The 143,132-nt window shown below is 43.2% G+C and overlaps 4 protein-coding genes across 7 annotated transcripts; 3 read left to right on the top strand and 1 right to left on the bottom strand.

Moving 5' to 3' along the window:
* The first annotated feature begins 16,004 nt into the window (after window positions 1-16,004).
* Window positions 16,005-43,198, top strand: CDC16 (cell division cycle 16). Its single transcript, XM_083168494.1, has 18 exons — window positions 16,005-16,302; window positions 18,573-18,627; window positions 19,080-19,177; window positions 19,954-19,992; window positions 21,177-21,317; window positions 25,073-25,232; window positions 27,131-27,222; window positions 27,644-27,777; window positions 30,035-30,114; window positions 30,209-30,258; window positions 33,818-33,891; window positions 33,981-34,106; window positions 34,996-35,148; window positions 35,692-35,755; window positions 37,388-37,449; window positions 38,010-38,145; window positions 41,179-41,269; window positions 42,483-43,198. The coding sequence occupies exons 1-18, from the start codon at window positions 16,255-16,257 to the stop codon at window positions 42,746-42,748; spliced, it is 1,869 nt and encodes a 622-aa protein (XP_083024620.1). The 5' UTR covers window positions 16,005-16,254; the 3' UTR covers window positions 42,749-43,198.
* A 5,210-nt stretch (window positions 43,199-48,408) lies between these two features.
* On the top strand, window positions 48,409-81,539 carry UPF3A (UPF3A regulator of nonsense mediated mRNA decay). Of its 2 annotated transcripts, none has more exons than XM_083168488.1 (10): window positions 48,409-48,778; window positions 55,080-55,186; window positions 59,865-59,971; window positions 63,289-63,387; window positions 65,462-65,572; window positions 68,216-68,271; window positions 68,811-68,969; window positions 71,221-71,378; window positions 71,895-72,192; window positions 81,044-81,539. In XM_083168488.1, exons 1-10 carry the CDS (start codon window positions 48,641-48,643, stop codon window positions 81,224-81,226), a joined length of 1,416 nt encoding a protein of 471 aa, XP_083024614.1. In that variant the 5' UTR covers window positions 48,409-48,640; the 3' UTR covers window positions 81,227-81,539. The 2 variants fall into 2 exon arrangements, with proteins under 2 accessions (XP_083024614.1, XP_083024615.1); XM_083168489.1 differs by having other exon boundaries at window positions 48,411-48,778; window positions 71,895-72,136.
* Window positions 81,540-82,368: 829 nt separating this feature from the next.
* On the bottom strand, window positions 82,369-103,824 carry LOC146057356 (F-box only protein 36-like). Of its 3 annotated transcripts, none has more exons than XM_083168490.1 (5): window positions 103,613-103,788; window positions 100,757-101,002; window positions 98,741-98,838; window positions 86,722-86,894; window positions 82,369-82,608 (listed from the first exon to the last, which is right to left on the bottom strand). In XM_083168490.1, the coding sequence occupies exons 2-5, from the start codon at window positions 100,987-100,989 to the stop codon at window positions 82,459-82,461; spliced, it is 654 nt and encodes a 217-aa protein (XP_083024616.1). In that variant the 5' UTR covers window positions 100,990-101,002; window positions 103,613-103,788; the 3' UTR covers window positions 82,369-82,458. The 3 variants fall into 3 exon arrangements, with proteins under 3 accessions (XP_083024616.1, XP_083024617.1, XP_083024618.1); XM_083168492.1 differs by lacking the exons at window positions 82,369-82,608; window positions 86,722-86,894 and adding exons at window positions 93,111-93,224; window positions 95,113-95,197 and having other exon boundaries at window positions 103,613-103,824; XM_083168491.1 differs by lacking the exon at window positions 103,613-103,788 and having other exon boundaries at window positions 98,741-98,849; window positions 100,757-100,995.
* Window positions 103,723-110,840, top strand: CHAMP1 (chromosome alignment maintaining phosphoprotein 1). Its single transcript, XM_083168487.1, has 2 exons — window positions 103,723-103,961; window positions 107,180-110,840. Exon 2 carries the CDS (start codon window positions 107,230-107,232, stop codon window positions 109,192-109,194), a length of 1,965 nt encoding a protein of 654 aa, XP_083024613.1. The 5' UTR covers window positions 103,723-103,961; window positions 107,180-107,229; the 3' UTR covers window positions 109,195-110,840.
* The last annotated feature ends 32,292 nt before the right edge of the window (window positions 110,841-143,132 follow it).

Genomic DNA, 143,132 nt, shown 5'->3' with positions numbered 1-143,132 from the left:
CGCATGCAGCCGGTAGCAGGAAAAATCATTCGATGGTCGCCGACCATCAAATGTTGTCTCCTGCCTCCACAAATAAAAGTCAGTCTCAATTGACTTTTATTTATGAGCGGTAGGATGACGACGGGATGGGTGGCTAACATACCGTGGCGTCAGCCAGCCACCCCAGCCTGCATTTGTACCCATGGGAACACCCAGGTTTTTCATGGGGATGCCCATAAAATGCTGGGCGTTCCCATGGGCGAGCCCTGTTTTCACCCCCGTATGCCCCCGGCCCTCCCTTCCCACAGCAAACGGCCCGGCGAGTGTGTAACTCACCAACTCATCGGGGCTGGGACCGAGTTTGGGTCTTGAACACAATGAACAGTAAAAATGTTATTGACTGGCTACTGCTGGTGTATTAAAGCTACAGACCAAAACATTGCTCATTGGAATTTTGATGTCTGTCCTGTCCCGATGCCCCTAGGCTTTTCAGATTCCCCTAGCATTTGCTTATACTAAGAAAAATACATTGTTTCCCCCAGCATACTGAATGATATCAGTAACCAAATTTCAACACTACATGATAATAGAATTCAGAGATCTTGGTTACATATACTTGCAAATATATGAATAAGCCCCCAAGCTGTCACCAAGGCTACTCTGTGTATTGGGGGTCTCTACTGCTATATCTAGGTGCAGGGTACGGCACTCAAAAATTTGCATAAGCCAGAAAGCCCAGAGCAACATCCCAGGGTAGCCTACCCTCCTGGAATAGTTGGGAGGGTCCCGGAAATCTGGGTCCCCCTCCCGGCCCCCGGAAAGGGTGACAACCCTCCAGCAGAGCTGTCCATCTCCCGCGAAGGGGGTTCGTAGGGCAAATTATTTTTTATTTCAGCCCAGCCCCCACAGTGCAATGACTGAAATAGTGTCAATAAATGTTAGTGTTAAGAAGACAGAGCTATATACAAAAGCTGATGCAAAAGTAATGAATATAATTAAACTATTAAAGAAATAATATTAGTGAAAGTGATAAATAGAATGTACTAGAGTGTCACCTCAGATCCATCAAGCCACACTAATCCAGGGTCACCTATTAGCAAAGAGCCCCATCATAATGGCTCCTTACTCAGATATATCTAAACTAAGAGCTACCTACCTGGAGCAATGGCTTGGGGCCTTATTCATATACTGTATTTGCAAATATATGTAACCATGATATCTGCATTCTATTATAATGTAGTATTTAAATCTGGTAAGTGATATAATTAAATGTGCTGAGGGAAACAATGTATTGTTCTCTTACTTAGTATTACCCATTAATTTCAAGCAACTGAGTGATATCACTAAATTAATTGAGCGTCTACCACTATATATATATATATATATATATATATATATATATATATATATATATATATATATATATAATGTAATTTTCCTATACTGCCTAGGCCTAGGGCCAGCTCTGACCCTGCCAGCGCAAATCCTGTTCTGACATGAAAGTGCATTACTCCAGTTCTTCACTGTGTCAAGAATTCTGCCAATTAATTAAGTAGTATTGTGTCACGTACATACTGTACCACATTAGTTTTCTCTAATTACAAGTAACAATATTCCTAAATTTGATGATAAGATTTGGAGGCTATTATGCCCCATACACGCTAGGCGATATAGTTCACAATATTGCTTAGAAAGGGCTTACAGAGCAATATTGTGGACAATATGGCCTGCGCTCGGCACACTATTTTATTCTCCCACCACGCCCTAGTGGATGGTAGGGCATGAAATACCACCTGTCGGCTCAAAAAACTGTGAAAAACCCCATTTCGACCTTTTGAATGTCGACCTAATGCTTGTGTCGACCTAATGACCTGTTGACTTAGACCCATGGCGACCTAGAACCATGTCGACCTATCCCCATCGACCTAACGGCGTCGACCCAATGCTTGTCGACCAACATACTGTAGACCCAATGACCGTATCCCGTTGCAGCATTAACCCATAACTTTGCCAGACCACCAGATTGTGAGACATATATTTCAGGTGTTATATACAGAATATCTTAGTGGTTATTACAGATTCAGGGTTCTTAGTTATAGGTCACTATTTTAGCTAGATTTTACCTTAAACCCCATACACACTACCTGGTTTTATTTTTAAAGATATTTTTTTAAAAGCAAACAAAAAACAAAGGGTAGTTAACCCCCTCCTCGCACCCCCACCACCACCACCACCTCAGCTGAACATGCAGGTCAATTTTGGGTATGACCTGCATGCTCAGCGGGGTTCCGGTGATGTCACTGAACAATATCGTTATCGGTGGTGCCGCAGGTTGTCTAGTGTGTACGGAGATTTAGATTAAATATCTAGATCACTACAGCTGCCCTTGAATAACCCAAAACCCAATGCACTGATATTCCTTAGAAACCATTACAATATAAGAATGTATTGTATAATAATAATTCTTGTAAGAATTGCATTCCTGAACTGCTCTGCATAGAAGTGCAGCAAACATGCCATATATATGTTTAGTTTCACTTGAGCTATTGATACAATTGTTAAATAAAAATTCCAAAGGTCAGCTTCACCTGTGTTTACTTTACTCTTTATGTGGAATATATGTGGAATAAACATCCATTTTAACCATTTCATGACCAGACTAAGGTGGCATTCATACGGGGATAAGTTTCCTTATTTTCTAAAGGGCCCTACATACGCAGAGATTTGTTCCAGAGATTCCTAACGGGAGATTCAGCATGGGAGATTTCACTCTCTCAGATAATTAGCCACATACAGAGAGATTTGTGTCAGAGATACATAACGGGAGATTCAGCACAGGATATTTCACTCTCTCAGATAATGAGCCACATACAGGCCCTTATTCTGAATCGGACGGTACGGCCCGAGTGCGGCCGTACCGCCGATGTTTTTAGTCTGCACATGCGCAGAGGTCAATCTGCGCATGTGCAGCCCCATTCGCCGCAGACGTATTTCGTCCGCCGCAAAGGGGGCGTATAGGGGCGTGAGGGGCTTCATACCCTCATTTCCCTATGTATACGCCCCGCGTTTCATGGGCGTTCCCATGCAAACGCGGGGCGTATGCATGCTAATCAGGGTATGACGCCACTGATGGGGGCGGAAAGCTGACGTCGCCGGATGTCAGCTCTCAGCCCCCATACAAGCTATCACACGGACGATTGTCCGTGTGGTCTCAGCTTGCGGGAGCTGCTGTGGCGTGCGGCCCTGCCTTCGATGGTCGACGACCATCGAATGCAGGGGGCAGCTCCCACCATGGTGGAGGCGTACGCCCCACCATTTTTATGCGGATCGCCAGCCGTCCGTGTACGGACGGCCGTGGCGATCCGTATAGTAGGCGGGGATTGGTTGGTGCGGCCGGAGCCCCGTATGCGGCTCTGCCCGCACCGACCAGAATAAGGGCCACAGAGAGATTTGTGTCAGAGATACATAACGGGAGATTCAGCATGGGAGAATTCACTCTCTCAGATAATGAGCCACATACAGAAAGATTTGTGTCAGAGATTCATAACAGGAGATTCAGCATGGGAGATTTCACTCTCTCAGATGATGAGCCACATACAGAGAGATTTGTGCCAGAGATTCAGAACAGGAGATTCAGCATGGGAGATTTCACTCTCTCAGATAATGAGCCACATACAGGCCCTTATTCTGATCGGTGCAGATATTCCCGCATGCGGACGGCCCGCCGATGTTGATCGTCTGCGCATGTGCAGAGGTCACTCTGCGCATGTGCAGGCGATTTCGCAGCACGGATTCTTTATACGCCGCACAGGGGGCGTAGAGGGGCGTGAGGGGCTACTTAGCCTCATTACCCTATGCATACGCCCCCCGTTTCATGGGCGTTCCCATGCAAACGCGGGGCGTATGCATGGTAATGAGGCCGTGACGCGTGGGTACGGGGCGGGCATCTGACATCGCCGGATGTCAGCTGCCCGCCCCCATACATGTTTTCACACGGACAAGTGTCCGTGTGGTCTTGTGTTGCGGGACCTGGTGGAGCGTGCGGCCCTGCATTCGATGTTCGGCGACCATCGAATGCAGGGGCAGCTCCCAAGACGGAGGAGGCGTATCCCCGTCCAATTTCATGCGGATCGCCACATATCCGCGTACGGACGGCAGGTGGCGATCCGTATGGAAGGCGGGGATTCGCCTGCACGGTCGCGGCAGCATATTCTGATCTGGCCGCACCGATCAGACCAAGGCCCACAGAGAGATTTGTGTCAGAGATACATAACGGGAGATTCAGCATGGGAGAATTCACTCTCTCAGATAATGAGCCACATACAGAAAGATTTGTGTCAGAGATACATAACGGGAGATTCAGCATGGGAGAATTCACTCTCTCAGATAATGAGCCACATACAGAAAGATTTGTGTCAGAGATTCATAACAGGAGATTCAGCATGGGAGATTTCACTCTCTCAGATAATGAGCCACATACAGAAAGATTTGTGTCAGAGATACATAACTGGAGATTCAGCATGGGAGAATTCACTCTCTCAGATAATGAGCCACATACAGAGAGATTTGTGTCAGAGATACATAACGGGAGATTCAGCATGGGAGATTTCACTCTCTCAGATAATGAGCCTCATACAGAGAGAGATTTGTGTCAGAGATACATAACTGGAGAATCAGCATGGGATATTTCACTCTCTCAAATAATGAGCCACATACAGAGAGATTAGGGTACTTATGTAGTAACTGGGCTGCCGATTTTGAAATCGGGTCCATCGCATCGCATCGCACCCGACCATATCGCATGCGATGCGATGCGATGGACCCGATTTTTCCATAGGATTCAATGTTAAAATGGACTGAGTCCATTTTAACATAGAATTCAATGGGAAAAGGGGTCCTTTTCATACCCCTACTATCCAAGTGGGCATGGAGTTGGATATAAACCTGTGGCGAGCGTAGCGAGCCACCGAGCCCGAAGCGTGGCGAGCGTAGCGAGCCCCGCGAGGGGACACAGAATACCGTCCCCTCGCGGGGCTCGCTTCGCTCGCCACGCTTCGGGCTCGGTGGCTCGCTACGCTCGCCACAGGTTTATATCCAACTCCATGCCCACTTGGATAGTAGGGGTATGAAAAGGACCCCTTTTTCCCATTGAATTCCATGTTAAAATGGACTCAGTCCATTTTAACATTGAATCCTATGGAAAAATCGGGTCATCGCATCGCATCGCATGGTCGTATGCGATGCGATGCGATATCGCATCGCATCGCATCTGATTGTATGCCTTAACTTAAGGCATACAATCAAAAAATCGGCAGCCCAGATACTACATAAGTACCGAGATTTGTGTCAGAGATACATAACGGGAGATTCAGCATGGGATATTTCAAATCTCTCCAAAAGTGCTTGGTGTAGCATATTATTTATAAATATTAACATCCTTTACCTAGCAGTGCCTTCATTTTTGCTTGAGAATCTTTTCTCTTTGTGACTGTGTTTTTTGAGTTGTGGTGTATCATCTCTAGGCTGCGCTCTATGCAACACTTTCCTTATATTAAACACAAAACTATTCCTATGCTCAAGCTCGAACATTGTCTGGCTATTTACTTGAAATTTGCATTTAAAAGTGGCATCTGTGAAATTTGCTCATTTTACTGGATCGTACACCCCCCCTTCCCGTAAACATTTAGGTTTAGTCATTGGTGGTACAATGACCCCCCCTAAACATTTAGGTTTAGACATTGGTGGTACAGTGACCCCCCCCTAAACATTTAGGTTTAGTCATTGGTGGTACAGTGCCCCCCCAAACATTTAATAATTGGTGGTAGTGTCCCCCGTACCATCGTTGGTAGTACAGCGTGGCATCCCCCTCTCCCCCCAAACCGTTGGTGGCATAGTGTAAAAAAAATAAAAATACTCACCAACTCTGGAGTCTTCCAGCATCGTGTCCTGTCACTGCAGCTTCCATCTGACTGCAGCGGGCGGGCGCGGCGGGTCCTGGAGGTATCCAAACGGCAGCGGCTTCAGCAATGCTTCTTCTTGGCAGTGTCTTCAGGCTTCCAGGCGGCAGCAGGGCGGTGAGTGACAGCTGGGCTTCGTGTTGGCAGCGTCTTTAGTGACAGTCGTTTAGATGGCCCTGCTCATCCCCACGCCACACATGCGGGAGATGTGCAGGAGCATCTCAGCGACTGCTCTGAATTTACAGACGGGCCGTTCTGAATCTTGTGCAGATTCAAAACGGCAGGGGCGCGCATGTAAATCGCTGTGTGGACTACACACACAGCGATTTACATGCGGTTTCAGGCATTTTCTGAGGGATTTAGTAAAAAAAGTGTGTGGAGCCCTTAAGCGTTCTGTCTAAATCGTTTAGAAATGAAGCTCCGTGTGTATGCACCATAGCAATGGCGATACATGGCCCCGCCAGCTCAGATCTTTAGCACATGCAGTCAAGATCTCGATAGATTGTCTGTATGTACATATAGAACACAGTGGTTAGCACAGATCTCTCAGCACACTTCTCTATGTGTGTGTGTGTATGGACGATCTAGCTAACCGGAAAATCGCCTATCAAACATCGCTAAGCAGAACCTACCCGTGTGTATGGGGCTTAATGATCATCCCTGGCACTCCCTCATATCCACAAATTATGTGGAGCCCTCCTGATCATGCATAGCTGACAAAATACACATACAGACAGGGCAACCGAGAGGGGGTGCTGTGGGTACAGCTGTCCCAGGCCCCAGCCTCGGGAAGGGCCCGGGCAGCTCATTTTGCCCACCACAACCCCCCCCATGACTGCCTCCGCTGTGCGGCCTACTACTTCAATGCAGGACGCCAGCGGGCAATTAAAATTCTGCACCAGTGTTTGAGCCAATCAGAGCAGCTGCTGGTACACGAGCTCTGATTGGCTCACCAGCTGGTGCTGCATTTTAATTGGCCACCGGCCTACTGCATTGAAGAAGCCTGTGCTTCGGGACTTACAGCAGGAGGTAAGTGAAGGGAGGAGGGGGGGGGGGCAGAGGGTGTCAGAATGTTCAATATTTTTAATTTTACAATATTTGTATTGTGAGTCTGAAGCTGCTGAAATGTTTAAATCTGCCATTGAGACTCCAGTCCCTGGTCAAGAAGATTCCACAATTACAACACTTTCATTCTAGTATGACAGTGACCTCTAACCCTTTCAGGCTCAACAGCCCTGGCGCTAGTAAGCATTTACAATGGTGAGCCACATCTCCACTTCTAAACAGTCACATCTTAGTAAATAGATCAAATAAAGACATAGGCCCTTATTCTGATCGGTGCGGATATTCCCGCATGCGGACGGCCCGCCGATGTTGATCGTCTGCGCATGTGCAGAGGTCACTCTGCGCATGTGCAGGCGATTTCGCCGCACGGATTCTTTATACGCCGCACAGGGGGCGTAGAGGGGCGTGAGGGGCTACTTAGCCTCATTACCCTATGTATACGCCCCCCGTTTCATGGGCGTTCCCATGCAAACGCGGGGCGTATGCATGGTAATGAGGCCGTGACGCGTGGGTACGGGGCGGGCATCTGACATCGCCGGATGTCAGCTGCCCGCCCCCATACATGTTTTCACACGGACAAGTGTCCGTGTGGTCTTGTGTTGCGGGACCTGGTGGAGCGTGCGGCCCTGCATTCGATGTTCGGCGACCATCGAATGCAGGGGCAGCTCCCAAGACGGAGGAGGCATATCCCCGTCCAATTTCATGCGGATCGCCACATATCCGCGTACGGACGGCAGGTGGCGATCCGTATGGAAGGCGGGGATTCGCCTGCACGGTCGTGGCCGCATATTCTGATCGGGCCGCACCGATCAGAATAAGGCCCATAGTGAAAATGTCAGTTACTGTAAGAGCTAAATTTAGGAGTAAAGGTGCTCATACATTAGTCCGATTTGGGCCCATATCACGCGGTCCAGACATATCGGCCCGAGAAGTCATCCCAAATCGGAGGCGTTTGACATCGACCTTGGATCCTGCTGCCAGTCCGACCTTCCTGGTGAAAGAACTGCATGCAATATATCCCGGGGAAGGTCGCTGGCGGCTGAGAGGGGCCGGATGCGATTCCTCCCACCAGGAAGGTGGGGTGGCAGCAAGTCTCCTGCTCTGATTTATTGCATGTGTGTCGCCATCACATGCACATATTAATACACAGGTTGTTGTACACAGCCTGTCCAAGGAAGGCACCACGCTTTATACATGCACATTTGCACATTTAGCGCAAGATTATGACCTTGTTGATATTTTGGGGCATATTTAAATAGCTGTTGGGTTTAACTTACAGCTAATTATTGGGGGTGCCTGACTCAATGTGTTAATTACCAGGAAGATTTTTCCTAGCAGCCTCAGTAATATTTTAACGCATGGGGAAAATGATGCATTCAGCAGAATCGATTTTTAAGAGCAGAGGGGACTTGTCTTCAGCCTTTGCTGTGGGCCCCTTCCTCTCTGACAGCAAGTAGACTCTACTGTCTCTGGGAACATAGTGCCCGCACCTTACTTCCGGGGACATCTCCAGTGCACATTCACAAATCACTTGGAAACGGTCGCCGTGACCATTTTACAAGTGATTTGTGCAGAACTCCGGACTGGTATATATATATATATATATATATATATATATATATATATATATATATATATATATATATAGTTTTCATCCTGACGGAGGGGTCACTCTTGACCCCCGAAACGTTGCATAAAGTTTCCACTAAGTTATGTGAGTTACTGAGTCCCTGAGTGCCGCCAGCTACAAGGAGGATATACAGTGGGTGTTCACTCCACACAGCAAGACACTCCGAATTCGGGGCAACAGAGTGCCGGGGATTACTCTTGCTATATATATATATATATATATATATATATACACATATATATATATATATAATGTAGTTTCTGCCCATGTCGCATGGCACCGGAAGTGTCTCTGGAGTATTACTACTTCCTTAGAGATTGCTTGGGACGCAAGCTAAGTGTAGTCCCGGAGGCTGCGTGGAACGCAAGCTGTATGAGGTTGCGGAAGCTGGTGCTGATAGGCTGACATGTCTGGCATTCGGGGCATACCGGCCACTATGAAAGAGGGAGCGTTTACATTTTAGTGCACATACATGTAATACATTGTGATATGAGGAACATGAAAAAACAATGAAGACATGATTGTAAAAACGAGGAATCATGATTACAGTGTAAAATAGAACCAATGTATATAACACGTGAACGAGACACATGGATGAATAAGTGCATAAGGGGAATAAAGGGACATGGGGGATACTTGGGTCAGCAGGAATATAACTGGACGACCATATCCGATATTGAGTGACAGAAGATATATAAGTGTCACCTGTATATATATATATAATAAATGGGTGCAATGTGTGCACCCTTAGACCCAGGGGTCCTTGTGCACCACATTATAGAAATGCCTATGCCAGTGATTACTGCACAGGAAAAAGGCTAAATAAATGAAATAGCTTTTCCACGACCAACTATCTGCAGGGTAAATGGATTGGTATTGCCAGTGTTTCTATGACACTTACGGTATATAGAAACTTGGTCCCTGAGACTTATAGGATTGAACTCACAGAATTGCTCAATAATATTCACCATTTAGGTATTTATCGCCATCTGCTGGACTGAAAATGAAGTTTCACAGTATAATACTTTTGCTTTTGAGTTGCAATGAGTCTGACTTTCAAGTATGATCTTATCTTAGATTTTTTCAGAATATCATGTTTAAAAAATATGTAATATAAAGGTATATATTCTAAAATAACATTTATGACTAATAATATATGATAGGTCATGTTCAGGGGAAGATCTGTCTTAAAAAAAATGTGCTATTGAAATCAGTGCTATCCTGTTACCTTATTATTTGAAAAATTTCTCATGTAGACTTTAAATTGGCTTATTTGAACAAAATGTTTAATAATGAAACAATAACAATCATGAATAAAATCAATAGTGGGGCCATAAACACATTCACACCTGTCACCAAGGAAAGTAGGTGGGGAAATAAAGCCTTCCTGTATGGTCCGGGCATGTAGCAAAAACCGGACGGTCCGGACCACACGGGGAGGCTGCAATCTCCCCTTACCCATGTCCCTGGTGATAGCTATCACAGGCATCCCCCCCTGACAAGACACCACCCGGACCGGACACTACAAGCTCCGCACTGCAGATTTTGATGTCTGGTCTGGCGGTCCGGGGTATAGTCCAGGTCCTGTTTTTACATAGTCCCCCCCAGATTCTGCTCTGCCCCATTGCAAATCCAGAAAGTCTGTCCAGGTCACCCACTGTCTCAGTGTTGATATTACATCAGGAAACAAGGGACTGGCCAACACGGAGTTATGAGTAGCAGTAGCTTGCTCAAAAGCCATACCACAGCTACCGCACTGTGCCCGAACTACCTCCTCCTTCATACTTTATTCCAAGGTATGTACAATTGCGAGCCTAGGACTTCAGTAACATTGTAGGGTTTATTTAAGCTTGGAGAACATAATAAAAATTGCCAGCCTGCTCAGTGCTTACATTGTAGTGCTATACTATTCAACAAAAGGCGATGTTATGATTGTGTAATGCCCTGTGCTTAATGTCCATAGCATTGATGTTTCACCCTGTGTAAGTAATGTGTACAAGAGAGACACCCATACACAAACTCTTTCTGGTAGAATGCTACACTTAATAAATACTGTAGGACACACCAAACTATGGCATTAGATACGCCAAAAGATGACATTAGACATGCCCTTTAGCCCTCATATTGCAATGTGGAACACTAATTGGGGTCCATGTGCTAAAAATTAAAAACTGACACACCAAAAAAGTTGGCCTTTTCGTGCGTCGACCATTTTCTCGTACGACTTAATTTCTCATGTCGACCTTGAAAAAGTCGACCTTTTGGAGTTGACCTAGACACTGTTGTCCTATTGATCCATAATCTTCAAAAAAAGGCAAGTATGCATCAGTTACCACCAACAATAATGTTAACAGCGCCCAGATGTGATATCCATAGCTATGTAATGTTTCTTTACAATTCACATCAATTTGGAAAAGTTTTTGAAACATTTAAAAAACAACAATGGCAAAAAATATACACATAAGATGGCTCCTTGTTGTTGGAGTGATTTTCTCTGTCGTTTAAATTCATAGACGTGACATACTGTATACCCAACGCGATTCATCTCAAAAAGAGACTTCATCAGGGTGTTTACAAAGGTGTCTACAAAGGTAGAACAAACTGGTGAAAACATTGTAATGACATTACTTGAACAAATCTTTCTTAGTTGTACTATTATAATACATTGTATGAAAGAGGAGAAATACAGATGAACACAAGTATGCATCAGTGTACAGTGTACAGTTTGTTAATCACTTGTAGACAGTGGGGTTATTCAGACCTGATTGCACAGCTGCAAATTCTTAGCACAAGCAATTATTGATAGACTGCGCATACGTATGGACTGTAGCGCATATGCGTGAAGCCATCCTGCAATAAAATCCAGCTACGTTTTATTGCTGGCCCTACGCAATTATATTTACAGAAATATGTAGTTTATGAGTGTAACCAGCTGTTTTCTGGGAGTGTCAGGGAAAACGCAGACCTGCCCAAGAGTTTGAGTCTTGTGACGTCAGCTATGGCCCAGATCTCACTGGGAAAACCTTTTGATCTTGAGTGATCGCGGATGAATTTACAGCTAGTCGCCAATCCAGCTAATTTTCGCTGGCCATGCTAAGCAATTCACAGGCTTGCCCAGGGCGGGATTCACTCTGGCTGGGCAGAGTATACCTCGATCGCAATTTAGCAGAGCAGCGATCAGTTCTGAATAACCCCTTCTAAGAAATTCACTCAAATTTTTTTTAGTGCAATCTTAGTCACAAATATACTGGGCAAACGGGGATAAAAGTCATTTAAAGGGGGGCTGTTCATATTTACATAATTTTTAAAATGAGTCAGTAGAGCATATCTGGGGATCATTATTTATTTAGTAGTAAACAGAGATATACAATAAAGCGACAATTTTTGGTTCAGATTGACAAGCTGGGCCATCAGCTGTTTCACACCAACTGTGTATTCAAAGCGTGCAGAACATTGGACCTTATTCTGGTTGACTAGCAAGGATGACAATTTCGCAGCCTTGCAAGTCCACCAGATGCCGCCTGATGCCCACAGTGCAGGCCGCCCTCCCCCCACCCCCCTTGCATACCGCGACGCCTGTGAATCCCTGCACGGCTGCAAATGGATGATTTGCATAATCATCCATTCGCAGCCAGGGAGAAATCATTTGATGGCCGGCGACCATCGACCAATTTCTCCAGCTCAAGCAGATCAGAGATACTGCTATGGTGTCTCTGATCTCTGAGCACCCTGTGCAGGAAGCAGGCGGGCAGCTGACATCCAGTGATGTCAGCTGCCTGCACCCCGCGTCGCCGGGCGATTACCATGGGAACACCTAGCGTCTTCATGGGAACGCGCATGACATGCTGGGTATTCCCATGGGCTATGCAAGCCTCCGCCGCTCCACATTCCCCCGGCCGCACTGCTCGGTGCGAGCGAGACAGTGCACATGTGCAGAAATGGGCCTGCGCAAGTGCAGACGCATGACTGTGTGAGGTCCACTGAACCAGCACTCAAGGTATGACAAACAGACACAGAATTATGCTTACACCACTATTCTTGCCACGTGGAGAGTCAATCTTAAATGGTACACCTCAGCTTGTGAGTGCTGCTGGATAGGTGATAATAGGGTTCCTGAAGTTAATTGCCAATGCTGATTATCCACCTAACCAGTAAAGATTGCAGTTATCCTTATCTATCCACTTCCTACGTGAAGGGCAGATATATCCTAAACGTGCATACACATTAGACAATGGGCCAGATTCTCTAAGCTTCAAAAGTGATAAAATGGAGAGTGATAAACAGCCAACCAATCAGTTCCTACCTGCCATGTCACAGACTGTGTTTGAAAAATGGGTACTTGTTTCCTAGCACGGCGCCCGTCGCAGGTGACTAACTTAACTTAAGGTATGCGATGGACGCGACGACACGATTTCAGGGCTATTTTTAGCCTTTTCCCCGACAATTAAAAAATCGTGTCCATCGCATGACTTAAGTTAAGGCATGCGATGCGACCGATGCGATGGACGCGATTTTACATAGGGAACAATGTTAAATGGGCCAATGGACCCGATTTTATATTGTATATTGTATACCCACGATGAACGCCAACCCGAAGCGTGGCGAGCCCGCGTGGGGCGGCGGCATGCGTCCTCCGACCTTTTCATACCCCCACTATCCACGTCGGCGTGGAGTTGATTATATATAGTGTGACGAGCGTAGCGAGCCACCGAGCCCGAAGCGTGGCGAGCGGACGCGTAATTCCTGTGAAGTATTGCGCGTCCGCTCGCCACGCTTCGGGCACGGTGGCTCGCTGTGCTCGCCACACTATATATCAAAATCACAGGCGCCGTGCTAGGAAACAAGTACCGAAAAATGTCAGGCAGGAGCTGATTGGCTGGCTGTTTATCACTCTCTATTTTATCACTTTTGAAGCTTAGAGAATCTGGCCCAATGTTTTAAACGTTATGCTTGATAACGTACATATACAATCATTTTGTGCATTTCGTGTAGCGTGTATGCAAATTTGCAAAAATTGTGTATCGAGTGCACTCTCTTAAAATTTGGATGCAAAAAATGGTACCGCAGTCTACGGTGTGATGGGGGCATCGACTTGCCGTTTGCGGGTGTCAAAAGTGCATCGTCCAGACCATGGGTCCTCAAACTGTGGCCCTCCAGATGTTGTGAAACTACAAATCCCAGCATGCCTTGCCACAGTTTTGCTATAAGGGAGTGTTAAAACTGTGGCAAGGCATGCTGGGATTTTTAGTTTCACAACATCTGGAGGGCCGCAGTTTGAGGACCCATGGTCCAGACCAACTGGGCAGTGCTGTGACCAAAAAGATCACCCTGCTGTACCTGGCTGTGCAGCCAGGGGGCTACCCTTAATGTGCTAGAGCAGGCATGTCCAACGTTGGCCCTCAAGATGTTGTGAAACTACACATTCCAGCATGCTTTGCCACAGTTTTGCTATTAGAGAATGCTAAAACTATTGCAAAGCATGCTGGGATGTGTAGTTTCACAACATCTGGAGGTCCAACGTTGGACATGCCTGTGCTAGAGCTTCACTGTTTAGCAAAGTGCTCAGACAATAGCCATGAGCCCATGGAGAGGGACTCGATGTGCGGGGTGACCTTACAGTTGCAATTTTGTGGAAATTTGCAAAATTACAACTAATGCTGAATGAGGCCCTATTTCGTTAACAATGTGTGCTCCCTTGGGTCATTAGCGATCCCCTCTGCAGTAGTGCAAGTAGAATTTTTTTCTTGGTGGTACTGATAGCCTCCACCAAAAATGGGCGTGGCCATGTGTCATGAGGGGGGCGTAGTCACACAAAGCTAGAGGAGTGACTAAATGACAATAGTGGCGTGGCATCAGGAGACAAGGAATGAGAAACAGGGAATGGCTGGGGGTGGGTTGGCTCTTGCTTGGGGGAGAGCCAGGCAGCTTGTGCTTACAATAGTGGAGCCTGCTCTTCATGCTGTCGGCGCTGCTGATGCCTGTCAGTGTGACAGGCTAAATCAGCAGTAACCGGTAGCTGCATACAGCACCAATCATAACACTGGGTGGGCGGGCTGCGGATGCATTATATTTAGACTTAAAATAAAAATAGAATTGACAGTGGGTCAGGGGGTAAGTGGTACTGCGTACCTGCAACATATTTCTTACAGGTACTCCGTACCACACAGTACCCCCTTACTTGCAACACTGCCCCTCTGTCATCTGTACAAGATATCTTTAGTAAAATCTTAAATTTTTCACAAAATATTTATTTTGTCCTGGATCTCTGTTCAAGGGAAATTGTTATCGATTGTTACCCAGCTTTTACTGTTGTTGTCTTCTCCCAGCATTCGTACCTACTACTCCGGCCCATACACTTATGCAATCGGATTCGATGTCCCCCTTACAGCACCCGATGTCGCATGCCATCTTGAGATGGCACATCGGGTGCTGGAAGAGGGAGTTGTAGTGTAGTGCTAGAAGTAGCGCTAGCGGGTGGCGGGGGTCAGCGTTGGCGGTTTTTAACCACATGTAATGCTCAAATGCAATTCGCAGGTGGGGTGGAGGAGAGAACGATTTTAGCGGCATGGGGTTTGGCGAGAGGGGGCCAGAGGGTCCACTGGCAGCGTGGGAGTGGGCGGCATTGTAGCGTCGGCAGGGGTCAATCAGCGGTGGCGGCAGAAGTGTATAAAACACTGGGAAGCCCTCTGATTGGCTGAGATGTTTTAAACACTTCTGCAGCCACCGCTAATTGACCTCCACCGACCGCTAACGCTATTATTGGAACACATTTTGTGCATACAATCATTCGATTTATTGGCATGATGTGTTCAAAATCGAATGATTGCATGCAATCACTCACAAGTGTATGGGCAGCATACTTCTCAGATTATTCAAACCTGGGGAAAAAAAAGTGAATTTTCCTGATTCTGCAACTTTAAAAGTGGTGAGCAGCATTAAGGGGCACTAGTTACAGTACACCCTCCACAGAGACAGATAACCAATTGGCACCTTATATTTACTTATTATTGAACCATGTACTACTTTTCATTGTGTTGTGTTTTGACACATTCCAAAATAATGCTTTTTATTATAGTCACAAAAGAAGGTAATCATTTTTGCATGAAGTTTGTCCCGTATCTGTATAGTATATCTGTGCTCACTTTTTATCATTTCTTTATGACTTCTGTTCGCAGTCTGTGTATATCTTAAGTGCTATACACGGTCACATAACTCACTAATTTTACCAATTAAACTGCAATCTGCCATTTGTTTAGGATAACAGGGCGAGATGCCGCCTATACTCCTGTTATCCGCAGTCAAGGAAAAGTCCACTAGTCTAGCACTAGTACTGCTACGTCGGAACACTTGCGTATGGTGCTTTGTTTCCCCCCGGTAGGCGATGTGTGTAACACTCATCCTCCCCACTCAGCGCTGCTGAAGCTGCTGCTGCTGCTGCCGCTGCCGCCGCTGGGTGACTTCGCTGCACGGATGTAACAGGACTCGAGAGACCGAGACACAGATAGGGAGCGCGGCCGGTACTCGTGCCCGGCGCCGTACATACTGACCGAGCGGGGCCGGGGGCGCGCACCCTGCCTGTGGGCGCGCCTCCCTGTAGCCGCAGCCTCCTCATACCACACAAAAATGAACTTGGATCGCCTGAGGAAGAGAGTGCGGCAATATATAGAACAGGTGAGACCACGTGACGTGGTACCGCATCATGTGATATGGCAGCAAGCCTCCCAGCACTGGGAGCTACTGTAGCTGGTCATATGTGTCTGGACAATGGCGCTATGGGTTTACTGTGCCGTCTTATTACTACTGTATCGTCCATCACCTATGTGCTCGCATTCGATTCATACTGTCATTTATACCCCTTTTTTCATAAAAACTGGGTCTGACCTAATTGATTGAACACAGATTCAAGCTGTCACAGTTGCTTGAAAACCTGTTCACACCACTGGCTGTCTTCCTTCTGCTGTCTCTCCTCAGCGACCATCTAATGATTTCTCCAGGGCACACAAATATAATTCAGTGTAGACCCTTATCTTTGCAGGCTTCCAGCCGAAGGGGTATGGGTGAAAACCGGACAGGACAAAAACCCCGGACCGCCGGACCAAACATCAAACTCTGCATTTAGGAGCTTGTAGCCTCCGGTCCGGGGGGTGTCCTGTTCGGGGGTGTCCTGTCCGGGGGGGCTGCCTGTCACACCTGTCACCAGGGAGAGGAGCAGGGGGAGAATAAAGCCTCCCTGCATGGTCCGGGCATGTAGCAAAAACCGGACGGTCCGGACCACACGGGGAGGCTGTAATCTCCCCTCTCTCACATGTCCCTGGTGATAGCTATCCCAGGGACCCCCCTGGACAAGACACCCCCCGGAAAGGACACCCCCCGGACCGGACCCTACAAGCTCCGGACTGCAGATTGTGATGTCCTGTCCGGCAGTCCGGGGTTTAGTCCGGTCCGGTTTTTACATAGTCCCCAGCCGAAGACAGGGCGAGTGGCAGACGTCATGTGGTGTCAACCCCCCGGCACACCTCCTCCTGCCTGCAATCCCAAGGGAATGCCCAGCATTTTCATGGGGACGCCCATGAAACGCTGGGCGTTCCCATGAACGTCACCTGTCCTGCCTGTCACACGCCCGCCCCCTGCAACAATCCGTGCAAATTGCCTGGCAATATTGTAAATTGCTGCGGCCATTAGCACAGTGGACTTGCACATGCACACAAAAAAACGTGTGCATGCGCAGTCCATCAACCATCAGAACAGGGCTGAATTCGGCCCCGTCCGAATAGATCAGAATGACCCCCTATATGACAATTTGAGAGATTTGCCCTATAACGATGAGTCATATGATGCATTCATATTGTCATATTGGACATATGATGCATATAGTCCTAATGTGTATACATTACATAACTAGCAATGCATGCTCCTGCTGCTCACTAGCGACATATCCCAGCATCCGTACATGCAGCTCAATCTGGGGATGTTGATCCATCACTATCAGCAAGTGTGTATGCAATTGGTCCCTCGCCAGGTCCCGTCTCCACGTCGTTGTGCTACATCTACTGTGTACCCAGCATTACTCTGCATTGTTACCCTGTTATACTGAGGTAGACACGTCAATAACCTGGCTTATTGTGGCAGTAGAAAAGGGTTATAACCCTTATTCATAATGATGTCCATTTTTCACCTTAGTCTGTGGTCCAGCACAGAACACAGATTTCAAGCTGGTCACTGTGGCTTGAAAGCCCCTTCACACTACTGACTGTACCTGGGATTTTGCCATGGTTTACCTCTGCCGATGTGCCGGAAGTAAAGCTCTCCCTATGCTGTGAAAGGGACCCTGGTTGGACAAACTGGTTTCTCGTTCACTCTGCCATGTTGTCCGGGTCATTCTCAGACCAACCTGGGTAGCTACCTTGGTGGAATGTGTGTGTGGCCCTATCGCCCGCAGATAGACAGTGCATGTACAGTGGCGGCTCCTACCTGGATATAGGAGGGGTGATGTAGTTGGTCGCGCTTCTGACTGGGTCCCTGCACCTGTGCAATGCAGTTGAAAGATGCCGTGCCCATCGCATGCGCAGTAGCTTCAACAATACTGCACATGTGCAAAAGCCCGGATTCTATGGGGTGCATTAGCTGTAGGCCATAAGGCTGCAAAAAAGGCAGGGAGTGGCTTCCTACACGATGGACTGGCAGTCCTGGAGGGATGGAACACCTCCCAGTGGGAATGCTTGTCATGCAGCTGACTGGCAGGTAGGCCACCCAATAGGAAATCGCTGCCAGTCACAGTGAAGCTGGTCCAGACTGCATCCAGCTTCACTGACACTGAACGAGGTGTGGGATTTTACTGGGGGTGTGCTGCATTTCTGCAACCCATAAGTGCTTTGTATAGACTATGTATTTTCTCTGTGTTTTCATAGGTAATGGAAACATAACATTGTTCTCTCTTGCAGCAACAGTACCAGAGTGCCTTATTTTGGGCAGATAAGGTTGCTTCACTGTCACATGGTAAGTGCTATTATTATTACATTTGCCCAGATACCATTCAAATTGGCGAGAATAGCAGGATTGCCCGGTTTAACCCTATTTCTCTGCAGATCTGTAGTAGATGGGATACGGTCATTAGGTTGACCCTATTAAGATAGGCATGCATTAATTAGGTCAACCACAGAAGGTTGACATCTGAAATAGGTCAACATGGCTAAGGTCGACACAAGTCTTTGGTCAACAATGTGACAGTTGACAATCAAAAGTTCAACTAAGTCAATATTCGGGACAAAATAAAAATGGGAAAAACTCATGTCGTCCTGTCTGAGAGCTGGATTAGGCACCCTGGGAAACAACATGTAGTCACCAGACTCCTCATTACATCTATTATCGCTCATGTATACTGTGCTGTGTGTCAGCTTAAACACTGTGATATGTCTGGGTACAAAGAACAATTGTTTATTTGTTTGCAGAGGAGCCACAAGATATTTATTGGCTGGCACAATGTCTGTATCTGACTGCTCAGTATCACAGAGCTTCACATGCACTAAGGTCACGGAAACTGGATAAAGTAAGTTTCTATTCAATGTGTTGATCATGCTCTGACTTCTATCAGTTTTTCTAATCAGATTTTTTTGTTGAAACCTTTTGTAATAATAATAATTATGATTTGCATATACTGCAGTAATCAGTAACATTGGTGTACCAATATTGTCTTACACACCCATAAATGTCCACTGTCCTGAGGTTCTACAAGTATAGTAATTGTCCAAAGCAGATAGTTTAGTAACCAGGGTTGCAGAAATGTTGACGGAAAATTGTTTGTTTTGCTTGCAGAGAATTCAAAGTATATTGTTGGCTGGAGCTACAGTAGTTCAATATACACAATAGCCTGAGATAATCCAACCTACACAAATACATATGACATCATATACTCCACTGCTTTCCAGTAAATAAGTGTGTGAGTTAATACAACATACATAAATACTGTATGACATAAAGCGCTGCATTGTTCTCTGTACAGAATTCTGGTGGCTGAAGGACCAAACAGAGCTAACAAACTGTTTGGAACATAACTTAGGCTCCTAATTGCCATGTTGCATAAGTTAGGAGCTGATAGTTTGTCACTTTTATCTCTGTCCACTTTATTTCTCTCCAGGGCTTAGTAAATAGATTCCTAATGTTTGCTTGGGGTCCACAGCCAGTGTAGAATAAACTCCTCTCTTTACAACTGTGCTGTTCAAGTCAGTCTTCAAGATTTGTATAGCAATATGAAGTGTTAGGTATTATAAGACTTTTGTTTTGCTCTTTATGACCTTTATTTGCCTTCCACCTTTTCCGCAACAGGTGTTTGAGGCATGTCGTTACCTTGCAGCCCGATGTCATGTAAGTCACATTGCTAAGCTTTCACTAATGTGGGTGTAATTTGTAGTCCGAGGGGTATGAGTAGAGATTTGTGCGCAAAGGGTTTACAGAATGAAAATGAATGTGTGAAAGGGATAATGTTATAATGTGGGAGGATTAAAGGATATAAATAATACTTCCCTTCTTTAGGTATCTTCACCCTCGGTGGGTCACCAGTATGTTAAAACATGGTATAATCGTGTAATACATTCTCAACACAATTTTATTTTCCATAACACACTTGTATAAATAATTACCCATATATTATGGGATAACTGCATCAGGTTGTACTTAGGCAGATTCGAAACTCCGGATGCCGCTGACCTGCTCCCAAGTGCCGCCCTCCAGTTGCCGGCACCCCAGGCAAATGCCTAAAGCTGGTGGCGCCAGCCCTGCTCATACGCTCATTACCATTGAAACCTTAGGCTATTTTAGAGGTATAGCCCTGAGAACAGTAGTGCAGCATTGGGAGGTTTGTAAACATCAGCGCCATATAGGAGAACACTATCCCCTTTTTCCACTTGTAATGTGTAGTCCATCTGATCATGTTTGCAAGTAGGGCCTGATTCAGGCACAGTTGTAGTTTAGCGAGGATTCGCCAAATTAAACTGCTGGCACTAGACTGCGGGAAGTGCCTAGCACCGGGCAAGGCCACCCTGCAACACAGGATCCGGTCCCATGATGTGCCTGCAAAAAATTGCAGGCACATTGCTAACTGGCTGCGCAGAATAGCTGCGTAGCCACACACATGCCGACCATGTTTGAGTCGCATAAGGTGCTTGCGATGTCAAGCAGCCACCAGGGCCCTCCTCCCCCTGACTCCAGGCTGCTCTCACAAAACTCTGCATAGTCAATACCCCTTCCAGCCCTGAATTTGCTCTCCGGCGTGCCCACATGTGCGCAAATAGTTGCATAGAGATTTCCGCTCTTCTGTTCTGAGCTCTGAATCAAGCCCCTAGACAGAAGTTTTATATTTCAGTAGTAATTGATGAAAAATCATTGTGCATAGTATGCCAAATTACTAAACTATTACCAAACTAAACGAATCGCTATTCTGCGATCTTTGAATAGTTTCACAAAACTGCAAATGGGTTTGACCCATTGTGCGACGTCATACACCTTTAACATCAACAATATAAAGTGTGCTCTTTTGTTTTTCTTTTAAGTATGCTGCAAAAGAGTACCAGCAAGCTCTAGATATCCTAGACATGGAGGAACCCATCAGTAAGAAATTGTTTGAAAAGAGTATTAAGGATGAGAAGATCTTAAAGGATGGTTCTGGAGAATGGCAAATGTCACAATCCTCGGTACGTCTTTCTTGGTGTTATTTTGTGCTTCGTTTACAGTGGAACATATGTTTATGATATATTTTTTACTTATAGATGTTCACGTATTCAGTAGATAACTGTGGACCATGCCCTACATGATATTTGTAAATTGTATATATATTAGCATTTCAACACATAAATGCATGGAAAGATATAAAATTCAATACATTTACTAAGTTCTCCTGTAGATCAGTGTTGTTCAGTAAAGAGTAAGACAAGACACATTAAGCCTTATTCTAGTTCACTCTTTCTGACAAAATACTACTTAGATGGACAAAACCATGTGCACTGCAGGGGGGGCAGATGTAAGATAGAATTAGATTTGGGTGAGTTATTTTGTTTCTGTGCAGGGTAAATACTGGCTGCTTTATTTTTACACTGCAATATAGATCTCACTTTGAAGTAAAACCCCACCCAAATCTAATTCTCTCTGCACAAGTAACATCTGCCCCACCTGCAGTGCACATGGTTTTGTCAGAAAAAGTGAACTAGAATAAGGCCCTAAGTACCAGAGGCTAGCAACATTTGGCTTAATAATAGGTACTTGTTTCCTATCTGGGCGCCCACTAAGTTAATTGCGCACCATGCTATTCTCCGTAGAGAAATCGGATCGCATCGCATCGTACACATACACGATATTGAACGATGCGATGCGATGCGATGCGATCCGATTCGATTTCCCATAGGAAACAATGTTAAATGGCTCAATTTAGCCAAATTATCATAGGAACAATAGTAAATGGGCCAAAAACACCCCATAACATTGAAATGTCCCCCCAAAAGTAGTTTACGCCACCCCGCCATCAACGTGAACCCGAAGCGTGGCGAGCGCAGCGAGCCCGCGAGGGGCGGCGGTACGCGTCCTCCGACCTTTTCATGCCCTACTATCCACGTCGGCGTGGAGTGAGAATAGAATAGTGTGGCGAGCGCAGCGAGCCACCGAGCCCGAAGCGTGGCGAGCGCAGCGAGCCCCGCGAGGGGACGCGGATACCTTCACAGGTAAACGCGTCCCTTCGCGGGCTTCCCAGGTGTCCGCGTCGCCCGCGAGGGGACGCGTATAACTGTGAAGGTATCCGCGTCCCCTCGCGGGGCTCGCTGCGCTCGCCACGCTTCGGGCTCGGTGGCTCGCTGCGCTCGCCACACTATTCTATTCTCACTCCACGCCGACGTGGATAGTAGGGCATGAAAAGGTCGGAGGACGCGTACCGCCGCCCCTCACGGGCTCGCTGCGCTCGCCACGCTTCGGGTTCACGTTGATGGAGGGGTGGCGTAAACTACTTTTGGGGGGACATTTCAATGTTATGGGGTGTTTTTGGCCCATTTACTATTGTTCCTATGAGAATTTGGCTAAATTGAGCCATTTCACATTGTTTCCTATGGGAAATCGAATCGGATCGCATCGCATCGCATCGCATCGTTCAATATCGTGTATGTGTACGATGCGATGCGATCCGATTTCATTACGGTGCCGTACGTAGAAAACCTGGGCGCCCAGATAGGAAACAAGTACCAATAATACACTGTGCATATTAAACGTTCTTTTGGGCTGAAACAACATTTTATTTATTTATTCGGTAACAGATTTCCTATATATAAAACAAATGTCTCCATTTAAAAGCGTAGAGTCAGAATATAATGGGCCTTCATTCTAATTCACATTTGATAGAACAAACAAGAAATAATTACATACAATTAATTACAGGCTATTGTTGACACACTGGAAGTCTGCAATCATTATGCTTATGTGTAGTTCTAAATGATAAATACTTGCAATATTATAATATATATAATATTACCAGTGTCTAGGGCAGGGCTGGGCAACAACGGCCCTCCAGATGTTGATGAACTACACATCCCAGGATGCTTTGCATTAGTTTTGCTATGTAGCCATGCTGAAACTGATGCAAGGCATGCTGGGATGTGTAGTTCATCAACATCTGGAGGGCCGGTGTTGCCCAGCCCTGGTCTAGGGGACACTGGTAGACAATGGTTAATGTAAGGAGGCTCTTTGAGAGATGCTGCTGTTCCAAGGGATCCTATATGATCCCCTTTGAACCATTCTGGATTGTATGCAGTCCTTTTGCATTGTATGTGATCACAGCAAGGCCTGCAGGATCCGATAAATCTATAGTGCTGGCCTTGTAAACTCTGGCTCTAATCCAAATGCTTACAGGACTATGCATCGGATCGGAATCTGAGCCGAAACACATCATTTTCATCTGATCCATCGGAATCGGAAGAAAAGTGCCCTTATTGCACTAGTGTATTGGCACCTTAAATCTTTCTTCCTTGTCTGTTTTGTTGAGATATATTTAGTTTTGCTGCCAGAGGTTCAGACCTTCATGGAGGTGGTAGTTCATATTAACAGTTTTCTGCTGGTTCCAGCTTCAGACTTGAATCTGGTACTGGACGGTTTACAGTGCGCTTCATTTGAACATCTTTAGTTAATTTACTTGCTGTAGCCTCAATGAAAGTTTTTTTTCATGGTTATAGCCTTGGCTAGGATAGTATATAAAATGCAAATACTGATCTTTTCATTGTACTGACAGCTTTTCTGTCTAGTTCTGTTGCTTGGTCTTCTCTACATCTTACGGTTGTTTCCAGGGCATTGTGACTTTATGGCCCTTATTCTGGTTAGCTTGCAAAGGCAAATTCCTTCTCAAATGGACAAAACCATGTGCACTGCAAGGATGGGGGGGTGCAGATGTAACATGTGTTGAGTATGTGGATTATCACATTTGTGGGTTTGATTATACTCACAACATGGCCAGAAAAAGAGAATTTTCACTTGAAGCTCGACAGTCTATTCTTGTTCTTTGAAATTAAGGCTATTCCATGTGAGAAATTGCCAAGAAACTGAACTTTTCCTCCAACTGTGTGTACTACTCCCTTCAGAGAACAGCACAAACAGATTCTAACGGAACAGAAGAAGACCAGTACATTAGAGTCTCTAGTTTGAGAAATAGATGCCTCCATAGGTCCTCAACTGGCAGCTTCATTAAATGGTACCTGCAAAATGCCAGTGTCAACATCTACAGCAGGCGTGTCCAACCTGCGCCCCTCCAGCTGTTGTGAAGCTACACATCCCAGCATGCCTTGCCATAGTTTAAGCATTCCATCATAGCAAAACTGGCAAGGCATGATGGGACTTGTAGTTTCACAACAGCTGGAGGGTCGCAGGTTGGACATGCCTGCTCTATAGTGAAGAGGCGACTCCAAAAAAAAAAGAGCCATATATGAGGCCAATAAAAGGAAAATATTAATATGGGCAAAAGAACACAGGCATTGGACAGTGGCTACCATAGAAGAGCGATTCAATTTCTGTGATGTGATCGCAATTACATTGCAGTCGCATCACAGGAGTGACTCTTCCTGCTTAGCGGCCTTACCCTATGCCGTTTTCAAACAAGTTAATCTCATTTTAGATTAATTTTTTCTTGACTGTAAATGTCTTTGAATGGCCTGATTTACAGTATATTCATAGAATTACATTTACATGGGTATAGTCTAGAGCAGGGGTTCTCAAACTCAGTCCTCGGAACCCCACTCTGTTCACGTTTTCCAAGTCATCCGGCAGGTGCACAGGTGCATTCATTACTCATTGAGACTTTGTGTGGGGTCCTGAGGATCGAGTTTAAGAACCTGTGGACTAGAGATAAAACCCAGTCACAATTATGGTGTATCTATTGTTTTCATTTATATTCTCATGTGGTGTCTGAATGCTATATTTGCAGATCAAAAGCTCCATTTGCCTTTTGCGTGGAAAGATCTATGATGCTCTGGATAACAGAACGCTGGCAACCTACAGCTACAAAGAGGCTTTGAAATTTGATGTTTACTGCTTTGAAGCATTTGACTTATTAACAGCGCACCATATGCTAACAGCACAAGAAGGTTAGAAAAGAACATCTCTGTCGTCACTGCATATATATGGGGTGTTGTTTGTTCTTTTGTGTACAGTGTAAATGATATATTGTACATCAGTGTTACCCTACTCCAGTCCTCATGTGAACCCTTAAGCTGGGTACCCATTAAAAGATGTGATATGATAACGCCCATGATTGACAAACAATATTAGTGCACACACACTAAACAATGTTACAACTCATATCATATAGTGGCCAAATTCAGCAGTATGCCGTCGCTGATTATATAGTCAGTATGAGCTTCATGAACAGACAACAGAGGAGGTTACTAACGGCCGGCAGGAACGCTCATCGGTAACAATATAGTACATACACATTAGACGACAAGCATGAAAATATCATTATACATACCGCTTATTTTATTGTCAAATGTGTACGCACCTTGACAGTGCCTGTTTTCCAGGTTTGCCCACAAAATTACAAATGAAATAATAAGTACCACCACATCTCCAATATGTCAGACTATAATAAAAAAGTCTGTTTTCCAGCAAGGAAATTTGGAAAACATGTACTGTTAGGATTCCCTGAGAACTGGAGTAGGCAAACACTGATGTGCACTATAGCAGGGTTCATCCTGTTCCTCTCCAGCTTTTCAGAATCTAACCAAATCTAACACACTATGTACATGTTACATTTGCGCTACCTGCAGTGCAGCATGGTTTTGCCCATTTTGAGAACAAACTGGTCCTGCAATCAGGTCTGAATTAGGCCCATTATACAGTGGCTTTGGTAGGACTGGAACAGTAAGAGGCTGCTCTTCTACTTTCTTACTAGCCTGTCACCTGTGTCCTTGCAATGGGGTAAATCCATAGAAATATAATGGGCTTCCATAAGTTTTTCCTTCATATCGCGTGGGTCTTTCCTTGAACTAACGCTTAATGTAAAACTCATAGTATATTTTCATTTTGAGTAGTGTTTTCAGTGCTATGTACAGTGGTCTGAAACTGCACTGCCAGGTTACAGAGAGATTCCCGGTGAGTATGGTTGTGAGGCTCATTGTTTTTATAGTTAGTGGACCTTTTATGTAAGTCTGCTCGACCGGCTTCCTGAGTACATCACAAGGGCAGCTTCTCAGAGACCCTGACCCTGCCTGTGCTCAGTAATACATCCAGCCGATATGATCAAATATTGCAATGTGATTCTGGATGCTAATATTGGGCCCAGATCGCATTGGATATGCAATTATTGATAAATGGGCCTCTTAGACTTAGGTGTTAGCAAAAAACATTTCAAACAAAAAGGTTTCAACTTCAGCTTGTTTCTAAACTTGTTTATGTATGTTCAGTCTGTCGTTTAGTTCATCAGTTTAGCTCAGCTGAAGAGCACTTTGGACTATATTACAGTGACTGGTTTAGGTTTCCAAATCTCCACCTTTCTTTGGCTCTCCTCATCCCAGCAGTACTACACCACCAGTAGCTGCACATTATATATGACTATTATATGTAGTCTACAATGCTGTTGCCTTACTATATCGCATGGACTTTCCCCAACAGCAGGAACATTTGTTATCCTGCTACACTATGTATAAAATGTTCCCCACATCTCTTACATTATATTAGGGGCGAAGTCATCTGTACCTTCTGTTCTGGGCAATGTATATATACAGTACATATAGTAATTTATCTGTTGTCATTGTTCTCTCAGTGTGCAGTGCTGCATAGCATATCAGCTATTTTAAATAAGACATGACAATAATATTATAAAGAATAAGAATGTTCTACAATAGCAGTAAATGTTTTACATAATACCACAATGATTGTTGTTTATGACATTGTTGCAATGCTTCTCACAAAGGAATGCACTGGTGCAGTATATAATCAGACCTATAGCCACAGAACTCCACTCTATTCTGTTTTCTTTCCACAGAGAAAGAACTTCTCGAGTCTCTACCTCTTAGTAAGAAATCTGCGGAAGATCAAGAGCTTCTCCGTTTCCTGTTTGAAAACAAGTTGAAAAAGGTGCAGAAAAGCTTGGCCACAATGTAAATATGTACCATACGTAGGAAATGGGATGTCTGCGCAAGGTTGTATCTAATATTTGCATAACTAACACAGAAAGAATACAGGGAATACAATGCAACATGAATATTAAGGTGCTATGGGACTGTCAGATTCCTTCTAGCTTACATTCAGAGTATTTCAAAATCGGCTATTTCCAGGTTGCAGGGGTGGCTGCATACACTCTGGCTTACTGCATTTATATGCCGACCTGGCTGAAATCACTGGCATACCAATGGTACTCCTCTGCAGATATCGCTCCTTTTTGCTGATCTTGGAGAATGTGTGGGATATAGTTATGTAGAATTTTTGTTAAATGAACAAATGTGTATATTTTTCTGTGGAAGTTCCCAGCACACTTATGTAAACATGTTCCTTTCAGTACAACAAACCCAGTGAAACAGTGATACCAGAATCTGTAGATGGACTTCAGGAAAACCTGGATGTAATCGTTTCTTTAGCAGAAAGACATTACTACAACTGTGACTTCAAGATGTGCTATAAACTTACATCTGCGTAAGTATATCTATTACTGTTTTCTTTTGCATGAAGAAGCTACATTAGTGAATTCTCAAATGTAAATACATATCTCAGGTTTATGTAGTACTAGCTTAGGAACCTGGCATTGCTCAGGTTTGGTTGTGCAATCAGCATTACTTGAACTTTAGCCTTGTTTTGTTTTAAGCTTAACCACTTGGCATGCCCATGGTGTGACCGGCATACACCTGTCTGTGGTCAGCTCCCGGATCTGACCACAGTTTTTATTCTTAAACCCCATGTCCTCTCCCCACTTTATGTTATGCAACTCTGCCATATCTGGCCCACTTTGGAGTTGCCGGATGCCTTTTTGGGCCCCTGCAGTGTCGGGATTGCGGGTGTTAGTGACTTTGAACCTAATTTGGAACCAACCAATGTGCTATACCCCGGCTATGTTATGCATATGTTCCCTGACCCACTTAGTGTAGTGGCCAGACTCCCTTTTGGGCCACCGGCAGGGTAGGGATTGAGGGTGTAAGTGGCCTTGACCCTAATCTGGACCCAATCAATGTCCTGTACTATACTATGTTATGCAACTTTGCCATATCTTGCTTCCCTGATCCACTTTATGTAGTGACTGGACCCTTTTTTGGGCCCATGGGACCCCCACGGGAGTGCCTTACCCCACAGTTTTTCTTCCAGATTGTAAATCATATGTGTACCAAGCTTGGTGTAAATTGCTCCAGGTATTCTAGTTATGTTGGAACATACACACATACATCCATTTATTTATTTTTTACATCAATATTTTATTGAAAATTTTTCAGTTTTCACTTAAGGGGGAACAGAACAAAGAAATGGTACAGTAGGAGGTAGAAAAGAAATGGGAGTAGGGGGATTAACATAAATTCTATACAAAAAAGAAGTAGCATCATGTGATACACAATAAAGTTATTGTAAATACAGACAAAATAACAAAAAGAGAATCAAACAAAGTGGTATTACAAATTGGTTCCATATTGGCCAAGAGAATCAGTAGTACCTCAAAGACATTGTGCAGATAGTGTGAGAAATGGGCAGAAATATAAGCAGGTTGTAGAGTGGTGGGTGAGAGAATCACAGAGAATTTGTACGGTCTGATTGCTTCTAATTAAGGTTGAATTGGAGGGGGTCACATTGGGATGTTTGGGGAAGTACAATGGACCCTCTCCATCAGTGACATATTTGTGCCGGAGAGACCAGGGAACCAATGAGGAAGAGGCTGGATTTTTTTAAATAACTTTCGAGAGCAGAGGGTGAGCGGTTTGTTTCCAGCACTGGGCTAAGGCTGCGCGGGCTGCAATAAAAATGTGACCTAGAATATAGCATTTATGAGGGGGTAATGAGATTAGCTAGGTCGAATACTTCCTTCCAATAAATAGTAATAAGAGGGCAGGACCAGAATATATACAATATATATGACCAATATCTCCACATTATCTCCAGCAGAACATAGGACATGTGGACCAGAAGGACGTTTAGTCTGTGTATCTCTGTATGGTCCAGGCATCTTGACATGGAATACACATACATCTATTTTTATATATATAGATTAAGTACTAATCTTAAGTGTATGCAAATATTTTCATTATTTTTGAATTGACACACGTTGAAATGGAATGAAGTTTGCAGTGCATGCATAATATAGCACAGTTGTAGGATCTCTGAACTTTAATCACACAGTTTAAATATACACTATTTTATCTGATAGCTCTAAATCAGCGGTTCTCAAACTGTGGGTCCTGATCTTCTCAGCATGGGGTCGCGACTCCATGTTGCTGACCATCAGGCTTATGACTTGTGTAGTCTCATGGCGCCCCTTGCTGGCGCCGTGAAACTACACAAGTACCGACTTTTCTAATCTCCGTCAGTGATTCAAGGAGTCTGAAAGATCTGTTGAATTGTCTGTTATTTTAGACTCCTCCCATCATTTTGTGCCTCCACAATGCTGCCACGTATGTGCTGTCTGCTGACTACACATGTGATGTGATGACCTTCTGCAGTAACTTGCCGGGTCCTGTCATTATTTTCTTTATTGTCTGATGGGGTCCCAGAGCAAAGTAGTTTGAGGACCCCTGCTCTAAATGGAAACATGTTCTACCAAAACGATTGGATAATTGATTTGGTACCGTACATTTCATAATAATGTATTGATTGTCATGAACACAAACTGTGATTATTTCATTGTAGAAAAGAAAAAAACATTATTTTGCGATATAGAATTCAGCATTCTATGTACATGTTACTTTTATTTCAGAGTTATGGAGAAAGATCCCTTCCATGCTAATTGTTTACCCGTACATATAGGAACACTAGTAGAACTGAACAAAGCCAATGGTAAGCCTTGCTGCTCGTTGGTCAAAAAAAAACTGTTATATTTTTCCCTCTTTGTGGAAGTTAATATCCTGAACACTGTGGTTTTCCTTTTCAGAACTGTTCTACCTTTCACATAAACTGGTTGATTTGTACCCTAACAATCCGGTAAGTACTCACATGAGAAGCGTGCTAGCAGCAATAAGAACTGGATACAGGGAAGCAAGATCACAAGAGTTATCTGTGCTGGGAAGTTGGGATATATTGAAGCATGCTAGCTGCAGGGATCTCTGTACTACATGGAAGTGTACGTCTTCTGCATGAAAAGTTGGGATAGCATGCTAACTGCAGGGAATGCTGGACTACAGGCAAGGGTGCGTCTTCTGCAGGGAACGTTGGGATAGCATGCTAGCTGCAGAGATCTCTGTACTACAGGAAAGTTTGCTTCTTTTGCAGGGAAAGTTGGGATAGCTATCTGGAGAGAAAAAGAGGATGGTAGCAGCGCTCAAAATTAAAATTGGCAAATTGGATGATCTTTACACAAATTACTTTACTGAGATAAAAACAATAACATGGACAAATGTATACATAGTAAAATCAATAGCATAAAATTTGCAGTAAATTGATGCCCTGATTCCACAGTAAGGTGGTTTAGGAGAGTCCGTTCCTATTAGGCCCAGATGGAAGCAATGAAGATTGTATATTTACCCCTCCACACGCTGTAATGTGAATGTCCTGGTGTCCACGTGGTCGGCCCAGATTGGCACAAATAACCGGAATCCACTGGACGGATAAAGGACAGATGGTAGAGTCCTCAGGTACCTGGGTATTGAGATGTGGGGCGATGTGGTGAGAAAGCGATTTCCAAATAACCCAATATGATGGTATCAGCGGATAGTTTTTCCTGGGCTGGTCCGGACTACAATCCCAAATAGTAGTGGTGGAAGAAAGGGCAACAGCACTCCTGACGCGTTTCGCCGCTACAGCAGCTTTATCAAAGCCCAGGAAAAACTTTCCGCTGATACCTTCATATTGGGTTATTTGGAAATCGCTTTCTCACCACATCGCCCCACATCTCAATACCCAGGTACCTGAGGACTCTACCATCTGTCCTTTATCCGTCCAGTGGATTCCGGTTATTTGTGCCAATCTGGGCCGACCACGTGGACACCAGGACATTCACATTACAGCGTGTGGAGCGGTAAATATACAATCTTCATTGCTTCCATCTGGGCCTAATAGGAACGGACTCTCCTAAACCACCTTACTGTGGAATCAGGGCATCAATTTAATGCAAATTTTATGCTATTGATTTTACTATGTATACATTTGTCCATGTTATTGTTTTTATCTCAGTAAAGTAATTTGTGTAAAGATCATCCAATTTGCCAATTTTAATTTTGAGCGCTGCTACCATCCTCTTTTTCTTCCTTTTTGTACACATATACAGGCCTAACTAACCTGTTTTTTGAGCAGCTGCTGAGAAGCCACTCCTACCAAGCGCCCCCCAGATCCCTTCCCCACCACCGGGGCGGGTTCACCCCATTTTATCTGGAGAGAAAGCTGGGTTTAAAGGGAAATATATACAGTAGCAGCTGGAAAAGATGTGGTGTAAGGAGAAGTTGCGAGCTGCAGAGAAAGCAGGGTAGGGGTGGCCATTGGTGATTTCACTACATTGATGAGTGAGGAAAGCATATACAGTAACAGCTTGGAAAACTGGTGTATCAAGGGAAGTATGCTGATGCATACAAATCTGGGAATAGAGGTACATTAGAGGTAGATTACAGTAGCAGCTGAGTTTAGAGAGGTGCAAGAATAGGACTGCCCTAGGGCAGTCAAGGGCGCTGTAATGGGATGTCTTGTCAAATGTAGCAGCTACTTAACAGGGACTGAGTGGGTCCCCAAAGGTAAATGCAAACAAGAAAAAATAAAGTAGCGCTGGCAAAATGAGGAAAATCAATATAAAAATTTATTACACAATATAACAATATTAAATCAATATAATGGAAAAATACACAATAAAAAATGTATAATATATAAAAAGCTCAAGCCCTCAGTGGGTGCCACTGTAATTGGAATGTTAATAGGATCCGTCCTATATATGCCGTATGTTGGTAAATGGATGGGAACCCAATAAAGTTCTTTTTCTGAACTGAAACAATATATGCGGTCTCCAATTGAAAATGAAAGTCAGCGAATTTTTAGTAGATGAAAATAATTACCACTGATTGTCCCTGGGGAGCCTTGTGTCCATGTAGGACTGCTGAAAAAGCGGTGATCTCCGTATGGGGTTGGTGGATAAATCTTCTTCGCTTGATGGAAACAAATATGGAGCCAGATGGTAGGTCCCAAGGATAAAGGGTTGTTTTTCCCAAATTATGAAGATGATGAACGGCTGGTTGGATCCAAATAGCGTGGTGTGGCAACAACAGTGAAGGGCCAGTGTGAGCAAGCAGCTTCCAACGCGTTTCACTGTCTCTAGGGACAGCTTTGTCAAGGATCGTTGACAAAGCTGTCCCTAGAGACAGTGAAACGCGTTGGAAGCTGCTTGCTCACACTGGCCCTTCACTGTTGTTGCCACACCACGCTATTTGGATCCAACCAGCCGTTCATCATCTTCATAATTTGGGAAAAACAACCCTTTATCCTTGGGACCTACCATCTGGCTCCATATTTGTTTCCATCAAGCGAAGAAGATTTATCCACCAACCCCATACGGAGATCACCGCTTTTTCAGCAGTCCTACATGGACACAAGGCTCCCCAGGGACAATCAGTGGTAATTATTTTCATCTACTAAAAATTCGCTGACTTTCATTTTCAATTGGAGACCGCATATATTGTTTCAGTTCAGAAAAAGAACTTTATTGGGTTCCCATCCATTTACCAACATACGGCATATATAGGACGGATCCTATTAACATTCCAATTACAGTGGCACCCACTGAGGGCTTGAGCTTTTTATATATTATACATTTTTTATTGTGTATTTTTCCATTATATTGATTTAATATTGTTATATTGTGTAATAAATTTTTATATTGATTTTCCTCATTTTGCCAGCGCTACTTTATTTTTTCTTGTTTGAGTTTAGAGAGGTGTATGCTATGCTCACAGAAAGCAGGGATTAAAGGTAAATGTGTACAGTAGCATCTTGAAAAGCAGGGATTAGAGAGGTGTGCTATATTCATAGAAAGCAGGGATTAGAGAGGTGTGCTATATTCATAGAAAGCAGGGATTAGAGAGGTGTGCTATATTCATAGAAAGCAGGGATTAGAGAGGTGTGCTATATTCATAGAAAGCAGGGATTAGAGGGACATGTGCTAGCTGCAGTGAAATCGGGGCAGATAATTATAGAAAAAGAAACAAGAGACTATAAATAAATGTCATACTAGTGGGCAAATTTACTGTTGTAAAAATAATACTGCAATTTTGTGTAGATACAATCATTCGAATTCTACTGGTATATTTCTGTTTTAGTAGGGCAACACATTACAGATACTTCCAAGAGTTGTATTATTAATAAATGTTTTTTTGTTGTAGGAGACGGGTATTTTAACAAACTACAAAATAATGGTACTTACCTGGCTGGGAACATCTAAATCCCTATTATTAAAAATAAACTAAATGCAAATACATGTGTCACATTAAGAATGTAGTTAGTGGGGTAACCATTAATGTGGACTTAAAGCTTTTATTAATCACTGTGTTTTTCTTTCTGGCTTCAGGTGTCCTGGTTTGCAGTAGGTTGTTACTATCTTATGGTGGGGCATAAAAATGAACATGCCAGGAGATATCTCAGGTCAGAATTATTATTGATCACTTTATGGATTTGCTAATATATTGTTCATACCTGTGCATTTCACTGAAAACCAATGTGTTGTATTCCAGCAAGGCCACCACGTTAGAGAGAAGCTATGGTCCTGCTTGGATTGCTTATGGACATTCATTTGCAGTGGAAAGTGAACATGACCAGGCAATGGCTGCTTACTTCACTGCAGCACAGCTGATGAAAGGGTACGATTATTAATCACTAACCCACATTACATTACCACCCTTTTCCTACCTCTTAGCATGTGCTACACAAATAAAAAATGGGCATGAATGTGTTTAAAACACTTACATGCCCTGAAGCTCCTGCCACGTTAGGAGAACTAGCGGCAGTAAGTCTGTTTGCTTCCAGGTAGCCCAAGGATGGTAGTACTAGAGTACTACAGTATTAGAGATTTTAGACATGCTGCAGAGCTATTCAGAAATCGGGTGTATGTTGTCATGCATTGCGTGCACTGAAATAAATGCATATATTCATGCATGCCATGTGTAGATACACCAGCCCATACTCAGACTTTTACCCATCTCTTCATAGGCTGCAGCTCCATTATCATGTCCTATCTGAACTTTGCCTAGTTATGCTTCCCCACTCATAAATGGACAGTGCACTAAATTGCAACAATTGCTTAGAGTGGACTCTGTTTCAAGTGCAAAGACACAAGATATACTCTCCCAACTGGAAAACTGATTGTCTTAAAATGTTTATATGATATAAGATTGTTTTTTGTGTTTTTATTTCATTTGGATTTTTACCCAAAAAAAATTCTTTAAAAACTAAATCCAGCATTTATACTTTGCATCCCAAGACTGCAGATGTCATCCAATGCAGAAGCTGTGTTGGTGTGTGCCAGTGAAATAGCTGCAGTGTTCACTTTGTTGCATTGGATCTTGCACATAGAATTAGGATAGAGGAGGTTACAGGAGGACTGGAGGCATTTTACCTGATTAGCATATTTGAGAGACATTGCAGTACAATGAGAACTAATTGGCTGCATTGGTATCAGTACGGTGTCCTGCCACCTACCTTACCTTGTTTTAACAAATGCTTAAAATTTTACTTTTTTTTTTTTTTCAGATGCCATTTACCAATGCTATATATTGGGCTGGAGTATGGCCTTACCAATAACTCTAAGTTGGCAGAGAGATTTTTCAGTCAGGCCTTGAGTATCGCACCAGAAGATCCATTTGTTATGCATGAAGTTGGTGTGGTGGCATTTCAAAACGGAGAGTACGTATAAAAGTGACTTCTTACTTTATCATTTATATCAATTATTTCCTGCACCTCCTGCTGGGTGCCTATGCTAATAGTTGTCTATCAGAGCAATTCAAATGTTGCTCTGATTAGATGCCCATTACTGGCAGCATTCACATTTTTTCTCACAGCCTCTGGGTGTGTTTGAAAATATGTTTAAGGTCTGTGGTTTGGGTACCCAAACCCGGACATTTAGACCCCCATGCGACAAAATTAGATCTGTTTAGCCGCTCCGCTCATCTAAACCTGCTTTTAGACGTGTCAAATGCTAATGGGGGTCTGATTGGAGCGGCAACAATTGAATTTATCTGATTGATGTCCGGAAGGAAATAATTGGATCCCCCCCCCACCACCACCACCACCACCACACACACAGAATGCTGGTTCTGAAAGAACTGAACAGGTTTTCATTTGCTTTATTGATACTTGTCATTATAAGCTATAAGCCTTATAGTCACATTCAGGGATATCACTATTCAACATCAGTAATAGTATTTTCATCACTTTTTTTCCGTGCAGCTGGAAAACTGCTGAGAAATGGTTCCTAGAAGCCCTAGAAAAAATCAGAGCCATTGGAAATGAGGTACTGTAATATTTTATCATCTGGCAGAGGACAGTGGTCAATGTCATCCCAGTCATACACATGGGAAAAGGGCCAATATGGGTCAATTGCTTTAGAATTAATGTACAGGGGCACGTCATGGTATTATTTAATAAGGAATATACTTAAGACTTAAGAGAAAAGAGATGAAAGGATGGGTTGGTGTTAGGATCAACATATGTTTTAAAGGATAGGAGAGAATGGGGCATGCTTTAAGGCAAAGGTGACAGTGCCTGATAAGAGGGAGAGTTTGGGGTGTATTCAATGATTTTTGCGAGCAGTGTTGACTGCTTGCTTTCACAGCTCGCAGGGTCAGTATTCAATTGACCCCCTGCACATGCTGTTTCCCCCTCGCAAGGATCTTTTAGCAAACGGGAAACGGTGTGTGCGGCCGCTAAAACAGCGAGGCTCGCGGCTAAATGCAGCAGGCTCCCTGCATTAGCCGCAGGCTTCGCTGTTTGGGGGATTCTTCGCCGTCCTCTGACAGCGAGGATTCCCTCGGAATGTAGAATAGGGTGAACAGCCGGCACGGGCTTGTTTTCCTCGATCCCCGAATTGAATACGCCCGATTTGAGAAGGTGGGCAAGATGGGGACAGGCAGAAGGAGAGAGGTAGTGGAGGAACATATCACATGTCTAGTACAATTAATAGGAATTTAAAAAGAAAAAATACTCTCAAGGGCACAGAATGTTCACACAAGTACAGTAAATTAGGAAGTATCCACATTCTTGGTCCGGTTGTGGGACTCTTAAACAGGATAAACGTAACTTATTTATAGGAGTATATTCAATTAAAGTCGGATCCATTCCGACATTCATTTGTATAATGTATCGGACATGCCCTATTCAATCAGCGTCCAAATCCAAGCCGGGACCGTGTGAGTGACTGCGGAGGCGTCGGGAGGCAGGACAGCGCCCTATTCGATAGGTGAGCTGTTGGGGAGGCGGTTGGGAGGATGGTGGTGGGAGGACAGCGCGGGGTCAGCTGCTGCTGCTGCTCACCCGTCACCATCCTCACTGTCTCAATCCGACTTGCTTTAAAGTCTGATTCAGGTTGTCAGAAACAGGACCAAAACCCTAACGGATTTGGCGCGTTTCCGACAAAAGCATATTTCTGACGGGACCGAGCATTCTGACCTATTCAAGTCGGAAATTGCGTCTTTTCAGACAAGACTGCAGTTTCGACTACAATTGAGTGTATCCTATAGACTTTAATTAGTTTAATATCAGAACAAGAAAGAACATTTCCTTACTACATATAAAAGGTAACCAATAACGATTTTCAGCAAATAGCGAAAGGCAGAAAGGGGTCTCTCCTTGGTATGTTCTGGTACCTGCTGAAAGCACCATGCAGTACACATCATGTGAAAAATATGTAACTCATCCCTGTGGAGATGATTCATTTGCATTAATATTAACCACTAAAATAATTACACCACTCAGCAATCCTAATCCAACATTCTATGTAAACATGGTCATAATTACTGTACGTTATGATGGTTAGGCAGTGTTCTACAAAAGAAAGAGAAGAAATCTGATGCCTTATATTGTTCATTCACAATCTAATACAAATATGCTATGTTATTAATAGTTGTAATCCACCCTTGCTTTTCAGGTGACAGTTGACAAGTGGGAACCTTTACTAAACAACTTAGGTCATGTACGCCGAAAACTCAAGTAAGGAAATTAGGTTGAATAAGTAAATTCATATATTTATTTGTCTTTTCTGAATCCATTCTCTCTTCAGTGTGAACACTGTGATAATGCAATTCCCGATTATATCAATTTACCAATATGATTGGTAACAACAATGATCATAGGCTAAAACAACAAGGTCACGAGTAGTATTATATAGTATAAATATTATTATACAATACAACTAGTCTGAAACCGTATTCCAGACCTGATTACTACAGTACCCTCTGATCACTTCAGCGTTATTTTTTGTTAGCTGTGCTGCCATTTGTGTACTGTAAATTCAGTTTGTGTTTTGCATGTTACGAGGTATTTGTGTAATAACATTTGGAAATAGCCTTTTATTGTAACAGTCTTGGTTGTTTAGTTTCTTGGTTAATAAAGTATAGTATGCCTGTGTAGTACAAGCATATGTTACTTTCCTTTTTTAAGAATCTTCGGTCACATTATTTGTATTGAAATATTACAAGTGTCAGTATTTTAATATCTCTTACGTTTTGTTTTATGTGTATGAATTGTATTTCTCTTTGTTCCCTTGCCAGGAAGTATGAAGATGCTTTAGAATACCACCGGCAAGCCCTGGTTCTGATTCCACAGAATGCCTCCACCTATTCTGCGATTGGATATGTGCACAGCTTAATGGGAAATTTCGAAAGTGCAATTGATTATTTTCACACGGTAAAATGTTATGTTTCCTATCTAGACTTTGAGCTTTTTGCTGAACAAAAGGACAACCGGAGACACTCAATAGTAATGTAACGAATTTTATATAAAAAGAATATAAATAAAGATATATAAATTCATACAGATATATTTAAAAACAGATACAATAAAGCATGCTCAATAGAGAAATGTATAGGTCTTGAGAAAGTTCCCATTTCCAAGGGTACGAAACGCGTTGACGCCTACTTCCGCTTTACAGCAGAAACCTCCCACTGTTTGTGATCACAGCCACACGCTATCTTGGAGCCGACTCACGCTGCTCACTTGAGCTCAAACTACAAGCCAGCCGACTACATTTCCCATCAGCCACTACTGCCCACGGCTCTCCATCTCAGCCGGCAGCAGATTGGAGCCTCCGTCTCTCCCCTCCGGCGGACGTCACCAAGCCATCGCTCCGGGTAGAGCCCCTGCCACCATCGGGTTCCCCGTCAGAGCTGCAGACACAGTAACATCACGGACACCGGGTCGAGCAACCTACAACATCGTGCTCCCCGGCCCCTCCAGCTATCCATTCTAAGGAGGGTGAGCATATGGTCCTGGACATTAGTGCGTTCCCCGAATACCATCCATCTGCGTTACACGCGCTAAAAAGGGTACTGCGCTATTGTCATCTGTGCATATTCTATCTGCCTGCTTCCATCGTTACTGGCTTGTGTCCCCCGCAACCTTCCCCCCTTCTCCCCTTGCTATTTAACAGCTGAACTCTGCTTAATTAACAAGACTGGCTATAATTCTGCTATCAGGCATTTATTTTATGATCCAAGTGGAGAGTGTTTTCTGCTATACATTTCTCTATTGAGCATGCTTTATTGTATCTGTTTTTAAATATATCTGTATGAATTTATATATCTTTATTTATATTCTTTTTATATAAAATTCGTTACATTACTATTGAGTGTCTCCGGTTGTCCTTTTGTTCAGCAAAAAGCTCATAGGCTCAGCAGCGCAGGTGTAATCAATTTCTTGTCCTATTAACCCTTAGTGAGATTTAGCACTCTCACTTACACCTTGCAGCAGCCATCCTTATATACGGTTTTGATTATATCATCTTTTTTGGTTAAGCCCTTTTGCTTATCTAAAACAGCGCCAGGATCTGTGAACTTGAGGGGCTCTTCTTGGGTCCTCTTACGCTCACAAAAATCCCATTTTTTCCTATCTAGACTTTAACAGAAAATGTTGGTTATCCATGACTAAATATACCGATACATCATTAAAAGTTAAAAATATAGTGTATTTGAGGGTTGATTAGCCAAATGTCAGATCCCCCTTTGTTACTGTATGTCTATACCATCTATAGGGCTTCTGTTTTTGAAGTGTCTGGAGGTAAAATATCATGCTGCTAGTTATTTCATAAGAATGTGTACAGCAACATAGCGGTTTTAGGATGAGTGAGTGTTTTTATCTGTGTAAGGTAATGACCGTGTTCATGTAAGTGATTTATAGAAGTGAGGGCAGGGCTGTGTATGACAGTGATGGGATGTGAGAAAAGGAATGGAGGAAATCCTGATCTCTGGCCTCCCTAGTAAGCAGTACGGCTTGCGGTAGTAGAAGATGGGTCCCCAGTGGCATAAAGTGGCAGTGTGAGGCTTTAGTCAAACTTATGGTAGGATCTCCCCTCTATAAAACAACTTATTAATATTATTATTTAACAGTATGTCTTCTTAAGGACCAGGTATGTTTTGTGTCATGGTACATTTGATGAAAATGATAGCTTGTTATACAATGATTTAAACCGATTTTCAACTGTCCCTTGTGTACCCCAGCTTAAGGCATCACAATGCAGAGCTTCATAGTGGAGATAATAGATACCGGCGGTGTCAGTGTTGCCCAGAGTGAAGATTGGGATGTTAGCGATGGGGTACCAGTGTTAGCAGTGTAGGCTGTGCTAATGGGATGTGCTTTCAGGGAGTCTGGGGAAAGTTTGAATAGGCATGGTAGTAAATTCAAGTGGTGTTAACTGTACGGGTGTAGGCCGGAGTGAGATGTGGCTATATCGACTAGGTGATGTAAATTTAAGAGGACACAAGGGGGAGTAATTGAAGATTAGATAGGAGATGCATGAAGGGGTAGTAAGTAGTGTTCTTGAAGCTGAGGCTGACAAATGGCCTCTCATACATCATGGCCTGCAATGCCCTAATTCCTTGACTTGGTGGCACAATCAATCCGTCAATGGGTGGCCAGTGGTGATCAGTGACCTGTTAGTGAACTAAACATGTTAAAAATTCACGATTTAGACCAAAAAGCATCATGATTTTTAAACATGACCCAATACATCTCCGATGTATGGGGGGCCAAAAGTTGAATTAGATTGTGAAGGATATGTGGAACCAGTGTGTTGATTTGCCAGGTGGTGTGCCAGATGTGGAGCAATGTGGAGGCAAAGCATTCCCCTTTTATGTACTGAAATACAGTCTTCTCATATATTTTGGTGGGACAGGATGATGGGTAAAACAATTCCTCCGGGATAAGAAAAAAAATCAAACCAGCAACAACCCCAGTGTCCATAGAAGGTGACCTTGGGTCTAAATGAGGGCCCTGACATTTAGCTGTCTTTTTGTTTGTTTTTTTAGTTTTCCACTTTCCCAGCCATAAGCAGTGAGGAATCTTTTAGGAGATGTGCATGACAATGAGGGACTCCTATAATATGAGGGGACCCTCAATGAGTGAGGCTTATAGCCATTGAAAGGCACATCCCATCTCGTCCAATATGGATGGAGGTGCATGAAGAATTCCACATATTTCCACTACACAGTTCTCTGTGTATTTCCTTCTGTTGATATAACCCACTTACTTGGGGATGTCGATACAGAAGAATGAGTTTGTCTATCCTAAAGCTTGGGGCTTGAGCTAGGTCATATAATCCCCAATAAGTTACACAAGAAGGCTATTTATCATTTTTTTATTAATACTAAGTATAAAAATCCAATTTATTTTAATATTATTATATCTTTTGCTCCTATGCTAAGTGCATTATGGTTTTGTTTGCAGGCTCTTGGTCTAAGGAGAGATGATACATTTTCAGTTACAATGCTTGGACACTGCATAGAAATGTATATTGGAGATTCTGAAGCATACATTGGTAAGGTTTCATATCAAATAAATGATTCTTGTATTAGTACAGTACATACCTCTGCTTAATCCCAGCTGTTAAGGCCTGTCAAGTTTGAAAGAATTCTAATGCTGGCTATACACTGTCAAATAAAAGTAAACATCAGACAAACCAACAATTGTCTGACATTGCTACACACTATCAAATAACTGGTTTGTCTAATGGTATGTACTCCTATATCTGAGACCCAATTATCACATGTGGTGGCATGTGGAAATACTTTTCTTCCTTAAACATTCAATTATTCTTGGTCGGTTGAGACCATACATTAAATAATTCCTAGACCGACCAGCCAATCATCTGCTGATTGGACCGATTTATTGCACAGTGTATGGCTGGCAGCCATTGGCCGCCTGTATATGTAACCAGGAATTTGTTTGGTAGAGGAGGATTATGTGAATTAGGTGTGATCATCTATGCCTGTCAGCCCTACCTGATCATGTGACTCATTGTGGTCCTCTTTGTCTAGGGCAATGGTTCCCAAACTCTGTTTTCAAGGCACCATAACAGTTTAGATTGTTAGAAATATGCATGCATGATACTTAATTAGTACCTCAGTCAGTTTGATTCTGTGCACAAGCAGGGATATCTTTAAACTTGGACCTGTAAGGGTTTCTTGAGGACCCTCTGTCCACTCACTATACTCTCCAAGAATTCCAGTATCCCCCACTGGACAAAGAGGGTATTGTGAGTGAAGAGGGCTCTTTCAAAATTTGGTACTACAGAACCCTTCTTCCTCTTGTCTCACATTCCTTCAGAGGGCAGTAAGGGTTCAGAGTTGGTGGGAAGTAGGGTAGAACGGTAGCATTATTAGGATAGCTCTCGTTAGCAGGAAGGTTGAATGGGGTAGCTGCTAGCTGTTCATTCCATACTCACTCCTCCTTATGGACACACTTCGTGTGGGATAAGCCATCTATAGAAGGCCTTATCCTACAGTCATTCACTGGCTCTGTATGAGCACAAATTTCTACATCTATATATGGTAGGTGTAGGAGAGTGAAGATGGTTTACAACCCGTATTTGTGGGACTGTTAGCTATTCCGTATTAAGTGCCAGACTACCATATAGACCAAGTAGGCAAATGGTTTGCAAATGTCTAAATATAAACAGATCGCACACGAGTTGCAGATAATGTAAATTTGGTCCAGTACTGAAATAACTAAACTGTTTATCATCTTCTTAGGGACAGAGATCAAGGACAAGCTAAGATGTTACGACTTTGATGTGCACACAATGAAAACCTTGAAGAACATTATTTCTCCTCCCTGGGAGAGGGAGTTTGAGTTGCAGCGGCAGTCCCTTGATGAAAGTGGCATTATAACCTTAGAGACTTCTCATCTTGTACCTAAATCCTCTGATGCCAGATCCCCAGTGGAGGAAGCGCTTGAAATTGAGATGAATGAAAGTGATATGATGCTGGAGACATCTATGTCAGACCACAGTACATGAGTAGAATGGCACAGAGCTTGCCTTATACTATTGGGACTCCTTTTTACACCATTAAATCTAGATATTTTATAGTGAACTGACACACAACTTCTTGCCTACACTGGGAATGACCCCCTACTAGCAGTATGCTGGTGAGCCATGGCTTGCTGGAATAAATTGAAGCGTGTATTTCACTGAAGAGGTTTTACATTTTTACAGTTAACCATTATAAATTGTTTACAGCCTATTTTGTTTTTTTAAACAATGTACTGTGGACGGCCATTATGATTATAATAAAGAGCTGCACAATTACAGTATTCACATGTAAAATAGATATTACTTGTGAATAAAAATATTTTCGTGCATTTACTAGTAAAGTGTTCTATGTCCGCAGGTCACACCATGTGATAATGTGAAATTGCTGGGTTTTTTTTTTAAATACTTATTAAACGTATCACTTCAGTTAGGTCACGTTTTGTGTATTTGACTTTTTGTTTCAGAGTATATTTCCTCATCTGTAATATTTGTATCTTTTGTGAACGTCTGTTAATAATTGGGTACAGTTTGTGTTGCTGATTTACAGCACTAGTAGTAGTAGTACGTTTATTTATAAGGCGCCACAAAGTGTCCGCAGCGCCGTACATAGCAAACAAAAAAAAAATAAAAAATTACAAGGTAACGTACAGGGTGTGTAGAAAGATACAGTATAAATAGGGGTATAGCTGGTAGAACTAAAATCAGCATCAGTTCAGAAGTAGGTGTCAAAATAGTCAAGGAGACCGAAGATGAAGTAGACGAAGGGAAGAACAGGACAGGAGCACAGGTGAGGTAATGAGGTAGGGTGAGTACGTGAGGAAGGAGGGCCCTGCTCATAAGAGTTAACATACTAAAAATAGGTCGGTGGACGAACGAAATACAATAGGATAAGTAGGAACGGAGGCAGGATAGGAGGATCAAAAGAGGTTAGGAGGAGGGATAGGCTAGTCGAAAAAAGTGGGTTTTGAGGGAGCGCTTGAAGGAGGTAATCATGTGTTTGAACCTCAACCACTATCTGTGTATGAGTTTGTGTAATCTCCACTTGAATAATCCTGCTGTTGGCCATACATCAGAACCAGCTGGCATTATAGCACGTGAGTGTGGTGTGAGCAAACGATAATCAGTTGTTTGCTTCCACATGCTGAACAACTACAAAAAAACATGTTTGATTTTCCCAACTAATAATTCTAATGTACAGTAGGTGGAACTTTTTCCCAACTGCTGCATAATAAGTAGCATAATAATAAGCAGGCAGGCACTGCCTGCTTCTGACACACTGCTGTTGCTGCTGAAGCAGCAGGTGTCAGGGAAGCTGTGTTCCCCTGTAGCAGCTGCCACCCTCTATCCCTCTGCCAGTCTGGAGCAGGTTCACTGCTGCAATTCTTAAGATATCCTGAGCAGCCCTTCAGATGCAACAGGGTGTTCAGTTCTAGAGGGCTGCTCAGCACACCAACCTCTGTCCCAGCTGGCTTTGACAGCTGCTGCTTTCAGGGATCCCTGGCATAACTCATGGCAGGCTGTTGCTTTGAGCAGTGGTGGTGGTGGCAGAACCCACGACTACAGCTCAGATAGATCACCCAATGCTCCCGGAGAGTGAGGGTAAGCTGGCATAGCAAGCATGATGGTTGACTCTCAGGACCTGCACCTCTGATTTCATTGCTTACTGTTACATCCACATACACCTCTCCTAAATGCAAAACTCATGTCGACCTTTTGACTGTTGACATGTCGACCTAATGCTTGTGTCGACCTTCCAACCCTGTTGACCTATTTCACGTGTCGACCTAAGCCCTGACAACCTTCAGTGGTCGACCCAAGGCATGTCGACCTAGATAGGGTCGGCCAATGACCCATACCCAGTGTCCTATGGGATGAGACATGTAGTGGGGTTAATTAAAAGGGTGTAGTCATTGGGTGATGAAGTTATGGTTACAGAACTTGCAGTCTCAAATTTGACCACAAGTTGGAGCCCTAAGGCCAAAGTTGTAAAACAAGCTAATGTAAAGGGAAAAATATTTTGGTGTGGAATAATGCCTCCAGAAAGGTTTAAGACAAACATTCTAGCCAATAATCTGAGAGGTAAACTGGTGGTGGAGAGTCCTGGGTTTTATAGCCGGGATAAACAGCTGAGACCTGGATGAGTGGCTGCAGGTACTGTGGTGTAGAAAGGATAAAATCCTTGACAAGAATGGGGTGCCCTCTAAACACACTGAGACCCCAAGCATCTAGAGGTGTATGGATAGCCTCATACATCTAGATCGCCCTAACATTAGAGTAGTAGGATAACATCGAAAAATTAGAATATCATTCAAAAGTTCATTTATTTCAGTAATTCAACTTAAAGGGTGAAACTAATATATTATATATAGACTCATTACATACAAAGTGAGATATTTCAAGCCTTTATTTGTTATCATTTTGATGATTATGGCTTACAGTTTATTAAAACCCCAAATTCAAAATGTAATAAAATTAGAATATTGTGAAAAGGTTCAATACTGTAGTCTCAAAGTGTTGCATTCTAATCAGCTAATTATTCCAAAACACCTACAAAGGGGTGCTGAGCCTTTATGTCTCAGTCTGGTTCAGTAGAATTTAAAATCATGGGGAAAACGCTGACCTGACAGTTGTGCAGAAAACCATCACTGACACACTCCACAAGGAGAGAAAGCCTCAAATGGAAATTGCAAAAGAAGTTGGATGTTCTCAAAGTGCTGTATCAAAGCACAGAGGATATCTGTGGTCTTTATACAAAGGAGTAAAGGGGTAAATTGGGCTGGAAGGGTTCACTTGGATATTAAGGGAAAGCATCAGTGGGAGAGATGGGCACAAAAAGAAAAAAGGGGGTATAAAATGAGAGTAAAGAGAGTGAGAGAGAAAGCAAAATTATGTGTGATAGAGAGTGAGAAAGGGGGGTTGAAGAAGTTGGGGGAAGAAAGTGAGATAGAGAGGGGAGCAAGAGGGGAAGAGAGGGTGCAGAAAGTAGGAAAGAGAGGGGGTGAGAGAAAGTGAGAGGGCAGTGGCGTAACTATAAAATTTGCTCCCCCCTGCCAAAATAATTTCTGGTGCCCCCCACCATTAATTCCCCTTACACATTATGCCACACACCGTAATGCCACTTACACATTACCCCACAAACCATAATGCCAATTACACATTAAGCCACACACCGTAATGCCGATGACACTTTACGCTTCACACCGCAATGCCCCTGACACTTTACGTCACACACCGTAATGCCCCTGACACTTTACGCCACACACCGTAATTCCACTTACACATTACCCCACACACCATAATGCCACTTACACATAACGCCACACACTGTCATGTCCCTTACACTTTACACCACACACCGTTATACCCCTGACACTATGGGCCTTATTCTAGTTCACTCTTTCTGACAAAATCCTTCTTAGATGGAAAAAAACATGTGGACTGTAGGGGGGCAGATGTAAAATGTGCAGAGAGAATTAGATTTGGGTGAGTTATTTTGTTTCTGTCCAGGGTAAAGACTGGTTGCTTTATTTTTACACTGCAATATAGATCTCACTTTGCAGTAAAACCCCACCCAAATCTAATTCTCCTATATTACCCTATATTACTATATTACTCCTATATTACCCTAGTATATTACTCTAATTACCCTAAACTGTAGAATTCTATTGGGGTTTGTGCTGCGCTCTACCTCTAATGTATTTGCCTCTGCAAATGATTAATGCGAATATGTGTCTTTAAGAACTTCAAATTTATTTATACATCAGTCATAAATTGGTCATATATCATGCCAGTCATAATACTGAATAAATAGATAACTGATTAATTGATTGATTCAAAGAAATATATTAAAAAGTGAAAAAAATGAAAGAATGAATGAATAAATGAAAAAAATGAGAAAAAATGGAAATATGGAAAGAAACGTTGAACAAAAGAAATAAAAGTTTTTTTGGGGTTTGCTGTGCGCAAAATTTCGTCTGTTCAGAGTGAACAAAATAAAGTCTTTCAGTCCAAATGAAACAATAGCGGCGTCCCGCTGTTTGATTAATTTGCAATGTCCTTAATTGTGGATCAGCCTTCAGGTACCTCTTTGCCTTCAGGTATTCCGGGTCTGGTACTCGTGGGGGTCAGTGTACACCCGGGGTCCCGGACTCCTGGGACTGCGCGCGCCTTCTGCCTGTTCCGGGGAGCTGCGTGTATCACGCTGTTCTCCGTTTCAGACAGGATTGGCCGGACGCTGCCCCTTGTCTGCGGCGGTTACTTGGTACACCTTTCCGGGTTTGCAAATTACCCGTCCAGGTGACTGTTCTCCGCTCTACGGGTCCCCTGGCTCACAACCTCCCTTTCCCTTCTCCGTACTCACCTCTTTCTTTGGCGATCTCCTTGCCGCCGTCGTCCAGTGTGTGCACACGCTGGCTTCCGCTTCTCTGTACCGTACTCTCCGTCTGTTCCGCGTTTCGGCGTAAGCCTTCTTCTAGGGAGCTCCCTAGAAGAAGGCTTACGCCGAAACGCGTTGGAGAGACACACAGCTCAACCCCATCTACTTGCGGAACAGACGGAGAGTACGGTACAGAGAAGCGGAAGCCAGCGTGTGCACACACTGGACGACGGCGGCAAGGAGATCGCCAAAGAAAGAGGTGAGTACGGAGAAGGGAAAGGGAGGTTGTGAGCCAGGGGACCCGTAGAGCGGAGAACAGTCACCTGGACGGGTAATTTGCAAACCCGGAAAGGTGTACCAAGTAACCGCCGCAGACAAGGGGCAGCGTCCGGCCAATCCTGTCTGAAACGGAGAACAGCGTGATACACGCAGCTCCCCGGAACAGGCAGAAGGCGCGCGCAGTCCCAGGAGTCCGGGACCCCGGGTGTACACTGACCCCCACGAGTACCAGACCCGGAATACCTGAAGGCAAAGAGGTACCTGAAGGCTGATCCACAATTAAGGACATTGCAAATTAATCAAACAGCGGGACGCCGCTATTGTTTCATTTGGACTGAAAGACTTTATTTTGTTCACTCTGAACAGACGAAATTTTGCGCACAGCAAACCCCAAAAAAACTTTTATTTCTTTTGTTCAACGTTTCTTTCCATATTTCCATTTTTTCTCATTTTTTTCATTTATTCATTCATTCTTTCATTTTTTTCACTTTTTAATATATTTCTTTGAATCAATCAATTAATCAGTTATCTATTTATTCAGTATTATGACTGGCATGATATATGACCAATTTATGACTGATGTATAAATAAATTTGAAGTTCTTAAAGACACATATTCGCATTAATCATTTGCAGAGGCAAATACATTAGAGGTAGAGCGCAGCACAAACCCCAATAGAATTCTGTACGACTTAAAACGGAAACAGTCATCCGTTTAGTGCGGCTGCTAACCTGACACAAGAAGATTCAGAGCGCAGGTTACAAACCAAAAATCCATAACCCTAAACTGTAGGTCTTTAGTCTTAACAAAATATAATTTGCATTTTCTAAATATGTTAGATCTCTTCTCCTGCTGCTTAATTGATTCGGTCCTGAGAAATAAAAGTGACATTGTACTGGACAATTTTCACATGATAATCAGCAGCAGAGATTAGAAACTGATGATCCCCACAGCAGATGCGCGGCCACGACTAGCCAGGGTCGGGAGCGCGCCTGCCCATCTCTGTGAGCTCAGCTCTCATCATCATCGCGGCGGCGGCGGCTGCAGGAGCGTCTCGCGCCGGGGCTTGCTTGGTTGCGCGCGGGGTCTCGGGACTGAGGCTCGCGGCAGAGAGGAGACGGTTCTTCCCTCGGTAGCGGCCGTGGAGCGCCGTTCTTCAGTGTAGATCCCACGTCCGACGGCTGCTACCGGAGGTGTCAGAAGCTGGTGGCGACACCCTGGACATGAGGAGCGAGCGGGAGAATCAGCCGTCCGTGTTGAGAGGGAACCGGAGCAGTGACCGGCAGAACCGGGATGTGGAAGTGGGGGGAATGGCGAGCACCGTGCGGCACAGAGAGGAGCGGAAGGCGGTTCTGAGCAAAGTGAGGACGCGGGGTTTCACCATCATCCTCTGTGCTGCTGTGTGTCTCCTATTGTTGTGTGTGTGGTACCCGGGTCTGGGGCCGGACCACACACACACCACGTGACCTGTCACTCATCTCCTGTGTTTGTGTACACATACTGTATATATGTCTGTGAGCACTGCATGCCTGTATACACAGCTTGGGCATGTATGGCACAGTTAGGCAGCCTGCTCCAATCCAGCTAGGGTGCCGGTGACATGATGGCAGAGACTTTGGCCAAGTGGTCATGCTGACACCTAACCTCACCACAGCTGGACAGCCACATGTTGCCCTATGCCTGGTCTATACCAGGGGGAGGCAGCCCACTGCACTCGAACTGCTGTACAACTACACATCCCAGCATGCCCTGTAATAGTTTTAAGCTGGGGGCACACTAGACACTATATCTCTCATTTACCCAGGTGTGTACCTAATGATATGCATGCTCCAGTGGGTTACTAGCATGGCCCTCCATCGGCCATGCAGCATGGCCCACAGGGGATGTTGCTAGCAATGAAATGCTGCAGAATTTAGCATATCATGCGGCTCCCCACGCGACTCCCCAGCATGGGCAAGTGTTTCCACTTCCCACATGTATGTTTCCGTCAGCAGTAATGACGGGCTGGGTACTAATTGCTAAGTATGTACCCAGCTTAAAGGCCCCCATACACTACTGCAACTTCTCTGAAGGGAGAAGTAGCAGCCGATCCCCTTTTAACCGCCCGGGTGCTTCCCAGGCGGCAGGATCACATAAGATATATGGTATGCCGTCCTTTTGTATACAATATATGGTATGCATTCTCATGCCCCAAGCCGGGAGGCAGGGAAAGTCATGGGTCGGACATGCAACATGTTCGATCTCCGCCTTTGATTCAATGAGCACAGGGCTGGATGTGAAACACATGCGATTTGGCCACTTTTTACCCCATTTCTTGGGCCGATCTGTCAGAATCTGGCTAAAAGTGTCCAAATCACTGTAGTGTACAGCCAGCTTTAGAATACCCTAACATCAAAACTATGGAAGACTTACTGGGATGTGTAGTTCCAGAGCAGCTGAAGTGCCACAGGATACCTGCCCCTTGTCTACACCCAAACTTACGTATCCATCTCTTCACACAGGTCTATATCTAGTGATCATCAACTGCCTACATCTTGGTGGTGTTATGAACCTATCGGAGGGGCAGATGAGGGTGATGCAGTAATGCCCTGCACACAATAGTCCTGAGATCACATATTTTGGTTTGCATCTTGTATGGGGCTGCAAACTAAGATATGCATTTCCAGGCTGCACTAGCAACAACTTGGTATTCCTACACATCGTTTGCATTACCCACAATTGAATAGACCTCATGAATTATTTCATTTTATGCATGATATGACAGAAACATGTGAGACAGTACCATGGACAGCAGCTCAATTACAGCTGTGAGGAAACATGCTTTGAAGCTAGTTTCATTGAACTCACTACTTTTGCAGACTGATTGAAGGTATTTTTTATAAAAAAAAAAAAAAAACTAAACAATTGAACAACACTATTAGTAGACTATTACATTTATGCATTATTAACTGAAGATAGCTTTATTAGTATAGACAATGGGCTAATTCTGAGGGGATTGTGACAGTGAGGTTTGTGTCCTATGAATTGAAATTGCAGATTTAAAATAGCAGTCCTAATGCTGCGCATACACGCCCCGATACGGGCGTGCTTTCCGTGCTTAATTAGCACGGATCACAGCGCATTGCATTGCCTGTGCACATGTTGTGCATGCAATGTGATGAAAACAAAGTACAAAAAGTATGTGCAAGCACATACTTTTTGTTCTGTGCGATGAGGTGCCCGGGAGCCGTGGGCTGCTTAATTTAAAAATGTCATGACATAGTAATTTCTGGTACAATTGTTCCAATGAGATGTTTAAATAAACCATAACATTTTTATGGTTATTTTGTAAAAATAAAATCCAAACAATAAATGGGTTAAATAATATGGAACATGTATGTAGAGTTGTATTGAGGATTAAGCTGTTTCCCCCACCTCCCTGATCAATAAACAATATTGTGCTAAACCTGTGCTAAAAGACCACCCCCTCTTGTTGCATTGCCCCTTCCTAATGCATAGGGCAGTGGAGTATGGGTCAGCAGGGACTAAACCTCAGCTCTTGCAGAAATCAGCATAACAACTAAGCACTTGCAGAAATCAGCATACCAAATAAGCACTTGCAGAAATCAGCATAACAACTAAGATCTTGCAGAAATCAGCATAACAACTAAGATCTTGCAGAAATCAGCATACCAACCAAGCACTTACAGAAATCAGCATACCAACTAAGCACTTGCAGAAATCAGCCTACCAACTAAGCACTTGCTGAAATCAGCATTCCAACTAAGCACTTGCAGAAATCAGCATAACAACTAAGATCTTGCAGAAATCAGCATACCAACTAAGATCTTGCAGAAATCAGCATACCAACTAAGCACTTGCAGAAATCAGCATACCAACTAAGCACTTGCAGAAATCAGCATAACAACTAAGATCTTGCAGAAATCAGCATACCAACTAAGCACTTGCAGAAATCAGCCTACCAACTAAGTTCCCCTTCTTGAACTTTTAGGACAGGTATATGTACCCCAGAGTGCCATTCACAGGGCATTCTGAAGTTTGATTTCGGCAGTGATGTTGGTGGCCACAAACCACTACATCACTGCTGGGGGGCCTGAGCAGGAGAAAGAAATCTTTCCTGCATATGTGTAGATTGAATTTCCTCAGCTACAGCCTGGGACAGACTTGGATATGCCCGCATGTTATACATCAATAAAGCCCTGTTGTTTGTGACTGATCCCATGTGACTATAGGCCAGTTTAGTGGTTAAAGGAATATTCTGCTTTTGTCAGTTGCTAAATGTGCAATTTGATGCTCCATGTTTTTCTTTACTGGGTTAACCCATATCCTAAGTGTCTTGTGATTGGTCCTCCTGTTTACAAATCAATTCCCCCAGTAATTCAGCTGGGTTTGTGGTAAGTAACAGGAAGCACTGATAAAAACAAATGCAGCACAGAGCAGTACCTAGGGTTCCAAGCTAGAGACAGAGAGCAAAATAAAACTGTACAGTTTGTGTTTTTGCTCAACATATAATATGAAAGACACAGTTTTCTGATTTGTGTACCTATAATGAAGTAAAGCGTAATGTATACTAGCTGAAATCTGCAGGTATTATTTATATGAACTCTTACTAAGGGGAACATTTACTACAGCTTCTAAAAATGAAAACAAGGGATGTTTACCATGGCAACCAATTAGAATATGTCTATCATTTTCTAGGATGCAATAAAGAAATGATAGGGATAATCTGATTGGTTGCTATAGGCAACATCACCTTTTCATTTTTAGAATCTTTAGTACAGATGGGGCCATTCTCTCCCTTGCCTCCAGCATGCCAGATTTCAGTATCTGGTGGCGGAGGGCGGGCCGGCGGAAGTGGACACGCATCCATTGCCGAGAATGGGGCGGAGGGTGGGCCGGCGGACATCTGACGCGCCCTGTCCGCTGGCTGGCGATAGCACGGGTTGTTGGAAAGAGCGATGGGAGCTGCTCAGATGAGAGCAGCTCAATCTGTAGATATAGCCCTAAGAATGGCTTCCTTGCTGTGACTCCTGTAGTGGCCCTGCAGACACTGGTAATCCTAATATTTGACAGTTATTTTTATACCTGGGTTTCCCACACAAATGTAATTGTGGATTTCAGTGTTAAAAAATGCTGGTGCTGGACCTGCATTTAGGTCGACATGGGTTAGGTGACAGGGTCATTATGTCAACATGAGTTAGGTCGACAGTCAATAGGGCAACATGGGGTTTTTCCAATTTTTTTTAAACCGTCATGTTCCGACATGAGGTATTTCATGCCCTACCATCCACTAGGGCGTGGTGGGAGAATAAAATAGTGTGCTAAGCATAGTGAGGCACTGTGCCCGAAGCATGGCGAGCGTATTGGGGAAGTGGTGCTACGTTTCAGTGCACATGTCGACTGTGTCGACACTCGGGACAAATTTTTTGAAAAACCCCATGTCAACCTTGACTGTTGACCTACTCCCATGTCGACCTAATGACCTTGTCGACCTAATGACTCTGTCGATGTAACCCATGTTGACCTAGACTCAAGTCGACCTTCCTGCGTGTCGACCTAGACTCATGTCGATCTAAATGCATGTCGACCTAATGACTGTCGACCAACTTGCTGGTGACCTAATGATCCACACCCATTTAATGTACAATTACTATTTAGTTGCTGAATTTAACTGATACAAAATAAAACTGTATTTGGCATTTAAGAAGAATTTTGGCACTCTTATAGTTGATTTAGGATAAGTTGATAGACCTGTTATAGTTCTTAAATTAAGCCAAGAGAAGACAATTTCACAATTGAATACTATGATTACTTTTAACTTCTCAGGATACTTTAAATACTCTCAAAAATAATAGTAATTAATGATTGTTACAAAGCAGAGGAGAGCCATAAAAAATATATACAAATTCCTAAGTTGGAATTCTCTTTTTTGGAAACAGAACCTATAAATAACTACAAGAGCCATAAAGAAAGGTTTAGCTTACACCAAAGTGCTCCATAAAAAGTGTCTGCATTAAATAGTGGTCAAAAAATTTGGTACTTGTTTCCTAGCACGGCGCCCGTCGTGGTAGATCGCAAACCTTAAGTTGAGGTAACATAAGGTATGCGATGGACGCGATTTTCTGTCAATTAAGTGTTTTTATTGCCAGCAAGGAGAAAGAAGAAATCGCGTTGATCGCGTCCATCGCATGCCATTATAATGCTCAATGTTAAATTAGCTTTCAATGATAAAATCGCGTTCAACGCGATTTTACATAGGTAACAATGGGAAATGGGCCCAATTTTTGATTGTATATGCACCATCATGGGTTTGTGAAGTGTCCCCCCCATTAACGCCACCCCACTATTGACGCCAACCCGAAGCATGGCGAGCCCGCGAGGGGAGGCGGTACGCGTCCTCCGACCTTTTCATATCCCCACTATCCACGTCGGCGTGGAGTTGATTTTATAAAGTGTGGCAAGCGCAGTGAGCCACCAAGCCCGAAGCGTGGTGAGCGCAGCGAACCCCGCGAGGGGACACGTATACCTGTGAAGTTATGCGCAAGCGAGCCCCGCGAGGGGACGCGTATACCTGTGAAGTTATGCGCGTCCCCTCGCAGGGCTCTCTGCAAACGCCACGCTTTGAGCTCGCTGCGCTCGCCACACTTTATAAAATCAACTCCGCGCCGACGTGGATAATGGGGGTATGAAAAGGTCGGAGGACACGCACCGCCGCCGCTCGCCACGCTTCGGGGTGGCGTTAACAATGGGCAATGGGGGGCCATTTCACCCATGAGGGGGGTATGCAATTAAAATTGGGGTTTCGGGGGCTTTTTACATTGGGCCCAATGTAAAATTGGGTCTCAGGGACCATTTTACATTGATTTCAATGTAAAGATCGTGTTGATCGCATCGCAGGCGATTTGGTTGCATGCGATGCGATCGATGCGATTTTTTAGGTCCCGATGCTTGAGATAAAAATCACTGGCGCCGTGCTAGGAAACAAGTACCAAAAATTCATGAAGAGAAAACAATCCATAATTATGTCTATGGGTCAGTCAGTGACATAGAACATATGTTGCAGATCAAAGATACGTATGTAGATATTAAAAAGATGAATGTCCCAGAATGAAAGAATTTGCACATGAAAAAATTGAAAGTTTCAGCAATATGTTTTACACAAGATTGGATCTTTTTTCCTTAACTAAAAAAATTAGCATGTCTAATTTTTTTTGTCTCAATTATAAGATTTGGTTCTATATCTACTTTTAGGACGTATGAAAATCTGAGGTAGTTCTAAACCTAATTTCAAGTAAAGAAAATTCTGAAGGTTTTACAAATTTCCAAGCCCCAAATGATGGAAAAATCACTAGACATTCTCTACAAAAACCTAGATTGTAAAGTTGGGAAAGTTTAGTCCGGCATCACCACAACTACTGATCCCCTGGCTAACCATTATCAATATTGTGATGAGCTAGGATTTTACTATGCCCTGTAACAAATTTTCTCCTTCATCTACTAGTGATTCAATTACTATATATATTTTTGCAACAAAAAAAATAGTTTTCACTGCCATTATGCCCGTAAAGTTATATTTCCTATTTTTTTTATAACCCAACTCTAGAGTGTTCAGTATCACCATGGTTATAGGAGAGTATCACTTATTTGTGGTGTCTCTTGCAGGTGGTAATACGTCGCCTTCCTCCAAGCATGAGTAGAGAACAACTAGAGGAACAACTACATCCTTTGCCAGCACACGATTATTTTGAATTTTTCACTGCTGATCCCAGGTAAAGATTACAAGGAATGCTACGGAAAATAATTAATATGGAAAGTGTAGAGGTGTGACATAACAAAAAACACGATACAGTGTGTAACATAATCTCCAGATATGTGTTTCCTTGTGCAATTATTACATTTCTAATGCAGATTAAATACAATGCTGCTTGTAACACAATGGGCACTTTGTAATTCATCATATACCCAAACTATTTAACATATATCAACCATAAAAGATCACAATTATTGGTACTTGTGAGTTATCCGGGCTGCCGATTTTGTCCTTAAGTTTGGTTAACTTAAGGACACCCGACCGACGCGATGCCCACGATTTAGCTCCAAATCGGGGGCATCGCGTCGGTCGTGGCCGTTATAAGGGGCCGCGACGCGATGCCCCCGATTTCCCATAGACAGTAATGTTAAAAGACACGATATCGGGGGCATCGCGTCGGTCGTGGCCGTTATAAGGGGCCGCGACGCGATGCCCACGATTTCCCATAGACAGTAATGTTAAAAGACACGATGGACCCGATTTCCCATAGACAGTAATGTTAAAAGACGCGATGGACCCGATTTCCCATAGACAGCAATGTTAAAATAAAATTACAATGTGAAATTGGGCAATATGTTTAAAAAAAATGTTTCATGGCCCCCCACCACCGTTAACGCCACCCCGCTATTGACGCCAACCCGAAGCGTGGCGAGCGCAGCGAGCCCGCGAGGGGCGGCGGTACGCGTCCTCCGACCTTTTCATGCCCTACTATCCACTAGGGCGTGGAGTGAGAATAGAATAGTGTGGCGAGCGCAGCGAGCCACCGAGCCCGAAGCGTGGCGAGCGGACGCGGACACCTGTGAAGCCCGCAAGGGCACGCGGATACCTGTGAAGGTGTCCGCGTCCCCTCGCGGGGCTCGCTGCGCTCGCCACGCTTCGGGCTCGGTGGCTCGCTGCGCTCGCCACACTATTCTATTCTCACTCCACGCCCTAGTGGATAGTAGGGCATGAAAAGGTCGGAGGACGCGTATCGCCGCCCCTCGCGGGCTCGCTGCGCTCGCCACGCTTCGGGTTGGCGTCAATAGCGGGGTGGCGTTAACGGTGGTGGGGGGCCATGAAACATTTTTTTTTTAAAACATATTGGCCAATTTCACATTGTAATTTTATTTTAACATTGCTGTCTATGGGAAATCGGGTCCATCGCGTCTTTTAACATTACTGTCTATGGTAAATCGTGTCGGAAATCGGGTCCATCGTGTCTTTTAACATTACTGTCTATGGGAAATCGTGGGCATCGCGTCGCGGCTCCTTATAACGGCCACGACCGACGCGATGCCCCCGATTTCGGGCGCGATGAAAAAATCGGCAGCCCGGATAACTCACAAGTACCCAATTATTTACCCAGATGTTTATAGCTTCTGTAATTGAAATGATCAGTCATACTTTAATTGTTAGTATCTCTGCTATTAGTTCATGTGTTTTGCCCAGGAGCTGACATTTCTTACTAAATACCACATTTTTAAAATCTAAATACAAGTTCTTTGAAATTCCTGCACATGGGTCTCAAAGATCTGAAGGCTAAATAAAGTATTAATGGTACTTTAATGGCAAATACTGAGAGAAAACAGATCTACAGATGGAGCCTTCTTCAACTAACCTTCTCTGGATAGCGGTGGTGAGCCATGGCTCACCAAGACCTATTGTTCTCTGATGCAATAAAATATATAGAACAATACAGTAGGGGATTAGCATAGGATTAAGGTCCTTATTCAGATCTGATCGCAGTACAAATTTGTTCTCAAAATGGACAAAACCATGTGCACTGCCAATGGGGCAGATGTTACATTTGCAGAGAGAGTTACATTTGGGTGGGGTGTATTGAAACTGAAATCTAAATTGCAGTATAAAAATAATGCAGCCAATATTTACCCTGCACAGAAACAAAATAACTCACACAAATCTAATGGTGCCCATATACTACACTGCTGCGACGTCTCGCAGCAGTGTTTGGATACCCGATACCCTGGCAAGCTGCCAGGACCTTCCCGGTGGCAGGGACGCATGCGATCCGTTGTGATGGATCGCATGCGTCCCTGCTTCCCGCCTCCCTAGCCGCCATGAGGTAGGTCCCAGGACGGGTGGTCGGACGGGCAGCAGGTCCGACCACCCGGTCGGGTCCGATGCACACGGGACCGCGCATCGGACCCAACGACATGTCAGGGAGAGGCGATTTGGTCCGATTTAACGGGCCGATTGGTCGCAATTGGCCGAAATCGGACCAAATCGCCTCAGTGTATGGGCACCTTAACTCTCTGCACATGTTACATCTGCCCCACCTGCAGTACACATGGTTTTGCCCATTTTGAGAACAAATTTGTACTGCGATCAAATCTAAGTCGACAGCTCTGGCTCACTTAATCCTATTAAAGGGCTAGATTTCATGTAATTTAAAGGCATGTAAGCCATGTATCAAAGCAATCATCAGTAGAAAGAAAGAAGTAATGTTGCCACTGTATAGGTCATTGGTACGGCATAATCTACAATACTGTGTTCAGTTCTAGAGGCCATATCTTCATATGGAAATTAGAGACTACAAAGAAAGGCAACTGCATGCATGGCTAATATCACAAAACATACCAAGAAACACTGAAAGATCTTAGACTGGGGCCACATATAGCAGTCAAGCAGGTCCCATTCAGCCTGCACAAAAGCTAGGTCCTACCGCAACATACCTTGATTGGATTTCAAGGCAAATACATACATTTTTTTTTTCAAATACATACATTTCAATGTATGTTATCACACAGTCTTGAAATCCGGTCGACAGTGGCCGGATCCTGTTCGCTGAACAGGACCCGCTTGGCCACTATGGCCCCTTTTCACACTATCACACCTAGACCCAGGATATTGCTGGGTTGCTGACGTAACAACCCAGGTTGTGGTACAGCATGAAAACTCCAAACTTTATAACCCAGGTCGAGCAAACTGACAATTTAACCTATGTTATAAGAATGATTAAACCCAGGTCCCCCTCTGTATAAAGGGTAACCCGGGTTTTATGTGAATGCACCGGACCCAGGATTGCGATCTCTGATCCGACCCGTGTTTGCATCCTGAAAGGAGTAATGGTAGTGGACAAGTGGAATAACCTCCCATTAGAGGGGGCAGTGACTTATACAGTACAGTAATTTAAACATACTAGGGATAGACCTACTGTATATGTGGGTACCAACACTGTGGTAATAAATACAGTAGTGGTGACAGTGATTGAATTGGATAGTATAGGCATTGAAATAATTTTAAATATGGATGTAAATGAATATTGCAAACAAACCACACAGCATCATATCTAATATAATGGAGGAGCGAGAGCGGAAATGCCTGATATTAACAAAAAATTGGCAGAGAAAGAACTAAGCTGTGCCATAAGAATACCAAGAATATTTCTAACCCATGCAGAGGCAGTGACGGAGAAGTACCATGTGCCCCACGCCTGAAATAAATGGTGGTATCTGCTATCATAGTAGGCTTTAATCTTGCATCAGTTGCCAGATTTTATTAATGTCCACTGCAAGAAAAGATGGATGCGAACACTTTAGTAGGATGCAATCAGGTATCTTTGTGCAGGTAAACAAGCTTCAAAACAAAGTGCCATGGCTTCACTAACGTAATGGAACAGGTTCCTCTGGTAGTTATATCTGTAGAGGTTCACATTTAGGTATAGGAGAATCAGTAAAAAAAAGTCAGTTGTACAGCATAGATATCATACTTGTCATTAATGGTCTGTGGTAGTAATCTGATTCAAAGGTATTCGTTAAGCAAAGTGATGATGTTTGGGGGCTCTGCCCATGGTATCTTATGCGCATGTGCAGGTCCCTTTTGCGAACGGCTTGGGTGACTTGCATAGTCACTGAGCTGTTTGCAAGGATCAGGCGGATGGTGCTGGGGACTGAGGTCGCCAATGGGTGTCCCCGTGAAAATGCGGGACCTTCCCATGGGTACACGAACGGCCCGATGCCTCCCAGGACCGGGCAGCTGATGTCACAGGATACCAGCCGCCCACCCCGTCTTTATCCTTGCGGCCTCAAATAAAAGTCTGTTTCCACTGACTTTTATTTGCGAAGGCAGGAGAAATCATTCGGCGACCATTGAATGATTTCGCACGCTATGGAGACATGCGAGGGGATGTGTTTTCGTTACACATCTCTTCACATGTTCACAATGGGAATCTTCGGCGGCAAGAGGGCTTGGCCACAGGCAAACCCAGCAAACCAGAATGAGGGCCATTGTGCAAATGTGAGCACATATGGACTAGGAAACAATGCATATATTCTCTGGAACACCATAATATATGTAGGTGGTAAAGGGATTTAGCAAATATCGGATGATGATAATAACTGCTGCCAGCGATAGAAAACTATTTTGCAGTTTGATTGATGCCTAAAAGTGAATCCATTTGTTATTCAAAAAAATAAATGGTTTATCACATGGTACTTATGTTTTTGTGACGCCTGGTGAAAAAACAAACCAATGTACTACTTTTGCCGCATAGAAGACATCTCCAGCTCTGTATGTGGACAGAAATAAGCCATTTTTCTAATGAACTTTTCCCTTTTGGTGACCAGCTCTGCATCAGCCTCGTTGTGCTTACTTTCTCATGTCTTACAGCGGAAATAACATTTACTTTCTGTTTGCAGCTTATACCCACATCTTTTCTCAAGAGCCTACATTAACTTTAGAAATCCCGAAGACATTCTTCTTTTTAGAGATAGATTTGATGGATTTATCTTCATTGACAACAAAGGTTAGATTTTAAAAATTTTTTTTTTACAGGATTGCATTTTGAATAAATAAAATAATAAAATACACACAAGGAGTAAATACTATCATTACATAGCAACAAACATGATTCTTATTATTTAACTCAGTTCTGTGACATTGAATCAGACTCATACCCCTATCAGACAGAAAAATCCCCAAATCCCTGTTTTTTCCAGGATATCGCAACACGGGAAGGACCCCCTTTCACACAGCACATTAGACCCGTGTAATTCTGAACCCGGGTCAGCCCTGCAATGTACATACAATGGGTCGAGATTGTATCTAAATTGGGTGTTTTGAGGCCAAATCAGTCTGGTGTGTACCCTACATAGCATAACATAACATGCATTGAGTTGCCAGCCAATTTTTTGTTGTTATTTTTATTTGTTTATTGTACAATGTCACCTTTGCATGTTGTACTTACATTGAAGTGATGGGCTAAAGTAAAATAAAGATACTCTCCCCAAACTAGTTTACTAGGTTTATTTGTATCATTCTGTACATATAATGATGCATACAATGTTTGGAGAGGAGAAATAATCTTCTCATCTGTATAATAAACTACATTAGAACTGAGGGCATTAAAATGCTTTTAAGTTGTTTTTTATTCATATTGGCTCCCTATATTTATGAATGTTGCTCCCTCCTTTTATATGCGTCATAGAGAATTTTAGAGATTGTTTTCATCAAAATGTACAAATTCCCGTCTTTATAAAAATAACATTCACCAAAATGAACCTCTTTTTAATCTTTACCCCCATATCCCCATATTAAGTAGTCGTATATAATCAGCGCATATTCATTGACCCATCTTATTACCTTCCTTATTCGAATTAAAAGAAACCCTTAATCTTACCTGACTCAAATAAAATCAGTAATTCCTTTATCTTAACTATTAGAGCATTAACCGCTCATAATAAAAACACCAAATAACTTATCCACTTATCCACTTATACCTCTATTACATCCTCTATATCTGTTGCTGATTTTAATAATATATTCTTATATTCTTTAGTTACTGTAATTATCATGTGTTTTCTCTATTTCTGAGTGTGTGTGTGTGTGTGTGTGTGTGTGTGTGTGTATGTGTGTCAAGCAACTGTAGGAAACAAGTCAACTGCTGCATCTCACAAGGTGGTGCTCCAGCTGCACTGCATTTTGTCAGAATGCCGCCACCCCCATCACCTGACATTTGGTGGCAGTGACCTGGTGACAAGGGGTATGGCCTACACACCCAGTCAGTGAAAACTAAAAGCCAACCCCATTTTGTACATCCCCCATTTAAAAATGTTTTACACATATCAGCACTGACATGCCCCCCCCCCCCCACACACACACACACACCTTCCGCATTCTCTGCTGCCCCCATCTCTAATATGTTCACTGTGCCCCGAGAGGTCTCTTACCTCCTCTTCTGAGACAGGGCCTGGGCTTATCATGCTGCGCAGTTAGCTGGAGTCTGCAGGGTGCTGCTGCTCCGGGCAGGTGTGTGCGCAGCTGCTCCCACGTGGCTATTACATTATGGCCGCATACAGCAGAATCTGCTGTTTCAAACATATGCAGAAGCACTGTATGCGGCCATAATATAATAGTTATATGGCTGCGTACAGTGCTTCTGCGCTTGTGCAGAATGGGCTACTGTTTGAGCTCGAGAAAGGAACAGTGCTGCGCAATCAGAGAGGTCTTTAAAATAAGTAGGAATGGTGAGTTACTTTAAAATAAGTACATTAACATCGTTCAACATTCAATGTAGACCATTTTTGAATAAAAAAAAATTACAATTCATTTAAACCAGAATTGCAAAAAGAAATTGGACTGGAAAGGGTTCATGAGCAGGTTATGTGCAATTAAAATGGCCCATGCAATCTCCTACCTTTTAGATGGGAGATCGGGCGCAATGAATCATTTGGATCTTCCCCAGTGAGTCTGATTTAATGGAAAGGTGACTTAAATAGAGATGTGAATAGATATATTGCCCATTGGCTGTGCTGCTGCACCGAAGCAATTTGTCTGTGAATTCTGTTGTTCACAGATATATTGCTGGTGCTCACAATATTGGCCATTCAATTGAACAGCTGATATATTGAACAGTGTGTTGCAAGCATATGTCAAATGCAAAGTGGCGGTAGATGCAGACAACTAATATTAGTATCCATTCAGCTAATGTGAGGGATCTTGGGGAAAAATGGGCCGCCTATTGATTTTATGGCAGCAGCCGCAACCATTAGTATCTGTATGTACACCAGAGCTTTTGATACATGCCCACAACACTTCTATGACACGCCCACAACACTCCCAGAATTCAGGGCAGATTTATGCATTTGCTTTGCCACCTCCCAGTTCATGTTGAAATGCATTATTACACAGAAAGACCTGACCAAGTCTTACCTAGAGTAGGGCAAACATACTCCAGAGTGTGTAAAGTCTCTTCAGCGCATGTGCTGTATGTATGCAAGAACTTACTGTTTGCAACTTTGAAGAGAGATACGCTTGCCTCAAATCAGTCCCAAACTGAATAAAAGAATGGATAAAACAGAGTTTTGGGAATGATGAATTATTTGGAAAACAACAGTGGAAAATAATGACAGCACTCAATAAATCATAATTTAATACGCATTTTAATATATTTTAAGTACAATGTGTGATCAAAATGTTAAATAAATTAATTATTCTTTTCAATCTCTCCCATATGTCTCTGGGATACACAAACAACTTGTCGCTGCAGTCATACTAGAGTGGTTCCCAAAATGTGTGTATTAGCACCCTCGGATGTCTTGCAGGGGATTCAGTATGAAATCCCGGCGGTCGGGATCCCGGCATTCAAAATCCCGACGCTGGAATCCCGACCGCCGAAATCCCGACAAGGGGGGGACGTGGATCGCCCCCCCTTGCAGGCTCGTTGCGCTCGCCACGCATCGGGCCTGGTGCCTCGCTACGCTCGGCACGCTAATTTATTCTCCCTTCAGGGGTGTCGTGGACACCCACGGAGGGAGAAAGTGTCGGGATTTCGGCGGTCGGGATTCCAGCGTCTGGATTCTGAACGCCGGGATCCCGACCGCCGGGATTTAAACTGCATCCGCTTGCGGGGGTGCCTTGGATTGGTGGTCCAGGATCAATTTAAATTGTTTAAATTTACACAAGGGAGCCATGATTGAAAAAAGTTTGTGAACCAGTGCGTTAATAGCCCCTTCTACTGTCAGTGTTACCCAGTGCTGTCTGGGTACATGTAACAGAAATAATTGGAATGTTTCTCTAACTCTATTGTTATGACAGTAACAATGAAACAATGTATGTCCTTAGGTCAGGAGTATCCTGCTGTGGTTGAATTTGCACCTTTTCAAAAAATTTCAAAAAAGAAACTGAAGAAAAAAGATGCAAAAGTTGGAAGCATAACTGAAGGTAAGCATTTTTGTACTAGTGGAAATAGATGTGTTTTCTATTTAAATGAATAGAACGTAATTCAATATTGCCTAATACAACATCCACTTTTTCCCCAATGTTCTGTAGATACTTGAAATGGTTGTCAATGGAGTGCATATATTGAAAGTAAAGTACATAAGGATTTGTTTTTTTATCCTAGTTTTACAATGTGGACAAATTTTATTTATGCTTTGCATACTTTTTTCTTTTTGTTATCTTGGTTTCAATATATACCAATACAGACAATAATGGAAATTTTGAAGTGGGGTTATGAAAAAATGAAGGCTGTAAAAGGCTACGAAAAAGGGTTTGTGGCCACTCGCAAAAGGGGATTGTGCTTAAATGTAGTATACCACACCACACTAGTAGGGCCCCTTATAATATATAGTACTAGTGCACCTTACACATTATGACACATAGTATGAGCCAAAATTCTGGGACAGAGAGAGTGACAGCAGGGACACAGAGAGTGACAGCAGGGACACAGGGACATGGAGAGTGACAGCAGGGAAACAGGGACAGGGAGAGTGACAACAGGCACATGAAAAGTGACAGCAGAGGCACAGGGAGAGTGACAGCAGGCACACAGTGAAAGTAGGGACAGAGCCATAGACAGCGGGGACACAGGGACAGGAGGGATAATAACAGCAGGGACAAAGACAGTCCGGAACACAAGGACAGTGAGAGTGACTGAAAGGACACGGGGACATGGAGAGTGACAGTGGGAGACAGGGAGAGTGACAGCGCGGACATGGAGACATGGAGAATGACAGAAAGAGTGACAGTACATGAACATGGAGAGTGACAGCAGAAGACAGGGACATGGAGGATGACATTGGGGACAGACAAAGTGAGAAACAGGGACGTGAAGAGTGACAACGGGGACATGGAGAGTGACAGCAGCAGACAGGGACAGTAAGAGTGGCAGCAGGGACATGGGGACATTAATTCTAAACTTTTGATATATATTCTGTTACAGTAGTTGTTTGTTTAAAATTTGTTTTTGAATATAAAACTTATTCAAATTCATAACAAAAGTTTGTTTTATTTTTACATACAATAAAGGTATGAAAATAGGGAAATTTTCTTAAAATCCGTAACTTCATTCTAATCCTGTAGCTCCAAAAGCACATTTTTTCTGTTTTTTTCTTTGATTAGTAATTAGTAAAAATAATTCACCCAAATTTAACTCTCTCTGCACATGTTACATTTGCCACACCTGCAGTGCACATGGTTTTGCCCAGTTTGAGAACAAATTTGATCTGAACTAGGCCCGTTGTTCAAATTTTTGGGCATGATTCTGGTTGACTTGGTAAACTGCAAAGATCGCAGCTTACTAAGTCCCAAAGTGCCCGCCCCACCGAAACCACCCCCAGGGTGGTCTGGAAACTAAGTTATTTGCAGACACCCACTAAAACCTTTGACTGATTGAAACCAGGCCCATCAATTATTTCTGAATGATTATAAAATTAAACAAAATCTGTATTTTTCAATAAAAAAAGCTTCTTTTTTTTAAATACACCTCTGCTACCATCATGCTGAGATGGGGTATTAGCAATCACAGGACAGCTGTAGTACTCTCCACTGTCCAGGGGCTTTGATGAATGGACAGACGACTTTTAACCTACAAAACGTCAAGTTTTTTGCATTATTTAAGGATTTGGGACTTTGATAAATAGACACTATATTTGGGATGAATTGAAAACATAATATTTATTTTCAGACATAGGGCCTGATTCTGGTTTACTCGCAAAAGCAAATTCTCTCTCTAATGGACAAAACTATGTGAAGTTTGAAGTACAAACCCCACCCAAATCTAACTCTCTGCACATGTTACATCAGGCCCACCTGCAGTGCACATGGTTTTGTCCATTAAAGAGATAATTTGCTTTTGCGAGTGAACCAGAATCAGGCTCATAATGCAGTCACTGGATACATTGGTGGTGTAATACCAGAGTTTAGCTGTTTCAGTGAATGTCATCTTTGCTTTGTAGACAACTTTGTGCATCATTTTTAAAGCTGCCTGTTTAACCATTTTGTGTTTATTTTGTAGATATCGAGTATAGGAAATTTTTGGAAAACTATTGTGCCGATGAGGAAAAGATTTGCGCAAATCCAGAAACGCTTTTAGGAGAAATTGAAGCAAAAACAAAGGAACTTATTGGTTTGTTATTTATATATTTGAACTGTATTATAACATTTACATATTTTTTTTTTATAGAAAACGATTTTCTTTACTCTAAGATTAACTAAAGGTCAAAGACCTCATCATTTGTTCAGTTCACCAGCAGCACCTCTCATTGATATTACTGTAACGCTAGCTTTTATTGATTAGTGGGTACTTGTTTCCTAGCAGGGCGCCCACTAAGCTATTTGCTTAGAGGGCTATTCTGTGTAGTAAAATCGCATCGCATGGCTTTTTGTGCCTTGCGATGCGTGCGATGCAATGTGCGATGCGATCTCAGTAGTTAATTTAGTTACTTTATTCACTGCACCCTGAATGAAATCGCATCGCACGGCCCTTTTTTGTGGCGTGAGATGTGATCTCAGTAGTTCATATGGTAAAACACCTAAAACACCACCACTCTTCACGTCACCCCGAAGCGTGGCGAGCACAGCGAGCCCCGCAAGGGGCGGCGGAAGGCGTCCTCCGACCTTTTCATACCCCCACTATCCACATTGGCGTGGAGTTGATAATATATAGTGTGGCGAGCACAGCGAGCCTCCAAGCCCGAAGCGTGGCGAGCGTAGGGAGCCCCGCGAGGGTACGTGTATTACTTTACATGTATTCCGCGTCCCCTTGGGGGGCTCGCTACGCTCACCATGCTTCGGACTATACAAAATCAACTCCACGCCGATGTGGATAGTGGGGGTATGAAAAGGTCGGAGAAAGCATTCTGCCGACCGTCGCGGGGATCGCTGCGCGAGCCACGCTTCGAGCCACGCTTCGGGGTGACGTGGAGAGTGGTGGTGTTTTACCATATTAACTACTGAGATCGCATCTCACATCTCACGCCACAAAAAGCCATGCGATGCGATGTGCGATGCGATTGGAGCCTATAACAGTAGAAAGTCTACTTAATTAAATAAAATTATGTTAATATGTATATGGCGCGAGACACCTGGTACGATTCCTTCACTTTTCTTAGTGTCGATACTTTTCCCTCAACTTTGCTACTTTTTCTTTCATTGTGCTACATTTTCCTTAAATAGTGTAGATTACTAAAGGTGCCCATACATGGTACAATTGAAAGGTGTGATGAGATGCGCACTCCCACACACATCCTGTCACATTTTAATTTTGAGTTTGTTTGTTTGTGTCTTCATTTTGAGTGAATTCTAGTTCACATATTGGCCCTTATTCTGATTGCATCGGACGGCCGATGTTTGGTGTTTGCACATGTGCAGAGGCGTTTATGCGCATGTGCGAACGCCTCACACGTCCGAACACGGCGTGAGTTCCGTGCAGAAAACGATTGGTCGGAACCATTCGAGGAGGGGGTGGAGAGGGGCGTGAAGGGATGTTTGGGCTCATTACCATATGGAGGAGGTTCCCACAGATGGGGGAGGTGTTCGCATGAAACATCCACTCGCGGTCCATTCGCTTGGCGTCTTACCGCACTCGGACGGTGTGAGCGATCCGTACGGTAGGCGGGGCTAAGAACACTCGGTGCCCGTCCGAAATACGCATCCGTCCGATTCAACTAGAATAAGGGCCATAGTGTATTAGATACCCATGTTTTAAGTCGCATAGTCCAGGCCGGGTGATAATAGAAGGACTGTACAGGTGTACGGCTCGCTGTTACTAGTTTGGATGCCCCTCTCTTTGAAAACTTGTCTATGTAGCAAAAACTCAAATTTGTATAATCATGTACCAAATATGTCCAACCCTTTCCACTATGGCTTCTGCTAAATGGAAATATCATGATGAGGCACATACAGATGACCGGCAGTGAAGATGCTGATGGTCAAAATACCGATGCTGGCATCCTGATGGAGGGAATCCTTTCAGGGGTCAGGTAAGTATACTTACTTTCCACCTGCTCCCCTCCAACCCTCTCTCTCTCTCTGCAACCTAAACCTTCCCCCCCCCTACAGTTCAACCCAAACCCTTCCCGCTAGTGCCTAACCCCCGTACCTTACCAAGTAAGCCAACACCTTCCTGCCCCACAGCTGAACCTCTCCCACCCCGTGGATTAACCCTAAATCCCCCCTAGTGGCTAACCCTTTCCCCCCTTCCCCAACTTAATCCCCGGCATTCTTACATTCAGCATCCTGGGAGTCGGGATTCCGCTGCCGGCACCTTCATTGATATCAGGATTCTGGTGCTGGTCTCCAGGCGGTAGTCGGTTTAGTGAATGACGGCATCCTCACTGACGGGATGCCGGACGCATCCCATCATGATATTTACGTAGTAGCAGATTGAAAATTGTACAGCTACAGTAAATGGTTTTATAAACCATTTGGTACTTTTGGTAAAAAACAGAATGCGATGTGGTTCGAAATGTTAGCTAAAGCTATAATATAAAGAGTGATACATCTTGTATTTCTAGTCCATAGATTAAATAATAAATGGAGGCCTTGTGGGCAGATAATTGTAATAATAATTTTTCATTTGCTTGTATTTTTTTTTGTTTTTTGTTTTTTACAATTCTTCAAAGGAACATTGTATAGTATTGTTTATCAGTGAAAATTGTTAAGATTGCATGGTACAGTATTCATTGGCACCTTTATGCATCACAAAATAATACAAAGGTCTATAATGATTATTTTATATATGTTCATCTTATGCAATTTTGACTTTCAGCCAGAAGGACAACTCCACTTTTAGAATTCATCAAAAACCGCAAATTAGAGAAACAGGTATGATGGAACAGCCGTTATGTGTGCTTCACCCCCATGTATGACTGAATGCAGTAATTATTGCCATATGCGCCCCTGCCATTTATCATTAAGATAGTGCGCCAATACGTCATGTTCCTACAGCTGCAGATTTCAACAGCTTCAGGCTGTCAGCTCCTCATTGCATGGGAAATCTCACAATGTTTGTGGGATCTCGCATGTGCCCATTGAGCCAAAGGGAAGCACTAGGCTGATGCATTGTGGGCACTGACCGGCATCGCCGGAAGGTCAGATCTATTCTAAATTTCAAATGATTCCTGCCTCAGCACGAATCGGTGCAGAGATACTGTATACTGAGCATTAGAGATAAAGTGGAGAGAGACAAAGTACCAGCCAACCAACACCTACAGTAATTGTCCAGCAACAGACTTAGAAATGTCAAGATTGGGGTTGGCTTGTACTTTAACTCTCAACTTTATCACACTCCAAGGTTTAGTACACCTGCCCATGGGAATCTTTCAGCAGTTATTGTTGTATGTTTATTATTTACTCTACTTTAGAGAATACGAGAAGAAAAAAGGGAAGACAGGAGGAGACGGGAGTTGGAGAAAAAGCGCTTGAGGGAGGAAGAAAAAAGAAAAAGGAGAGAAGAGGAAAGGCGTAAAAGAAAGGAAGCGGACAAACAAAAGAAATTGTGTGAAAAGGAAATACGAATTAAGGTAAAAAGGAAAAGAAAAGGTGATGGAAATATTGGTTTAACTGATTATATGCTTCATAAATGATTAGACTATGGAATGTCAGACTGGCTGATGCAGAGTGGAATTTCTGTCTATTTAACGAGCTCATCTTAACACTGCACATGGGGATTAATTCAGAGAGCATCCTCAATGTTTATATGCAACTCCAATGTTCTCACATCTTCTCAGGCTCATGAGTGACATGCTGCTGACATCAGGGGCAGCGACAAACAGCTATAGCCAGTGGTTGGGTCCTTGAAACTAAAGGCCCTGGGAACCCATGGCTTGAGTGAACACGATCAAAGATGATCAAATGACATGAAGCAAAATCAGTTCATGGTCACCATGAACATCATAGATAGTAGTCCTCATTCCTCAGAATCAGAATTTAAATTATTGCCATGTGTACCAAAGATGCACAAGGAATTATTTTCCGTTAGCCACAATTTCCATGTTGTCCCACACACAGTATAACACAGCCAATAATGACACAAAACAATTTGAAAACACAATCATAATAATGTATCGCACACATGTGTTATGAGATTTATTTCCATGCTGCCAGTCTTAGCTTGTTCATGTGCATTACTTACAAACATGAACCAGGCCCTTTATTAGTTGTTAGACAGAAATCTGTACTATTATGCATGATTGTCTGAAGCCCCATACACAACAAAGGGGCCCCACTGACACCGATATTGGCGCAGCATTGGGGGACCCGGCAGAGGGGACCAGCGTTGGCAAGTGTCTGTACAATATCGCTCAGAAAGCCCTTTCTGAGCGATATTGTGAACAATATTGCCTAGTGTGTATGGAACTATAGGAAATTTGTACAGTTCCATCGTCATAATAGCATCTCCATTAAACTCATAAAGTGGAGTGGTTCTCCTCAATAAACGAGGAACCCACTGTTATCTCTGGAAGACACCTTGGGTCTGGTTTATCTGTTTCCTGTGGTGGTGATACTACTGTGCATCCTCAAGAAAAAGTAAAAACTAAAAGGTGTTTTTGGTAGCATCAAAGTCTGGCTAAGATTGTAGTAGTGCACATACATCTATATGTCAGCATGCCAGATGTGGCATCTGTGACTGTATGTCAGGAAGCAAATTATCATCAGGGATCAGTACAGATAGCTTTAACAATGACAGATGAAGCCAGAATTCTTAATGAAAAGGGATGTGCACCATGCTCAGGGACCATCTTATCAAAAACGAAATGTATTATAGGGTTTGGTAGACTCATATTTCGTGGCGTTGTAAGAGACTTCTAGCCACTATCTTTCAGGAAATCCTTGATACTAAGCTCTTTAGGATCAAGTAAAGCCAAAGTAACCAGTCTAAATTCTAGAAACTGGCTAAGATGCAGTATAACACCCCAACTTGCCACTGTTTCTATCCCAGCCTCTGTTCATAGTCCTGTCATCTGTTTCCACAGCACAGCTGGGGTCTCTATGTTACAGATATACTTATTTATGTTTTATGAGATCTGTTCTTTGAACAAAACCCTAATTTAAGCTCAAATTGATTTCCTGGTTCAATGGAAACCATGACACTGCAATGATATTTGTCTCAAGTGCGAATTCTTCACTTACTGGGTTGCATGCCATTGTGTTTCAGCTAAATACCCATTATAGGTAACCACATGGCCCTCGTGACTGACATTTTAGAAGTTAAAGTCTTTTGGCCTGATTCAGAGATGAACGCAGTATGATGAATATTACAGTGGAGTGACTAATTATTTGCTTGTATATGTGTGCAAAAAAATTCTAGGAAACCCTTACTGCACACATATGAACCAAGATGTGCGATGGCGTATGCATTTGTGTAAGACATTGCTGTTACTTGAGACAGCTTCTGTTATTTGTAGGACTGTAATAGCCAAAAAAGTGAATGGAAAATACGACAGAATCTGCTATACAGTATATTACAATTAGAGATGTGCAGGTTTGGATTTACTTGGTTCCTACTGCCAAATTAGCGCAATTTCGGATTCAAAAACATGTGACAGCCAGTAGCCAATAGGATCCTGCTTTGAGATCCGAGTAAATCCAGCTAAACCCGAACCCGCACATCTCTAATTACAATACTTAATGTACAGGTATTTATAGAAACTATCCTGTTCATTGCCAACCTTTGTTTACTCCTAGAATTCAGAACTGTGGTGTGTAAAATATCAAGTCTCTTATTACTTAGTGTTTACAATTATTTTTACTGTAACATATCCCTACATTTAGCTTCTTAAGAAACCTGAGAAGAGCGACGACATAATTAATGAGAAGCAGAAAGATAAAATAGAAGAGATTGATCTAGAAGAAACAAAATGGGAAAAGTCTTCTTCTGGGAGCATTAAAATGAGAACTTTCGATCACTTTGTCAAGGAACTCAAAGAAAAGTAAGGGTCCATTGCTTATCTTCTATGACATTCCAATGCATTTGATGTTGTTATGGGTTATATTCTAGCAGAGAATCAGTAATGAGTACACTTATTAACTTTACCATAGACCAGGGACAGAGCACGATAAACTTTGGCGGCCACATTGGGTAGCACTGTAACACTTCAAGGGACACATTTTAATCTCAGTAGTTAGTTATGGTAATACATTTAATCAATGAACCAGACACCTGTAACAACATATCAGCAGGCCTTTTAAACAAGGATTATAAACCATAGCAAGCAGATAAGGTATACAATACAGGAAGGAAGTAGGTAGAAAGAGCTGCAGATAAAAGCTTGAAGAGCTGCATGCAGCCCCAATGCCAACTGTTAACTAAACTGCCCTGTGTGTATGGTAGTAGAAGGAGAGGTCAGGGAAGGAACCCAGATTGTGTCCTATATAAAAAAAATTTAATTGGTTTATTTTTGCGCCCTGGTCAGAAAAACTGATAACATAGTGTTACCCTTTTTTAGGACTCAGAATGAAAGTGATAAGGAACAAAGAGATAATGACAGGAGATTTCGAGATAAAGAACAAGAACGACAAAAGTATCAGCGCATGGAGGATGGCAGAAAATCAAGAACCCACTTTGAGTTTGAGAAGTTTCTAAGGCGGAACGAAGATGACCAGAAATGGGGAAAACCGTACAACCAAGACCGGGTTAAGAAAGGGAGCCACAGCAACAGCTTTGCAGGGGATGCTGTAGACAAACTGGGTAAAGAGGACAAGTGTGATGACATGGCATCCAAAAAGGAGCGCATAAGAAATAAGGTTCTTTTATTCTTTTAGGATCATTCTTCATTAGCCAAACATCCCCCTAAAACAGTGGTCCTAATGCACCAGTAAGAAAGCATACTGAAGCACAATATATTTATCTTGCGTAAAACAACATAATTCTTTCATGAGGCATCTTTTCTCTATGTTATTAATTTATATGTATACTTTGTTGACTGCACTTAATGAGTCTGTATTGCCAAATACATTGAAAATGGTGAGTAGTAGGAGAGATGTGTTGTATCATTTAAAGCCAGTGATCATAACTTTAATGTTTTATTGAGCAAAATACAGCAGTACATGAGTCAAGGGAAGCAATGAAGTTTATAAGTCAACATGGATTAATAAAACCTGCTTTTACTAAAATCCCTGCCCTTTGTATCTTCCATTCACTCTCAGCCAGAATTTAAGGCTAAATAATTTTGAACTATATATTTTGGGGAGGCATTTTGCAGGGTTGTTCCTCCCATGAAGCAAGGAAAGATGCTAGTCTCAGATGATACAATGGTAGGTGCAGCAAAGGCAAGGTTCTCACTAAGAGAATTCAATATTGGATTCCCGATGTCAGGATGTCCAGGCAGTCGGAATCCCGGCCGTTTCGACATTCCATCGACTGTCGAGGGTCGCAATGTCTGTAAATTGTCAGAAACGGCAGCGGATTATAAGAAAACGGCTGTGAATTCGACAATCCACTGTTGTTTCCGACAAAATATATCCGACTTTAAAAAAGTCGGATCTGACAGCCTTCATTGCTGTCGGTAATGGCAGAATTGAATAGGTGAGTGACGATATTTCCCCTGTTGGGAAACATCGTCAAAGCTTGAATACATACCTTAATCTTCCAGCAGCTATCCTGCCTCATCCAGCACTCTGCTCACTGGCTGCTCTGCAGTAGCTGATTGCAGTAGGAACAACATCAGTGTCCTTCAGTCTTTATAGCATTGGGTATCAGGATGAAAGATAAATAATATATAAGTTTACACCATATAATCGACCTACATTTGATCAACAGTTGCAAATGGTTAACAGAGCTTAAGGTCAACAGATACAAAGGTTTGACAGTCCAAAATGTCAACACAAAAAATGGTCAACACATGTTTTCCCAACACTTAGGGTTAGGGGTTAGGCTTCTTGAGGAGACGTTATCGTTAGACATCAAGGGAATAGTTAGAATTTGGCTTCTTCAGGTAAAAGTTTGGGGGTACTTGTGTATTTTGGCGGCTCGCATCGCATACCATAAGGCATGCGATGCGACATTGCGCGATATTGTACAATGGCATACAATTTTAAAATGGGTGCTTACAATGTTAAATGCACCCCCACGCCACCCCCCCACTATAAACGTGAACCCGAAGTGTGGCGAGCGGCGGCGGTACGCGTCCTCCGACCTTTTCATACCCCCACTATCCACGTCGGCGTGGAGTTGAGAATAGAAAGTGTGGCGAGCGCAGCGAGCAACCGTACCAGAAGCGTGGCGAGCGGACGCGGACACCTGTGAAGCCCGCGAGGGGACGCGGATACCTGTGAAGGTATCCGCGTCCCCTCGCAGGGCTCGCTGCGCTCGCCACGCTTCGGGCTCGGTGGCTCACTGCGCTCGACACACTTTCTATTCTCAACTCCACGCCGACGTGGATAGTGGATAGTGGGGGTATGAAAAGGTCGTAGGACGCGTACCGCCGCCACTCGCGGGCTCGCTGCGCTCGCCACGATTCGGGTTCACGTTTATAGTGGGGGGGGTGGCGTGTGGGGGTGCATTTAACATTGTAAGCACCCATTAGGGTGCTTAAAAGCACCCTTTAGGGTGCTTATACAATCTTTCATCGCATAGGGGGCAAAAATCGCGTCGCATCGCATGCCATCGGGTGCATGGCATGCGATGCGATGAAAACATTGCGCGATGGAGATCAGGGGCACCGCCAAAATACACAAGTACCAGTTTGGGTTAGGTGATGGGGATTGTAGGGTTAGATTTAGGCTAAAATAACATAAAAAATGTGTTGCCCATTTTTGTATCAACCTTTTTTATGTCCACCATTTGACCTGTCAACTTTAAGACCTGTTGACTTTTAATCTGTGGACCTTTTTGCGCTTGTTGACAATATGGTATAAAATATTGACTGTCAATATATACATTGTTGATAATTTCATCGACACTAGAGGGATTAGAACATTTCTCCCTCTCCTTTCCCTATTCCATTCAGCACTCATTGGCATTTATGGAATGTTGTCCAGAAAAAGCTGTGCCTGTTTTACAATAACTAATTATATAGTTTAATTTTTTTGTAGTGTTTAAAAATATGTATTGTTTGTCTGAAGACACAATCTCTTTTCCTATTTACCTATTGTCATAATGGGGGTTATTCTAGTCCATTCTTTCTGACAAAATCCTTCTTAGATGGACAAAACCATGTGCACTGCGGGTGGGGCAGATGTAACTTGTGCAGAGAGAATTAGATTTGGGTGGGGTTTTTCTTCAAAGTGAGATCTATATTGAAGTGTAAAATCATGTAGTCAGTATTTTCCCTGCACAGAAACAAAATAACTCACCCAAATCTAATTCTCTCTGCACGATCTGCCCCCCTGCAGTGCACATGGTTTTGTCCATCTAAGAAGGATTTTGTCAGAAAGAATGAACTAGAATAAACCCCAATGTATCATATTATACAGCTGCCTATCAACTCTACTTTTCTTTACCTATGGAGTCAATCCAATTGGGTGTAAGCTGTGAGTTGCTTATGTCATCTCCAAGCGCTGGCTCAGGACCCGCCTCTGCTGGAGTCACCCATCTGGTATTTTTCTGGGTGGGAATAGTAGTGTAAAATGGATCAAAAGCCGGGTAGTACCTGGGTTGGAGCCAGATCCAAAATGCCGGGTGTGACCTTGTTTTTGGTGTAAAGGGGGTATCATTGGATTGACACCTTTATTTTATAAAACATCAGCAAAAGTAAACACAAGTGTTGATCATAACAGAGAATGCAACCTCCAAAGAGGATTTAGGTAATCTGCAAGCAGCGATGTTTTCAACAATGAGTTTGTCAGCAGCCTGATGTCAATATTAGTTTATAACTGCTGCCTTAGCATCATGTGTATACTTATAATGCCAACACATTTACAATGTTATAGCTAACATTAGTCTACCCAAACGCTACATCAATTTGACCACTACCATATTCCACCCAGAAAAGCCTTCACTTTTGAGACCTGCGAATCAGGAATAACCTGTCAAAACAGTGTCAGTCCTGACTCTCTCCTCATGAACAAGTAATTAAATAAAGTCTACGGAATAAAATTCTATAGAGATTATCCAATTACCCCTGAGAAAACATTGGGAGATATTTTTCCCAATGTTTAACCAATATTAACATCAGGTTATGATGTTAACCAATGTTAACATCAGGTTACAACAATGTTAACATCAGGTTATCAATATATTAGATCGCCCGATAAAAACACATTTCACTGCGAAATTACACAGGTTCAGTGAAACCTGCTTGTTTTCACCCAGTGCAGCCCCGTTTTCACCGAAAACAACTGCATGTGGAGATCCTGATTTACGAAGGGACAAATGGTTCCAGCTGAGAATCTGGGTATGTTTTTTGCAGACACACTTTTTTGCATCAAACAGAAATTTTAAAATGGAGATAATGATTTTCTAGAGCATTGCTTAGAAAGATTAAAATATAATTTACATGCATAAAAAGTGCTTAATGTATATACAGTATGTGTGCCTACAGTATGTGGAATTGCTGCTTTAAATATTGTGTGGTGTCACAATACAAAGATATAGAGAATGGTACTTCCTGAATGCATTAGGCACAGGCATTGTGGCTCTTTCTGTAATATATGTTTATGGTCATGTGACCTCTGACATCACGGGGGGGGGTATTCAAATTAAGCAGACTATATAAACCTGCCTATGCCAGAGCATTAGTAAACAGTAAAAATTTTTTACCATATTTGATTACTGTGTATGATCATGCTTATTTACAGACACTGGGGCTAGTTTGGGTTGGTTCTCAGAAGGGATCACCATGTTATGACCAATGCTGCGGTTCTGCACTAACAAGCAGAGGCTTGATTGACAGGCAGTGGCGTTCACATGGAGGGGCAAGGGCCGCTGGCTTTGAGGAAACAGGGGTTTGATGCCCCTATTTGCTGGGAGTGGCCAGGCCAATGACTGCACTGTGAGGCGCAGTTTCCTTGGCCTCGCAAGCCAGGATGTGACTGCATCCGCAAATGCAATTGCAGCTTTTCATAGTCGCAATTGTAGGCAGGGGGTGGAATGCACCTCTTCCTACATTTGCATTGCTTAAGAAGTGCATATGCTAAGCTGCTGCTCTTAAAAAATTATATTTGATAAAGTCTCTTGCGTTGCGGTACCAGAATACCCTATGGACAGGTATGCGCTTATTTTTATGTTTTCTTATATGTGTTCTACTACGATTTTTTTTTAAATATAAAATCACTGTGTAATACATTTTGATTTATAAACCTTACATTTCCTGGTAGCTTTACCTTATTTTTAATAAGATATCCTTAATTGTCGATAAGATTTTAATAGTAAATAATACAGTGTTATTTTATCTCACAGTGCCTACTTTGTTTTATCTTCTTTTATCCTCACTATGCTGATTTAAATAAAGTATATTTTGTTCACTACTGACCCCCATTACTGCTGTCCTGAGATGGTCACAGTACACTATGTAGACAAATGTAAATAGACACCCCCGCGCAAGAAAACTGGTGTGCTCCTGCAGCAGGTATGTGTTTGTGAAGTTATAAAACTTTTCAGATCAGGTGTAAGTGTTGGGTTTGGAAAGGAGAAGGCCTGATGCCAGAGTTGGGGGTAGCCTTATGTTGTGGGGCTGTTTTACAAAAAATTCAGTAATCAGAAAGAGTGGCCAGCTCAGACTCCAGATCTTAACCCCACTGAGAACCTCTGGGATGAATTGAAGCAACGGGTGCGTTCTAGGCTGACTCGACCCTCTTCAGTGTCAAAGTACTGACGTCAGTAACATTTTATTGATCTATTTGCTCTCAGTGTCCAATAACTTTTGTCTACATAGTGTTGTAACAGCATTGTGGCAGTATAGGTGTAAGGTGGTTCTGACCTCGGGACTTCATGTTTCTTGTGAAAACACCATTTTTTGACAGTTTTTTTTCTCCTTATGACAAATAAATCTTGCCAGCAATAGTTGGTAAAAATAGTAAATGCCCCCTGTGAAAAGAAGTCTCTCCTTTTCTGTTCATTTATGTTTATGCTGAAATCTCACAACCTATAACAACCAAACACGAGCAAACACCCACCTGCCCCGCGAATGGTCAAGGCTTTATGCGAATGGTTGTGTTTTCACTGACTTCTATTTGCGAAGGCAGGAGAAATCATTCGATTGTCAGTGACCACCAAATGATTTCTCCTGCAGTGGAGGCATGCGAGGGGCTGTGTCTTGGGGCCTTATTCGAGTTCACTCTTTCTGACAAAATCCTTCTTAGATGGACAAAACCATGTGCACTGCAGGGGGGCAGATGTAACATGTGCAGATAGAAATAGATTTGGTGATTTTTTTTGGTGATTCTTTGCAGGGTAAATACTGGCTGCTTTATTTTAACACTGCAATAGAGATCTCACTTTGAAGTAAAACCCCACCCAAATCTAATTAGATCTGCACAAGTTACATCTGCCCCCCTGCAGTGCACATGGTTTTGTCCATCTAAGAAGGATTTTGTCTGAAAGAGTGAACTCGAATAAGGCCCCTAGTTACACATCCTCTCACATATTACCAAGGGGAATCGAGGGGGGCGGACATTCGGATGGGCGCCGTCTCAGGCGCAAACCCTGGGAGCGAATGGCGCAAGCCGATGAGTTTAACAATCGCCGAGCCATTCGATCCAGGAGGGGTGGGAAGTGGGTGTTAGAAGGGAAAACTCCCAGCGTTTTATGGGCGTGCCCATAAAAACGCTGGGCATTTCTCTGCACACGCAGACTGTCAATGCCTGCTTGGGGCAGGCGGACAGCATTCGCCCCAATTGCGGGTATTTGTGCAGCGGGGTGGCCATTTTCGGCTGGGAGGTGGACTGCGTTTACATGTTTGCTAGGCTGCGAACATATGCAGCCTAGCGAACAGGTCTGAATCAGGCCCTTAATCAGCTGCATCATGTACTAGAAGCCTATGGTCAGAATCAGGGCCGGCGCCACCACTAGGCAAACCTAGGCATTTGCCTAGGGCGCCGGCCACTGGAGGGCGGCATTTTGTGCCGCCCGGGTACCTGTCGTTCGGCGCTGTCTATTTAAATCTGGCGGCGGAGGCAGCGGGGGTCCCTGCAGTCCATTAAAAATCACGAGCGCTATCCGCCGGGCTATGCGGAAGCGCTTCTAGTGTGAAAACTCTGGCAGCACGGCGCACGCTGATCTCAGCCAATCAGCGTGCTGCCAGTGTTTTCACACTAGAAGCGCTTCCGCATAGCCCGGCGGATAGCGCTCATGATTTTTAATGGACTGCAGGGACCCCCGCTGCCTCCGCCGCCAGATTTAAATAGACAGCGCCGAACGACAGGTACCACCCCCCCCCCCCCCGGCCCCGGGGCGCCCCCAGCCCGACTCGCCTGGGGCGCTCCGGTGCCTTGCACCGGCCCTGGTCAGAATGCATACCTATTGGAAAAGCTAATCGCAATAACCCAGAGATAAAAGTATATTACCTATCAGCGGTAAGCTTGTTTCGGTTTTTTTGTGCTGTAAAGGCAAATGTAAAGCACTTTGAGTCTTATTGGTAGAAAAGTGCTATATACTGTAAATAACACTATTATTATTAATGTTATTATTATCAAGTGTGTTCGTTTCCATATGCCTGTAAGTAATTGATATAAGAGGTGCCCCAGCTTTTGCGGGGGGTGATATGGATGATGACCGTACTTGTAGGATTGGCATTAAACCGGAGCAGAATATATAGGGGTAATCTAATACAGGGCGCAGTGATATAACGCCGGGAGGGATGTCTCGCAGCTATTCCACTCAGCGCGCCACTGACATCGCCTAGTGGTTTTCTGCTCGCAGCCATCCTGGGGTGCGAGCATAAATCTGACAAAATGAGGGCGGTAATGCTATTTTAAGCCCAAGCACGGCGCAAACAGCAGAGCACTTAAGTCGGAAAATGCCGGTACTCGTGGCTAAACACCTGCGAGTACCGCCATTCTCCAATTTAGCAGCAATCTAATTAGAATAGCTCCAGGAGCTCCATCCCGACGCTATTCACTGCGCACTGTATTGAATCGACCCATAGTCTAGCATATTGGGGGTTATTCAGGTTGATTCGCAAGGCTGCGAATTCACAGCCTTGCGAGTCCACCAAACCCCGCCCGGCGAACGACCCCCCCCCCCCCCCCCCCGCCGCCCCTTCAAAGTGCGGCTTCGCCCGAACAGCTGCAAATGGGTCGGGTAACCTCCCACATCTTTCGATGGTCACCGACCATTGAATGATGTTTAGCGTGTACGCATATATAAGTGACTTTTCAGTTGCGTACATTTGCATGCACTCTGGCTTGGATATAGACGGGCAGTGATGTCAGCTACCCGCCCCCCACACCCGCGTCACTGCCTCATTACCATCAGAACGCCCAGCATTCTCATGGGAACGCCCATGGAATGCTGGGCGTTCTCATATGGTAATGGGGCGGCCCAGCGCCCCACGCCCATCTCCGCCCCCCACCCCCCCCCCCACACCGGCAAGGGTGCGTGCATCCGGCGAACCGAAAGGTCGCCGTGGGTGCACGCACCATACGCCTGCACATGCGCAGATACCCACCTGCGCATGCGCAGACACGCAACATTCGCACGCAGTACCGAATTGATCTGAATGAGGCCCATTCTGTGGTCTTTACTAGAGCATTTTGCTGAGCCTATTACGCAGGTCCCGACCCTCTGGCTGGGTTCCTATGCATGGGGCTGGTAAACACTAGAGAACCTAAAGGCAGGTAGTGAACACTGGTCACCATTATGCTTACTGGAGCAGAGTCAGAAAGGGCCAGAACCTGTCAGTCACTGCTGTACCAGGGGACAGGCAGAATCAGGTCACAAGAATAGCAAAAGTTGGACCAGGAAGTTAGAGCCAAACGATTAGGTGAGGACAATCATGACACAGACCAGATCAGAAACAGGATTAAAATGGAGTGTTCCTACAGCTGCTGAGTACAGGACATGAGCCTAAAACTCTGTAACTGGATAGTGTACAGAGAATAGCTTATACTGTATTGGCAGTGGTTCAAATGTAAAACCGAGCGGTGCACTCTTTCCTATAAGATCCACAGCTGCTTGTAACAGGAGGAAGGGAGATGTCAGCAGCAACATCTGTCTCCTGCAAGTCCGATGAGCATCGGTCAGCAGAAGACAGTAGATCCCAGCTCAGAAAGGAAATAGAAATGTGTCTATTCATTTGTTTTGGGTTTAGTGTTACAAACCTGCCTGATTTTTTTATTTTAGAAATGTAATGTGATGTGGTTGATAATCTTCTATATTGCTTGGGGACTTTCTTAGATTCAATTAAGTAACTATTCTAGTAGATTAAGCAGAGCAATGACAACATCTAACTTTGGTAGCTTTAATTCTATTTGGAATGAAAACACGAGAGTTTAAGCTTAATCTTAGCTCCTATATAATAATTCCACCCAAACTCTTAATGTTGAGTTAAGTCCGGTAATATAAAATGATGGATGAAGTTAATAATGGGAGTTATTAATCCATTATTTCTTACTAAAAATGGGCTCTTACAAGTTGGACAAAGTTGTAATTGAGATACTGCCATGTTTTGTGTAATCTACATCCTGTTAACAGCTGCTTGTGGCTTACCTTGCGCAGGATCGTACGGCCATGCAGTTATACCAGCCAGGAGCTCGCAGTCGCATAACTACAGGATTTGCAAGTAAATATGTGGAAGAGGCCTATTGCAGAAAGGATGATGCAGACAATACATCAGGAAGACGATCAGAGAAGAATGAAGATGCTGGGAAACACATATTTGCTGAAAGTACAGCACTCTGACCTGAACAACAGATCATACGAAGGCCATAGAATATGGACAACAGAACCTAAAACCATGTTGCCTGCGTCATTGTTTCCAAGGTCAAGAGAGCATTGATGAAGGAGGAAAAAACATGTTAATCCCTTCAGTGCCAAATAGCTCCAATCAAATGACTGATTGGCCAGTCCAGATGTACTTTTTAGGATCAGATAAAATTAAGAACTTTGAGCAACCCTTATTTTAAATTATTGTCTGTTCTGAATCATTACTGTCAAAACCTAACATCCAATGATTTCATTGATATTCATAGATAAATAAAGATAAAATTGGTTACGTCCTTGTGCACTTTTTCTTTTAATTGTTTTGAACATTTTATCAAAAGCACTTGTTTAGAAGACATTTAGTCAGATTTATTAAGCCTGGTGAAGTGATAAAGTGTTTGCAATAAAGTACCAGCTCATAACTGTAATTTTTCAAACCCAGCGTGGGACTTGGCACTAAGGAGCTGATTGGCAGGTTCTTTATCACCATCAAGACAATTAGAAACATTGCTAATTTACCCTCACACCCCATAGAGGTTAGTAAATTATCCACGCTTGGCTACCATTAATTAATGTGATGCTCACAGTCGAATATTACTAAGGCAAATCACAGAGAATGGAATACCCCCTTTTTGTTATGCTACTATTATTTATCAGTAATGGCTTTGTCAGTTACATTAAATTCAAGGTGACAAATGGGAAATGTCTAATAATACCACTTTCAGCCATGTGACCCGGCAATTACCCAGCAATTTGAGTGCCAGGTCATTTTGCCTGGTGCAGTCTGACCCGCTTTCACACTCAGCAGCAAATTACCGGGTTAAAAATGTCAACCCGGTAATTTGCTGAATTACACAGGTATTTCTTCAATGTGAAAAGGTCAATCTGGGTCCCAAATCCCAGGTCGCCGACCCTGGTAAAAGAGCAGGGTCGGCAACCAGGGATTTAAGACCCGAGTTGACCATTTTACACTGAACAAATTACCAGGTAGAACGAGTTTGCCCAGTAATTTGATGTTCTGTGTAAAAGGGGTATAAATAACAGTTAAGTAAAGTACTAGATGTAGGGAAGCATCAATTAAAATATCAGTTAATAAATCGAGCTAATAAGTCAAGCAATAAAACATTTGACTTTTTTTTATGATTTTTCTGTATACATAGGGGAAAACATGTTTACTGCAGAAGTAAATGACTACAAAAAAAACAAGAAACCTAAAACATTGTGCTTCTTCTTTGCATCCAAGCTGGGCCATCCACCTTTTGATTGAGTTTCCTTGTCTTCACAGACACTGAACCGCTTTTTCTTATGTTTATCTCTTGTCTCGGTTTGATTTTTTCCCAAAAGTCTTCACTGCTGCACAGCTGGAGGATAAATGTATAGATGTAAAAATCTTACAACAGTTTAAATTAACTAGATTATATAAAGTAGCATAATTTGTACTTGCCTCATTTGTGTATATTATGTGCCACAGAGCATACATTGTAAGTAGAGATGTGTCATCACCAGGGCTTAAAGTGGTCCTGGAGAGGTGGTGGAACTCCGTTCCACTAACACTGCCCACCACCATTAGGCAGAGCCTAGACCAGTGCCATGGAATTTGTGCCCTGCCTCCCATAAAGGGATAATGGTCCCACAAAACATGGTAGCACAATTGTGTACACATTACACTGCATGTAGTGCCCTTGATTCATATTAAATCACACAGTAATGACCCTTGTACATACAATGTCCACAGTTGTTCATCTTAACTTTACATTACATACACCTTGCCAGAAGAAGAAGCCTCTGGGACAGGCTTTTCTGTTGGAATTACTGTTCAGGACTGTGGTAGAGGTTGAACTCAGTTCCCCCTACCATTAGAGGTGGTGGAACTCAGTTACACCCCGTTCCCCCTCACTTTAACCCCTGGTCCTCACACATTATTGCTGCAGTTGCACCAAACAACCCCTCTCAACATGACAATTCCCATGAGACTTTGCTTGCACCGAGCATTTTTACCCAAAAAACATGTCTAAAGGTGCCCATCCTAGTGCAGTTTGGGCCCTTTTCATCTGATTTTGATGCATTGGGCTTAGATATCATATGAAAAGTGTTAAATTGTATGTGGTTTACATCTGATTCTAATCCATTGCAAGATCCCATGAGGAGCCGGAGATCATCATGGCTGCTACAAGGATCTATCGGATCCCACAGCCACGACTGGAATAGCATATGATACATCGTATGCAAAAAGACCGCATATAATGAGCTGCCGGGTGCGTTGGCAGGGTATTGCATGCCATACGAAAAACTATTGGATGGGCACCTTTAAGCTGAACACACATTATATTATTATTTGTCCAATCTTTCTGGTTAGAATGAAAATCTGGTAATATATCCGAGCAAATGACAATTGGCCTGAGGCAGATGAAACAAGATCTCCGATAAGCCGAGACATGTGTCAACATATCAGCGATTGTGGGCACTAGGATATCGCCCTTTGTGTTTACCACTCATGTAAGGCTCTGTGTTTAGTGCCTGGATCTATTCAATTACTATGCAATTTCACCACTACTCTGCACTAACCCATGGATTCTGATTTATCTGACCAACATCTATGGGTTACCCTGCACATTAAACTTCAGAGGCTGCCAATGGATCCAGGTGAAAATGTGCATGTGAAAACATAAAAAACAGTGAAAACTCCATGAACAGTGGCGGCCTTGGCAAATAACAGGTGCCCATCAAAAATATTGCAACAATCTCAGCAGTTGCATACTCTGTTGCAACCATGATGCAGATGCAAGGAACATTGACTCTCTGACTATCTCTATGGCCATGCAGCTGTCTCCATGTTTTATACGTACAAGAATGCAGTTTCATACCGAGACAAGCCCTAAAAAAATGTCACAACATGCCTGCATTTTTGCATACACCCCACTGTCACCTCCCCTAAACAGCCTCTATCTGTCAATAACTCAGCTGCAATAAATGCACAGTCTACCAATATTCACCCGGTCGAGATATCATCAAAGTTGCGCCGGCATCGGAATCAAGTCCATGGTCATATCAAATGCGATTGTGTCAGGGAAGGCCCAGCCTGGTGTGGTCGCATCTGGTGCATACATGCCTTGCGTATGGTTAAAGAAACAGGTGCATGTGACTGTGTTGTCACATTGGCACCAAATTCCAGAGGATAAGATCATTTTAGCTATGAACTATGAACTTTTATATGAACTTTTATATGTGCCACAAACACTTGCTTGTCATCATTTTGCCACCGTGCTAGTGACCCTGTAGTTAGAATTTCTGACTACACATTTGCCTAGAGAGAGGCAATCTATGGACTTTGCCAGTGAAGTGCAATGAAAGAATTAAGTTGACTGCAAAAGAGCTGCTGGTCTACCTTGATATAATCTCGCTCTGCTATAAAATAGATATTTACTTCGAAGAGCAGGCTCAAAAAAATTATTCCACAGTCAAATTAACAGACTAAAAGAGTGAAACAGAATTTAAAGAAATTCCTAATAATCTATATCTTGGGCCTTCAGGATATTTGTATCCATCTTCCAATATGAGCTTAATTCACACTTAACAATCACTATCATGAATCTTCAGCTATGACTACATTCAGCTGCAGATTGCCATCTCTAAGATATTATGTATATATATATATATATATATATATATATATATATATATATATATATATATATATGCTTGTTCTTTATTTCATTGGACCTATTAAGATTCCTGACTACATTTTTGCCTGCTGAATTGTATATGGTACAGGTTGAGTATCCCGTATCCCGTATCCGATTATCCGTTATCTAAATTATTCCAAAAACCATACATTCGAGAAAGTGGAAAAATATATATTTTTTTGTTAAAACTTACTGGGGACATTTGTAATAGCACTACTGAGGACATGATATGTAACTGCCACTATATATGTGCAAGACAATGATTGCTTGGCATTCAAATTCAGTGCCTGAGATAGTACACTAATTTTGTTTCATGTTTTTGAAACCTTGTTTTTTGAACAAATAAAATATATTTGTGTGCATTTCATGTGGTTGGTGTGTTTATACAGCATAAATGCAAGATACTTCAAAACACATCATGGAAATATTAAAATATTCCGAAATACGGAACAATCCGTTATCCAAAATTCTGCTGGTCCCGAGCATTTTGGATAAGGGATACTCAACCTGTACTGATATCCATCCATCCATCTCCTACGCGGTCTTATCTTGGGGGCTAATAGATGACCATAACCTGCAGTTTTTTGTCAGTTATGTCCATCCTACTATGCAGCAGTTCTTGGCGAAAGCCGGTTGACTCTTTAGACTCTTCCTCCTCAGCACTGTTAGCAAAAAAACCTGGACTACCAGTAATCAATCCACCTAGAGACTTCATAATAACAAAGTCCAGCATTTTACTAGCTTTGAGAAAGCTGCTAGAAGCAGCGAAACGCGTCAGAGTTGCTGTTGCCCATCTTGCCATTTCTAAAGAATCTTGGATTGAAGTCTGAACCAGCCCAGCAGAGGATTACACCTCAACGCACCCCCACATTGCACCATTGGGGTACCTAAAAGACTCTCTGGACGTCCACTCCTTCTAAAGAAACGGGATACTTGTGGTACTCACCAAACCGTCCTCAAAATCTAGTCCAGTATATTTCGGTAATTTGTTTCATCTGAGGCCGACCACCAATTTATCTATCCAATAAGGAGCGGTAACTATACTTCCAGTTTAAATATCCTGGGCTTAATAGGAATGGACTCTCCTCTACTATTGTTGTTATAGTATGGCATAAGGGCATTTTAACACATTTATTTTAAAGTGTTGTGTATCAACCCCCCCTTTTTTTTAAACAGAAGCTGCTTTGTGTTGTTATATTGTTTCTTAAATACATGTTTATATTAAATCAATAATATTGTAAAGATCATCCAATTTCCTCATTAATTGTTTTTAGCGCTGCTACCTTCCTCTATTTTACTAGCTTGGTAGCTTTTAAGTTGTTTGAAGATTTAGGACTTTAAAAAATCCTACAATTCACTATCATACATTTAAATGTTATTATGATGAGGGCAAATGTATATCTAGATATGCAATAATAATTGCATCTTGTAGGGGCTTAATCATCCCTATTAGACAATACAGGTCAAGATCTGATTTCCACAACAGATGTCATGTAAAAAAATAGTCCTTCTTAAGGGATAAAATGTGCAATGGTGCAATGTTAGATGCAACTCCATGCAATTAGATATAACTAAGTGCATTTGCGCAAGAATAGGTGAATAATACCTGGCATGTAAATAACCTCTAGTAAACCAATCTACCTTGACTGAGCATGGCTACAGCATATTCATTTTACTGCTGTTGTTCAGCATTTCTAAGCGGGAACTAATAGTAAAATAACTCTTACTGCTTACTAGAACATGACCTTTGGAAATGTAAAATCTATGGAACAGCAGCAGTGAAATGCTTACCTTCTGGTATGTCCTACATGTTTCTGACAGCTGCTTTATGTCTTGTGAATCAAGAAAAGATAAGATACGAATCTTGAGGGTATCTGGTATCCGAACAATGAAATCAAACTGTCCTCTGCACAAATTCAGTACATATTCCATTGTGTTCTTGCCAAAGATCTTTTCTAATGGTTCTAAAAGGTTCAAAAAAGGCAAAGCTTTTAATAATTTAATGTGAAACTGAGCAACACAGTATAGTCTACAACACAAAGATAATGCTTGCGGAGAATGAAATATGCTCAATAAATTATGTTGATAAGGTATTGTTGACACATAAAAGCCTTTTTAAAGAGACGACAAACACAATAAATGCATTCTACCTGCACGCTAATGTTTTATTCTAGGCCATATTCCATTACTTCCAATTTCTGATTGCCAAAACGTATTAAGTTTAAGGTCTTTATAAACTCAACCAGCTACAGAATAATTAATTTTATAGTTTGTTTCATTGTTCTTTTTACATTATAATGCTCCATTCTCATAGGATTCAGCACATATTAGACATGTTCCAATATATCAATATATCAATATAGTACATGTTATTGGGTCATTTGGCAGTTTCCCATGCAATAAGTTTGTTGTTAAATTAAACATAGCCATAGAGTTTTTGGTGCCTATGCCAGAAAGAAAATTGGTGCAACCCCCCCCCCCCCCCCCCCACTATTTTTTATTTTTTGGAATTGGAGGGAGGGACATAACAAAACGATCCCTAGGGAATGCCCATGCTATGATGCCCCACATCCCACATTATATATATATATATATATATATATATATATATATATATATATATATATTTAGAAGTTTTTCATAAAGCAGCACTCCCCTTCAGCCTGACAATAAGCTGGTGCCCTCCGTGTGATGTACCTATAGGAGATAGGCGCTATGTAGGATGCTGGTGGACGGCGGCACTCAAAAAAACGACACAAACGGCTGGATTAGGGGACACTAATCCAGCCGTTTGTGTCGTTTTTTTGAGTGCCGCCGTCCACCAGCATCCTATATATATATATATAGAGAGAGAGAGAGAGAGAGAGAGAGAGAGAGAGAGAGAGAGAGAGAGCATGTTTCCACATGAGGATAATGTGAAAATACAGATGAGGATTTAGATCAGCCACAGCATCAGGATAATTAGACCCAAGTTCCACCTGCTTTTACCAGTCACCATTCAGTGCTCCATATATCAGTCACCATCGGTGCACAATTGTAAAGCTGTCATCATCTGTGAACTCCTGCTGTGTCTGTGTTAGTGGGACAAACCTGAGCCTCCATACTCACCTGCCATGTTCCTCATCATATCTGACATACCATCGATGTACATCATCTGAGACTCCAAGAACTGCATTCCTGTATTCCTTTGCTCACCACAATCCTATGGTTCTAGCCAGATCCTGTGCATCCGTTAGTTCCATTCAACTGCTACCTGCACCCAAATCCAGTCCAGTCCATACCTATTGCCATAAGGGAAAATTTACTAACACCCCCAAATTCGACCAATGCCGGGTACGAATTCATACGACCGGCATCGTCATATTTTCTGGAAAATACAATTCATAAATAAGACAGATTTACTAAGCTGCAGTATTTATGGATTCATATTCTTCTGATGGCCTAGGCTGCCGCATGCCTCCGTATTTGTATTTAGCAGCCGTATATACAGCCGCTAAATACAAAAATAAGTCAGCAGCCTGCATGGATCAGTCAGATCCGTGCAGGCTGCAGTGTAAAAAATTTTTTTAAAAATAAATAATTTAAAAAAAACAGCGTGGGGTCCCCACCCAAGGCCGTAACCAGCCCCAGGCTCAAAGAGCTGGTCCTGGTTTTTAAAATTCAGGGAATAATTAAAGTTGGGGGATCCCCAGAATTTTTAAAACCAGAACCAGGCTCAATGGTCCTAGTTCCCAAAATATGGGGGACAAAATGAGTAGGGGGTCACCTGTATTTTGAGAACCAGCATTGGGCCCCCCCCCCAGCCTGCAGGGTAGCGCCACAGCCGAGGAGAAACTATTTATATTAATTACCCCGGCCAATGCATTTTGCCCCTGACAAGTCAGCACAGGCAGGGACCCTGCAGGAGTGGGGAACCCCTAATGAAGAGGTTCCACCTCCAGGATTGACCCTGCCTGGGCTTAAGCCCAGGGCTGTCCCCTGAGTGGTCCCCTGATGGAAATGGTGTAAAAAAAATAGAAATAAACTATTATCAATTGTTGTGGAATTAAGAGTCCCAGCATGCAAGGCATTAATGGGCCCGCTGGAACTTGCCGTTTCACAACAGTACAAATAGTTAAATAAACACACACTGACACGTCAGAAATGTATACATTTATTACATACACCCCATACATACTGATACCTACCTTGACACGTAGTTATCGGTCCCCTTCTCCAGTAGTTGTTCCATATAGGTATCTGTTGAAGGAAATTGCACTTACCAGCTCCTTGGCATGGATCGTGTCCTCTTCATTCCCTGTAGGCATCCAGGTACTTGCCAAAAACATTAACCGAGTACCCGTACCACTACGAACAGCGAGAAATGCTGAATGTACTTGTTAACATTCAGAGCTTCTCACTCTGAATAGTGCTATTGGCCACCTAGCACTTCCAATGCAACAAAAGATTTAAATGGATTTCAATAGATAACGCATTGCAGTATATTGTGGCAGAGACAGCGTAATGTGTAATAAGTAATGTGGAGGATCTAAACCAGTTTTTGCAGCAGTAGCAGAATCCAAGGTGTGTAATCAGCAGCAGTAGCCTTGCTCTTGGTGGTGGATTAGCCACCAAAGCCATAGGTCGCGGTGTGTGGGCTATTGTAGGCAGGGCTGTCAACAGAAATCTTGGAGCCCCATACAATGATATATCTGAGGGCCCCGACCCCAACCCTCAAACGCTATCAACCCCCCATGCTGGAACATAAACTGGACACACTGTGGCCTGCATTCTATCACACTGATGCGCTCCCTCACACCGTGGCCTGCGCTCTTTTACACTGATGAGCTCCCTTGCCCTGTGCTCTTTTACACTGATGCGCTCCCTTGCCCTGTGCTCTTTTACACTGATGCGCTCCCTTACCCTATGCTCTTTTACACTGATGCGCTCCCTTACCCTGTGCTCTTTTACACTGATGCGCTCCCTTACCCTGTGCTCTTTTACACTGACGCGCTCCCTTGCCCTGTGCTCTTTTACACTGACGAGCTCCCTTACCCTGTGCTCTTTTACACTGATACGCTCCCTTACCCTGTGCTCTTTTTCACTGACGCGCTCCCTTACTCTGTGCTCTTTTACACTGACGCGCTCCCTTGCCCTGTGCTCTTTTACACTGACGAGCTCCCTTGCCCTGTGCTCTTTTACACTGATGAGCTCCCTTGCCCTGTGCTCTTTTACACTGATGCGCTCCCTTACCCTGTGCTCTTTTACACTGATGCACTCCCTTGCCCTGTGCTCTTTTACACTGATGCGCTCCCTTACCCTGTGCTCTTTTACACTGATGCGCTCCCTTACCCTGTGCTCTTTCACACTGACGCGCTCCCTTACCCTGTGCTCTTTTACACTGATACGCTCCCTTACCCTGTGCTCTTTTTCACTGACGCGCTCCCTTACTCTGTGCTCTTTTACACTGACGCGCTCCCTTGCCCTGTGCTCTTTTACACTGACGAGCTCCCTTGCCCTGGGCTCTTTTACACTGATGAGCTCCCTTGCCCTGTGCTCTTTTACACTGATGCGCTCCCTTACCCTGTGCTCTTTTACACTGATGCACTCCCTTGCCCTGTGCTCTTTTACACTGATGCGCTCCCTTACCCTGTGCTCTTTTACACTGATGCGCTCCCTTACCCTGTGCTCTTTCACACTGATGCGCTCCCTTACCCTGTGCTCTTTTTCACTGACGCGCTCCCTTACCCTGTGCTCTTTTACACTGACGTGCTCCCTTGCCCTGTGCTCTTTTACACTGACGAGCTCCCTTGCCCTGTGCTCTTTTACACTGATGAGCTCCCTTGCCCTGTGCTCTTTTACACTGACGAGCTCCCTTGCCCTGTGCTCTTTTACACTGATGAGCTCCCTTGCCCTGTGCTCTTTTACACTGATGAGCTCCCTTGCCCTGTGCTCTTTCACACTGATGCGCTCCCTTACCCTGTGCTCTTTTACACTGATGCACTCCCTTGCCCTGTGCTCTTTTACACTGATGCGCTCCCTTACCCTGTGCTCTTTTACACTGATGCGCTCCCTTACCCTGTGCTCTTTTACACTGACGCGCTCCATTACCCTGTGCTCTTTTTCACTGACGCGCTCCCTTGCCCTGTGCTCTTTTACACTGACGTGCTCCCTTGCCCTGTGCTCTTTTACACTGACGAGCTCCCTTGCCCTTTGCTCTTTTACACTGATGCGCTCCCTTACCCTGTACTCTTTTACACTGATGCACTCCCTTGCCCTGTGCTCTTTTACACTGATGCGCTCCCTTACCCTGATCTCTTTTACACTGATGCGTTCCCTTACCCTGTGCTCTTTTACACTGATGCGCTCCCTTACCCTGTGCTCTTTTACACTGACGCGCTCCCTTACCCTGTGCTCTTTTACACTGATGCGCTCCCTTGCCCTGTGCTCTTTTACACTGATGCGCTCCCTTACCCTGTGCTCTTTTACACTGATGCGTTCCCTTGCCCTGTGCTCTTTTACACTGATGCGCTCCCTTACCCTGTGCTCTTTTACACTGATGCGTTCCCTTGCCCTGTGCTCTTTTACACTGATGCGCTCCCTTGCCCTGTGCTCTTTTACACTGATGCGCTCCTTTGCCCTGTGCTCTTTTACACTGATGCACTCCCTTGCCCAGTGGCGTGCTCTCTATCACACTAACTCCCTCCCTCACCCATGGCCTGCGGTCTATCACACTAATGCCCTCCTTCATCCGCGGCCTGCTGGAACATAAACTGGACACACTGTGGCTTGCATTCTTTCACACTGACGCACTCCCTCACCCCGCATCCTGCACTCTATCACACTGGTGTGATCCCTCACCCTACCCTACCCCGAAGCCTAATCAAGATCCTTGTACCCTGCAGCCTAATTCTTACTGCACCCCCGCCCCTGTAGTCTATCCCTAACAAACCCTACAAATATACACAAAATAACTTTTACATTAGAAAGACCCACAGTGTGCAGTCTCACTGGCCCTGTAGCCGCCTTTCTTCTCTGTTTTGCACTCAGGCTCAGCAGCCTCCTGAGTACTGTGTAGATCTGCCACCCGTGAGTCCTGTGTAGCCCCCCTAGAGTCCCCTGTAGCTCTGTTCCCCATGAGTCCAATGCAGCTGAACGAGGCTCTGCATCTTTTTTAGGGCACGAGGGCTTCCGAGTGGGGGAACGAGCGGCTGGGGGCTAAGTGGGGGGTCTAGCCCCAGGCACATCAGGACATCAGGGCTGTGGACCGCTGTCCCCTTTGACCCCCATCACCAGGCATGCATGTAGCTCTGCCCCCACCCAAGTTTCCTGTAGCTCTGCCCCACAAGAGTCCCATGCATCTGACCGGGGCACAGGATCTGAGCTAGAGCAGGGGGGCTGCGGGATTGAGCGTCCAGGAGCTAAGTGAGGGGAAACTAGCCTTGGGGCCCCTCAGGACATCGGGCCTGGGATGGTTGTCCTCTTTGACCCTCTCCTGTCCCCGGGCCTGCATACAACCCATGTAAAATAAGCTCACGTCAGGTGTATGGGATGCCATGATACACACAGAAATATGTTTAATCATAATATAGTTCATAATGTGCATGTATGAAACTAAAGTTAATAATCAAACAATCAATAACGGAATAGTTTGACAGACTATAATTGTTAGGCTGGAAGTGGAACTGATGATTCCTGTAAAATGCTACACAGACAGGAGGAAGTATACCAAGAAATGCCCAGACATGCCTGGGCATTGTGCATCATTAGTACAAGGTGTTACCTCATAGACCATTTTGTTACAATAGACACAGTTAACAAGAAGACTTTATAAACATATACAGTAGTTTCTTCTATGTACAATGTAACTCTGCACTTGAAAGTCCTTACAGTATGCAGTGCAGGGGGTTTGAATAACATATGAAGGAGCCTGAATCACTGGTGTTGCAACTTTCTGTTTTAAGTGTTGCACTATGGTAACTGAGGCATTACAATTCAGTGGCCAACATGACACACCAGACAAAATGATTTACTTGTCAAAGGCCCATTGAAAGTATGGTATAAATTGGCAACAACACAATTATGACAACAATTCACAGTTGGGCAACACAGTATACAACTAGTCTGTAGTCAACATTTACTAAAATACAGAGCTATGTGGGTGATGTTAGAGATTCGGACACAGGGACAGTACCTGACTATTGAGTTTTCTATTCACGTAAATGGTAAGAATCTCCTTGTGTTTTAAATATGCTAGTTATTTTAAAGACAACAACTTCCCTGCAGACAGTGTATCCCACGGAGTTCCACCACCTCTAATGGAGAGACAGAAGATTAGTAATTCTCACGTAAAAGCATTCTAGTTTGCAGGGGGATGCCAAAAACCCTACCACTGGCCCTGTCTCTGCCTAATGCGGTGAGGGGATGTGGGATAATTAGGTGGCATAGAGAACTGAGGGGTAGATTTATTAAGCACGGTGAAGTGATAAAGTGTCTGGTTTTTATCACCGGCCAATCAGCTTCTACCTATAATTTTTCAAACCAAGTCTGTAACACAGTTAGGAGCTGATTGGCTGGTGATAAAAACCAGACACTAAATCACTTCACCGAGCTTAATAAATCTGGCCCTGAGTTCCCCCACCTCTGCATTACCACTTTAAGCCCTGGTGTTTCCTTTGAAATAGAGGCACATTTATCATTGGTGACAGTGGGGAACAGCCTCCTAAGCTCATAATTGGCTGTGTCAACTTGGAGATAAGACAAAACTCTTTATTGGCTATAAGTTACTAATTAGTTATCTAGCCTGATCTTAAATATTTGAATGGTTAGAGCACTCCCCAGAGCAAGCTACAAAATGTATATTTTTCCATTGGTATATATATATATATATATATATATATATATATATATATATATATATATATGCTCCAACAGTGACCCAGCACTCCAATTTCAAGCTGTATATTGCCCTGGTGCCTCCAATGCGAGGCCTTGCAGCCATCATTTACACAAATAGCCCGACAGACGGGGGGAGGTGAGTGGCACTCACGGGTCTTGAGTAATGAACAAACAGAGGCCAACGGCAAGAGAGATGAACGATCAACTTTTTGGTTTTAATAAACCTTTGTCAAGATCCTATACATATATATTATTTTTTAAATAACAGGGGTACTACTTTTATTTCTATCAAATATGTGCTACCACTATTTATATATGATTATAAAAATAGGGCAATATTTTAATATTTTTTATAATAGGGAACAAAACATTGTATTACTTATTTTATAGGGAACACAAGTTTTTTTTACTAAAATATATTTATAAGGCTAAATACAATTATCATACATGTTACAAGGTGGCAAAATTACCATGGTACCTGATATACAGGAGTACCAAGATGGGTGGAATGCTATTCAGCCATAAGCTGCCCATACACGGTCCGTTTAACGGATCCGTTTGGGACTTAAACAGCACACATCGGATCGGATCGCATCCCTAGTGCATGCAGTGTGCATGCACTGCGATCCGATACGATGTGTACCTAGTACAAAAAGTATGTGCAGCACATACTTTTTGTACCATACTATGTGATGCGCGGGAGCGCGCATCGCATAGTACAGAATGGATGCCGACGAACGGCTCCGTGTATGGGCACCTTTAGACCGATTATCTCTAGGCATGGAGCAGTAATTTCAGTTAGGGCATGAGGCTAGTGAAGGGAGTCAGGCAGGTGAACATCATTTATTCTTTCATGATTTCTCTGTGGACATGCAGGATTAAGACAAGGTGGGGATGACAGAGTTATATTAGGTATGGATGGACATAGAACGGTAAGCATGAATTAAATATTGCAAACAAACTGGCAGTGCCTACAAAGAGGCCATGTCCAATATGGAGGGAGGAGGAGCCTATTTGCATACTCTCCTGGAAGTTGCAGGAGGTTCACGGTTTTTTCGCTGAGCCCCCCCCCCCAACTCCGGAAGAGCAGGCTTATTTTCCTCATCTTGTCCACATCCTAGTGAAGTGTGCATGATTAATAGTGGCAGGCATTAAAGAGAGAGAGTGGCCCTGTGATTTGCTGCATTCTGTCTAAGTGGGGACGAGGTTTGAAGGCAGAGGTCCTGCCATGTCCCCTCCCCCCAACATTCCCCCAGGCTCTTCCGATAGGGTGAAATTAAAAGTAGGTAAGTATGAGTAGGAGACCTTTCCATGTAAGGTAGAGAGAGGCTGAGACACAGCAGTGGCAAAAGTGGAGTGTTCCTTGGTGACCCTTTGTGTTTCATCATCTCTGTAAGATAAGAAATAAAATATTGTCTAAAAATGCCAGGGTTGCTCACATTTGTTATATAATATTCAAATAAAAAATATTGTGTAAAAAAGATGATGTTTCCTATATAAGGTAAACATTACAGGTCATTATGGTGAATAAAAAGGTTTGCTTGGCATATTTCACACCTATTTTCAAACAGTCACTCGACACTCATAGGGTTAACTAAAAAAAAAAGAATAAGGGTAGGTCTGAGGAGAGAGTATGTGGAGCCAGAAAGCAAAATGATTAAGAAACTGTGAGCATGGGCAAAGGCATCTGAATTTACAGTGGGGTGAATCACATTAGACCACAGGTTCTACAACTCGTTCCTCAGGACCCCACACAGTGCATGTTTTGCAGGTCTCTTCACAGAATAACAAGTGAAATAACTAGCACCACCTGCAGATCTTTTAAAATGTGTCAGTCAGTAATGAATGCACATGTGCACCTGCCGGGTGACCTGGAAAACGTGAACTGTCTGGGGTCCTGAGGACCGAGTTTGAGAACCCCCTGTGATTCACCCTTATAGACATATGCAAGTTATCAGGGCCAGATTAAAGGTTCCAGGTGCCCTAGGCTAATACACATGTAGCTCCCCTTGTAATTCTGCCTAACACACGTGTATGGGTGCTCAGGGACTCGCCATTCATACTGCCCATGTGCATGTAACAAAGGTTATACACATACTTGCCTACCTGACCCTGATAGGTTATGGCAATCCTCCATTACCAGTGAAGTCCAGGGACAGAGCATTTTCTCCCTCATGGAGAGGGGCAGGTAGGCAAGTATGATTATACAACTGGGATGTAGGATCTAATGCTTGTGGCATGTGAAGAACACTGGCTTCTTCACATGCCACATGTGCTACAGCTGGTGCATAAAGTAATTGTTCCACCAGTAAGCTACATCGGCACAGCCATCTAGCAGTTACCTTAATAACTTTACTCCCCACAGTACATCGGGACGGGTGATAAATTAAGCATTCATTTTATTCTTTGCAAGGTGCCCAAAAGTCCTGGCTCCCTCTTGGTTAATCAGACATGGCAAGTTATAGGCCAAAGTACTCAGAAGGGTTGCCAGTAAATAAGATCACAAGTCACAGATGAGTCAGAGCAGGGCCCAAACTAGGATTTCCAGCACCTGGGGCAAGATAGTAATTTGGCATCCCATACTATCATTTACAGTGTAAATCAGCCATACCATTCCATCCAGTTTAACTGAGTGGCAGCACAGTCATAGAAATACCTCCGTGTGAGATGTGGCACCGGCGTGGGCCATGGAGTACCTCTAAATGAATCACTCTCTGTGCAGGCACTATGGCAGCTGGAGCGGAATGACTGGCTCACTCTAGTCCCCTCCCTGGTCAACACCCCGGTCGCGCGACCTCCTAGCCCCCCCCCCCCCCCCCCTAGTTACGGCCCTGGTCAAAGGTAACTGTAGCTAGTGCAATAAAGGCAAGCATAGAAGTGCATGGAGTAGGAAGAATTAGCTTACGTACAAACTTACCTACTCTCCTGATCAAGGTTTTTGGCACCACCCTAGGCAAAACGGGTTGCGGACGGCTCCCCGACAGTTGGGATTCTGACAGTCATTCCTCCGACGTCGGAATCCCAACTGCTCCCTCGTGGGGGTCCACGACTCCCATAGAGGGAGAATAAAATAGCAAAACTCCAGCTTACAGTACTGCTCCCGTCACCACCCATACATGACTACCAACTATCCAAAACCTCAGGTTATAGTATGGGGGTAGCATCTTAGAATTGTAACACCTGCTGCTTGCATTCCACAGGGATGTCATGCTTAATTTTATGATAGTCAGGGGCACCCCTAGTAAAGCTGCCTAATAGTAGAGCTGGCTCTGCTCCTGATATATCAGGGAGACTTTCTAATTGTCTGGTAATCATCCTGGAAGAGCAGGCAACCCTCCTGCATCCTGCCCAATGAAATGAGGAGTGCTCCGCTGCACCATCCGCTTGGAGGGGTGCGGGTGCGCTCACGGCTAGGGATGCTACATGGGGGTGCGACCCATTCCACGGGGGGGGGGGGGGGGGAATCTGGCTGTATCGCTGCACAGGGGGGGGGGTTGTCGGGTCTGCGGCCGCTTCTCATCGCCGCCGACACATTCCACGGAGGGATGGGAGGGTGGTGCGTGCAGCCGTACCACCTCCGACCTGCTGCAGGGGAGGGAGGAGTCGCTCACATGCCGCTGACCTGATAAGGCTCCACACTGAGGGGGGGGGGCTACTCCTAAGTGCCACCCTCAAGTGGCTGGCAAATGCCTAAAGCTGCCTAGTGGTGGCACCGGCCCTGTGTACACCCCCTACACTATCAGCCCTCATGTCTCCTTAAAATACATAAAAATCGAAAATTTGCATAATTTTGTGAGAAACTTAGTACAGGTCGAGCATCCCTTATCCAAAATGCTGAGGACCACAAGGATTTTGAATAAGGGGTTAATCTGGATTTTGGAAATTTTATTTTTACATACTCCCCTGTCCCCCGGTGGTCCCCTGATGTCCACGGTGTCCATCGGGTCCGTCTACAGAGGCATCCCCCGGTCCTAAGGAGGCCTGGATCAGTAGGTCCAATGTTAATCTGGTCCTACTTTTTTTAATATCTTATTTTTTTTTTTTTTATATGCAGTCACTTGTACACATATAAATGTGCATTGTGCAATTTAGTATTTGCTGTGTTTGCTGTTAATATTAAGTTCTGGAAAGTACAAAATCATATGATTAAATATTATCTTCCAAGCAGAGCTTACCCTTGTATTATCCAATGGTATTATCCAGAGGCAACAATAAATAAAAAAAAAATTGCCAGGAAAATACAATCATCTGAAGGTGGTCATATGTTTCTACCTTCTTACATTTGGTTGGCTAACTTAACAAAAAAGGTAAGAATCAGCAATGACATCTACCTGTTTTGGGTAGGGGGCTGCCATTATCCATGCCTGCAGAGAAGGAGGCAAGAAGAGAGGCAGGACCTGCCATCTGTGCAATGGAGCTAGCAGGCGACTGGACAATGCATGCGCACAATGGCAGCATTGACTGCAGCCCATAGATGAAAAGGAGCAGGTGGCCTCCCACAGGAAGCCAGCTTTCTGCTAATCGGAGCATGGCCTGGTAGTCTCAGAGGGAGAAATCACCGGTGAGACGTCCGGCACCAAAATCACCTCCCAATGGGACTGCCTGTTCTGTGAATGATTGGCAGATAGGACTTCCAAGGAAGTCACAAACAGTGTAATCAGTGCATTGAGTAAAACCAATTCACCTGAGCTCATTGAGGTAGAGGAATTTACTAGGGGGCTGCATTCCTGTAAACATTAGGGAAAATCCGGCACTGGTAAGGATGCAAAAGGAAAATTGTAATATGGAAAAACCGATTGCATTATCCAAGTTTTATGGTCTATGTAACAGTACAACTAATCTCAAATCACAGAATCGCTACTATTTACAAAAAATAAAAGTCTACCCAAGGTCAGTGTTAATGTTTAACGTTAATGCTGCACCAAAAACTTACTATGCAACATGGACGCTTGTACGAAATCACTGTGTGTTTTCTTTACTTCTATTGGTGGTATCTTCCTGTGCTCAGCACGGACGGATATCTTCCATGATCTAAACGTAACCTAAGAAAGATGAGGATGACCAAACGTATTCCATATGGACTGATATGTTAACAGACATCAATGTATTTGCTCTGGATGTGTAAAAATATAGATCACCATAATTATCTGCCAAACTGAATTTGAATGAGAGCATACAGTAATTGTATGATGGTTATAGGAGGTTTGCTCTAAGCTTCTGTAATTACATAATGGTTCTCTGTTTTTATTAGTTTAGTTTCAGTGTAGGAATTATTGGATGATGTGTAATTACAAATCAATGAAATAATTATATATTTGGTTTATTGGTCCTGCGCATGCACAGTCCACCCACTATCATAGATCTAGTAACATTGGTTCATTAGCTCCTGTTACCTTTATGACACTATATTTGTAAATCAACATTAAAAAATAACTTACAGTAATACATGAGGTGGTGCGATCCCCCAATTCCATGACCCACAGGAAGCTCCGATCCCCTAAATGGAGGAGCCGACTGGTGGTTATCGACGATTGGCGTGGGCCGGGGAATTGGCTAAATTACCCATGTTTAAAATGACTGGTACTCTCTGATCCCAACCAAAAAAGTTTAATATCCCTGATCCACCAACCTGTCCATAGTGGGATAACGCCAGGGCCCCAATCCATCGCTGGTGCATGTGGGGCTTAACCAAGGTTATTTATCTATTTTTAAAATACCGTTGTCCGATTATGACTTCGATTGTATCTATAATGGAGGTAAGTTCTGATGCACAATCAATGCTCATTGATATTTTGGACAGCACAGGCTTAAATTACAAATGGATCATGCAATGGGCATGTACACAGCAGTGTGGTCTATGCATGTAGCTCATATTTAACTAATGTAATGTTAATAAGATTGCGCTACTGTGTGATGCAATTGGGGGTACTATTGGGTGGCCATGCCCCTTCATTGTGAGACCGTATTGCTTTTTTGCAGCACATACATTCAGTGCATGATGCCACTTTATGGCGTTTCTCCCATCAAGTGGAACGAAAATATAGATTCACTTACCAAAAAGATTCAACTGTATCCAGTTCTCTCAACATCATATGGTCGACATAAACAAAAGGTGGGCATGGAAAAAACTACAGAAGTTTTTTTTGTAGATTTCAGCACAAGGACCACAAAATATGAAGTAGAAAAAATGATATGACTCATGTTGACCTTTTCATGTGTCGACCATTTCATTTTGACCTTTTGTCTAGGTCGAAGTTGTCCATTTCATATGGTGTCAACCTATTGACTGCCAGCTTACTGTATCACCCGGATACCCATTAGATGGGCTGTGTCTGTGTAACTGCTGTTTGCGGCAAGCACTGCCATAAACTATAAGGACAGACTTCCTTTATGTCTGTATGTAAGAACACTTTCGGTACTTCTTTACTTTCACGGCGCCAGCATGGCGCCGCGCGTACTTCCGGGTTACGCTCGCCACTAACTAAGTAAAATAAACTAAGTTAACGCCATGCCAACATGGATAGTTCATACCTCCACTATCCATGTTGGCATGGAGTTGATTTTAATTAGCGTGGCGAGCGTAGCGAGCCACCGAGCCCGCAGCGTGGGCGAGCGAAGCAAGCCCCGCAAGGGGACTCTGACGCGCGGCGCCATGCTGGCGCCGTGAAAGTACAGAAGTACCACACTTTCAAAATGGTGAGTCTGCCTTTTATTGTAATTAGATCGTTAGTTATTTCAGCTACATACAGTTGCTCAAAAAATAAGTTGGATGAGAAGTTGACAAAACTCATTAAAACCAAATGTATAGCTTGGAGTCACCATAACTACCCTAAAGCTGTTTTACTGCACTTCTTAGGAAAGGTAAATTTCAATAATGCACTATACATTGTTGGATTTTATCCTTAAGCATCTTCCTGGCAGTAATGGCGAAATAAGACAGGAGCCTTACCTCTTTATGTGTGATGGTAAGCTGGTGAAGGTCTTTGCTGGGAGCTGGAGCCTGGCATTGGATTTCATACAGAGGATCTTGCAGAAGAGATACCATAGTAATATCGGTGTTATCCCCTGCTGGCTCTGTGGTTTATGTAAGCCTCCTAGTCCCTCTGTGTCTTCTGGGATCTTTGCACACTCCCTCCTCCTTAGGTGGTTTGGCAAATCTGTCTTGATTAGTGAGCGCCACATTCTTGGGTTCCATCTGCAGAATGCAAGTGCTAATATTTTATTCACTAAGCAAACATGACTTTGTTTACTGTGTAACCTGCTCAGTTTCTGGCACGTGGACAATTAGACTGGAGATCAGAACATATGACTTAAAATCTGCAGTTAGATTAGACTCTACAATGTAACATCTTTTAGGCTTATTGTAATTGGATCATTATCCTGACTCACAAAGACTGATCATTTGCATAGTGGCATATAAGCTTTATTATGCTTGTACACCACAGCAAACCCGGACGCTTCTTGACTGTGCTCATATTCCAGGCTGTAAAGGTGCGTACACACTGGCTGATATATCGGTTGAGCGTCTGTTATATCAATGCACCATCGGCCAGTGTGTACGAGCGATGAACATTGTCATTCACAGATATAATGCGCCGGCTGTGCAACACAACCGATGCCTGATATATCTAAAGATATATTGGTGTATTGTTCTGTGTGTATGGGTGATCCGCCAACCATCCGTACACTATACGCAGGAGACACCGGTGATTGACAGCTCAATAGGTGGGTGCATTAAAATGCGCTTGCCCATTTGTGATGTCAGTCCCAATGAATCGGACTGTGTGTATGGAGAAGACGCTGCTCGATATGTCTGTAGATATAGCTGCAGATCAAATTATCTTAGGGGCAGCATGGACAGTGTAATGGTTAGCATTACTGCCTCACAGCACTGAGGTCATGGGTTCAATTCCCACCATGCCCCTAACTGTGAAGTTTGTATATTCTCCCCGTACTTGCGTGGGTTTCCTAAAGGTACTCGGGTTTCCTCCTACAATCCAAAAATATACTGGAAGATTGATTGGCTCCCAACAAATTAACCCTAGAATAAATGTGTGTGTACATTCACTCTTTCTATTTAGCTGTCGCTTCCAGGTGCCAGCAACACTGCATACCATACAGTTTAACAGGTGCAGGGGCAGCCAGCAGTAACACTGCACAGAAAGGGGAGAATGCCTCTGAAGTCCTGCACCTTCCTGCTTTGCAGACCTTGCTAATGGCTGCAATAGCTATAGGAGTTGTATAGGTTTGCTATAATGTATTATATATTCTCTCATGCACTCAAGACTTTCGTTAGTCTGGTTTATTTTTGCAGCCATGCCACATGTTTCACTATAATAATTATCTTTGTCTGTTTTTGCAATAGATACCTTGCTATTAGTCTGTATTATGTATTTAGTTTTCTGAATGACATCACAATGTTATTTGTTTTGTGTTCATTGTTTTTTTTTCTATATGTAACTGTTTTTGCATATTATAAGTAAGAGCCCGGCCCGGGGCTTGTTGGGAAGGATCCATTTGGTAGGCTATATAGATGCCCGCTTCATCTACGCCCCGTAACTATTGCATTTCAGGGTTTGGTGCATATGTGGTACATGGCCAAACCTCCGGAAAATACAATTTTCATAGATTTTGCAGCATTTTACAGCATGTGCTTTTCCTGCTTAATTCCTGTATTCTTGGCAGTGTCTACAAGGAGAGGGTCTGCAATGGTGCAATTTTGTGGACATGTCCCCCCGCCCCAACCCTACCCAGCATCACCCCCCACTGTCATGACCTCCAGTAAACTGCACCAGGCTGTGCTGGTAGAATCTATATTTCTTTCAGGAGAGGACCCAGATATGCCGTCAGGTGAGGACGGAAGTGTTTTTATGCCCTTACAGCGTTTTCCCCCCTTCTAATGTATTGGTATATGGCAATAGCTGCAAATATAGGTTCATAAATGGGACCCTGAATGTTTAATAACCAATGTTTCCAGAGTGGGTTAGGCATGTCCATCGACCATTGATGGTTGATGTCAAATACTTTTGCCATCGATGGGGGGAGAACCAGATGGTTTCCCTCCATCGATGGCACATGGTGCCAAAACATGGAGTATAGCTCCACCCCTGATAACCCCACATTCTGATTGGCCCACAGGCCAGTCAGTCAAAGAAAATGGATGAACATCGATAGGCAAAACTATTGATGGTCATCCATCAGTTTGTTACTATCGATGGCTGGTTGCAGTATCGTCATCGATGGCGACTGCACCGATGGCCATCCCTAGTGTGGGTACTACTGATGTCACCTCCCAACATGACCCTCTCCAGAAGGGACAGAATGCTCTATTCCTGGACTTCCTTCTTAATGGGCTATATGCAGCAAGCATCGCAACAATGCGTTGAGTGATGTGCGTGCCGCCGGGGATGCTGGGAGGGATCTGGGTGGATCCTTCACAGCAGGGGAAGTGCACAAGAAGCCCATAGACTTCTATGTGCAACACTGATTTTAAAATCGCATTACCTACGGCATCCAAGCACAGGATTTTACCACATTCCGGGCTTAGTGCATATGGGGAGCTGCGACCAAACATACAAAAACTGCATTTTGTGAGGTTTGTCTGCATTTTTTACTTTGCTGCATCTCTCCCAATGTATGATTGGCATCATCCTGTTAAAACGCCTTTATTTTTGATTAACCTGTTTAACACAAGTGAAAATAATCATAAATTAATAGAGAGGTCCATTAACGAGCATTGTGTATCTCCTGGAGATGGACATGTGGGAGATATCCAGGCATCCCTCCCTACGCAGGCGTCTTGTACCATAGGAGTCGGCGCTCTGATGATGCACACGCAGGATGAGAGAGATACAGTAGGATGGTCCTGCAAGCGCACAATAATAATGGCGAGATCATGATGTTTGCGGCCACGGCCGCCCTCTGATGCCCCCTAGTGGTGATCTGGCAACAGCGCTCTCCCCGCCGGCCCAGCGTCGCTGCGGAAGTGACGACACGCGGCCCGCGAAATTGACGCTCCTCCAAATTCGTGGAGGTCTGCGCTGGGATTCTGCGCTGCGCCTGCTACCCGTGGTCCCTCGTCTTGCGAGTGTCTCTGCCTCGCAAATCACCCTCATCCCGGTGATGAGCGGATCTCTGCCCGGCAGAGAGAAGAGGTGAGTAGCAGCGCAGGGAGCTGACATAAATACAGCGCCGTCGTGCATCCTCCTTGTTATACCGATAGTCTACCCCTGCTGCCACCCGTGCTGCGGGGAGGGAGGGAGCAGTGTAACACTGCATAAATGTGAGGCACAGGCATCACCCTATGGAGGTCATTCTGGTGGACATTCAAAGCTGTGACTTTCGCAGGTTTGCATGTCCTTGAAACGCTGTCCGCACGAATGCAGCCCCCTCTTGCACGCCAAATATCTCCGCATGCAAGAGAATGGATGTTTAGCATAAACATTTATTCGCAGCTTTGCGCCCGCAGACAAAATCATTTGATGGTCGCTGACCATCGAATGATTTTGCAAGCACTCGCAGATCTAAGACACCCTTCTGATACATTCAGGTGTTACTTAATATTTGCAGCTAACCCCTGGAAATGGTGTTTTCGGGAAATTAGCCACAAATATGACATAATAAATGGGCCCCATAGAGAGAAAAGGGCATCCCGGTGTACTGGGACTGGCTCAGTTGTCAGTCAGCAGTCACCCTTGATTCCAGCGCTTGCACACATAGGCCGGTTTCACACACTCCAGCTCCTGCCGGACGGTGAAATCCCGCACGGACAGGGAGCCGTGCCGCACACAGTACTTTATCATGGAGGGGATGGCCACAGCCCGGCAGCCGTCCCTTCCGGTGGCGGGATCCGGCTGCAGCCGTGCGGCTGTGCCGTGGCCGTCCCGTGTGAATGGACACAATAGTGTCCATTCACAACTAATGTGTGCGGCACGGCTCCCTGGCCGTGCGGGATTTCACCGTCCGGCAGGAGCCGGAGTGTGTGAAACCAGCCTTATTCTGAAGCCCCGTACATACTAGACAACCCCCACGGATTTGCTGATATAGTTAATGATATCGACGCTGGCCATGGGTGAACGATGTAGTACGTGCACACTGAACAATATAATTCAGTGCCGTCCCCCGCTCCTGTTCCTCATGCAGGTAGTTGGTTACATGGCAAAATTGGCCTGCATATACAGTCGACAGGGGCATTAAATGTGTGCAGGAGCTTGCATTAACGACATTGTGCATGCACACTACACTTTAAAAAGAAAAATATATCACTCATAGTGTTCATTCTAGCACCCGCTATCTTTGAGAACCCATGCAGTTCCTCTTCCCTGCATGGGGTGTTGCTGTCTTCTGTGGTGTTTCTAGCACAAGTCTGGTTTACATATCAGTGCTGATATACAGACCACACTGTGCTAGAAACACTACAGCAGACCGCGACACCCCAGGTGGGGAAGAAGAACTACATGGATCGTCAAAGATGGCGAGTGTTAGAATGAACACTAACTCAGAAGGGTCCTTCTGAGCGATATCTTTTAATATCATATCTAGTGTGTACGGGGCTTTACAGCGTTAGGAATTGCTGTCCAAGACTGCTTCTCCACCCCAAGTTTTTAGCAGAAATGTGCTGCCATGTCATGAAGCACCGATGTGTAAATCCATCAGTGAGTCATGTTCACATAGCTTTGGTGCCATTGATGGTTCATGTGACCATTGTCATTGATGGAAGGCACTCTGATGGCTATCCCTATGTGATTAGCTTTGGAAAGTAAGAATTCACTTCTGTCATGTGCTTCGAGAGCCCTCCGGGGCACAGGCAATATGGGGGTGAGATCAGTTTCTGTATGTTAATTTATTCATTACACATGCAAAAATCATATATACGTGCTGCAGAGGTAGACATGGATGGCTTTGAATGCAGCATTGATAATGTCCCATTGAATTAGTTGAAATGGGGACAATGAACAAGGATGTAGAATTATTATTTAAAACCTTTAGCACTGGCATAAAATGACAAAATGATAGTGCTCTGACGTTGGAAGTCCTCTACTTGGACCTTATTGCGCATGACAAGGTGACGTGTGGGAAGGAGTGCATGACCTCAACACCCTAGGAATGTGCCTAGTGTATGTAAAGAACATACCACTCTCCTATAACAACCTCACATGCCTTGCAGTGCTGTTCATAATGGACAAATGTGCCAACAGCTAGAAATGGCCCTACAACTAGGAGTTGTTGTTTGTACCAGGAAAGATGTGCAGTGCTGTTAATACAGTTGGTTTCATTATTTTTTTTTACTTGTTAAATTTATTAATCATTCCTTGGACTTCACAAAAACTTCACCTTTATTACCAACAGTAATCTTATTAGCAATGCAGGGGCCTCCACAATTAACACATGCTAAGCCTGTTCTGATGTAAGAGTACTCACAGCCACACTCATCTAAAGGTGCCCATACACTACTGGCAGCTCAATTGCATGCAGTTCATCGAAGGCGGCCATTTTACATATGATGTATTTCATTGCGCTCTAATTCACCACCCCAGCTAGGATAAATCCTTATTGCGGCAGTTACAATATGATGCATTGGACCACACATTGGATAGGAATTGTAAGGGTGCATACACACTGTACAATTTTTTTGACCAATTTGGTTGAAAGACATTTCCATTGAACCCAGTGTCCTGGACTAAAGATGTCGACGAAAGATATTGACGACAGACGAAAGAAGAAAGATCTAGCTACAGTTTATAGGCTCTTTTTGAAAGATATTCAAATTGAGCTGCATGCACAGTTGACGAACAATCTTGATGAACAACTGGCGGGTATGCGCATCATCATTCATCGTTTGTTTGTTGACAATATCTTTTGTCAACATCTTCCATCTAGCACAGTGGGTTCAATGGAAATGTCTTTCAACCAAATTGTTCAAAAAAATTGTACAGTGTGTATGCACCTTTAGTAAATGACATACAATCTGACACTTTTCCCATAATTTATTTGCCCGATTTATCGAAATTGGGGGAAAAAAGTGTCAAATCGCACTAGTGTCTGGGCACCTTTTAGTCTTCAGAAAATGTGTGCTATTATTGCTTGAAGAAATCAGAGGAGCACTGAAAACTGATCTTTGTGGAGTGCCCTATTTCTGAGAGAGAGGGCAATTGTTTTAGCCTGAGTTAGTTCCCCAGATGATGTGAAGCCCTTATCCAATAGAAGGATAGATAATAAAGAAACAGGGCTAGGTCAATTGCTGCTGGAAAGTCCAGAATAAATAGTTTAAAAAATCAAGGCAGTTATATAAAAAAATATATTCAGATGTGCTCATTTTTTTTTAAATTTCACAAATTAACTTGTTTACCCTATTTTTTTTTTCAATATTCAGCGATTTACACCAACATTGATTCAGGATTACCGGCATTCAAACGTTGAACAATGGAAGTCATGCATAAAATCAATGAGCTGGACTGTAACCGTTGTGGTTTCCATGGAAGTGACTATAAAACTGTACAAATTCACATGGGCACCATTCATCCAGAATTCTGTGAAGAAATTGATACAGCTGGTTTAGGAAAACTAGTGTTTTACCAGAAAAGCGCAAGATTGTTCCACTGTTACCGATGCTTTTTCACAAGTAAGACGTTCTCCAGTGTGTACTATCATATTTTAGATCAGCATGCAGCACCTGAGAAATGGAGCAATGAAGCAAAGCCTATTATAGAGCCTAAATCAGTAGCCTCCTCGGTAGCGGAGTCTGATAAGAATGACTCAGAAAGTGGGATAAGTGAAGAAGAGAAATCTGCAGATGAACAGGAGCAGAAGGATGAGTTACATGAAGTTGTAAAAGCTGAAGAAAATGACACACTCACATCTTGGCCAGATAAAGTGCCAAGTCAGGATAACCAAGATTATTCAGACAGTGAATTTAAAAGCAGCAGCTTAGAGAAAGCAAGTGTAGTATCCCCAGAGGCCAAAGAATCTAGTAGTGACCCGGATTTACCTGATTCTGAATCAAGCAGCAATAGCGGTAATATTAGCAAAGCAAACTCTGTGCAGGCCAAGGTTCAGATGGAGTTTTCTGATAATGATGCAGCATCATCGCCATCTAAAGACATTCCAGAATTTTCTGATGAAGATGAAGAGCCTGCTTTACCTGATGGCATACCACATTTTTCAGAAGATGAAGAAACTGTGACTGAAACAAAGCATGTAGTTGAATCGCCAGAAGCTCAAATGCTGGCTGACCAGTCTAGGGGGATTGAGGACATATCTGAGGATGAGATGCCACCAGATGACATTACTGATAATGTAAGTGAAGATGACAGAGGTCTAGCTCAATCAAAAGAGCCTGAAGATTCATCGGAGGAAGAGGAGGCACTTGCCCCAGTTAAAGAAATGATGGAGTTTTCTGATGATGATGAGGAGGATACTCCAGTGCTGCCAAAGGATATCATGGAGTTTTCAGAAGATGAGGAAGAAGAACCTACTATTTTACCCAAAAACATTGTAGATTTTTCAGAAGAAGAAGAGACTACCATTGTTTCTAAAAATATGGATTTATCAGAAGAGGAGGAAACTACAAACGCATCTAAAAATATAATGGAGTTTTCAGAAGACGAAGAAACACCAGGTTTGTCAAAGGACATTATGGAGTTTTCAGAAGACGAAGACACTCCAGCAATGCCGAAGAGCATTATGGAGTTTTCAGAAGAGGAGGACATATCTCCTCAGTCCAAAAATATGCCCAAATATTTAGAAGGAAATTCTACTCCAACTCAATCTAAAGACTCTGAATATGTAGAAGAGGCTGAAGCTCCTTTATTAAAGGGATCTTCTCCATCATCGGAAGCAGATGGAATTGCTGATGACGGGGCATCTATTCCTTTAAAAGACCCAATAGATTCATCGAAAGAGGTTTTGCATTTTTCAGAGTATGCTAGTAATCCATCATGGTCCAAAGATGGACTTGACACTATAGACACTGGAGACATTTCTCTAAATGGACCAGATACCCTGGATGCATCTGATGATAAAGATGCTTTTCTCAGAGATGAAGAAATATTGAAGCATGTTAGACGTGTAAAAGGCAGGTATCATTGCTTGCTGTGCGATTGCCGGCCTTTAAAAAGACGCCCTATTTTGCATCACTTGATCACCAGACATAACATGCCAAGTCCTTTTGTATGCAAAACATGTGGGAAGTCATTTGTGATGGAGACCCATCTGAAAAACCATCTTTCTTCTCACACCAAAGGTTTATTTAAATGTCACAGATGTAATTTCCAGACTGACCATGCAAGGGGTTTCAAGAAACATCAAACACATTGTGAAAGCCGTCACAAAGAAGATGTCAATAAATCAGTTTTGGATTTCCAGGAGGCTGACAACGAAGGAGACTGATTTCACCATCTGTATCAAAGCTACAATTTGTGCTCTTTATTCTGCTGTAGAAAAGCTATATTTTTTAATAAGCTTGTTGTGGTATTGCTCCTTTAATTGCATGCCTTTTGAAAACAGAGTTTTTAGATTTTTTTTTGTTGTTTTTTCATACAAAAAGTCATGGTAATTTCACTGTACTTTCATAAGTTGTCTACATACTATAGAGGCAGCCAGTCAGTATACATTCTCATAACAGGGCTTAGCATGAAGCTAGAGGTGACCGGTACATTTTAGATATATTGTTGCTAACCTGTTTATGTAAAATCAGTGGAGTTTTCAAAATAATAGCTTTTTTTCCCCTCAGATTTGCTCACTAGTGATAGTTTTAATGTAATATTGACCTTTGTGTATTAGTGTCGTAACCTTTGTGAATACAATCATTTTCTATTTGCAGTGTTAAATTGTAACATTTCTCGTTGATACAGTATTTATTTTATATTTTATTGTTTGCCATACTAACATAGTATTTTGTTTATGCAAATTCCTGAAACCTGTTTTGTGTCTTATGGACATTATTTTTGTAAACTGCAGTTTCTACATAATATAATTTTTTCCTTAAATGATTCTATGACGTAAAGTTATTTAAATATACCAATCTAGCTTGTTTCCTTTTAATATTCACATAATTTATGGCCTTATTCTAATATTCATTAATATGCTCTTTAAAGACCTATTCCAGATGAAATTGGTTTGTGTTCATACAGTGGATCCGGTCTAGTAAATTCCATTTCTTCAGGAAGCAACTTTAGTTCAGATGCTGCATTTTGTTTTTTTAAATGTAAGAAGGTGGAAACTGCAATGGTAAAGTTACAGTTATGACTGTTCAAAACCCTATAATTATTTATTTGAACTTTAAACAGCTGTGGCCAGTTCATATGGCTTATAAACACATGATTTATGGTGCAATAATTGTCTTTATGGCAAAATATATGTTCATGCAAATATTTATATTATGTGTTCGAACACGGGTTAGTGTAACTAAAATGCTTCAAAACATTACGGGGGTCTTTAATGTGTGGCAATATTTTCAGCAGTCCAAAATATTCAATGTGGCTGTTTGTGCCTGCACTTTGAAATGGAGGGGCCTGAGGTACCAATATTTATTGTATTCCTTTATTGGGGTGTGCCTTTGTATTCCAACATCCTTACAATCTTTCCTTCAGGTTACTTGCAGTATCCTTGTTTATATTCTACTGAATCATTACACGTAATTGGTGCATGTTTGGTATGGTTTTTTAGTTTTTCATCCTACAGTACTACTTACTTTCCAATTTTCCTTTGTATTTACTTCCACGTCCTTGGAGCTGAGGAGAATCCAAATATTTATTTAGGCTTGCATCTCCTCCTTGTTCACATTCCATGGTGTTCTCAATACTTTAGTTTGCAAAAACACATTTTGCCATGTTGCTTTTTTGACCATTCTACAGCAAACCATTTCTATTTCGAAGCTTGAGAGCCAGCTCCTTCTAAATCAATTTGTAGTTATTTTCCTATCTAAGTTTTCTACCTTGGTGCTGTTCTTACTGAGATCGTTTACGATTATTTATCACTGAGCACAGCATATAACACTATACTTACATAACCGCAGCAAACAGTGTTATAATTATTATTTTATTTATATATCACTCTTTCTCCAACATCAAAGCATTATACAGATAAAAAAAAAATGAAGCTCAGCGCGTAGGGTACCAGTAAAACTGTAAGGCCAAGGCATTTATGTCCCATCCACAAGCGTACCAGATGAGGCAGCCATGTTGTGTGCAATAAGAAGGTTACACTGTGGGTGGTGAGCCATACAAGAACCCAAAGCGTATACGTGAAACCTGCCACTTGTGTAGTTGCATTATACAATCAATGGGAAGCTCCACATGAAGTACATCCTGGCTGAGGAGGAACTATCTGGGATGAACTGTGTAGATTGCTGCTGAAGTGAGAAATCAGTGGAGGTTCACATTGCAGGAAAAGCACATGGTAGGGCTAAAGTATGCATGAGTGGATGACTTGGGGCAGGGGCGTAACTAGAACTGTGTGGGCCCCATGGCAAAATTTTGAATGGGGTCCCCTTCCCCACCGTTCACTCTAGCAGGGAGCATCTAGACCAGTGGTCAGGGAACTCGGTCCTCATTACCCCACGCAGTGCATGTTTTGCAGGTCTCCTCACAGAATCACAAGTGAAATAATTAACTCCACCTGCGGACCTTATAATATGTGACTGAGTAGTTAGTACACCTGTGCACCTGCTGGGTTACCAGCAAAACATGTACTGTGTGGGGTAATGCGGACCGAGTTCGCTGACCACTGGTCTAGACTGACTTTTATTACCGAAGGAGAGAGAAATCATTCTCTCCCTTTTGGCCACAGCCTGTCCAACAGGTCTGAATCAGGCCCTGTGTTTCTTGCTTTGACGCTGTCCTATCCATTTAATTATAACAATGATTTCTACAGCCATCCACAGTGCAGGCGGGATGTACCCAGGCCAGTATACTTACCAGCAATCCCCCTCCGTGACCTAGCCCCCCCAGCATCAACCCCCCCCTCCTTCCCGTGCAAATGGCACTGTGTACTCAAAAGAAGTTTTAAGTTTTCAATGTTACACCCCCCACCTCCAGGTCCCCTGTCTGCTGAGGCCAGGTCTCCTGTTCGGTACCGCCGGTTCTTCTGTGCCGGGTGTCATCTGCCTTTTGTCTCTGGCTGCCGCCCGGGGGGGGGGCATGGGCTGGCAGCGGCACTGCTGGCAGGGGTAGCGGAGTGCAGGACTGCAGCAGTGCCACTTGTGGGTGAATTGGACTGGTGGTGGAGGGAGTGTGAGGCTACGGTGGCGCCGCTGGCAGAGAGAGCGCAGGGACTGCATTTAAAAAACTTCAAAGGGTGCAGGGGATTGCCAGCCGGGGCCCCCCCAACAGCTGGGCCCCATAGCAGTTGCATCTCCTGCACCTTCCATAGTTACGCCACTGACTTGGGGGCAGTCCAGAGATCCTCAGATGGAGGGGTGGGTAGTAGGCTTGGTCCTGGTGTTCTCTTGGCAGAGGTGTGGAGAGGCCACATAATAATCTGAGCTTTTTCTTGATGTCCAGCTGTTTTTTTTTTTTTTGGGGGGGGGGGTTAATTATTACATCTGAGTAGGTGGTTTACTTTGCAAATAACATAACAATAGTCATAACATTAACCGTGACATTAAAGGCAAAACAAAATATATTTCTAAATGGTCTTATCTATTATATGTCACCATTGTAATGATTTGTGAAGTAGCTTGATGATGGTACAGAAGTTGCTCAAGTAGAAGTAAAGCAACAGTTATACCCCTTTTACACCAAAATTCCTGGTCGGACCCTGGTCTTTGAACACAGGAGTTTCCAGGGTTGGACCCAGCTTCATACCCCATTTACACAGCACTGTGACCCAGGTCGGACCCAGGTCTGCGCCGTTTACACTGAACCTGGGTCAGCACTGCTTTTCCCTATGGATGACATTAAAAATGTCCATTTTAGGACTGATAAACTGCCAGCCAACCTTCCCTCAATGATTTAAAATAAAAATTAAAAGACATGACTAGTTAGCATTGAAGAATACTGGTTTGTTTATTTTGTAAAATATTTTTCAAAAAGTTTTATTCAGTGCTCAAGCCTACATAGCGGTATAAAAGTGCAGCATCTCCCATGTGCTCCCCCCCCCCAAAAAAAAATAATAATAATATAAATTATACTGCATCCAATTATTATTTGATATTCTACAAAAGGTACAGGGTTTGGACTGCTAAGAACTGGAGTCAAGAATTACTCTTTTAGATTGTTTGGTGCATCTAGAAAAACACGCGTCCAGACAGTCTTTTGCTGCTTTCACATTACAAACCTGCTTTCAACCCATTTTGTAAACGTTTCTTAAAACGGGTCTAAAGCCAGTTAAACCCCTTTCACATTACATGTTGTAACTGGTATATTACCATTTCAATACCGTTTTTGTAACATTCACATTCAACCCATTTCACCCATAGAAAACTGGCTGTCATTTTAAAGGGTGTGTATCGTTTTATCAACCATCGTTGGGTCGACATGGGTGAAGGTCAACAGGTGTCTAGGTCAACATGGGACAAGGTCGACATGGGGTTTTTCGCTGTTTTTTTACCCGAATGTCAACACAGTCAACATGGACACAGTTGGAAGTGAACCGCAGCCGCTCACAATGCTTCGGGCACACTATTTTATTCTCCCACCATGCCCTAGTGGATGGTAGGGCATGAAATACCGCCTGTCGGCACATGTCAGCTCAAAAACAGTGAAAAAACTCATGTCGATCTAATGCATGTGTCAACCTTGCCCCATGTTGACCTTGTCCCATGTCGACCTAGACACCTATGGACCTTCACCCATGTCGACCTAGAACCCTGTCGACCTTCTGCCATGTTGACCTAGACACCTGTCGACCTTACAGCATGTTGACCCAACAGTGTCGACCTAAGGACTGTTGACCAAATGATCCCAAAACCTGCACAGTATGCACTGGGTTAAAAAAGTCTCCTCTCTGCTCTTTACTTCCTGCCTGTGCCTAGAGAGATCACAAGGGAGATAGCCTATCACCCTCTGTGACTTGCTTATGACTTGTAAATACCGTTTCAGAGCCATTTACAATACAAATGGATTGGCTCTGAAACGGTAGGACACTGCTTTTAACCCATTTTGGATTACAGGTATTTTAAAAACGGTAAATTCTCTCTGGACCTTTCACATTACAGCTAGAAACGTTTTAAAGCCATTTAAAATCGGCAATTTACCGTGTTTTATCTGTAATGTGAAAGGGGTATTTGTCAGAAAAGGTTATCGCTACCATCAGTCCTGTGTAATGCCAACAGTAAAGCATGCTAAGACCATTCATGGGTGCTGTTGCTTATTGGCCAAGGGAGTGGGCTCACTCGCAATTTTGCCTGAGAACACAGCCATTAATAAAGAATGATACCAAAACATCCTCGAAGATCAACATCTCCCAACCATTCAACAGTTTGGTGAAGAAAGTGGCTCGAGGAACAAAACAAAGAAAGTTTGGTTCCATATACAGGAAACTTCTCAGACATTAATTCCACTGAGAACTTGTAGTCAATCCTCAAGAGGCAGGTGGACAAACAAATCCCCCCCCAAATTCTTACAAACTTGAAGCACTGATTAGGCAAGACTGGGCGGCCATCAGTCAGTATATGGTCCAGAGGTCAATTGACAGCATGCCAGGGTGAATTGAGGTCTTGAAAAAGAAAGTTCAACACTGCAAATATTGGGGGGAATTTAATAGGATGAAAGATTCGGAAGGTGAGAGATTTGGTAAGAAATCTCTGGATTTTTTTTTTTTTTTTAAGTGACAATCATTTACACTGCAAAACCAGTCTGATTTTGCAGTGTAAATGATTGCTGCTTAAAAAATGCAGAGATTTCTTACCAAATCTCTCATTTTCTGAATCTCTCATCCTATTAAATTTCACCCATTGACTGCAGTATTAGTATTTACTGTTCAAAGCATACTAATGTATGCCCAAAGAGTCTTCGAATAGAGCTATGTGGGCCAAAATGAAAACGAGTTGAAGCCTCTCGTGCTGTACAACCTGCACTTTATCCAAGGATGCTGTCCTGAGTTTGCATGCCTATGTCTGATTGACAGACATTGGCATTCCCTGGGAGGGATTCAGTATTGAATCCCGGCGGTCGGGATCCCGGCGTTCAGAATCCCGACGCCGGAATCCTGACAGCCGAAATGACGACAAGGGGGGGACGTGGATCGCCCCCCCTTGCGGGCTCGCTGCACTCGCCACGCAGCGGGCCCGGTGCCTCGCTGCGCTCGGCATACTAATTTATTCTCCCTCCAGGGGTGTCGTGGACACCCACGGAGGGAGAATGTGTCGGCATTTCGGCGGTCGGGATTCCGGCGTCGGGATTCTGAACGCCGGGATCCCGACCGCCGGGATTGTAACTGCATCCCCCTGGGAGGGGCGGCTAGCGTTTCTGGAAATGAGGGCATTTCGGGTGAGTGAGTAAGAGACATGGTTGCAATTTTCCTCTTTAAACTGCAATGTGATCTAATGCATTTGCTTTGCTTAAAGATGCCCTGACACGGTGCGATGAACTTCATGCTTTTATTACTAGATTGCATTGTATCTAGTACAAAAAGCATACAATGTGCTACAGCACCGTGCTTTTTGTACTAGATATGATGCAATCTGGCACTAAAAGCACGGGCTGCAGAGATTTTATGTGCTGTGCGATGGGATGTGCACGGGAGCGTGCATCTCATCGCACTGCCCTGTCGCCACGTGTATGTGCACCTTAAGGATCGCATATGCTAAGCTGTGAGCAGCTTATCATATGTAATTGTTACTGAATAAGACCTGTTGAGTTTTAGGAATCATATATCTCTCTTATCCCAATAATAATTATTGAGAGTGAAATATTATATAAAATATATTTATTATATCTTGTATTGATATAACATATATATTTGACATCTGCAATTATATTCTAATAGACTTAACAATACAATATGCAGAGTACTAATCAATCTAATTCCCAAAATATAAGAGTTCTAGACTTGTAATTTTAGCTCAGAAAGTCTGATATTTATTTACAGGCAAAACAGACCATTACAGAATACATTAACACAGTAATTTATGTATATGCTATTATATATATATTTATATACGCCTCCTTGCTTATATTACATAAAATGACATTAAAACAATTGACAGACTTAGACTGCTACGATACTGACATAAATTATATACTTACAAGTTACATGGTCATAGTGACCAGTGAATATCAATAGCTACCTGTAACCAACACTCCAGCCCATTCCTTCTCAGCCGTCCCTCTGATCTGAACTCACTACTAACTATCCATACCTCCCTTATATTACAAACTTCCCCCATTGGGTTTGCCTGTTCTCAGGGCATTATGGATATTCCCAGATGTCAAGTTTTATGGTTTTCCTGTTTGTTCAGATGTTCTAGCAGGTGGGCATGGTGGGACCTTGTGTTTGATGGCATTTTGACATTGTTTGTTCTCTTTGAAGCTCGCCTGGTTTATTCCACCTCTAGGGTGTGACTATAAACAGTTGTATCTTGTCCTGTAATATAACTAGACAATAGCAAGACATATACAGTCTGTGCTAAATAGTATTTCCTTAAATACCCGTTTGTCTTATTGTTCTGTTATTTGCATCCTGGGGTGTGAAGTACATTACTTTGTTTATACTTGGTTAATAAGTATTATGTAATTGGGGGAATCAACACATCTATATCTGCTAATTTAGCATGCCTTAGACATTTTGTTTCCTAAATGAATTCAGTTGCATTTGATATGTTGCAAAGTGGTCATTCATATTATTTAGTAAAACAAAAAGCTATACTAGTACAATGTCTAAACATTAAACTCTGATATCCTAATAATTAAACTATTCCTATTTTTATATACACATACATAATATATACTATGGTTAAAATCACATTACATTAATGATGGTATAAAACAATATCTATATGCCTATATGGTAACAGTCCCCCGCTTGTGACCATGATAAACTATTTTGATTGGTCACACAGTAAATTACCATACATTAACCATTGGTATAAAATATCCTTACTTAATTAACCTATTTTACCCTATAATAACTAAATTTGACCAGGGACAGAGGTTATTTATATTCAGTATTCATGAGGAAAATATTTTCATTGCTACAGACAGTTATATGCCACGCCACAGCTTGCCTTGTAGATCTTGTTTGGTCGATGAGTGAGGACACTTTCCTTGTACTGTTGCTCACAGTGATTTCCTGGCTGAGGGCTGTCACTTGTGTGGGTTGCAGTTCTTGGAGACACTTTACATTTGCAGTGTGGTGGCCGTAGAAGTAGAATTCTTCATAGACACTGTTGACTTGCTTGCAATGTTGATTTACGTGTATAAAGGGAATGTGTGGCCCTTGGAGTGCTGTGGTCTTGATAAATTTCTTCACCACAGTTTTGCAAAAACACGTGATAAGCCTCATTAATGCAGTCCTTAGCACGCTCGCTTTGTGCGTCCTTTACGATTATCGCTGTGATCGTGACAAGTGTCCTTGTGCGTCCTTTAAGATTATCGCGCTGCAATCATGATAAGTGTCCATGTCTCTCTTTAACCCCAACCTCGTTGTGTTGAACAAAACAGTTTGTGACATTGAATACAGCAGTTGAAACTTTAACCAAGTATTTTTGCTTTACTTGTTGATAAGAACCTTTATCTTCAGGCATTGGCAGGTAAATGTCTGGGGTAGATTCTAAAGGATCCACTCCATTTATACTACATTTCCTCACTGAATAATAATTTACCATTCAGTCTCTGATCTCTTACCTATCCTGTCCAATATACTATCTTATCTTAAACTAAAATAACCATACACCAGCTAAATCCAATAACTAACAATAATATTTTGATTTGACATATCTATGACAACATCCTATCAATACAACAAACGACTATGATTTTGCTTCAAACAAATATTAGATATCTGTTAAGAATGGGTTTGACTATATCTGATTCCTTCCAGTGTTGTGTGATATGCAGCCATGTGCATATACAATAACTACAATATTCCATCTATGCTATTATTCATTCTCTTAGACTTGGTTAAGTCTGTATTAAGAGATTGGTCCATCTCAACAACTAACAAAACGTTTTTCTTTTCCAATTTGATGTAGGGCATACCATTCTTTGTCTGATATTTAAATTAGTTTGAAGCTTTTTAAGAAGGAAGCGTATATATAATCAGCATATACTCATAAGAAGAATATGAAGAAAAAATAAAATATTTACAAGGTATATACAATGACATAAGAATGAAGATCATATGTGTGAATTGATCGGCAATTAAAAAAAAAACTATGTACAAAAGGATTCTGCATACTTGGTGGTTAGAATGATGCACACTGTAAATGGAATGTGCATGTGTCACAGTGTCCTGACAAACTAACAAACAATGATTGCTGTAGTGAGGGGGTTAATGAACTTCTCCTGAAGAAGAGAAAAGGGGATTTTGTCCATGTGTCCAGAAAACAAATAATAGTTGCTGTAGTTAAACCTTTTCCTTCTCTGAAGGACTGAAGAAAGAAAAAGAAACTAATAAAAAAAAAAGTCCTTTGATTTTTGTCCATGTGACAGTTTTTGGATTCACCTTAGGTCACAGATACTGACTGTGCAGGAGACTGGCTCTTTGCATAATTGCAGCAATAAAAGGGTTAGTAGAGGTTGTTGTTGCGACTTGGGGCTTTCTTTAAAACTTTGCGTCCATCAGGCTGCTGTGCAGGGCTAAAATTGAAACAAAAAGAAATACAATTACTATTATTGCTGTTTACAAACTGGTGTGACAATGCTGCTATATCTTTTGTGCTATCTACTGGTCCAACATTGCTGGCCATGTTTTCTGGTTTGTACCATTTCTCTCCTCTATGCTGCCAGATGCAGACTTTCCATAACTATGGTTTTTAAGGATAACTAGCAATGGTTGCTGGTCCGTGGCAGTCTTTACTTTCTGTAGTTTTGTGTGTCATTGACAGCACAAACTCTGCTGCATATATGATGCTGGGCAAATTTAACTTGGAAAACTGGGCTGGTTTAACATGTGAGATCCTCTCAAAGCAAACAATGGCTACATTGGGTTTTACAAGTAAAATAAGTGATACCACCGTCTGACTTGTGTTTGCACTCCCTGAAGTGGTCTGAATCCAGCACTTCTCCATCTGCAGTGCTTGCTGTTCAGTGCGACTCTTCAGCCTTGGAGAATTTTGCCAGCCCTGGAAAATACTCTTGTGGGGAGAGAAACTTGTTAATCCGTGCCAGATACCTTTTGCAGGTTTCAGGAGGGCTTTCTGCCTGTCCAGATCTATAACAAAATTGTTAGGTTTCCAGGGTACAAAAACATATTCATCCTGGTGACACTTTGTATCATTGCTGAAACTTGGTGTGGTGTTTCTAGATTGACACTTTGCATTTGGTCTCTCTGAGAGACTGCAAACATTTGCTCCACCACTAGATGTCTCTAACTGCTGTGTGGGGGTTACAGAGATGGTGGAACCTTTTGTGTGATCATGCATGCTCAAATTCATGCCATTGCTCAGCTCAAACATATTTGTGGCTGAATACATTTGCTCATTTAATTCTGTGACAACTTTACCTACAATTGGAGTGTGTGTATACAAGGTTATTGTCTGTTCCCCTTTCCCTGAGGGCAACACAATTTCTTTTGTCACAATAGGGACTATGAGAGTGGATTCTGCAGAATCACTCTCCTTCTCATTGTACTGATCTCCCCCCTTAATCAAAACGATATTACTTTCTTCCTCTATTACAGAGCCCTGATTAGCATCTGTGACCATTTCAGACTTTGTAGTCTGTTTGTGAATGAGCCCCTCTGTGGTCTCATCCCTGCTCCTAACACCTTTGCTGGGTGCTTCTGTGATCCCTTCATGAGAGATCTGGGCAGTTTGTTCACAATCTGCCAGAACATTTACTTTTGTCTCAGAATTCTTCTGAGTGCACTTCTTAACCTTTAGGGATTTTAAGAAGGAATGCACCTTTGCATTCATTTTCAGGCATGCCCTCTTGAGGCATGAACCTGATTTATCTATAGATCCTAAAGTAACAGTTTTGGGCATTTTCCTGAATGCTACTGCAACTTTATGTGAATTCAGCATTGCACACGTTTTGCAATGCTATATTTATATTTTGTACACAAGATATCCTCCCAATGAGAGTGTCCGGATTCTCAAAGTTAACTCTAATATCTGGTACTAATTATCATTTATTTGGAAATGCTCATTTCCATTCTATTTTATTCTAGGCCTTACAATTATCATGTGCCTATTTAGTAACATACCCCACTGTGATCTTGCAATGTGTCAGCAGGCTAACCAACCCTTGTGCTGAGCCTAGTAAATATAGTATTAGTTAAAAATATTGCTGAATGATGCCATATATCAATATCTAAGCGTGCACTCCCAGATAATTGTAACAATGGAATATCAGTTCTGTTTCACCAATACGCTATTCTAGGTCTACAAACAATGCAAGATAAAAATACACAATAGTATTACGTTTTCCTAGATACATCCTCACTGTGATTCTGTAGGTTAGGTAGCCAGCTTCACGCATCTGCTACTCCTTATAAATATTATAATCATACAATCAGATACCAAAATGTACAAGTCCCGTCCGTGGTCGCCATTGTTGAGTTTTAGGAATCATATATCTCTCTTATCCCAATAATAATTATTGAGAGTGAAATATTATATAAAATATATTTATTATATCTTGTATTGATATAACATATATATTTGACATCTGCAATTATATTCTAATAGACTTAACAATACAATATGCAGAGTACTAATCAATCTAATTCCCAAAATATAAGAGTTCTAGACTTGTAATTTTAGCTCAGAAAGTCTGATATTTATTTACAGGCAAAACAGACCATTACAGAATACATTAACACAGTAATTTATGTATATGCTATTATATATATATTTATATACGCCTCCTTGCTTATATTACATAAAATGACATTAAAACAATTGACAGACTTAGACTGCTACGATACTGACATAAATTATATACTTACAAGTTACATGGTCATAGTGACCAGTGAATATCAATAGCTACCTGTAACCAACACTCCAGCCCATTCCTTCTCAGCCGTCCCTCTGATCTGAACTCACTACTAACTATCCATACCTCCCTTATATTACAAACTTCCCCCATTGGGTTTGCCTGTTCTCAGGGCATTATGGATATTCCCAGATGTCAAGTTTTATGGTTTTCCTGTTTGTTCAGATGTTCTAGCAGGTGGGCATGGTGGGACCTTGTGTTTGATGGCATTTTGACATTGTTTGTTCTCTTTGAAGCTCGCCTGGTTTATTCCACCTCTAGGGTGTGACTATAAACAGTTGTATCTTGTCCTGTAATATAACTAGACAATAGCAAGACATATACAGTCTGTGCTAAATAGTATTTCCTTAAATACCCGTTTGTCTTATTGTTCTGTTATTTGCATCCTGGGGTGTGAAGTACATTACTTTGTTTATACTTGGTTAATAAGTATTATGTAACTGGGGGAATCAACACATCTATATCTGCTAATTTAGCATGCCTTAGACATTTTGTTTCCTAAATGAATTCAGTTGCATTTGATATGTTGCAAAGTGGTCATTCATATTATTTAGTAAAACAAAAAGCTATACTAGTACAATGTCTAAACATTAAACTCTGATATCCTAATAATTAAACTATTCCTATTTTTATATACACATACATAATATATACTATGGTTAAAATCACATTACATTAATGATGGTATAAAACAATATCTATATGCCTATATGGTAACAGACCCTAAATACAATTTACTAAACAATTGCAAGTTTAAAAAAAAATAGCATTATACTTTTAAATGTTTATTATTTGAATACTTTATTACTTTCTCTCCAGTAGGTGGCACTGTTACTATGTCAAATGTCTCGGAATCCTGCATACTGTAACTATAGTCATAACACATGCCTGAAACCCTCATCTCAGAACTAACTAATGGGATATTAGGGTTTGTTTCAGGTTATTTTATTTGTGGTTTTGCTCACCACAGTGGTTTTTGTTTGCTCCACGGTTTACTGTTCCCAATAGAAGATAACGTTGACCTAGTGCACATCGGGAATGGTCCCTTCAGTGAAGAATATCTAGGCGCTACCGTAATCTTTTGCTCCCTATTCTCAGCTGTCAGAGACCCCGTTCTAACAGGAACCGGGACGGATTGATGACCAAGTTTACCCGTTTACACTTTTTTATTGTTTTTTGTTGTTTTTTTTGGGGGGGGGGGCAGCAGCCTCATGGTAACGATCTCACCAGAGAGACAGCTGCTACTGGAGAGTGGAGATGGTCATCTGAGTATAGGGAGGTATAAAACCGTAATAATGTTTATATGTATATGATTGAAGGGGAGAGATAACGATGGCAAATAAAAGGAAACTTTGGAAGTGCTATTGGTTTTAAAATCCGTTCCAAAATATTCGACAGTTATAACACTATTCGGTACTTATATGCTAGTTGGTCGCCTACTAAGCTATTTGCTTAGTGTTCCGTGTCCCCTCGCGGAGCTCGCTACGCTTCGGGCTTGGTGGCTCCCTGCGCGCGCCACACTATATAAAATCAACTCCACACCGACATGGATAGTGGGGGTATGAGCGTACTAACTCAGCGGAGAACACTGGCCCTAACAGATTGCTCAGCATAGATCTCTGACACATTGCTGTGTGCTGAGCAATCTAGCATCACTCAGCAAATTCTCAGCGTGTGTAGGCCCCATAAGTTATCTGTCTAGAACAGGCATTCCCAACCACGATCCTCAAGGCACACCAACAGTGCAGGTTTTCTAGTTATCCAGGCTTGAGCACATGTGACTTAATTAGTATCTGTGGGATTCTGATTAAACCATCTTTGCTGAAGCCTGGATATCACTAAAACCTGCACTATTGGTGTGCCTTGAGGACCGTGGTTGGGAATGCCTGGTCTAGAACATGCAGGCAAAATCTAGATAGATTGTCCGCATCTGCATAAACAACACTGGTTAGCACAGATCGCTCAGCACACCTCTCTATGGGGGTCATTCTAGTTCACTCTTTCTGACAAAATCCTTCTTAGATGGACAAAACCATGTGCACTGCAGGTGGGGCAGATGTTACTTGTGCAGAGAGAATTAGATTTGGGTGGGGTTTTACTTCAAAGTGAGATCTATATTGCAGTGTAAAAATAAAGCAGCCAACATTTACCCTGCACAGAAACAAAATAACTTGCCCAAATCTAATTCTCTCTGCACATTTTACATCTGCCCCCCCTGCAGTGCACATGGTTTTGTCCATCTAAGAAGGATTTTGGGTACTTATGTATTATCTGGGCTCCCATGTTAAATGCACCCCATTTTTTCATACCCCTACTATCCAACTACGCAAGGAGCTGATTTTATATAGTGTGGTGAGCGCAGCGAGCCACCGTGCCCGAAGCGTGGCGAGCGCACGCAGTCTCATAAGAAAAATGGGAGCCCAGATATTACATAAGTACCTTTGTCAAAAAGAGTGAACTAGAATAAGGCCCTATGTGTGTATGGAGGACCTAGCCACCACAAAGGGCGGTATTCAATGAGAATACCTGCGAAGTGCAGCGAATCCTTTTTAGGATTCGCTGCACATTCACCACGTTCCGGAACCGGCGGGCTCCGGTATTCAACGTGTCAGGGGCTCGCTGCCCCTGACTGGCGAATATGAGCTCCTGCGGCGATTGCCGCAGGGAGCCTGAGGACGGTGGCAGGCAGAGAGATGGAAGTCTCTCTGCCTGGCCCAGAGCGTTTGTGGGGGTTAGGTGGGCTCCCCGGGTGCCAGGCAGCACAGCCTGCCCCCCGGGGGGTGCCAGCAGGGGACCTATATTCACTATACCCGATCGTAACGATCGGGTGCAGTGAATATATGAATATGTAATGAGCGGCTCGGCTCTGGCGCCCCCTGCTGGCTGCTGTGTAAAAAAAAATTAAAAAATATATATATTTTTTTTTAAATTAAATATATATTCATGTGCTTACAGCACATGAATAAAAGTAGCATGCCCCTCCTCAGAATAAAATTCCTGATTTTTAGACACCAAATGTAAAAAACAAAACACTTTATTTTAAAAGTTCACATTCCACTTCTCCATAAAAAGATAGCGAATGCTACTCGGTGAATCATGGCGAAAAAAACCTTCAAATGTATTCGCCATGTGGTCATTGAATAGGGTGATTCACCGTTTTAGTCAGAAATTCGCCAAACAGCACAAATTCGCCATAAAAACATGGCGAATCAGGCTCATTGAATACCGCCCAGAGTCACCTGCCCTAGATTGCTTAGCTCGGATTGCTAAACACAAGTCGCCCCATGTGTATGTGGCTTAGATTATAGTTACTAATTACATAGAATACAATAAACTCATGAATCAGAAATGAAATTTAGACCATATTTATCCAATAATATATATGTCCTGTTCATCTATTCATTTTATTGTCTAACTTTCAAATAAAATACTTAAAATGTGCATATTTGTCATAATGTTGACTATCAGGAAGACAAATTAAATAATGTTGGTGACATCTATAGGATAGAAAATATATGTATGGGCTAGGACTGGGGTAGCCAACCCTAGTCCTCGAGAGCTACCAACGTTGAATGTTTTGCAGGTCTCCTCACAGAATCACAAGTGAGCTAATTAGCTCCATCTGTGTATCTTTTAAAATGTGTCAGTGATTAATGAGTGCAGCTGTGCAGCAGCTAGGTTGTCTGGAAAATGTGAACTGTTGGTAGCTCTCGAGGGCTAGGGTTGGCTACCACTGGGCTAGGAGCTCCCCAATCCATACCTTTTATTGAGCCCATTGGGGTCTATACTGGCACTGCCTCCTTTGTATCAATCCTCATGGAGTGACAGCTAGTGATCTCTTAGACTAAAAACACAAATGCTGTAAGCACATACCATGCATATGGAACATGCCCAATCGCAGTGAATTGGAGGCATGCTTCCAGGTAGCCAGCCAATCACAGCACAGCCAGGAATCGCACAGCGCCACCTGCACAGTGGCATTGCTCCTACATCATTGATGGTCGAGTGCTGTAAGTAAGGTAAGCTGAAGCACCTGTGTGGTGTGGGATCCAAAGATAACCGCTGCTCTTCCAACAGAGCTCTGCGGTGCACACACACACAGTTCATTTGCTCTATCCCAGGAGTCCTGCTAACACCAGCAATAGAGGACATGATGGCTCCTGTCTAGTACCACTCAACCTTTGCTGCAGCAATCGATGGTGCACATGCATCCGCTGCTGGACTGTGAGATGGGATGCACAGGTGAACCCTCTTCTGAATGTTTGTGAGACTGACCCATCGGCCATTCTCACACTGCATAGTTGGAGCCCTTTTTTTTGGGGGGGTGAACATTGAATGATTTCTCTCGCCTTTGGCCACATGCGAGGGAATATTCTCGTGTACATCCCCTTGCATGGTATATCGATGGGTGGCTGCTTGGCGAGCGGACTGAATCAGGCCCTTTATATCTTGTTTAATTTAATTACCTATTAGTGTATGATAAACAGTATGCGCACTGCGCAGCTACAGACCAAAGAAGCCAATCAGTGAAACATATCACACCCTCACTCTTTATAGATGCTTCACTTTATAATAAAAATGTGAACACGCTACTATACAAGACCTGACTGTCTAGTAAATACATTTATTTTAATGAGTACAACTCAGTCAGCCCTGAGACCTGACTGTATGATGCTTCTTACTGGTTCTGGGCTCAACAAGTGTGACACTCTCTGTACATAGCTATGGGGTGGCAGTAAGCTCTCAGATAGTTGTAAACTTCAGGCCTGACTCAGCTTGGCTCACCAGGCAGCATACATTCACTGCCTAACGAGCCCATAAACGCTGCCCGCCACCTGGCCGAACACACACCAACATCCCCTGCACCCACATCACGGGCGAACCACCATGGGAACGCCCATGAAACACTGGGCATGACCCCTAGCCACCACCCCATGCCCCACACTGCTAGGTGCAAGCGGGACAGAGAACGCGTGTACGTGCAGGGGAGAGTGTCATCTAGAATAACCCCCTCTGTGTACAATGTTCAATATAACTTATGTCTTCTTTTACATACTTAGAATAAATACATAAACGAGATATTCTCAAATAATATATAATGCAGAAAGTCACATGTAGCACCCTGGCTACTGTGGAACTACGCATCCCAGAATGTCCTGACACAGAGGGTGAAATTTAATAGGATGAGAGATTCAGAAAGTGAGAGATTTGGTAAGAAATCTCCAGTTTTTTTTAAAGCGCCAATCATTTTCACTCCAAAATCAACCTGGTTTTGCAGTGAAAATGATTGCCGCTTTATGAAAACTGGAGATTTCTTACCAAATCTCTCACTTTCTGAATCTCTCATCCTATTAAATTTCACCCTCTGTGTCAGGACATTCTGGGATGTGTAGTTCCACCGCAGCTTGAGTGCCGCATGTTGGCTTCCTCTGTACTATGGCATGAAATAAAAATATGTGATGTTGGCTTCTCCTGTTTTTTATTTCCAGTGTTAGTGTCACTACTTTGGTATTCAGTGCATACTTTCCTAATTAAAGACAAAGTACTATATCATTTATGACTTAATTTAACTTCCTAAATTAGTTACTACGTAAAATTATTTACAGATTTACTTTATTTGCATGGACAGGATCCAACATATGTTGACACCTGCTGTCCATAACTGCTGGGATATAGGTCACACCCAAGGTCTATACATCGGAAAAGCCATTCCACAGAGACAGTGATTCTCAGAAGCTCACCTGCTTTCTGTGCTATCAACAACTGTCTTAAGCTGAGTAATACCCCGTTCTCACTGCCACAAAAACCCGGGTATTTCCCAGGGCAAGCTGAAAATTCCCGTGTCCTGTCTCAGTGTGAAAGGGTCTTTGTGAAATTCCCGGGTGTTATGCCCCTGGAATTACACCCAGGTTTTTTGCAGGGTTTTTCCTGGGTAATACATGGGTGTACATACCTCCCAACATAACCCTCTCCAGGAGGGACACATTGCTCTGTTTCTGGACTTCTCTCTTAATTTAGGATTACCATCACCTCTGTTGAAACGCCTTTCTTCTCAATTAACCTGTTTAAAACAGTTGATGGCAATCAATAATTAAGAGGTAAGTCCAGAAACAGAACCTTCTGTCCCTCCTGGAGAGGGTCATGTTGGGAGGTATGGGTGTATGGCAGTGTGAACAGCACAGTCCTGGGTTTTTCACACAAAAACGAGCTCATTGGGGGATGTAATCATGTGATATGTGACATCATCTTTAGCCAGCCAATAAAAGCTGCTTTAAACAGCCTATAACAGCAATTTGTACAAATTTCCCAACACCCAATCAAAGCTGCTATTACATTCCACACACTTGTTGGAAGGCAGACCATGGAAAGTAGTGTGAAAGGGGTAGACACAGGAAATTCCTGGGTCTTAGGTGCAGTGTGACGGGGGTCTGTTGAGCTGACAAGCTCTGTGCCCCCCCAAAAATCCGGCAAAAAAAACCCGGGATTTTGCAGTGGCGGCAATGAGAATGCAGCATTAATGGAGTGTGTACCCAGCGAGATTGGCAGTTACAGGGATTGGCAAGTGCATACATATTTTCTGATGTCAGCCACATTAGGCAGGGTCAGATGGAGGACTGGCAGGGTGACCATGCATTCCGCAGCATGTCTCTCACTAGCAATGTCCTCCGTCCTGAATGTACACACTGGATAAAATTTATATCTAGTCATTCTGACCCGTTAGAATCTGCAAAATCATTAAAAATATTGTCCAGTGTGTACCCAGCTTTATTCTACTGTGTATGCAAATTACTGACAGAAAATTGATCTCAAAAGTGTGGTGCCTAGGGGCGGCCTGACCCCTAAATCTGGCCCTGGCTGAAGCCAAAGGAAGCGTCATAAATGAAAAGACACCCACTGTCCCTTTTTCTGCATTTTTCGGATCAACTGGTTACTCTGGATGTATAGTCAAATCACTCAGCGGATGGCATTGAACCTGTGGGATAAATATGGACGATCGGCAGTCAGGATGCTGGTGGTCAGAATACCATAACACTAACCCTCCCTTTTAGCAATGTAACCCTAACCCTCCCTGCTATTGCCTAAACCTAACCCCTGTACCTGCCACCTAAACCTTACTCCCCTGCCCCGCAGTCTGACCCTATCACCACCTTCTAAATGCATAAACCTAACCACTCCTCCCGCAACCTAACCATAAGTCCCTCCACAGGTAGGGCTGGTGTAACATGTGCAGAGTTACATTTGGGTGGGGTGTGTTCAAACCAGGGCATAAAGTGGTCATGGAGAGGTGGTGGAACTCTCTTTCCTGACAATCCCCTCCCCCACAAGGCAGAACCAGGGTTGGTGTTCTGTGCACCTTCAATCAATGGGTGCCGGATAGCTGACAGACAGTCGGGATTCCAAAAGTCATTACACCGACGTTGGAATCCCGACTGTTAAAACCCCGACACTCGGATCCCGACGGCCACTAGCTATTCTCCATCATGGGGGTCCATGACCCCCATAGAGGGAGAATAGAATAGGTGGCGAGCATAGCGAGCCCCGAAGGAGCTTCGTTGTGCCCCACCCGAGTCCGGGCAGTCAGCCTAATGACTGTCAGGATCCTGACTGTTGGGGTCCTATACCACACCCCAATCAATGGGGACAGCGATCAGGTCTGAATAACCCTCTTATCTGTGTTAAATACTTTTTTATCAGCAATGCATCCACCTTAATCTCTCTCAGAGATGTTTCCCTTATGTGATCGTCATCTCCTATAAAGTTCACTCCCTTCATATGAATCATTTATATTTTCTAAGTATATCTTGCATTTAACCCAGCTGAGGTACGGTAATTACATGCACATTGTTGCCTATATTGTCACCAGTAGCAGAGAGCGGCTGGTATCAGTCTCTTCATCCCAGCTAGAATGCTGACCTTGTATGCAAAGAATGTGACCTTTCTCTTGTTTGATTGCAAAAGCTCTGGTTCCAGCTGAGCCAGCAGTCATCTGGTTTTAGTTTGTGTTCTGTTGTGCTGTTTAATGCTGCAATAGACACACCCATGCAAAACATCAATTATGACTTGCTATTCTAGTCCAATCAATGGCAATTTTAGAAAAATGTTCTAAAATCAGCATTCACCTGCCATTAACTAGTATTATTTTTGCAACCCAAGTAAAGGTGCCCATACATGCTGCGATATTCATGTGCTGTGCGTTTTGAACTTTACAGGTATCTTGCGATTTTGGCACTGGAAGGGCATGCAATGCGATGCGATGTACTGTACTGTGCGGGTGTGATGCGATGCGATTTCAGCCTCTCTCTTTTTTTTTTAAGTTAATAGTCACTAATGGACATCACATCGTATCGCATTGCATGTACTCCAAAACTGATGCAATGAAGCACAAAAAGTACTGCCTGCAGATACGGTTTGTGCTTTATAATATTGTACCCGCGAGGACGCGCATCGCATTCCTGCAGGTACACGTTGCGATTTAAACCGATGCAATGCGTTTTGAACTTAAAAAGTTCAAAACGCATGCTGAAATCGCAGCGTGTATGGGCACCTTAAGAACTTAAAAAAGGGGATGGGGGGACACTGTCTATTGCTCAGCCCAACTATAGTGACTTATATAATTAAAAAGTGTGTAGCTGTTTTGAAATTGCTTAAAGGTGCATACACAAGGTGTGATTTGTGGCTTACGATTTTAACCATGGTTGCCTACCTGACCCTCTCCTTCAGGGAGAAAATGCTCTGTTCCTGGACTTCCCTGGTAATGTATGATTGCCATTACCTGTGGTGAAACACCTTTCTTATCAATTACCTGGCTCCCCACAGGTGATGGCAATCATACATTACCAGGGAAGTCCAGAAACAGAGGTTTACCCTGCTTGCGATACCGATGTAGGGCCCCGCGAGGTTGGTATCGCAAGGAAAAATAGACTGTGAAGGCAAGTAAATTTAGACTATTTCACATACAGTGCATTTGGCCATAGACCAAATTGTACATAGTCAAAATCTCAAGTGCATGTAGCCAAATTTGGGAAAATCACATAGTCAAAATCGTCAGTAGCCAGAATCACAACGTGTGTATGCCCCTTAAGAGTACTGAGCGTATATTAACACCTCAGTGGTGGGTTTTCCTGGGGCATGGTATACCTCCCAGGTGGGGTTTTTTATCACCAAAAATACCACATAGGGGCTGCCGCTGCTTCTGTGCTGTTTATGCTCCTGTCGGGCACCCGGGCACCCAGCTGTGGGAAGGATCTGCAGAGGGGGGAGCAGTGTGCAATCGGCAGGGCAAATGACAGGAGGAGAGATGATTAGGGGGGGGGGGGGGCAGTCAGGTGGTGCTGCCAGATGGTGCACCACTGAAGGCACCACTGGTGCACACCTAGGAATCGGTGCACAGAAATATTCCGGTGGCACCAGCAGCGTAGCTCAACCCAGAAAATTTTCGGACATACCACTGAAGGGTTTAATTCTGAATCAAATAATCCTAGCTCTGTTTGCTGCATCTATTGTTTTTTTTTTCCAAAACAATTTTTATTAAGTTTTGTCATAGTGGAATATTACATGTATACATCAATGCTGTTTCATGCTTGAACAATGGCGAATTAAACATAATTAATCATTAATCAAGGCTTGAATAACAATAATTTCACAAAAACACAATTATATGTTCCTTAAGACCTTATTATGAGATATTATGTCCGCTAATTCCTTGTTCTTTCTCCCATCTATCTCCAATAGAAGCTGTCCAAAGACATATAAATTCTTGATAAAACGTCAGATTCGCCAGATATCCTATACATTGCAACACAATAAATCTAATTTCTAGCAACAGTACAACATCCCTTAAACTGTAAATCCCCTCCCCCTCCCTCTCCCTCCCACAACCAAGACTCGGTGCGTCCGACTCCTAACCATCAGATAATGCAGGTACCAGGTTGTTCCCTCGAATATCCTCATAACATGTTTCTGCGCATCTTCCTCCAATGAGCTTATATACATTCACCATTTGGCATGAAACTTTTTAAAGCCTTCCTCCACCATAGGCAGAGTGGCCCTTCTATCAAAATACAACAGCTGTGTCAAAGCTGCTTTAACTTCCTGTAAAAAAGGAGGAGATGAGGTGGTCCAATTGCGTAAAATATTTTTTTCGCAACCGTTACTGTTATAGGGCCAGATTCTCTAAGCTTCAAAAGTGATAAAATGGAGAGTGATAAACAGTCAGCCAATCAGCTCCTGTCTGACATTTTTCAAACACAGTCTGTGACATGGCAGGTAGGAGCTGATTGGCTGGCTGTTTATCACTCTCCATTTTATCACTTTTGAAGCTTAGAGAATCTAGCCCATAGTAAGGAATGGAAACCATTCAGTTTTTCGGTCATGTATATTCCAATTGGAGAAATTTGCGCACAACATAGTTAGAGGGTCTTTAATGAGATGCAGGCTGCATGTTGTGTTAATAAACATCATTACTTTGTCCTAACATTTGAGATATATCCCCAACTCCCCCGGGAAAAATATTTTCTCTGGGCTTGTGAGATATACACTCTATGCAATGTTTTAATATGTACTTCCTGCAACATGGCAGAATGTAGCACTTTCAATGTTTTCTCTATATGTTTATGCAGCATTTGTACCGAAGTCACTCCCGGGATGTCCACCTGCCACTTAGGTACCATTGCGTTCCAGACTGCCTCTGGTGAAGCCGGGAGGACATCACCATATGAGTATTTCAATCTAAAGGGCCCAGGCTAAACACTTGTTGCAGCACATCCTGCCTTTCAGGATCCAACATGGGACCCTTTTTTGATTGTATAAAATGTCTGACCTGGAGGTACATGTAGAAGTCCCTATTTGATAGGGAATATTTAGCCGATAAGTCTTGAAACGAGAGGAGATGCCCACCAGGGTCAAACACATCCTAAACCGCCATTATGCCCTGCCTCGTCCATCTATCATAACCTAGCTCTGACATTCCAGGAGCAAAATCAGGGTCTCCCCAAATAGTAACATACTTAGTATTCTGGTAATTTCGACCTAGACATTTATTAATGTTTATCCATGCGGAATATGCATCTATAAATAAAATTATTATATTATATGTAATGCTGAATACCATCAACTGATGACCTAAACCATTTGTATGAGATCAGACAGAAAGGTGCTGTACAGCAATGCGGAGAGCCTGTCTTGGGTGAAGGGTGTGTGGTATGATGCTCCCTTGACCCTTGTCTCTGTGTGCACCATGCACCCTGCACCAATTATAGATAATATGCCACTGGGAACTTTGATATCCATAATTGCCAGCATAATGGTATTAGCATGCAAACAAAAGGCATGCTGAAAGAGATTAATTAGTATTGAAGTAATTGGAAGAAAAAAAACAGTCCTTATGTAACTAAGCATCACTTTGGTGCAGGAATCTTGTGTAGAAAACTAATCCCCTTACTGATCAGTAACCATGTGTGTCTTACATCATTATAATAACTTTATTTAAGCAAAATGCCAACATTCTCCGGAAAATGCCTGCATTTACTGCCTTACACAAAAGGAGATTGTTGGACATATAGTGACTGCTTTGTTTAAATAAGGAGGAGATTATTTAAATTGTGTTTTCCCAAAGAAAACAGATACTTGCTGTAAAGAGGGGAGAGTATAACCAAAATATATCATTTATATTGTGGCTGATTATATCCTAGTCGTGGTGTGGCATTCCCAGAATCCAACAGGTCCCCTGATACCTGTAACATTCATGTGCTGCTGTTGATGGTACTGCCACTTACCCTAAGACAGGCAGTGAATGACTGACCACAATCAACTAAGGTCCCACATGCAGCATGTGGTAGTGGTCACCTGCATTACTTACAAGACCAAATATAGACAAGATTAATATGAAATACGAGGATTGTTCAATAAGTAAGGTAAAAAGACCCTTCAGGTGTGTAATATTCTCTATTGCATTCGAATTTCACACCATGCCACAGCAGGTCCATGCTTTGCTTCCCCTCCTGGCCATTAGATGGCACCTCATATCAGTCATACTGTTCCAACATCAGGTGTAAGATGGCGGTGCTGGAGGAACATGGTACAACATTGAGGTGCGTAGTGTGATCAGATTTCTGTGTCTAGATGGCACAGCAGCAGCTGAAATTCATGGCCAAATTGTTACAGTAATAACGTCATACCACAGGAGCAGGTTTTGGCTGAGGGCAATACCTATGGCTGATGTGCTTGGCTGCCCAAACCGCTTCATATCAACATTATTATTATTATATTTTATTTATAAGGCGCCACAAGTGGTTCGCAGCACCGTACATAGGGCGGTATTCAATGTGAATACCTGCGAGGTGCAGCAAATCCTTTTTAGGATTCGCTGCACATTCGCCACGTTCCGGAGCCAGCGGGCTCCGGTATTCAACGTGTCAGGGGCTCGCTGCCCCTGACTGGCGAATATGAGCTCCTGCGGCGAATGCCGCAGGGAGCCTGAGGACGGTGCCAGGCAGAGAGATGGAAGTCTCTCTGCCTGGCCCAGAACGTTTGTGGGGGGCAGGTGGGCTCCCCGGGTGCCAGGCAGCACAGGCTGCCCCCCAGGGGTGCCAGCAGGGGAGTGTATATTCACTATACCCGATCGTAACATCGGGTGCAGTGAATATATGAATATGTAATGAGCGGCTCGGCTCCGGCGCCCCCTGCTGGCTGCTGTGTAAAAAAAAAATATATATATATATTTTTAAATTAAATATATATTCATGTGCTTACAGCACATGAATAAAAGTAGCATGCCCCTCCTCAGAATAAAATTCCTGATTTTTTTACACCAAATGTAAAAAACAAAACACTTTATTTTAAAAGTTCACATTCCACTTCTCCATAAAAAGATAGCGATTCCTACTCGGTGAATCATGGCGAAAAAAACCTTCAAATGTATTCGCCATGTGGTCATTGAATAGGGTGATTCACCGTTTTAGTCAGAAATTCGCCAAACAGCACAAATTCGCCATAAAAACATGGCGAATCAGGCTCATTGAATACCGCCCATAGGGTGAATATTAGAACCATACAGGGTACACAGAACTAAACATAACAGTAACTGGAGAACAAAAGCAGAGCACAGGTAACAATTAGCAGCACAATTCTCATTACACAACACAGCTGAGTTGTAGGGAAGCAGAGGAGCAGTCTGCATGTTACCAGGGGCTAGTAGTCAGTGGTAGAAATGATTGAACACAAGTGAGAAGAGATGTGGGTAAGATGGTAGGGGAGTAAGCGGTAGATGTATGAAGCAGTGATAAGGAAGGAGAAGTGATCCAGAGGAGAAGTGGCCCATGGCAACCAATCCGCTGCTCTGTATAATTTTATATTATGCAAATTATAGATGTTACTTCAGTGCTGATTGGTTACCATGGGTCACTTCTACCCCTTAGAGAGCTGTAACTGAAATGCAAGAAGAGGGCTGTGAGAACAGGAGGGAAAAGGACCCTGCTCCAAGGAGCTTACAGTCTAGAGAGAGGGGGAGACAGACAGGAGGAGGCCTGAAGGCAAGAAGTGAGCATGGCAGGGATAGCCAGGATATAAAGCTGTAGGTAGGGAGAGTGGTCTCGGCACTAGGTTATGGAGAGCAGCCTTAGTACTAGATGATGACACTCATGACAGGTACCAGGTGAGGCAGCCATATTTGGTGCACTTTGTAGGATTACCATGGGTGGAATAGGTCATGCCTAAATTGTATGACAGAAATGTGGTGGTTTCAGCATCCTAAAGCTTGTAGTAGGGTCATAACACATTCAGGTCCATGTATTGCCATCCCTTCCACAAGCGTACCAGGTGAGGCAGCCATGGTGGGAGCACTACAAAGGTTACACTGGGAGATAAGCCATACAAGAACCCAAGGAATATACGGGAAAATGTCTTACTTGTGCAATATGATATATTCGGCCTGATTCAGACATGTTTGCTAGTATGGTCAGAGCCTAGCAAACAGGTAAACGCCACCTGCCAACTGCATGCAGCCCCATGTGCAAACATTTTTTCGATGGTTGAACATCAAATTATTTTATTTCCCGTTCTCAAATAAAAGTCAGTCTAGACTGACTTTATTTCTGACGGAGATGGATGAATTTGGGGCAGGCGTCGACGGCATGCGATGTCAGCCACCAGCTCCGAGCAGGGGAGCATCGAGCATTTTAATGGGGATGCCCATAATATGCTGGGAGTTCCCCTGTTCCAGTCCCCTGCCCACCCTCTTCCCCCCCTTCATAAAGTCGCAAAGGGGGTCTGCCCATGCACATATTCGCCCATGCACATGCACAGACCCGCACCATTGGCCAGGGGAGCGAACTACCCCCATAGTCTGTATCAGGTATTGCCAGACTCATACAGATGTATCAAGCTTTTAAAAGTGATAAAAGGAAGAGTGATGACAGTCAGCCAATGAGCTCCTACCTGGGTTTGAAAAATGACAGGTAGGAGCTGATTGGCTGGTTGTTTATTTCTCTCCACTTTATCACTTTTTGCGGTGGGCAAAATGAGCTGCCTTGGCCCTTCCAGAGGCCGGGGCTCGAGACAGCTGTACCCACAGCACCCCCTATTGGTGGCCCTGCATCTGTCTCTTGGTCCCAAAGCACACCAGCAGCCTATGCCCTATCTGTCCTGTCATTATGAAGGCTATAATGCGAGTGCTTTCTGTCTTTATTTTATTTTTTTTAAACATATTTTTTTTAGGATGGAATATTACGGTACTTGTTTCCTAGCACGGCCACCCCGATTTCCATCGGGGTGGTCGTGTCGGAAAAATCGCGTCGTCGCATCGCATGCGATTTGGTCGCATGCGATGCGACCGACGCGTCCGACCCGATTTTTTAATTGAATCAAATGTGAATAGGGTCCCTGGGACCCGATTTTACATTGGATTCAATGTAAAATATTCCCTAGACCGCCAATTTTACACCGTAAACCTCACCCCACGATTGACGCCAACCCGAAGCGTGGCGAACGCAGCGAGCCCGCGAGGGGCGGCGGAGCGCGTCCTCCGACCTTTTCATTCCCCTACTATCCACGTCGGCGTGGAGTCGAGAATATAAAGTGTGGCGAGCGCAGCGAGCCACCAAGCCCGAAGCGTGGCGAGCGTAGCGACCCCCGCTAGGGGACGTGTATAACTTCACAGGTATACGCGTCTCCTCGCGGGGCTCGCTGCGCTCGCCACGCTTCGGGCTCGGTGGCTCGCTGAGCTCGCCACACTTTATATTCTCAACTCCACGCCGACGTGGATAGTAGGGGAATGAAAAGGTCGGAGGACGCGCACCGCCGCCGCTCGCCACGCTTCGGGTACACGTCAATTGTGGGGTGACGACGGGGCCATATATAATGTGAAATGGGTCATATTGGCCCATTTCACATTTTTTGAATGTTAACGGTCCCGACCGACGCGATGCCCGCGATTAACTTAAAGGTACACGATGCCCGCGATTGTGGCCGTGCTAGGAAACAAGTACCAATATTAAATTTTTAACATTAAGTTAAATGGCTATACACCCATTGGCAATACAATTTCTGCTCATTCGATGCTTTTCCTCCACCTCCACCTCCACCTCGTGGTATTCACTGTGACTGGACGATAATGACCCTACTTAGCCTTGCTGAGGAACTCCTATGTAGAACGGCACTGCAACTCTTTTCAAGTTTTATTTTTGTATTCTACTTTGTGAATGTATTGCTTGACTACCTGTGTGATCAGAATATTTCATTTTATGCTTTTGCTTGTGTTATATGTTCAATGTCCCCCCTGGATGCCAGGCACTGGAATCCCGACATTGTGCAGAATCCCGATGGCGGAAGCCTGACAGTCAGCATTTTGAATGTAATGCTATGTACACACGGAGCGATTCAGTGTCATTTTCTATTCGATTTGGACTATACAGTCCGAATTAAATCGAAAATAATACTGAGTCACCCAGTTATAGCTGCATTCGATGCAGGTTTGATCACGATGCGCAGCCCCATGGCATCAGGATTGGAAGCAGAAATAGACTTGGCAGGCAAGTCTACTTCTGCTTCCATCTGCTAGATCGAAGGCAGTTCAATGTTGCTCAATGTAGCCTCCCCCCTCCTTCCCCCCACGTGCCGTCCTCCCACCATCCCTTCCTCCCTCCTGTGCGATGTTGGCAACCCACTGTGTCCTGGCGGCCGTCGATATCGAATTAGTATATCACATTCCTCCCCCCCCCCCCCCCCAGGAGATAAAGGATCACACTGGCTTTTTTGGAACAAATATATTTGTACAGTTTACAAATGGTCAAAAAAATATTAATAGCCTTACCATAAGCATTCCTGGGCAGATTTGTATCTGCCAGATAAATTGCTGTTTCGGTTCTCCCTAGTTTAACATGCTGTAGCTTATGTGTGACAGGCTACAGCAGTCACATCTCATTTCAATGGAACAGTAGGACAGTATTTATCTGTGCTATTAAAACACTACATGCTGTGTCCAATAACATTAGAATCTCTAGGGGCAGCTCGTGTTCTAGAAGACAAAAAGCAGATCTTATAGACCTTGGTGACATAAAACAGCTGACATCTGCTATATTCTACTGACACACAGAACGCTGCTTCTTATACACAGGTGTAATACAAGCAGAAGATTGAATACAATAAAGTGCCCAATCCCTAGATGAACGCACCATAAAAACTAAACCTATTAGGACAAATCAATTGTGGGTGGTTAAGATGAACAAAAGATTTACAGTGCAATAAGAATTTTAATTAGATTAACCATTTAATTTCCAAATAGCCTAATTTAAAGTGAACTCAAGTGCGTTGTGTATCTGTGTTGAAATATTAGGAAGGGCATTCATTAATAGTTCCTCTACTGGGCAGGTGTGTGGTGCCCCCGACCAGGGCACAGAACGCTGTTGCTGCCTCTATGCACCTGCCCCAATCTTGAGGGGCGCATGAGAAGCACCCTGCTACATAGTAATTGCATCCATATGACTTGCTGTGTAACATTATGACATCAGGTGTGTTGGAGCTGGCTGGCAAGGTCTTCTGGTATAGGGCATCTCTGCTTTGCTGTTCAGTGATGCTCTGCAATACAGTTCACAGACAGGATTTCTATGGTAGAGTTCTATATGCATACCATAGTTGCCAATGGTTTCAATCTCTGTAGGCTGTCCCAAGCTTCATAGATTTGGGGGGATTACATAAAAAGGTAAAATTGCAATAAGAAGTAGTTTGAAATATAGCGCACGACAACAAAGGACATGCAGCAAATGGTGTACAATAAGTTTCCTTTCAAAACACTACAACAAGGACAGTTGATAAGAAAATGTGTAACCAAATAGTGCTACCGTTGCATGTTCCCATGCAATTAATCACAGGCAAAGGCAGCTAATTTGATGGTAAAGTCTGAAAAACCACCTTAAAAAAAAAAAAAAAAAAAAAAGTGAAAAACTCATGTTGACCTTATTCATGTTGACCATGTCGACCTTAAACCTTGTGTTCACCTGTCAATGTTGACCATTCTTAGGTGCCGACCTATTGACTGTCGACCATTAGTGGTCAACCTAGTGACTGTCGACCTAGAGATTGTTGACCTAGGGACTGCATACCTCTTTGAGAGGGTGCTAAATAAATAAGTAGATTCTGATTGGTTGCTATGCGCTGCGCATCCCATCTTCAATAGAACTCCCATCCTTTACCCCTTTTACACCAAGGAATAACCCAGGTTGGACCCAGGTCGGACCCAGGTCAGCTTTGGTGTAAAAGGGGCCAACCCAGGTCCAGTAACACTGGTCTCCTACCCAGGTCCTGACCAGGGTTGAACACTGGTTGGACCTGGGTTGTGGGCGGTGTAAATGGTCCCAACCCAGGTTGGGACATCCAGGTAGTGCTGAAAGGATACCAGAAGTGCTGGACGCCTTTCCACAGTGCGCTGCAGTGGCAAAAGACAGCAGCCAGGAAGGATACGGGCACACAAATCCTAATTGGATGCAGTATTATTTATAGGGAGGTGGCTGGGGGGAGCACATGGGAGATTCGGTCTGCGGCTGCAGGGGAAGGGGCTGGGGAGAGCACATGGGTGATGCTGCACTTTTATACCGCTATGTATGCTTGAGCACTGAATAAAACTTTTTGAAAAACATTTTACAAAATAAACAAACCAACATTTTTCAATGCTAACTTGTCTTTTCATTTTTATTTTACATCATTGAGGAAAGGTTGGATGGCAGTTTATCGGTCCTAAAATAGACATTTTTAATGTCATCCATAGGGAAAAGCAGTGCTGACCCAGGTTTAGTGTAAACAGCGCAGACCTGGGTCCGACCTGGGTCACAGTGCTGTGTAAATGGGGTATGAAGCTGGGTCCAACCCTGGAAACTCCCGTGTTCAAAGACCAGGGTCCGACCAGGGATTTTGGTGTAAAAGGGGTATTAGTCAATAAACTCCTTTCAGAGCAAATACTGTAGTTTATCATTAGGCAGTAGAGCTTAATATACAGTTTACCTGAGGTAAATAGCTATTTTACACTCAGAATGATGAGCTTTCATAATTTTCCATTTTCCATTTGTGAATAAACCCAAGTTTCAGCAATAAGCAAATAGCATTGCACTTACAGTGGGCAATCCTGGTATCGGCGGGATTCCGGGATTTGGCCCCAAAATGTTCGGAATTTCAATCCCGGATTGGAGTATGCAATCCTGGGATTTTGTGATTAGACTGCGCAGTCTAACGCCGGGCAGACGCTGCCTGGCTGTTCCCTACTTCGGCGTGTGGCCTGCGTGATTAGGTCATAGGTCACGCTGCGCAGGCCGCACAAAGTCGTCGAACCCCTCCCGCATCTCGCTCCCGACTGCACTTCAGAAGTTCAGCCGCCTGGCACCTCACCACCAGGCGCAAAGCCCACCCACTGCCTCCACCCGCTCCCCCCCCAAGTAAGTTAATGTGGGGGACGGGGGGGGGCTTTTTTGGTGGGGGTGGGGTGAAAATCCCGGGATCACAGGAATACCGGGATTGAGCATTTTTCAATCCCGATTCCTGGAATTTAAAAAATGCCCCGGGATTGGCATCCCTAATTACACTGTTACATACCCCATTGGATAGGAGAGGGAATATAAATGCTTCTTTGCCAGAATAAAAGTAGTGTCTTTATGTAAGGCTAGGGAACCCTAAACATGTATTTGCACCTAAGATGGTGAAGGTGTCATGAATGCTTTCAGTAAATCTGTTCAGATGCTTCTGTATTGTTTTCAAGAATTCATTTTTTTAAGGTACATGGCTACAGGAAAGTATATATAACTTGTCTGGAATGACTGGAGGGGGAGGTGGGAACATATGACGGAGGAATGTAAAGCAGAGTCATACTTATAGACATGTCCTACAGATAGGAAACATCCTCATTCTGTAACACAGGTGAGTCCAGCTGAGGCTTGCTCGTTACTTTGGTGGAGCCTCTGGTAAATATAACACGCCTTACATGCTGACTCATGTCTATGTACCACGTAAGCTTTGAATATCATTTATTTAATTATGAGTTAGCTTAACGTGATGTTATGAGGGAATTTACTGGCGTAGGAGCAGAAAAAAGTTTTGGCAACAAAAAGCAACATTAATTTGGAGAACTGATTTATTTATTTTACACAAAATGACACACCCAAACGGTATAGCTGGGGACAGGGTTCGGGCTTTGTTTTAATTGAATCTCTCAGAAAGTGAGAGATATAGGCAGATTTATTAAGCTTGGAGAAGAGATAAACTGGAGATAAAGCGGAGTAAAGGTAAAAGAAGATAAAGCACCAGCCAATCAACTCCCAACTGTCTTTTTCAAACACAGCTGATTGGCTGGTGCTTTATCTCCTTTTACCTTTTCTCCGCTTTATCTCCAGTTTATCTCTTCTCCAAGCTTAATAAATCTGCCCCTCAATCAGAGTATTCCCACTTTTTTTTAAAGCGGCATTCAATAGCATGGCAAAATCAACTTGGCATTAAGGAGATCATTTAGGTTGGTTAGCAAAAAGCTAATTCCTTTTTAATGGACAAAGCCATGTGCACTGCAGGGGGCAGATTGAGAGAGTTACATTTGGGTGAGTTATTTTGTTTCTGTGCAGTGTAAATACTGTCTGCTTTATTTTTATACTGTAATTTAGATTTCAGTTTGAACACACCCCACCCAAATGTAACTCTCTCTCTACATGTTACATCTGCCCCCCCTGCAGTGCACATGGATTTGTCCATTAAACAAGGTGTTTGCTTTTGCAAACCAAGCTGAATCACCCTCTAAGCACGGGGAGGCCGGAACAATTATTGTGGTGTTTTTACCATCGATTGTGAATAACTATTGTTTTTTGCTGTCGATGTTCGATGGTAATTACTAATTCTAGTGCTGATCTGGTGTTTTAGCTTACCTGTATTCCATACCCTCCAACATGACCCATTCTATTAGGTACAAAATGCACTATTTCTGGACTTCTTTCTTAATTGATTATTGCAGTCACCTGTGTTGAACTAGTTCAGTGATGATAACGGTGTTCCAGCACAGGTGAAGGCAATCCTAAATTAAGGAAGAAGTCCAGAAGCAGAGCATTTTGTACCTAATGGAATGGGTCATGTTGGAGGGTATGGTATTCCCTGTTGCTATTTTTTCTGTATTACTCAACCCTTCATACATACAAACTGTGGCAAGGACAGCATATTTATATATGAGGGTAATGTGGAAGATGCAGTCCAGTTTTAGAGCAGCAGCAGGAAAATTAGTTCCAGTCCTGGAACTTTAGTTCCTAAACTGATGTGACCAAGGTTTGGCTGATTAGTAGCACCTTTGGATTCCTGTTATATGTATGTCCAGGGCAGAAGCTACTAATGCTGAAAAGCAGCTGGGTGATAGGCCAGTAATGTAATAGTACGATGATGTAACCTACCTGGTAAGCTGTTGACCTGCTACAAAATAAAGACCCAAACTTCATATATATCCAGTGTATGTAATTCCTTGTCATAAAACAACAAAATAACAAAAGAAAAGCACTTGGGAACAGGTAAATTAATACTGCTATGAAAAGGATTTATTATTACAATACATAACACACACCCGGCCAGTATACAATTACAATATTATATAAAAATAAATATAAGAAAATAATCAAAATTGGAACAAAACAAAAACAAGCTAGTAATCCAGCAATAATGTCACATTGCACGTTACCCTAAATTTGCCTTTGCTGCTTATAACTAGGTGTTAGTGCAAATAGTTTTTTTTTTTTTACCAAAAGAAGTTTAAATTGTATATTGGTAAATCAGTCTCCTCAAAGCCTTATTACAAAGAGAAGTTCAACGTGCATTCCACAGTGCTTGACAAGGTGTAGGTAAGAAAAACCCATGCAAATTATATCCCAGCAGGGCGGATTACGGTGGTCAAAAGTCTGACCCAGACATCATGATACTGAGAATCCCAACAGGTGCACTGTAAGGGATGTAACTCTCTCCCCCTACCCCCCTCATTCTAACCCTCTCTTGCATAAGCCTAACCTGAACCCCCCTCCTGCAGCCTGACCCTGTCTGCTACTGCCTAACCCCAACCCCCCCCCCCCCCCCCCTCCACGCTCCACAGCCTGACCCTCCTCACTAGTGCATAATCCCCGCACCCTGGATTCTGTTGCTACTGCAGTGCAGACATGGGACTCCAGAAAGGCACGTGATGAAATATTAGAGCAGGGTGTGCAGCGTGGACCCTACTTTGTATAGCACACCCTGCATCCATAATAGATATGTCAATACCTGCACCCATGTGCTTTACTTACTGTACCATCCTGCCAGCCATCTGCTCATAAATATCTTCACTAATCAACAGAAATATGGTGCCATTGCCATATCTCCAAGGAGAATGCTGCGATTCTGCACATGCGTTCATGCCATTTTTTATTCAAAGGAGGGGGGGAATCCTGGTCATCTGCACAGAGCACCCTCCACTATTAAAATACTCCTGCTACCTCTATTAGTCTACCTTTGTCAGTAATGTATTCAGTAACAGATATATTAGGTCTATGTTCTACTAATAGTAATCTAGTGGTGAAATCCTTTAAATATCCTTTGAATCATTATTTTGGGTCCTCATTATTCTGGAAAGGGCGTCACATGGCTCTGCAGATGTTGTGGTCTGTAATAATAAGCAATGGAAAGGCTACACCGTGCCTGTTTGTATATGGCCTTTGAGATTCCCTTGCTACAGCGGTCTGTTCATGACATCTGCAGGTT

This window comes from Crinia signifera, chromosome 2, assembly GCF_055691185.1.
Source record: "Crinia signifera chromosome 2, ASM5569118v1, whole genome shotgun sequence".
NCBI classification, from domain to species: Eukaryota; Metazoa; Chordata; class Amphibia; order Anura; family Myobatrachidae; genus Crinia; species Crinia signifera.
The sequence above is the reverse complement of the archived record's forward strand: the minus strand, read 5'-3'. Positions and strand labels throughout refer to the sequence as shown.

What these genes read in the sequence shown, in the direction of transcription:
- CDC16 (XM_083168494.1), top strand. Translation starts at nt 16,255, where the DNA reads ATGAACTTGGATCGCCTGAGGAAGAGAGTGCGGCAATATATAGAACAG. An exon ending in GCAGCACAGCTGATGAAAGG is followed by an intron (nt 34,107 to 34,995) that starts GTACGATTATTA and finishes TTTTTTTTTCAG; the next exon opens with ATGCCATTTACCAATGCTAT. An exon ending in CATGTACGCCGAAAACTCAA is followed by an intron (nt 37,450 to 38,009) that starts GTAAGGAAATTA and finishes TTCCCTTGCCAG; the next exon opens with GAAGTATGAAGATGCTTTAG.
- CHAMP1 (XM_083168487.1), top strand. Translation starts at nt 107,230, where the DNA reads ATGGAAGTCATGCATAAAATCAATGAGCTGGACTGTAACCGTTGTGGT.
- UPF3A (XM_083168488.1), top strand. Translation starts at nt 48,641, where the DNA reads ATGAGGAGCGAGCGGGAGAATCAGCCGTCCGTGTTGAGAGGGAACCGG. An exon ending in TTTTTCACTGCTGATCCCAG is followed by an intron (nt 55,187 to 59,864) that starts GTAAAGATTACA and finishes TTCTGTTTGCAG; the next exon opens with CTTATACCCACATCTTTTCT. An exon ending in AAAAGGAAATACGAATTAAG is followed by an intron (nt 68,970 to 71,220) that starts GTAAAAAGGAAA and finishes CCCTACATTTAG; the next exon opens with CTTCTTAAGAAACCTGAGAA.
- LOC146057356 (XM_083168490.1), bottom strand. Translation starts at nt 100,989, where the DNA reads ATGTGGCGCTCACTAATCAAGACAGATTTGCCAAACCACCTAAGGAGG. An exon ending in TTACCATCACACATAAAGAG is followed by an intron (nt 98,839 to 100,756) that starts GTAAGGCTCCTG and finishes GGTTACGTTTAG; the next exon opens with ATCATGGAAGATATCCGTCC. An exon ending in ACAAGCGTCCATGTTGCATA is followed by an intron (nt 86,895 to 98,740) that starts GTAAGTTTTTGG and finishes TGAACCTTTTAG; the next exon opens with AACCATTAGAAAAGATCTTT.